Source organism: Adiantum capillus-veneris, chromosome 6 (assembly GCF_014529385.1).
Source record: "Adiantum capillus-veneris isolate H3 chromosome 6, ASM1452938v2, whole genome shotgun sequence".
Classification (NCBI taxonomy): domain Eukaryota; kingdom Viridiplantae; phylum Streptophyta; class Polypodiopsida; order Polypodiales; family Pteridaceae; genus Adiantum; species Adiantum capillus-veneris.
The window spans coordinates 169,922,023-170,045,409 of record NC_140936.1 but is presented as its reverse complement, the minus strand read 5'-3'; the positions used below and the strand labels follow the sequence as shown (position 1 = coordinate 170,045,409).

General features: G+C 42.6%; 2 protein-coding genes across 2 annotated transcripts in view; both read left to right on the top strand.

Moving 5' to 3' along the window:
- Positions 1 to 30,879: 30,879 nt before the first annotated feature.
- On the top strand, positions 30,880 to 95,143 carry LOC147456698 (uncharacterized). The gene is made up of 7 exons (XM_086515145.1): positions 30,880 to 31,250; positions 56,679 to 56,801; positions 56,913 to 57,089; positions 57,183 to 57,264; positions 57,333 to 57,397; positions 94,341 to 94,593; positions 94,916 to 95,143. The coding sequence occupies exons 1-7, from the start codon at positions 30,945 to 30,947 to the stop codon at positions 95,059 to 95,061; spliced, it is 1,152 nt and encodes a 383-aa protein (XP_086371271.1). The 5' UTR covers positions 30,880 to 30,944; the 3' UTR covers positions 95,062 to 95,143.
- Positions 95,144 to 122,498: 27,355 nt separating this feature from the next.
- LOC147456697 (uncharacterized) overlaps positions 122,499 to 123,387 on the top strand; it is a 1,464-nt gene continuing 575 nt past the window's right edge. The window contains exon 1 of the mRNA XM_086515533.1: positions 122,499 to 123,387. This exon is cut by the window's right edge and continues 575 nt beyond it. The gene's annotated coding sequence lies outside the window, so the exon portion shown is untranslated.

Sequence of the window (123,387 nt, the reverse complement as noted above, 5' to 3'; positions counted from 1 at the left end):
TTCTCTCCCATGACTTTTGGTGGCCTCAAATGTGGAAGCTTGTCAAGGAGTATGTAGGCACTTGTGACACTTGCCTCATGGGTTACTGCATCCCTTGCCCATTCCAAGCAAACCATGGTCATCCATCTCCATGGATTTCATTGTAGAGCTACCCTTGTCATAAGGATTTGATTCCATTTTAGTAGTCGTGGATCGGTTTACAAAAATGGCACACTTCATTCCAACCACTAAAACCATCACCGACAAACATACAGCCAAACTCATTCATCTCTAGCTTTTGGAAAAGCTTATTCAAGCTACTCGGGTACAAATCAACCCGTCCTCGGTCAATCACCCACGAAGTGATGGACAAACAGAGAGAGTAAATCAAGTTTTGGAACAGTATCTCCGTTGTACTATCAAATATCACCAAGATAATTGGGTCGAGCTCCTACAGCTAGCAGAATTCTCCTACAATAACAGTTTTCATGCCTCCATCCGTCACACTCCATTCTTTGCTAATTATGGTCAACATCCCAAACAGGATATCCACAGGCACCATCAAGTCAAGAATCCAGCTGCTATTCATCTTGCACAACAGTTATCTGCAATTCGCAAAGAACTTACAATTCATATCAAAGAAGCTCAATTCAAGTATAAGGAAAGTGCAGATCTACATCGCATGCAGCATCCAAAATACAAAGAAGGGGATAAAGTGTGGCTCCTCCGACGTGATCTGCGTTCATCTCGTCCCTGTCAAAAGCTCGATTATTGAAGGCTTGGCCCGTTTAAAATTATCCGTCAAGTCAATCTAGTCACCTATCAACTCCAGTTGTCCTCATCCATGAAAATCCATCCGGTCTTTCATGTCTCAGTCCTAGAACCTTGTCACACATTTAAGATCCCAGGAAGAGCCCTACAACCACCTCCCTCCAATTGAGATTCAAGGACATGATGAATATGAGGTTGAGAAAGTCCTAAATTCTCGAGTTTCGGGTGGCAAGTTACAATATTTGGTTCATTGGAAAAGGCTATGATGTTAGTGAATGAACTTGGGAACCAACACACAATCTTCAGCATGCATCTCTCAAAGTCTAAGAGTTCCATCAGCAACATCCATGGAAGCCCCCAGTCAAGGAACACCACTGCTCCTCATGGAACTCGTTGCTAGAGGAGGGGGTAATGGCATGGATGCTTGAGAGTTAGTCGTTGCCTGCATCATCGCCTATGTCATCGCCTACATCATCACTAGAGAGCTCTAGAAGTTTTTAAAAGCTTGGAGAAGATTTTGAAAGAATCTAGACGTTTTTGGAAAGCTCTAGAAAGTTGAAGAAGGATCTAGAAGGTTGTAGAAGAACTAGAAGGATCAAGAAGGTTCTAAAAGATTCTAACCTCCTCAAGAAGAACCTAGAAAGTTCTAACCTCCTCAAGTAGAACCTAGAAAGTTCTGACCTCCTCAAAGTAACCTCCTCAAGCACTAGTATAAATAGGGGTCTTGGGCCACAAGCCCCTCAGTCTTGCCAACACTAGTTGTGAGGCTCCCATGAGGAAATCCCTCTTTTAGTTCTTATGTTCAAGTCTTGTCCTTGCAATCAAGCCTTGCCTTGTACTCGAGTCATGCAATCCAATCCTTCTCAAGAAGAACCTAGAAAGTTCTAACCTCCTCAAGCACTAGTATAAATAGGGGTCTTGAGCCACAAGCCCCTCAGTCTTGCCAACACCAGTTGTGAGGCTCCTATGAGAAAATTCCTCTTCTAGTTCTTAGGTTCAATTCTTTTCCTTGCAATCAAGCCTTGCCTTGTACTTGAGTCATGTAATCCAAGTCTTGTATCAAGATTTCTTAATAAAGTATTAAGCCTTGCTCAAGATTAAGCTTATTATCAAGTCCCAAGTTTCTTGTACATTGTGAGTGCCTCCTCTTGCTCTCTTCTAGCTCTATACGCGCTCATAACATCCTGCACATATAAATTCTCTGTCTGGTGAGCATGATGGAGCTCACCAGCGAAGGAGACACATCTCGTCTCTTGCTCAACACATGCCAACAACAAAACCGAGACCATGCCATCTCAAACCTCAGACACATGCATAGGGTATACCAAGCCACTGTGTGATCCCCTGGCAATCACTAGTGATCCGTAATGCATCTGGAAAGACTGCTCTCTAAACATTATCTAACATCCATAATCTATTAACCATCTCATTGAGATCAAGTTCTGTCTCAGCTGAGGAACATAGCGCACACATCGTAGCGTATATGATGCACCACTAGGTAAAGACAAGCAAACATGTCCTGCACCTGCAATGTCAAACACCGAACCATCAGCTAAGTGCACACAACCAATGCTCCCGCTAGATAATGTGTTAAACTAGTCACGATGTGGTGTGACGTGGAAAACTCCATCCTCATCTAGAAACCAATGTGGAAGTGTCATCTTTCAAAGACATGAAATCATCGTCACTAGCATATGTGTTACCATATACATGTGGTAGTGATGTGTGTGAATACACTTAGGACCACCGAGGCGGTTTTCCCTCACTAGGAGGTTTTTTTCCCCGTGCATTATATATACGCCCATTACTCTAGGGCTATCTTATCTTTCCATTGCACACTAAGTAAAACACTCTTTGTTGTGTGCCTTGAGCTTCCTTTGTCTTCTCCGAGATGTGTGTGTTTTCCTGCAACCTTAATTTCAACAATTGGTATCAGAGCAGGTTGCGTCCTCTCGGGCTTAGTTTCCAGTAGCTCCAGCACACGCCTGCTCATTTTCTTTGATTTTTGTGAGCTTTGGCGAGCGCTCATAGGTGGACAAATCTTTTGGTTAAGTTCGCAGAGCTTTGTTTGCTCAAATTTTAGAATTGGGCTCATTTCGGCCTCCGTTTCCACTACACACAATATTGTGCAGGCTAATTTGTCATTTTGTATAGAATTTCAATCAATACTCTTTTTTGCATAACAGGTCCTATACAGTCTTCTATGGCTTGTGTTATATATTACGTGTTGTTCCCACCTCGTTTCTCCTCTTTTTGGGCAATTTTCACATCAAGTGCAGCATTCTCCATTGGCTGACAACAACACAAATGTGTTCAAGATGTTTGTTGTTGAGGACAGATTGGATGGGGACAATTACCCTATGTGGGCTTACATGATGCAACATGTCCTTGTGTCGGCATTTGGAACATTGTGAAAGGCATTGATGTACATCCTAGAGAATGTAGGTGATGTTGAGGATGTTGCAGGTTTTGATGGCAGGGTTTGCTACCAGAGCTGTTTTGCCTGCGGCTAAGCAAGCTCGTTGGGATGTAACGGATACATGGGCTCATGCATTGATTGCATTGTCTGTGAAGCGCACTATTAATCCTCACATTCGCTCAACGAAATCTGCAAAACCGGCTTGGGATATTCTGGCAGGCCTTTATGCAAGTCGCATTGCTGCATAAAGAGCTGGAGTCGAAGATTATGCTTGAGAAAGATGACATGGACAGTTTCCTTGTTGGTTTCAAGGATATCAATGAGCAACTTATTTTTGTAGGTGAAGTCATTTCTGATAGTTCCCTTGTGCAAACTATTCTTGATGCTTTGCTAGATTCTTACGAGACTTTTGCTAGTACTTGGAGATTTATGACCCAAGGAAATTTTGAAATTGTCAAGTTTGATGCATTATGCACATTGTTGTTGCAAGAGTCACTTTCCAAAAAAAATAGGACTAGACAACATGCAATTGAACAGGCCTTTATTACTGCTCAAAGAAAAGGTGGTAACAGCAATGTAGCCACTTCTCATGGTTCTTCTGCGCTGTTGTGTTTGTGGAAGATTTTGTTCAGCCCTTGCTATCATGTACTAGAGACAATACTGTAAGCTCAAAGGACAGTTATGACGCTTTGTTCCCTCTTTTTTAGTGGTGGAAGTTCGAATGTAAATTCCAATGAGGCAAATGTACAGCCTATGGGGGTTTCTAAAAATGTTACAGATCAGCCTATTATTGGTGCAGATGTACATGATGTACTTGTGAGGAAAGGTTTGAGATTGAGTAGGCTAGAGGTATGCCTAAATGGCTGGTGCATACTTTGTGTGACAGTAAATTGGATGCACCTTTGTCTAGTTGTACTCGTTCAGGTTCTCACCATGAATCTTATGCATCAAAGTGTTATGCTTTGGTTGTGTCTAGGTCACATGATGTTGAGGAACCTCTATCTTTTGATGAAGGACAGAATTCAAAAAATTGGATGGTTGCCATGCAATCAGAATATGATGCACTTAAAGAAAATGACACATGGACTTTATATGATTTGCCTCCTAGAAAGAAGGGCATTGATACAAAGTGGGTTTACAAGTTGAAACACAAGCCGGATGGTGAGATTGATTGCTATAAGGCTCGACTTGTTGCAAAAGGTTATGCGAGGGTTATGCACAGCAAAAAGGCATAGATTATGAAGAGACTTTTGCTCCCACTAACTCAAACAGGAGCAACAAGAACTAAGCAAACAAGTATGCTTGTCGTATGGCTTTTGTGCATTTTCTATGTGCATTGGCATCTCATTTTGGTCGGGATGTACATCAGTCAGACATTGTTACTACTTTCTTGAATGGTGACATATTTGAGAAAGTTTATGTAACGTAGCCTCACGGTTTTGTAAAGAAAGGACAAGAGATAAAGTGTGCAAATGTAAGAAAGATTTGTATGGGTTGAAGAAATCTCCTCGTGCTTGGTATGAGAAAGCTGACACTCAGTTGGTAAAACGAGGCTTTTGTAACAGTTCAACAAAAAGCACATTGTATGTAAAGCGTGAGGGTGATGTACTTCTCATTGTGGTTATCTATGTGGATGATTTGTTGATCACTAGACCAAATGAGATACATATATCTAACAATAAGGCTGATTGAATGCTAATTTCAAGATGAAAGATTTAGGGCTGCTGCATCATTACTTGGGTATACAGTTTAAGCAGTGTGATGGTGGTATTGCCTTGTGTCAGACAAGTTACATAGAGACATTGCTATGTAAGTTTGGACTTGAGGATTGCAAACCTAATGCCACTCCCATCGAACAGGTTTGAAATTGATTCTTCATGATGTTGGTGATCCTGCATATGTCACTCTTTACCAAACTGGTGTTGGATACCTCATTTACATATGCAACACGAGGCTGGATATTCAGTTTGCAATCTCATAGGTCAACACATTTATACAAAGCCCACGGTCTAAGCATTGGAAGGCTTCAAGAGGATTTTTTGCTACTTCAGTGGCACTTTATATCTTGGCTTGTATAATCCCAAGGGGGGATCATTGCCTCTAGACTTACATGCTTTTTGGGAGTCAAATTGGGCAGGTCGTTTTGACACGCGAGTGTCCACAAGTAATTTTTGTTTCATGCTTGGTGGTTCATGTATATCATTGTTGAGCAAAAAGAAACCTAATGTGTCCACTTCTAGTTGTGAGATTGAGTACGTGGCAATCTTCACAGCTATGGGTGAGTGCATATGGCTCAGATACCTTAGGGTTAATTTGGGTGTTGGACAGGACACTGCCAACACTATCTACACTGACAGTCAAAGTGTCGGAATTAGGGTTGCAGAGAAACGCACACAGGTTGGAGAAGACGAAGGAAGCTCAAGGCACACAATAGAGAGTGTGTTACTTAGTATGCAATGGAAAGATAGATAGCCCTAGAGTGATGGGCGTATATACAATGCTCGGGGGAAAGAACCTCCTAAAGAGGGAAAAAATGCCCCGGAAGGCCTAGTGTGTTCACACACATCACTACCACATGTATATGGTAACAAACCCCCCCTAGAGTGATGCGGTGAACGAGAGCTGGCACATGAGTAAAGGGAAGTTCCATGCCCTGAGGACATGATCAGTCCACAAAGGGGAGTAAGCCCAAAGCTTTGCGGAAAGCTTCAAGCTTCTCACGAGACAATGCCTTTGTGAAAAGATCTGCAAGGTTGTCCTGTGTTGGCACATAAGCCAAGCTGATCTCTCCTGCTGAGAGCCTCTCCCTGACATAGTGGTAATGCACCTCAATGTGCTTTGTGCGAGCATGAAAAACTGGGTTCCTTGCAATTGCCAATGCACTCTGACTGTCAGTGTAGATAGTGTTGGCAGTGTTCTGTCCAACACCCAAATCAACCATAAGGCGTCTGAGCCATACACACTCAACAGTAGTTGTGAAGACTGCCCTGTACTCAGGCTCACAACTCGAAGTGGCCACAGTAGGTTGCTTCTTGCTCAACCATGATATACATGAACTGCCAAGCATGAAACAAAAACCACTTGTGGACACTCGCGTTCAAAACAACCAGCCCAATCTGAGTCTGAAAAAGCATGTAAGTCTAGAGGCAATGATCCCCCCTTGGGATAAAACAGCCAAGATGTAAAGTGCCACTAAGGTAGCGAAAAATCCTCTTGACATCCTGCCAATGCTTCGACCCTGGGCTATGCATAAATCTGCTGACCTATGAGACTACAAACTGAATATCTAGCCTCGTGTTGCATACATAAATGAGGCAGCCAACAGCAGTTTGGTAAAAAGTTACATCAGCACGATCGCCAGTATCATGTAGACTCAACTTCAAACCTATTTCCATGGGAGTGGCAATAGGTTTGCAATACTCAAGTCCAAACTTACATAGCAATGTTTCTATGTAACTTTTCTGACACAAGGCAATACCACCATCACATTGCTTAAACTGTTTACCCAAGTAATGATGCAACAGGCCCAAATCTTTCATCTTGAAAGTAGCATTCAAATCAGCTTTAAACTCAGCAATATGTCTCTCATTTGGTCCAGTGATCAGCAAATCATCGACATAAAGAACCACAATGAGAAGTACATCACCCTCACGCTTTACATACAATGTGCTTTCTGTTGGACTGTTACGAAAGCCTTGTTTAACCAAATGAGTGTCAGCTTTCTCATACCAAGCACGAGGAGATTGCTTCAACACATACAAAGCCTTCTTACATCTGCACACTTTGTCCTCTTGTCCTTTTATGACAAAACCACGAGGCTGTGTTACATAAACTTCCTCAAATATGTCACCATTCAAGAAAGCAGTAACAATGTCTGATTGATGTACATCCCAACCAAAATGAGCTGCCAATGCACATAGAAAACGCACAGTAGTCGTACGACAAGCGGGAGCAAAAGTCTCTTCATAATCTATGCCTTTTTATTGTGCATAACCCTTTGCAACAAGTCGAGCCTTATGGCGATCAAAACCACCATCCGGCTTGCGTTTCAACTTGTAAACCCACTTTGTACCAATGGCCTTTTTGCCAGGAGGCAGATCACATAAAGTCCATGTGTCATTTTCTATAAGTGCATCATATTCTGATTGCATGGCAGCCATCCAATTTTCTTAATTCTGTGCTTCATCAAAAGACAGAGGCTCCTCAACATCATGTAAGCTAGACACAACCAAAGCATAACAATTTGATCCATAAGATGCATGGCGAGAGCCTGAACGAGTACGACTAGACAAAGGTGCATCCAATTTATTGTCATGCAAAGTGTGCACCAGCCATTTTGGCATACCTCTAGCTTGCTCATTTCAGCCCTTTCCTCATCAAGTACATCATGTACATCTGCATCAGTAATAGGCTGACCTGTAACATTTTCAGAAACCCCCATAGACTGTACATTTGCCTCATTGGAAATTACATTTGTATTTCACACCACTGAAAAGAGGCAACAAAGTGTCATAAATGTCCTGTGAGTTTACATTACAGTCTCTAGTACATGACAGCAAGGGCTTAACAAAATCTTCCACAAACACTACATCTCGTGAAACCGGAATACGCTTTGTTTGAGGATGATATAGCCTGTAACCTTTGCTTTCAGCACTAAAACCAAAAAAAAAAAACATTTGACAACCTTACCATCCAATTTTATGCACCAAAGCATATGCCAAACAGCCAAAAACACGCATGTGCTCAATAGAAGGCTTTCTATCATGCCATGCTTCATATGGAGTAATAGACTGCAACGCTTTTGTAGGACACCTATTAAGTACATAAGTGGCACACATGATGGCCTCAAGCCAAAAAGAATGCGGCAAAGCTTGACTTTTGACCATACATCATGCCATTTCCGTCAGTGACCTGTTTTTCCTCTCAGCAACACCATTTTGTTGAGGTGTATAAGGCACTGTACATTGGTGTTCTATCCCGCGACTAGCCAGAAATGCATTAAATTCATGAGACATATACTTCCCCCTCGATCGGAACGGAGGGTGCCCATAGTACATTTCGAGACATTTTCAGCCATAGCCAGAAATTGTTTGAAGCGCATAAAAACTTCGGACTTTGCTTTAAGCGGAAATACCCATGCATGCCTGGAGTAATCATCAATGAAAGTCACGAAGCAAAGGTAATTGCCCAAGGACGGAGTTTGCATGGGCCCACAAACATCAATATGCACAAGCTGCAACTTGCATGTGGCCCGAACTGAACCATCCTTTGGAAACTTAGAACGTTGCATCTTACCCAAAATACAGCCTTCACAAACATGTTTGATAGGTGCTTCAAGAGGCGGCAAAGAAGCAACCATATCAGATTTCTGCAAACGCAGCAAACTGGCAAAATTCATATGACAAAAACGTGCATGCCAAAGTTTTGCATCTGAAATAACCCTTGAATCTGCAACAACATTTGAAAATTTTTGTCCACACTTGTCATACAAAAGTGAGCTTATACAGCCCACGGCACAAAAGGCCAGATGCAACAATTTCATCACCGAAACTGAGATCATGAACTGTACATCTGTCATCCACAAATTTGACTACAAGTCCAAGTCTAGCAAGTGCGGATACAGACAAGAGATTCTTCTTGATCCCAGGTACATAAAGTGCATCAACAAGTGTAAAAGAACTACCATTTGCAGCAGTAAGCACAATCTTTCCAACTCCTTGAACCGGATAAGAGGCATTGTTGGCACAAGTGACAGAATTCCCATGAGGGACAGACTCGAGAGAGGTAAACAATTCACGATGTGAGGTAATGTGCTTTGTAGCACAATACCACACATGTGAATCTGCAGCAACTGACAAGCATGCATCATGGACAACAGGATTGTAAGTGCATTCTGCACTAAAAGCCCATTCTGCATCAACATCAACAACACAGTCTCCTTTCACAGAAGACTCAACAATGGCTGCATTTGTAGTGGAACCAACATTTGCAGTGGAACCACCCTCTTTCTTCGTAGCCTCTTTGGCCTTCAACTTAGGACACGACTTGATCAAGTGATCATTAGCTTTACAATAATGGCAACGCATCTTCATTTTTCCCTTATCACCAGAATTTCCACACGAATTGCGAACAGCAGAAGCATTAGGAACAAAAGTTTTGTCACTCGCAGCAGAACCATAAGAAGTGGCCGCATTGCTGTTACCACCCTTTTTTTGAGAAGCAATAAAAGCCTGTTCAATTGCACACTTCCTAGTTCTGTTTTTTCTGGAAAGTGACTCTTGCAACAGCAATGTGCATAATGCATCAAACTTGACAACTTCAGGATTTCCTTGGGTCATCAGTCTCCAAGTACTAGCAAAAGTATGGTAGGAATCTGGTAAGGCATTAAGAACAGTCTGCACAAGGGAACTGTCTGAAATGACTTCACCTGCAGAAATAAGTTGCTCATTGATATCCTTGACACCAGTAAGGAAAGTGTCCATATCATCTTCCTCATGCATAATCTTCCACTCTAGCTCTTTACGCAGCAAAGCAATTTTTGCCTCATTGCGGCTTGCATAAAGACCTGCTAGAATATCCCAATCCTATTTTGTAGATTTTGATGAACGAATGTGAGGAACAATGGTGCGCTTCACAAACAACGCAATCAATGCATGAGCCTGTGCATCCTTTACATCCCAGCGAGCTTGTTCTGACGTAGGCTAAACAACTCTAATAGCAGCAATCCTTGCAGCAAGACCTGCAACATCCTCAACATCGCCTACATCCTCAGAACCAGGACGTACATCAATGCCCTGCACAATGTTCCAGATGCCTTTGACACAAGAACATGTTGCATCATACAAGCCCACATAGGGTAGTTGTCCCCATCCAACCTCTCCTCAGCAGCAAACATCTTGAACACATCTGTGTTGTTGTCAGCCATGGTATATGCTGCACCTGATGTGAAAACTACCCAAAAATAGGAGAAATGGAGCGGGAACAACACGTGCTATATAGCACAAACCGTAGAAGACTATGAGGCACCTGTTATGCAGAAAACGGCACTGACAAAAATTCTGCACAAAATGGCAAAATAGCATGTGCAGTACTGCCTGTAGTGGAAACACAGAGGCCGAAACGAGCCGGAATCAAAAATCTGAGCAGACCCAGCTTGCCAAAGCTCACTAAAATTGGAGAAAGTGAGCAGGCGTGTGCTAGAGCAGCTGGCGACTAAGCCCAAGAGGATGCAACCTGCTCTGATACCAATTGTTGGAATTAGGGTTGCAAAGAAATGCACATAGCTTGGAGAAGACGAAGGAAGCTCAAGGCACACAATAGAGAGTGTGTTACTTAGTATGCAATGGAAAGATAGATAGCCCTAGAGTGATGGGCGTATATACAATGCTCGGGGGGAAAAACCTCCTAAAGAGTGAAAAAATGCCCCGACGGTCCTAGTGTGTTCACACACGTCACTACCACATGTATATGGTAACACAAAGCTCATTGGTAGTTGCGAGAAACCTAGTTTTTCATGCTCGCAAAAATCACATTGAGGTGCATTACCACTATGAGAGGCTCTCATTAGAAGAGATCAGCTTGGCTTATGTGCCAACATAGGACAACCTTGCAGATCTTTTCACAAAGACATTGTCTTGTGAGAAGTTCAAAGATGTTTGCAAAGCTTTGGGCTTACTCCCCCTTGTGGAATGATCATGTCCTCAGGGCATGGCATTTCCCTTTACTCTATGTGCTAGATCTCTTTCATTGCATCACTTTCAGGGGGGATTTGTTACCATATACATGTGGTATTGATGTGTGTGAACACACTTAGGACCGCCGGGGCATTTTTTTCCTTCACAAGGAGGTTTTTTCCCTCGTGCATTGTATATATTACTCTAGGGATATCTTATCTTTCCATTGCACACTAAGTAAAACACTCTCTGTTGTGTGCCTTGAACTTCCTTTGTCTTCTCCAAACTGTGTGTGTTTTCTTGCAACCCTTATCCCAACAATATCAAGACACCACTCTAGTATATGTTAAAACCTTATCTGCACTACGCATAGATCTTCGCTAGTTTCTCATACATCTAAAACAGCACCGCATGATGTGCCATGTGTGACCAAAATGCTAACATCGCATATATCGGCAACTACGAGACCAACGTCTCTCACAAGTCAGCACGGTAGACTCTATACTATCACACATGTCTGCAACCATAAGTGAATGTCAAGAAACCAAACTATGGCAAGAAAACCTAGGAGAAATCTGGCAGAGTCTCCCTTGTAAACTGAGTAAAAAAGCTCAAGTACAATCTCTACCATAAACCATGTCAAACTGGCAATAAAGTGAGAGATAACTCGACCACTACACAATCATGGAAATCATGATCAAACACATCAAAATCGATGCTCACATATGCATAAAATCAACTCCACAATCTTCTCTATCTGCAAGTATACAATCTGGGATAAACCGCTCAATCGAGCGTAAAGCGCATAACGATATACGCAAGTAGTAAGAAAACTAGTGAGAAAACCTGCAAAAATTCGCAAAAACATGTGACTGGCAAAGTCTGTAGCCACACGAGCATATGCAACTCTCACTCCTGCAAGAGTGTGTACAAGACTGACAAATCCTATCAAAATGGGAATCAAAAACTCGATCGCTAAACCGTTACAGAGCAAAATTGCAGATATGCATAAATCATGGCGAGAATTTGGGAAAATCCAACAAAGTTTCCCTTGTAAACTGACTTAAAAATTGAAACATCCTAGTAATAAACAATTGGCAACACAAACACTACGTAAAATGCACCAATGAAACCATTTCAGTAATGCACAAAAGAGAGACTCAGTTTCTCATCCACAGATGTCATACAACAAGTCAAAAGTGACTAAATGCTTTGCAACCATGACGGAGAGAAGCAAGACAAAACCTGTGGACCGTAATCAAAAAGCCTCATAAACGTTTTCGATACCAATCCGTCTCAATCATAAATCCACATATGGCATACCTGTACCATAAGCATGGCAACCGAGCTCACTCTTGCACGAGTAGCTCTATGGACAAGTCCACATGTCTAAAAAACCTGTATACATGTCAACCTGGTACTTGCGAGCTATACCTAGCTCAAGTTGTATCCGCAAATGCATGCATAGCATAAATTGCACAAAATCATGCTAAAAACACTCTATGGAACGCCCCACACAGTCATAGAATGCGTACAAAACTGCATCCGAATGTGTAACAATCCAAAAGTCACATCCCAAAGCATCACTTGTATACACAAAAGCAAGGTAAATTCCCTCTTAAATAGCACCACAATGTGCCATACGTAGCCATAGATTCAAACCGCAGAATGCTCTACAATGTAGGAATCAAACTCCCAGGCTTTGATATGTCGAGGTTGCTAAGATGATCACCGCGTTTGAAACGTGCCAAAACCCTAGGATAGACTCTAAGGTTGTACCTTACGTACGTACGGATGCATCATGCCATCCGTAATGGTGCAATTTTTATTATAAAAAAAAATCGGCAACGCGTTAAGTGTCCGATGGTACAATAGGGAAGCGCTTCATCTTTTGGGCAAACCTCTTTGTATTCACTGCAAAGAGTTGTGCGTTTCTTTGGATCTTCACTCTTCTATGATGTACATTGTCTCTTACCTTACAGTGCTATGTTGCTTTTAAGTTTATGGTATTGAGTCTGTCATGCTATTATTGAAATCTGGTATTGTGTCCCATGTTTATATCATGGACCATAGTAGGTCACTTGATTGATGTTTAATGCAGGTAGGCCTTTTCATTTAGCCATATAGAGTGATAGTTTATATATTTGTAGGCTTCTCTTGTGAAATTAAAAAAAAATCTAATATTTAAGGGTTTTTTACCAATAGTGCGTATTTTTGCGTGCCTTAAACCTCAATCCATACAGGATTGTGTACCTTACGTACCAAATGCGTATAGTAATTTATGTTTGGTTCCACCTTGATAGACTCCTACAATTATGTTTGGTTCCACCTTGATAGACTCCTACATCACATATATCCGAGTCCGGGTGAGAGAGATCCCAAAAACATCCATTTTAGCCTAAAAACGTAGCACAAACTTGTTGTTGTTGCACCTGCTACAATAATTTTAGAAAATGAACATCACCATCACGTTTGTAATGTGCCAAAACCCCAACCTAAATTCCTGCATCATATCTATCTGACTCCATATGACGGAGATATGCACGAAACACTGTTTTCGGACCCAACAAAAAAAAACGAGCTTCATCACTTCCTGCTCATGCTTCTTCTCTACAAAATTCAGCAATCGCTTGCTACACAAGCTCTATACAAAATGAATATACATACCTAAGCTCAGATCTACATTATGGGCTTCTCTTGCACTGCAATGTGTGTGCACACAATGCCAGTGTAGAAACTTTCGTGTACATGAGCAAAACCGCTTGCAAACCTGTGATGTGCACAATTTTCCAAGCTGCTCCCTTCTCTTGAATCTACTGCCGTCAATACACTTTGTTGGGTTAAAGGCCTAAATAACCCCTTTTTGTACATTTTTATACTTTGTCTAGGTTCATATTGAACCTGGACACATTTTTTTCAAGTCACTTATCAAAAAAAGTGGAAAAACTCAAAACTCACTTATTGAGTTTTTTCCCAAAAACGTGAGCTCTCTCTCTCTCCCTGCTTCAATCTCTAGCGCTAGCTCTCTGCTACTATGTGCCTCCTGCTTCTTGCCCCAATCCTGCACTACATCGCGACACGCACCTACTAGTATCTTCTGCTTTGCGCTTTCAATTGGTATCAGAGCACTAGGGTTTCAAAACAACCCTGTGCAGTCTGCTAGATAGCGATTTAGATTTTCTCTCTCGCATTCAATTTCACATCCATCGTGAAGCCCCTTGCTTCTGGGGTCGAAAGGTCAGCCTAAAACAGGCTGTTTTTAGGTCAAAACAGGTGATTTACAGGTTATTACAGGTCAAAACAACAATACGCAAGTGTACCAAAGTTGTGGGATCACATGTATTGATGTTTGTCCATGACAAATTAAGTGATAAGCTGAGTACAAGTGCTTGAAATTGCACATTTTAGCTAAAATTTCAGATTTGGACTGTTTCATGTAAAGAAACTGTGGCTCTTTGTATGCAAAGTCTTGTGGTTGCTACTATTTGCTGAAATTTTCAGCCTATTGCATCTCCCTTCTATACACACTTGTGGTTGAATTAAGATGGCTTCTTCCTCTTCCGCATCTGAAACTAAAAGTTTGATGGAAATCAAATGGTTTGATGGTCAAGGCTTCGATTCTTGGCAAGAACGCATGCAAGGTATCCTTTTCTTAAAGGATTGTGAAGATGCATTGGAACAGAATAAGCCACTAGGTTTGTCTGACGAAGAGTGAGCTAGGTTAAATAAGAAGGCTATGACCTACATCAAAATGTTCATCAATGATGACATTTTGACAGACATCAAGCGTTTGGACTCCGCTTATGCAATATGGCAAAAGCTAAAGTCCAATTATGAGAATACCACGCATGTGAACCAAGTGCATTTGATGTGAAAGTTGGTGAATATGCAGCTTGATGACTTGAAGTCATCTTCTAAGCATTTGAGTGCTTTTATAGGTGTGTTGAGTCAGCTGCAAGACATTGGGCTTTAGCAATTCGATGATAAGCTGAAAGCTGTTTTCTTGCTTATGACATTGCCAGATACTTGGGAAACCTTGGTTGTCTCCTTGAGCAACAGTCCCACCCTCACATATGATGGTGTGAGAAGGTCTATTCTCAATGAAAAGATTAGATGCAAGTCTAGTGGGGAAGGTGGAAGTTCTGCCTACAATGCAAGAGGTAGAAATCAAAAGCGTTATGCGGGCAACATGATTCAAAATAGAAGTAAGAGAAAGACAAAGAATAAGGATGTCATTTGTTATCAATGTGGCAACAAAGGTCACAAGAAACCCGATTGTAGGTATTTCAAGAAAGAGCATGAAAGGAAGAAGGAAATGCAAGATAAGAAGAAGAGAAAAATCAGTAGGTGATTCCTCCAAGGATGCTGAGAATGCAAAAGTATCCTCTAGTGTGGTCATTGAGGAGTTTTCAGCACCAGCAGACGTTGAAGAAATGTCGGTTGCGGCTTCATGCCCCTCAAATTTGGTGATAGCTAATGTAGAAGACATGCTTATCTCAAAGAAAGATGTCATTGATGCATTGCTTAGTGCTAATGATGGCCTATCCCAGTCTTGGATAGTGGATTATGGTGCTTCATTCCATGTGACTCCGTCTTTGGAGTGTTTTGCTACATATGCCGCAAGCAATTATCGCAAGGTGTACCTTGGTGATAATTTTTCTTGCAATATTGAGGGAATGAGTACTATGTGTTTGGCTCTTAACAATGGTGCTTATGTTGAATGATGTCAGGTTTGTACTAGGCATTAGGAAAAGTTTTCTATCTGTTGGCCAGTTAGATGCACATGGTTATATGACCATTTTTCATGGGGGTTCATGGAAGTTGCTTAAGGGCTCTACGCTTGTTGCAAAAGGGTCTAAAAGAGATACTGTGTACTGTCTTTGATGCAAAGCTTAGCCTGGCAAGTTTCTTGTTGTTGCTGAAGTTGCTTCACACACAGAATTGTGGCATAAGAGACTTGGCCATATGAGCCAAAAGGATATTGATGTGCTTTCCTCTCTAAAGAGGTTTACTGTAAAAGGCAAAATTTTGGATTTTTGTAACGATTGTCTTTATGGAAAGCAAAAGAAATCTTCTTATTACTCTGGTGTCTCTCGCAAAGCTAATCCTCTTGATCTTATTCACTTCGATGTATGCACTATGCATGTTAAGTCTTTTGGTGGTGCATTGTATTTTGTTACATTCATTGATGACTGTACTAGGAAAGGATGGGTGCATTCGTTGAAAAGTAAGAGTGAGACTTTTAATGCTTTTAAGAAGTTTCATGATTTTGTCACTATGCAAAAGAGTACTAAGCTTAAATGTCTTAGATCTGATAATGGAGGAGAGTATGTATCTACTGAATTTCAACGTTTTTGTGATGAAAATGGGATTAAAAGGAAGTTGACAGCCCCTTATAATCCGTCTTCTAATGGTGCGGCTGAGATATATAATTGTACTTTATGCGAGAAAGTGCATTGCATGTTGTCCACCGCTAATCTTTCCCAAGTGTTTTGGGGGGAGGCATTGAAAACTGCAATTCATATTTGCAATCGCTCTCCTAATCGTACACTGGAAAATGACATTCCAGAGGAGGTTTGGTTTGGCAAACCTGCCTCTTATTATCATTTGAGAGTATTTGAGAGTATTTGGATGCAAAGCTTTTGTTCATGTACACAATGACTTGAGAACAAAGCTTGATATGAAGTCCTTTGAAGGAGTCTTCCTAGGTTATGGGGAAGAAGGTGAAATGGGCTATAGAGTGTGGTTACCGTAGTTTAGAAAGGTAATACACAGCCGAGATGTAGTGTTCAATGAGGCAAAATTGCTTAAGAATGCAACAAAACCTGATGCTGACAAGAAAACAATTAGATTTCAGTCTTCCGTGCCACCCATTGATGTTGAAAAAGAGCCTCATGATGCATTACCGCAAGCTGAAATTGATAATCAACCGGTTAACCTTGAGCCAGAAAATGATATTGATGCTCCTAATGAGGATGGATAGCCACCTGAATTGGCTGAAAATGATTTTCAACAGCATGATAGAGCTGAAAATGAGTTGCCTTATGATGTAGAAACATTGCCTGAGAATGTAGATAATTGGGATGCAGGTCAACTCATTTGAGAAGGCAACCGCAGAGATTTAATCCCTCTTTGCATCATGTAATGTTGATAGATGAGGGTGAACATCTTATTTATAAAGAGGCTAAGTCATGTGAGTCAAGCAGTAAGTGGGAGCTTGCAATGCAAGAGGAAAAGAAATCCTTCTATGCAAATGATACTTGGGATCTTGTGCCATTGCCTAAAGGGAGAAAGCTTCTTCCTAACAAATAGGTGTAGAAGATTAAAATTGTTGATGAAAAACCCAAGTACAAGGGCAAGATTGGTTGCAAAAGGATATGCACAGAAAGAAGGAATTGATTTTCAAGAAATCTTTTCTCTTGTTGTAAAGCTTACAACTTTACGTGTCCTTTTTGCTCTCGTTGTGGTGCTTGATTTGGAATTGAATCAAATGGATGTAAAGACAATGTTTTTGCATGGTGACATTGAAGAGGACATATACATGAAACAACCTGAAGGTTTTGTAGTTCCTACACGTGAGGAACTTGTATGCAAACTGAAAAGGGCTCTGTATGGTTTGAGACAATCATCATGCAAGTGGTATAAGAAGTTTGACACTTTTATGTTGTCTCAAGGCTTTAAACGCGGCCATGCATATCAGTGTTTGTATACGGAAAGAGATGAAGATGGTAGTCCCATCATTCTTGTTCTCTATGTTGATGACATGCTGCTTGTCGGGAAACATAAGACTAGTCTTGATGCTCTGAAACGTAAGCTAAATTTAGCATTTTCTATGAAGGATTTGGCTGATGCAGAGCATATTTTGGGCATGCGTATTAAAAGAGATAGAAAGCTAAAATTGTTGTTTTTATCTCAAGAAAGGTACATTGCAAAAGTACTTGACAGGTTTAATATGGTTAATGCTAAGCCTCTTGGAGTACCTTTACCTCCATACACTAAGCTTAGCAAAGCAAATTGCCCAAAGGATGAGGTGACATTGAAAGATGGTAGTCCCATCATTCTTGTTCTCTATGTTGATGACATGCTGCTTGTCGGGAAACATAAGACTAGTCTTGATGCTCTGAAACGTAAGCTAAATTTAGCATTTTCTATGAAGGATTTGGCTGATGCAGAGCATATTTTGGGCATGCGTATTAAAAGAGATAGAAAGCTAAAATTATTGTTTTTATCTCAAGAAAGGTACATTGCAAAAGTACTTGACAGGTTTAATATGGTTGATGCTAAGCCTCTTGGAGTACCTTTACCTCCATACACTAAGCTTAGCAAAGCAGATTGCCCAAAGGATGAGGTGACATTGAAAGCAATGAAGGGAATATCATATGCATCAGCTTGTGGTTCTCTTATGTATGCTATGGTTGCCACTCGTCCCGACATTGCTTATGCAGTGGGAGTTGTTAGTCGATACATGTCGAATCCTGGCAAAGTGCATTGGGAAACTGTCAAATGCATTTTGAGATATTTAAAAGGTACACAATCAAAGTGTACTTGTTAAGGAAAAAGTGACTTAAAGTTGCAAGGATATTGTGATGAAGACATGGCATGTGACATGGATACTAGGAAATCTACCGGTGGATATGTATTTTCCATTGCGAGTGGTGTTATCTCTTGGTGTTCTAGGTTGCAAAAAATTGTGGCAATGAGTACTACTGAGGCTGAATATGTTTCAGCCACAGAGGCTTCAAAGGAGGCCATTTGGTTGGGCAGACTTGCAAAAGAACTTGGCATGCCTGCTCATACACCCGTATTGGGTTGTGATAGCCAGAGTGCTGTCTATTTAGCCAAAATGCCATGTTTCATACGTGTACCAAACACATAGATGTGCGGTACCACTTCATACGTCAGATATTGGAGGATGATCTAGTCACCTCGACTAAGATCCATACACAGGATAACCCTGCAGACGTTCTCACCAAGAGTCTTGCTAAGGCTCAACATGAGCATGGCATACATCTGGTGAGATTTGGTTAACTTAACGGCATCATTTATGCCTTTAAGTGGGAGGTTGTTGGGTTAAAGGCCTAAATAAGCCCTTTTTATACTTTGTTCAGGTTCATATTGAACCTGGACACATTTTTTTTAAGTCACTTATAATAAAAGTGAGAAAACCCAAAAATCACGTATTGAGTTTTCCCCAAAAATGTGAGCTCTCTCTCTCTCTCTCTCTCCCTGCTTCGATCTCTAGCGCTAGCTCTCTGCTGCTTTGTGCCTCCTGGTTCTTGCCCCAACCCTGCACTACATCGCGACACGCACCTACCGGTACCTTCTACTTCATGCTTTCATGCTTGTCATTGCAAAGTCACTGACTCGACCATTGCACTACACCCGCGCCAACCCGAAGCTCTAATACCACTTGTGAGACCACTGGGTGCAGAAGCGATGAGCGGTGCGTGCGGCGTGCAAGGGAGGAGAAGAGTTGTGGGTGGAGCAACCTCTAAGAATGTGGTGAGGAGCCCCTTCATGTATATGAAGAATACGGAATGTGTATGTACATCAGTGAGCGGCCAGACACCAAACACACGGCCCCTTGCAAAAGCGCAATGCCTTTACCCCAACAAGAACCACCAAAAGCAAGAAATCAATGAGAGGAGCAGAACATGGCTGAAGAAGATGAAAACAATTTTGTTAACGGTGGCGAAGACTATGATGTGTATGTGGTAGACATTTTATGAAGACTCTTACCTTCTCTAGTTCAAGAGGAGGTGTCAGGCCTGGGTAAGATTGGGCGGCACGCAAAGGGCCAAGATGGACATGCAGTCAAGGGGGGCCTACTATTAGTAAGGTAGGGCCTATATAGGGCATGGTCAGGTGGAGAGTTGCATGCTCGAGTCCTCCCAATCTTTACACTAGTATCAAAGCTCATGGGAGGGGAGAGCTATGCAGGAGGGGGGAAACCCTTGTGCATGTCCTGCATGGTGATGCATGCTTGTTCTCTCTCTCGCATCTCTGTCTTTTGTGCGAGCTCTCCATGGAAGGAAGGACAACAAGTCGTGGTGCATGAAGCTTCTCTCTCTCTCTCTCTCTCTCTCTCTCTCTCTCTCTCTCTCTCTCTCTCTCAGCAGAGCAGCAGGAAACAACCCTTCCATGGCGAACCGAGGGAGAGACTGTGGGCACAACCTCTTGTGGCGAGAAACGACCCTATGTTGGGGTAGGACTCCTAGTCGACCTGCACAAAATTCTCTGCAGCCGAGCTTGATGGGTTCGCTACAGCAAGGGGGCAAAGTCCGTTTCTGCAACACCCTCCAAATCCGGCCTCAGTAGGTGCTACCTCTTGATGTCTTCTGCACGCAGTCAGCGGCACTATTCGCCATCCCTGCAAGGCTTTTTTCCCCCAAATTACGTGGGTGCCCTAGGTTGGGCTCCCTACTGCATAAAGGTCGTATTCACGGCACGGTGTCACAGGTTGGTAAGCATCAGTGGAGCCTACCCACATAAGGACTGCAGGTTCAACAAGCATAGGTCCTGAATCCCAGCAAACACAATTCAACAAACATAGGTCCTTAATTGCAGCAAGCACAAATTTCAAAGCTTTGGGGATTGTGTGCCTCATGGTCGAAGTTTGGCAACTAGTGATAGCAACAAAGAAATTTACCCAAGGGAAGCAAGGCTTCTAATTATCCACCATCACCGACGATGTGAATCCATGACCTTCAAGACAATTGCTTCATATCTGACGGAGTTTTTGATATAGAAGGCCGGTAAGTACGATAAACTTAAAATTGATGTTTTGCATTCATTTCATTTTGCTGAAGATTTTGCATTAGGGAAAGCAAGCTTCTAGACCATTGCTTATGGAGGAAGGGGAGCTTGTTTCAAGAGATGTTTGTCAATTCATGATCTAAGTAAAATCAACAACAAGTCCAGACAAGTGTCAGTAGGTTTGACAATTTTGCCAGGGATAATTTAATTATAGCAAGGCTAAGACTGATTTCGGATTCTATGACGCTCTTCAAACTTAAACAAGGTTGCTAAGCAGTAAATGCAAGTACAAGCAAGGCCTGTGGCTTGAACAGTAAACATGTGACTTGTATGGTCAAGGTAATTGGCAAGGCCGACCATTAACTACAATTCCAAGAAGCTGTCAAGCAAGTTTCTTAGGGCATGGCTCCTAGGCAAGTTGTTTGCCAGTGATGCACTCAGACAAGGATATGATCCACCCATTGTCGCCAAGCGTGATCCGATGATTTTTCAAAGGTACTTGGCAACAGGTACATACAATACAGTACTAGGCAGGCACACTTTGTTTATGCAATTAATGTCCATATTTTTATGCTTCCAATGCTGTATACTACTAGACAAGGTCGACAATCAGTAGGATTATTTTTCTTTTAACTCTGTTTAATATGAAAATTCCCTACGATGCACCAAGCAAGGCTCCATGAATTTAGTTGGTCATTGATTTTGTTGGAGAGTTTCTCTTTGATATGTCCTCTTTGTGCTACCAAGAGGAGGGGAAAAGCAAGGCTTTCAGGAGTAAGGCTCCATGCATTAGGTGCATACTCAATTCAAAAGTCATTATAGCTTGCCAGAGTGCAAGCAAACTAAGTGCGTGAAGTATATTTGAACGCATAATCATACCACTAGATGTTCCAACTTTCAATGCCAAGGACAATGGTTTAAAAAATCTGTAAGTATGTTACCTTTCAGTTTTAATTTTGCACATTCAGATTTTCTACAATGCCAACTTGACAAGCAAACGTTGCTTCAATCGAGTAGAAATTGGTAGTAGCATACACTTTAATATCTAAGCTTCTTGAGCTACCAATTTTAAGATTGGGAAATCTAAGGATTCTCAATAAGATGTACGCTTTAGCAAGGCCAATTTTCTTTACGAAAGCTCGACAAGGTTGACTCTTTTTGCTTTGACACATGTGTATCACCAAGCGCATCTGTTAGCTATGAGCACTCAAGTTGCATTTTGTCTCATTGTTTTGATGAGCTTATGTGAAGCAAGGCTTCACTTTAGGGCATCTTGCATAGAAGTTTCCAAAGTTTGGAAGATGCTATTAGCATATGGACTTTGAGAAACTTGGCACCATGTCTATCTGATTTTCTCTTGCAAGCCGGTATGACCCAAGCCACGATGGCATGTAGGGTACATCCGATAGCTCTAAATTTCTCAATATACAAGGCTACGAGCCAGCTTCAAGCGAAGACAATCGCTTTTAGAGAGGCAAAAAGGTTAGTACATTTCAAGTTATACTTGTTTTCATTTGCAAAAGATTTCTCCATGTTGCAAAGCAAAGTGCTTTGCCAACCTTCATGCGAAGCAAGGCTTCTATCCTGTATCACGGTACTATCCATTGGGTTAAGATCTAGGATACTCGTACGCATATTTTGCACTACGTGGATATAAGCTTACATGTTGCATTTGGCAATGACACACTGTGATGTATCCATGCCCGTGTAATTGTGCAAGGCACGTATAACAGTAACTCACAAGGTTGAGACTATCATTGAAGCCAAGGGCTTATCGATCTATTTTTTTAAGATGAATGCATGGCATGCAAATAAGATGGCATTACATTCACTCCATTGTTGTTTATGCTTTCACAATAACATGAGCTACTCTGTCCAAGAAGATTTGAGGCTGGTAGATGGGCTTTCGGTTGTTGCATATGTATATAGCTGTGAGCACTTCGCATCATTGGCTCTATGTACAAGGTGCAGCCAATCCTGATGACGGTTTCTATGGGTAGCAAGTAGGCATGGCCTAGCTATCAAGTAATTGATTTGTGGGAAGACGTGAATAGATTAAGAGAGCCTCCCATGCAGATAATCTCTTGTGTAAACACTTGAGAAAACTTAGTATGATTTTTTTCTTTGGGGGTATTTGATATTTTTTCTCCTCTGTTCATGGAGGAAGAAGATTCTTTCATGACTTAGTTGTGAATAAGATTCCAATTGCAGAAGATCTGTTTGCTAAGCTACAACATTGATCATGTCTCTAGGATTGGTATTTTCAAGGGTATGACCCAGCGAATACACAATCACTCCATAGGTGTTGAGAGTCAGGATTTGAGCTCAACACAGTTATACTTTCAAGGAAAGAAGTTTGCAATCTACAAAGGGGTAGTGGGCAAATTCAACTTTCTCAATTGATTCCAAGCACTTTTAACCACGGTAGACTTTGCTCATCACCCGCTGGCTGCTAGGTTGAGCAGTTTTCTTACAAAGTCTAACCAAGTGGTTTGACATTGCAAAAGCTAACCAAGGGGTTTGGATTGCAAAGAAAACACCCAGGGTTACCAGTTTCTACTGCTTGTTTTCCAGTTCTTTCTTTCAGGTTTGCAAAGTGCACGTGACTACGGATAAGTGAACATTATGTTCAACCTCCACAGACATAACAAGGTCATAAATGAGCAAAGAATTTTGGGCTGCAGTGCTCCAAATACTTTTCTATATTATGTAGTTATGGATTTATGTGTAGGGTTTTCTTTGGCACATGTTGTCACATGGGATATACAACATGGTCTAGGAACTCAAGGAGTTTGGTTTAGCTAGTGTGGAGCAAGGTTAATGAGGGTCCCTCTCACTCACGTCGTAGAGTGTTTGTAGTAACCTCCACACACAAGTACACCTCGTACTTGAAGGATGTTCTTCTTGTGGACATTCTTATCTAAGACATATTCTACATATGGAGAATATGAGTATTTAGGATAACACTGGCGCCCACTATTTCAATTATGTGTTGTGACAAAGTCCCTCAATGCTGGTCAAAACTGCTTTATTGACCATTTTGAGCACGTGGTATCAGGAACAATTTCAGTGGCATGAAATTGTCGGATACTTAGAACGACTTGTTAAGGTTACAAGTGTTGCTAAACAACATTCACGGATCGTTGTTTATGCATATAGCAAAGCTATGTATTATGAATAAAAAGGTTCCATTATTTGTACCTAGAAGTGACTTATGTTTCATAATCTATTATGGTTCAAACGTTTCAGCAAGGCTTACAAATGATTGCAGTAGAAATTATTTAGTTTCTTTTTATAACTATTTACACTCCTCTTTCGTGTGTGCTATGAGCATCATATTCACCATAAGTATTGGCAAGTATGATCATGGATATGCAAGTTCATATTTGTTTTTGCTAAATGCATGTACACTAGGTGTTATGGGCCCTACTGTTTAACAAAGGTTGATTTAGAGCAGCATGCACATTCATGACATAGATCTAACAATCACCAATAGAGGTCGTGGCTCAGTTTGGGTGCTTATGGATCTTTCAAGTTAACCAAGAGGGTTATTTATAACATTTTTTATTTCTCAACCATGTTGTAAGGCATTGTGATCACTGTTTATCAGTCATTTTGGAAGACTGTCTATAAACAGTGGGGAAACACACCTCAGTATTGTCATGTATCCAAAGGGGATAGACAAATTATAAGTGTAATCTTTTGCTAAAGGATATGCGAAGCGCGTATGTTAGCACCAAACAATCCAATTAGAAGGCATGTATCGCTCTAGTTGGAGTTTGCTTAACATATGGTAAAGCATGTTTGCGACTAGGTTTAGTCTCTTCATGTGTAAGTCATCTTCTCAACCTTGAACACTAGTTATGGTGGGGTTGTTTACCAATGAAAATTGATAATAAGTCAAGGACTTATAGATTATGAGTTATGTCAGCTAGTTACTTCCATGAAAAGTGAAAGAGGTACTCTTTTGGGGACATCTTAGTTCTGATAACTCATTAGTAGACTCAAGTAAGTTCTAAATAGATTTTATACGCTATGTTAGATATGGGTCGATTACACAAAACGGTTGCAAAGGGACAATAATGTGGAAAATTGAGATGTTATTCTTGATTTCATTGAAGCTCCCATTGAACCTTGTTCCGATCAAATAGACAGTTGAATCCCTAAAGGATGCCACTGTGGAAAACATGAGTGTTCTTATGAAGATATAATCACTTTTGCTTTCGAGTACGAAAACCCTTCTCCGAAGGGGGGGGGGGTAAATTGTCAAGCCTAGGGTAAGACCGATTGGCAAGCCAAGGGCTAGGATGGACATGTCGTTAAGGGGGGCCTATTATTAGCAAGGAAGGGCCTATATAGGGCATGGGAGAGTTGTGTGCTCCAATCCTCCCAGTCTTTACATGAAGCTTGTCATCCTTGGTGAATATTTTCATCCTGTGTAGGGACTAAACAATGTGCTATTGATCAAGCCTTTGTTGTTGCACAAAGAAGAGATAGCGATAACAATGTAGCTACTTTCAATGTTCTTCTGGTAGCAAATCATGAGCAAAAAAAGCCTCCCATAACAAAAATGCATATGGAAAATCTATTGAAAAAGAAAAGAACAAGTTGTATTGCAACTGTTGCCAAGTTGTTGATCGTTTGATAAAGCTAAAGGCTAAATAGGCATGTAAAATAAAAGAAAATATTCTTCAAATGTAGCCATTGAAGAACCTAAAAATTATATTGTTGATCTAGAATGAGCTTTTAGTGCACAACGTCAATATGACCCTTCTATCCTTATGATTCATGCATGACTGAGACTATAGATTCATATGTGTCATATTTTGATAGTGGTCCTACAAAGCATATAACATCTCATCATGACTTTGTTCACTTCTCTTATGTTGTCCCTAATGGGAATATTGTCACTTGTGCCAACCATGCCTCTTATTAAATCAGGGAGTCAAAAAGATTGTAGTGATTGCAATCAATGATAGTTCCTTCTGACTTTTTGCTGATGTACTTGTTGTGGTTGGGATCAAGAAGAATCTATTGTTGGTTTTTACATTGGTAAGGCTACGTCTTATTGTAAAGTTTGTGTATGACATATGCACTATTCATGATCTTACTTAAGGTGATATTATTGTGGCATACGATACCTTGTCTCGTGAGTTGTACAAGCTCAGTTCTTATGACAAGTGTGTGAAAAACTTTACAAATGTAGTTGCAGATTTTAAAGCTATTTCAAATGCAAAACTATCGCATGCATATTTTGAACAACTAAATTTTGCCAATTTGATGCGTTTACAAAAATCTGAAATGGTTGCCTCATTTCCCCCTTTGGAGGCGCCATCTAAGCACATTTTTGAAGGTTGTATTTTAGGAAAAATACAATGCTCTTTTTAAAATATGCTTTAGTGAGGGATACTTGCAAGTTGCGACTTGTTTGAAGTGATGTTTGCGGCTCAATGCACACTCCTTTTTTTAGCAACAATTTTTTTGTCATGACATTACTTATAGTATACATGGGTATATTTGCTTAAGGCTAAGTCAAAAGTGTTAATGTGCTTCAAACATTTTGTTGTTGACTGAAAGTATATCCAATTGTACTTTGGGCACCCTCTATTTGGATCAAGAAGAGGAGTATATGTTAAAAGAATTTGATGCATTTTTGGCTGGTAATGGGATACAACACCAATGTACAATGCCTTATACACCTCAACAAAATGATGTTGCTGAGAGGAAAAATAGTTCACTTATAGAGATGGCATGATGTATGGTCAAAAGCCAAGCTTTTCCATATGTTTCTTGGCTAGAGGCTATCATGTGTGTTGCCTGCATACATAACCGCCAAAGATTTACAGTCTATGATTCGAAATGAGGCATGGGATGATAAGAAGCCATCTATTGGTCACTTCCAAGGTTTTGGTTGCTTAGCTTATGCTCTCATGCTGCAACAACAATGTAGGAAATTGGATGGTAAGGCTATCGTTATTGGTGACAATGCTAAAAGCAAGCTTATAATTTATATCATCCGAAGTCAGAACATATCTTAACTTATAGAGATGTTGTTTTTTGTGGAAGATGCAATTCAGTCCTAGGAGGAGTATCGAAACAAATTGTATGCGACAAAGCAACACAGCAACATGTGATCAAAGAATTTCATGAAAATTTATGGATAGGACATACAGGAGTTTGGGTGACATTTGACAAGATTAAACACTATTGTTGGTGGAAAGGTATGTACAAAGCTATTTCTTAGTTTGTGAAAACTTGCATGGTTTGCCAATAGTATTCAAATGTGCAACATCAAGATGAGTTACATCCTACTTATCCATTGGCTATGCATTATAAGTGGGTTGTAGATTTGACTAGTATGCCAATTGGTGTTTGGAAAATGAGGTATATTGTCATTACTCGAGAAGATCTCACTTATAAAAGTTGAAGGAAGAGCTTTGCGTACTAAAGCTACAAGTTCAAAATGCAAGTTTTTGTTTAGAGATGCGGTTTGCAGATATCGTTGTGTTGGAAAAATTATTGTTGATAGAGGAGAATTGGATGCAAATGACGATCGTGAGTTTTTATATCAATTGGGAATCAAGTTGGCTCTTACTACAACATATAATCCGGAGGGTAATGGGAAAAGTAAAAGAGGACATTTGCCTATTGTTAAAGCTTTGGCGAAGGCATGGCAAGGACGAATTGGTGATTGGCTTAAACTTTTACCTTTTTCTTTGTGGGGTGACCGAACTACTCATAGCTCTGTTACATGATTTATGACATTTGAGCTTATGTATGGACAAAAGCCAATCATGCCTACAAAGGAGGCAATTATTTCTTGGAGAATTGCCATGGGAATCAGGTATGTCAAGTGAGGGACTGCTTGCTTAATGTATTCGTCAACTTGAAAGATGCTAAAGAAGAAATTGATCGGGCAAAAGATAAGCTCAAGGATACACACTTTTCGAACTCATTAAGAATGATGTTAACTATCCTTTGCACCTATTAGATTTGTGTTGCGTCTTTCCACATTTTTTTCCACAACAAGCGACTCAAGGTTGATCTTGGCTCACTAACCGTTCCCAATTATCTTGACACCGAGATCCACATCCAAATCCAAGCTATTTATGGGGATTAAAGAGGAATGCTATAGAGTAAATCTTGGTTCCCTCTTGAGAATGACTTGAAAACTAAAGTCTGATTAATTGCACTTTTCTTTAATGCTGCCTAGGTATGACTTCAAAAGTAGCCCATTAAGGAAACTAAATCTAGAATTATGGAGGACTAAGCTAAAGGATCCAATGCCTTTTAGCCTCTAATTTATATGTTTCTAATGGGGGTTTTGAAGAGAAATCATGTTTGGTGACGACTTACTCTATTAGAACAAAAAAGGAGGCCTAGGTAAAGAGAAAGCCCAAGTGGTAAAGTGTTTGTGAGTGTGCTGAGTGCTCCATATTTGGCCTTTAATCTTGCTTGATTATTACGATCACCGTCTCCCCTTCCCCTTTCACAAAAGGTGTTTTATAACATTGGCTCTTACTCTCTCCCAAGTAGTGGCTTCCATTGGGCTATAACTATTACTCTTACTCTCTCCCTAGTAGTGGCTTGCATTAGGCTAAAACTGTCGATAATGGGACAAGGTCCAAAACAAGACGAACATTAAGTGAGATTTAATTTATCATGCAAATCTTAGAAATTTATGATGGGGATGGCCTTCGCTATGATCAAAACTTTCTCTTGAGATCATTTTCATTCACAATCATGAACTGGCCACCGACTAGAACTCCCTACCCTAGCACAATGTAACACATCATAAATTGTTGCTGGCCATGTGTGACACTGGGCTAGCGTGGCCCTAGTGCCACTCCCTCCTTGCATGACTTAAAAGAAGCAACAGTTGCAATGAGCCATCAAGGAGGGCTGCAAAAAGATGAGTAATGATGTGATCAAAGTGAGAGTTCAAATGAGGTGATGGGTTAGGTCTTAGCACAACCAAACAAGGTTGATGCGGCATGTATACCACTAGTGCAAGAAGCATTCACCCGACATTTTATTATATGAAAGTTTGGGGTTGTTGTGCAACACAAGCACCCTTTAGTGTGTTAGGAGAGCAATCCTAGAAGAGTGTTTGAACGGACCAGCTATGAATCAAGTTAGATCTGTAAATCCTGCTATGTGTGCAAGCTACATTGTTAGGAAACTAAAGGCCTGTTTTTTTGGCAAAGGATCTGTATTTACAACATGCAAACCTTGTAGCACTTTGCGGCATTCATCCTCTCATCAAAATGCTCTTTTCTACTCCCAATAACTTGATGAGCTTCATGACCTTTTCAAGCTACGACCTAGTGCCGTCACAACACTTACTTTAGAAAAGCCTAGGGGCAGCAGAGACTTGTAGAAGAATTATGTGTGTCATTACTCGTCTTACCACTACATCACCATCTTTTTCCATTGAAATAGCCCTTCTTATTGCTAGCTGACAATTCTCACATATAAACAATCTATGTGTATTGTTCAAAGAGTGTAGACCATCCTCGACCTCCTGTTTCAAACATTCCTGAGACCAACCAGCATATCATCTAGGATGGAAACTATTGAGTTCACATATATAAATAAGGTGTCTATAGGGACACTTCTCATGACATGCATATTACAAGTAAACAACAACACAAAAGCTCTTGAAGTATGGGAGGAGCTCAACACCAACCATCACTTCCCTCGGGGGTGCTCTCTCTTGCTCTCTTTCTCTTGTTTTACACAAGCTTAACCCTGAGCAGGGTAGAGATACTAGGAAGAAGAAGAAGAAATATTTAAACTCAGTAGAAACATGAGTGAGTGAGTGTGTGTGTGTGTGTGTGTGTGTGTGTGTGAGAGAGAGAGAGAGAGAGAGAGAGAGAGAGAGAGAGAGAGAGAGAGAGAGAGAGAAGAAGAAGAAGAAGGAGAGAACGTCTGTGTTTGTGTTGGAAGAAGAAAAAGAAGATAATTTTAATGTCGTTAGGAAAGTATTGGAGTGAGAGTGTGTGTGTGTGCGCGCGCGTATGCATTTTAGAGGTGTGTGCTTGCCAAGGTGTGAAATCGCAAACGGGGCCATTGGGAAAGGAGGTGTGGGGCAACAATGGTCTCCTCTCAAACTTTCTGTGTGCCAGATTTCAATCTCCCTAAAAGATTAGTTTCCCACGAGATAATCAAGGCGACATTCTTGCACTAAAACATGGAATCGTTGCATTGGTAACTACTTGAAACATCAAAACATTGCAATAAGTAGGGGGTACCCAATAGTTAGAAAATAAAAAATTGCTTTCGTTAGTTTTAGAAGTAAACGAGAAAGCTTTGCATTGGAAGTAAAAGGGAAGGCGTGTGGTGGGGAGTGGGCAGAGACAAACGGTGCACAGGGCAGGCATGTCGTGCACGAGACGAATCAACTGAGATTTCGGTAGAACTCGAGATGTCGCACGAGGAGGGAGGGAAGAACAGCAGGGGTCGTACGAGGCAACAATACTCTAGTTCGGGTCGACACGAGGAAGCAACAAGCGGGGGTGCTACGTCGGAGCTGTTACGTTCTTAGAAGCGTTTTTTTCAGCTTTCTGGAGAGGATATTTGCGCAACTGAACGTTGGCTCATGTGGCTACGAGGTATGCCTCACGGCCAAAGTGTCGGGGGTTTGAGTTTGACACCCATCTTCATATGTTTTACCTTGAAGTGTTAAGCACAAGGTGGAGGAAGGGACATTGAGATTCGAGGGAATCTGGTGTGCTATTGAATATAAGAGGGAAAATTACCAAAATACCCCTCTAATTTGTGGAAATTCCCAATATACCCCTCAAATTTCATAAATTCCCAAAATACCCTTGTATCTATTTTCGTTGGATCTTCAAGATTTTCTAATCTTTATTCTTGTTTGACAATTGAGATCGGTTTTTGAGTGTTTAGCATGTAATTTTTTGCAAATTACCTCCCAAAAAAGGCAATTATGTCTAAAAATAATTAAAAAATTCATCTCCAAAGCCTACATAACCAACTCAAATTTTAGTTTTAGCATCCTGTAGGGTAGACAATCACTCTTCTTATGAAAAGCTACAAATTTTTTTGTTTTTGGAGAAATTTACTCTCATAACCAGGGGTATTTTGGGAAATTTGGAAAATTTGAAGGCCATTTTTGGGAATTTATGACAAATTATGGGGGTACTTTGGAAATTTTTTAAATTTGAGGGGTATTTTGGGAATTTTCACAGATTAAAGGGGTATTTTGGTAATTTTCCCAATATAATAAGTAGCCTCCGGCAGTGGCCAAATCAAAAAACCCCTTAGTGACATTTTAACATCTCCGTCAGCCGCGACATCTCTCTACCCCTTGCTCCCTCTGTATGGCTGGGCTTCTGGCATGGGCAGCAGACGTAGTGACGGGCAATGGGCAGCAGAAGCAGGAGGAAGAAGAGGAACAGGAGGCGCCTTGGCGTGGCATTCGATTGAGACTTGGCACAGAAGAGCAAGAGGAAGTGCGGCAGTTGGAGGAGCGTGCGGCTGCCTTGCATCAGACTATCCAGCATCTGCGCCTCCGCATCCCGCCTCCCGACATCTCTCGGAGCCTGCCACAACTTCATGCAGACTCTCTTGCAGCTCACTCCGCCCTCACTTCCGAGCTTAACGCTCATCAAATGACTCAGAAAGAGGTATGTCTCAGAGTCCGCAGGCTAGTAAGGATTTGTATTCCTGTATATGTATGTAAATTTACAAATTCCACCCTCTTCAGGATATTATGTCACGAAACTAGTGTGGGTGTAAAATATGGTGAACATGAATTGTGGGGGTAACACAAATGTTGCATACCCTTGTGTCATAGTCACAAGGAGACTTTATTTTGGGGCCTATTATTGGATCAGAAACTCTGTTTTCAAAGTTCCTCACTTCCGGTTTCGCTCGTGCCTTTTCTTCAGGAAGTTCTGATAGTTGCATACAAAATATGACTACGTATAGCCGTTTCTATGTGATTATGGCCATGGTGAATTGTCCTTGTATACTAGCAAATGAGATCCACAAGTACACGTAGCAACTACCACCACCAAGTGTCCTGCAAGTGACAAGGTATCCTGTTCCTCTGTGGGTGTAAAAATTCATGATCTTAGTCTTCCCAAGGCTCAACGGAAGTTCTCTCTACGTGTAGAAGTCTTTTAGTATGAAGATATTGCTACAGTCCAACCGGCCAATTGATCAATCAAAATGATGTAATTAGTGTATAGCATGTGTAATTCAACCCATCGTCCAGGCACATAGGAGACCATATTTTGTTACCTTGCTTATATCAGAAACAAGAACCCCATACACATATGTGAAACTCTAGAGGGCTGTCTTTTGGGTTTATGTCTGGATCTAGGGGGTGGGGCTTCTTTGCAGGTGTGATTAGCCTTGTGAGGCTAGTCCTCTTGGTGAGAACATGGGCATGTTTCGACATTGTTTTAGGTCTGCAGGCCTATTTTGGTTTATTCAATTGGGTTCCTAGTTTTGGGGCAGTGATTCTTAATATTCCTACTTATGGGGGTCATGGGCAGTTTTCTCTTTTCCAACCTGTTTCCACCATTGTTTTGCCCACCTTGTGTTGTTGGTAGTGCTGTATAGTGTGCCTTTTGGTGATCCTAGGTATGGGGTATTTCTGCTAGAGGCCTGGTACCATTGGATTCCACTTACGAGCTCAATTTTATTAAACCAATTTTCCTCTATTTTTAGGGTCGTGGGGTTTTTGGGGGAGGTTGGGACTTGATCGAGTCCCGATATGGGGGGCCCTGTAGTGTTGACATTGTCGAATAGTGTGCCTCTTGGTGCTCCTAGGTCTCCGATATCTTACCCAATGCCTTGTAACACTGGATTCCACCTACTGCTTCGATTTCCTTTTTCTTTTTTTTATTTTTTTCCCTATTTTTAGGGTCGTCGGATTTTTGAATTAGGTCGAGCAACTCGACAGAGTCCCTATATAGGGAGGGAGGAGTAGGAGAAAATATGGGAGTCCTTATATAGGGACCTGCTTGTCCTTCATCCACATTGTATCAGTTCAGTGATCTTCAAAGCTTGCTAGCTGTTAGGGTGTTTCTCTCTCTTCAATGTTTTTTCTCTGTAGTGTTTCTTACTCCTACGTTGTAACAAACTTGGACACCCCAAGTCAAGATTCTACCGCGACACAACAAAGATTCACTTCAAAATAGTTCACACTTCACAATTAAGTCGACACGGCCCGGCCTAGTTCCGTGCCTAGAGATATTGGGCCCAAAGATTGATGCCCCTTTCGGTATTTCTTTTTGTATTCATCTGTGTTCAAAGTACAAGAGAGTGGGTAGGTGTGCAACTCTCAGACTCTGCGTCCAGATGCTCTGAGAAGTGAGGCCTAGCCCACTTATTTATTGATACAAGGATGCCCAAAAGCAGAGCCCCAAAAAGCAGCGAGTGAAAAGATTCTCTTTTAAAAGCAATTATCCCCAAAAGCTGCCATAAAAACAGCCAGCATAAATCCAAGAAATCCGTATGCAATGCCATGCCAGCAGCTTCGCAAAGTCTGGAAAATTCGCACGGATGCCACGTCAGTAGCAGTTAGCGTAAAAAGCGGGGGTTTTCGTACTGTGTCACAAGACGGGCACCACGTGCCAATAGAAAAGAATAGACTGAACAAACTTTTAGCACTTCAATTACAACTAAAGTGAAAGAGAGAGACGACATGCGACACGGAGTGGCGGAATTCCACCCCAGAGAGTATTGGCCCCAAACCTTGGCGCCCCTTTCGGTATTTCTTTATATTGCATCAACACAGTACAAGCCGGTACTTCAAACTCTGCACCTTCTCTAGGAAGCATGCCAGAGAACGAGCCCTAACCTCATATTTAAAGGCCCTTGGCCTAAAAAGCAATTACAGTGAAAAGCCTTCAAACTTAAAAGCATATGGTCCAAAAGCAAAGCCAAAAGCTGCCAGCGTAAATCACGGAAATCCGTACAACTTGCCAGTCATCAGCCAACGCAATTTTCGAAAATCTCGCCCTTAGGGTTAGGTCTAGGGTTTCTGGCAGCAGAATTAGGGTTTGCAGGTTTTAGGGTTAGGGTTTCCAGAATTAGGGTTTCAGCAGTTAGGGTTTTTGGCAGAAATTAGGATTTCTGATTTTAGGGTTAGGGTTTCAGCAGAATTAGGGTTTCGACATGTCAGCAGTTTGTTACATACTGTCTGCCACGTGCCATTGTTAGCGCATTTTTTGGGCAGAATCTCAGCAGTGTGTGTGTCCGGGGTTAGCCGACTGTCACAAGACGGACACCACAACCAGTAGAAAAGAGCAAATTGAACAGACTTTTAACACTTCAATAACAACTGAACTGAGAGAGAGAGAGAGGAGTGGCGGAATTCCACCCCAGAGAGTATTGGCCCCAAACCTTGGCGCCCCTTTCGGTATTTCTTTACATTGCATCAACACAGTACAAGCCGATACTCCAAACTCTGCACCTTCTCCAGGAAGCATGCCAGAGAATGAGCCCTAACCTCATATTTAAAGGCCCTTGGCCTGAAAAGCAGTTATAGTGAAAAGCCTTCAAAACTCAAAAGCTCCTGGTCCAAAAAGCAATGCCAAACTCTGTCAGCGTAATTTACGGAGATTCGTACAGCTTGCCACGTCATGAGCCAGCGCAAAACGCGGAATTCCGTACAGCATGCCATGTCATCAGTCAGCGTAAAAAATTTGCCACGTCCTCAGTAGCTACGCAAGTTTCAGTGTGTGTGTGTGGGTCCTGCTTTATTTTAATCCTTTGTCACTTGGGGGCCCATCGGACGGGGTCCCCATAAGTTGGAAGGACTTCTTCTTCTGCTGCTACTTGTTCTTCTTAGGGTTTAGGCCCCTCGGCCGGCATCTGTAAGTTGGCTCCATTCTTCAGGGCTTTGACACGTCAGCAGTTTGTTACACGGACACACACGTCATCATGATTGGTATGCCACCTCATCCCATTTGTGACATACCCCCCTCTTGAAAGCATTGTAATCGCCCTCGACTGCAAAACAAACAGAGGCCATAAACTGTCTTAGTAGACATTTACTGTTAGTACTGACGCACTAGGTACAACACATCTAGCACATGTACCAATCGACAGTCACATCACAGGACATTACATGACAAATCACATTCAAAATCATTCCAAATCTCAGACCATGATTACTCAGCAACGTATTTAGTAATCGCATCTAGATCCAGTTGAGACACAAATGCCCGATTAACTAATCCATATTGCAATCATGTCTATAGAGTTTTATGAGATTGAAATGCTGCAGTCATTTCGTCTATTAGTTCCTGCACTCAAACAAGTCAAGTACAAATCAATCAATCTCATATTTACTTTCGGGAATTCCAGTTCATGAAGTCATACAACAGAATACTGTAAGCTCAATAGTATCCCTGAAACCCAAAGGGACATGAGTGACTATATAAAAAATATCGGGGCAATCTATTCACAAAGGAGCGAAGTGACTCCCCTCTTGTGCAAACCCGCTGCACTAGATTTGCCCATGCTAAAATCGGGGTTCTATCGGAGTAGACTATGCTAAACCGAATGCTTCAAGGTAAGTTCCACAATCTGAGGAGTATCTGCTAGGTCCTTCTCCTCCATCCACTTCGCATCCAATGCAGGATAGTTCTTGAATTTAACCAAGAACCGCCTAATCACTTTACCTTTAATCTTTCTATATTTATGTGCCAGTATCTGTTGTGGAACGAGTATCTCCTTGATTTTCTCCACTTCGGGTTGCTCATTAGGCTTCCCATCATTGGGCACATTGCCTTTAAAAGGCTTCAAGAGACTCACATGAAAAGCATTGTGAATTCTCCAAGTATCGGGCAGCTTCAGCTAAAGGAGACATCATTTACTTTTCTTTTATCTGGAAAGGTCGATAGTATCTCATGCTAAGCTTTGGAAGAAGCCGCTCCTTTCCCTTTTTCTTTCTCAGGCGTTCCTTCTCAAAACGTAAGAGCACCCAATCATCTTCCTTTAATTTCAAATCGCGACGGTGTTGATCTGCTGCCTTCTTGTGCCTTTCCTGAGATTTCAATAAAGCCCGTCGGACCTTGGCAAAAGCAGTGTCCAAGTCCCTCGTGTATTGGTCGCCTTCAAAAATCTTATCTTTTGTGCTTAGGAAGGGTGGAACCTTTGTAGCACCTTATATAATCTCAAATGGCGCCTTCCCCGTCGAAGAGTGGATTGTGTTATTGTAGGCAAATTCCACCAAGGGAAAAAATATTTCCCATTGAGTCTTCTGATTAGAAATGTAAGACTTCAATAAATCCAGTACGACTGAATTTGCAATCTCAGATTGCCCATCTGTGTGCGGGTGGAAGATGATGAGAACTGCAACCGTGTGCCAATGTTCTCCCAAATAGCCTTCCAAAACAAACTCTTGAATCGGGGATCTCTGTTAGAAACTATGGTCTCAGACATGCCATGTAATCTGAATATCTGGGCAATGAACAGTCTCGCTAAATGATCCGCCTTGACTGTTTTCTTAACTGGAATGAAATGAGCTTGCTTGCTAACTCTGTTAATAACAGTTCAGAGACCATCGTGCCCACTCTGTGTCTTTGGGAGATCAAAAATGAAATCCATTGCAATACTTTCCGAGGGGCGGGTGGGAATGGATAAATGTTGTAACAATCCCTGTGATTTATGCCTATGGAACTTGACCTTCTGGCATACCAAGCAACTGCGTACAAAATCGTTCACATCCTTCTTGAGTCTCGGCCAAAAGAAGTATTGCTCCACACCTTTCAAGGTGGTATCAATGCCGCAGTGCCGCGTAAATGGTAGACACTGGCATTCGGTTAGAGCCTTTGCCCTCAACGGCTGTGTAACGCACAACATCGTTTTCTTCATCAAGTGGCCATCCCGAATGGAATATCCCGCTACTACCTCCCCATTCTATATTCGACTGAATACATCTGAAAAATCTGGATCTGTGGCGTACTGATCGACCATGTCCTCGAAGCTTGTATGATGAATCGCAGAAATAGCCAAGATTAACGGCTTTCGGGACAAAGCATCTACCACCAAGTTCTTCTGTCCCTGCGTATGGGCAATTTGGAAGTGAAACTGTGACAAGATGTTAGCCCACCGCATTTGCTTTTCCGAAAGCTGCTTCTGTGACAAGAAGTAGCGTAAACTCTGATGATTAGTGAAGACCGTAAAATCAGCTCCGAGTAGGTAATGTCGCCACTGAGTAAGAGCATGGATAATCGCCAAAAGCCCTTTCTCATATATCTGTGCTGTCAATTCTGGCCTTGAAAACAATTGCCTCTCATAGGCAATGACATGGTCTTCTTGCATCAAGACCGCACCCAGACTACGACCACAAGCGTCACAATATACTTCGAATGACTTTTGCAATCCGGCGAAGTCAAAACTAGTCCTGTAGTCAATTTCTCTTTCAAAGTTTGAAAGGTAATCATCTCTGTGGGTCCCCACGAGAAAGGGACTCCTTTCTGTGTCAAGATATGCAAAGGGGAAGCAACCTCTGCAAACTTTCTAAGAAACCGCAGGTAGTAAGAACTTAAGCCAAAGAAGCTTCTAACTTCATGGACATTCTTCAAATCTGGCCAATCACGTATACACGTCGAGAAACCTTTGGTTATAGTCGTCCATGGTTTTGGTGGCAAGCATTTTCAAGTTGCCCCACTCTAACAAAATCCAGACTTCAAAGATCGAAGTCATGTAACTACGTGTAAAAATTGTCTTGAAAGCTTGGCAGTCCTTGGAGCATGCGGTTGTGGCGCGATTGAACTCCACCATTGCATAGCATTATCTTTAAGAAATCCCGCTGCTTGAGAAATCGTGGATTCTTTTGTATAGTTCCCCAAAGCATAGATTTTGTCGAATTGCTGTAGGAACTACAATGCTTTCTTGCGATCTTTCATGGTGGTTGCACTGGATCAGGGTCAGATGGCTGCACCATATTCCTGAAGACTCCCCCGATCGGAACAGACGGTGAGAAGGTTGCCCATTGGAAGTTCTCGTACTTTCTGATGCCGGAGGAGGAGGTACCACCTGGGGCAATAGAGGGGGTAACATGTAGTTCAAAATTTGTTGAAAACTTTGCAGTATTGGAAGATTCTGTTAAGATGCCGCGAAAGAATGTCGTGAAGCTCGTTGAGCAGAAACTGCAAATATTCTACTGAACCCATGAATTCTATGTCTTCGGTTCTTTATGGCTTACGCCCTGTAAGACAGAGCGATGAAGACGGGAGCGCGCCCGATGCGCGATGAAGTAAGGGTGGGAGTGCCTAATAAGTTCGCGATCGGGACGCGAAGGTTCCTTCAAGTAAAATATCCAATAGCTCTATCTACTCTTTTGTAGGACCGGTGTGCTTTCAGAAAAGCACACGCCTGATGCTCTGATACCACTATCACAAAACGGGCACCACGTGCCAATAGATAAGAAGAGACTGAACAGACTTTTAGCACTTGAATAACAACTGAATTGAGAGAGAGAGACGACACGCGACATGGAGTGGCAGAATTCCACCCCAGAGAGTATTGGCCCCAAACCTTGGTGCCCCTTTCGGTATTTCTGTATATTGCGTCAACATAGTATAAGCCGGTACTCCAGACTCTGCACCTTCTCCAAGAAGCATGCCAAAGAATGAGCCCTAGCCACATATTTAAAGGCCCTAGGCCCCAAAAGCGGTTTTACGTGAAAAGCCTTCAAACTCAAAATCTTTTGGTCCAAAAGCAATGCCAAAAAGCTGCCAGCGTAATTTACGAAAATCCGTACAGCTGCCACGTTAGCAGTCAGCACAAACCGTGGAAATCCGTACAGCCTGCCATGTCAGCACTATCAAGGTAATTTTCAAAAACTGCCACGTCATCAGCTGCTACGCGGGTCCTGCTTTATTTTAATCCTTTATGTCACTTGAGGCCCCATCGGACGGGGTCCCCATAAGTTGGTAGGACTTCTTCTTAGGGTTTAGGCTCCATTCTTCAGGGCTTGACATGTCGGCAATTTGTGACACATAATGTAATGAGAAAGATAAAGTAGTATAGAAGGTATGTCTTGTGCTTGGGTTAAACAAGCTACACCTACACGCTTACTGTTAGCTCGCTGGAAAAAAGTAATCTTGGGTACCCAACATTACGTTTGGCCCGAGATTACTTTTTGTCGAACGGCGCTCAAAATTATGTACTTTAAAGAACATGTAGTTCTAAGAGATGATAGTTAACGAGAATCTACAAAACTCCTTGCAAATGATTCGTGCCCCGACCTTGGACTTATTATCCACTCCCACCTTTACTTCATCGCGCATCGGGCGCGCTCCTGTCTTCATCGCTCTGTCTTGTTAGATTTACACCACTCTGCTACTTCACAGGTCTAGGCCATGCATATAAGACTAGTGTGCCTCTGGGTTGGCTACCCATAGCATATGCATATAGGCTGCACCTTTTGTTCGGCTGCCTAGGTTTTGGGGCGGCCGTCCGCCTTGGGCACTCCTATATATGGAGCCAAGGGGTACCCATCATAGATCATCTGACAGTTGTATCTCTGTGTGTGTGTGTGATGGGAGTAGCGTTTTTATGCTGTAGGTCAATGGCGGGCTGAACGCCCCCTTTCCCTCACACGTGTTGTGGTCTCTCTCTCTCTCTCTCTCTCTCTCTCTCTCTCTCTCTCTCTCTCCGCACTCGCGCACTCACATGGTATCAGAGCGCCAGCGTTTAGGGCGCATCATCACCCTCATGAGGTTCTTCTCCCAAGGGATCAAATCAGCCAGCGTTTCTGCAGATCTGCCAGCGTTTTGCAAAAAAGCCAGGCAAGCGATGGAACTTGGAGAGTTTTCATCGCGGAGGACCTTCTCCACCTGCGTTTTTTTGTCTCCACACCTGGCGTTTTTGCTTTTGGCTGCTAGTGCTACCCATTTTGGGACTTTTCGTCGCCGGAAAACCCCTCTGCTCCATCTGCGTTTTCAGCCAGGTCTGCGTTTTTGGGATCTGCTGCATTTTTGGACAGCAAGGCAGCGTTTGCTGCACAGAGGGGGAGTGCCGGGCTTCCTACCCACGATCTTACCTTTCGACACACCGGCTTGGCATTTGGTCCCTTGCCGGCCCGTATCCTCTCCATTTCTGTCAGATTTCAGCCATAAACTCCCTGGGTTTTTTTTCTCTGTTTTCAGCCCACCTGGGGTTGTGACATTGATTCCCCACCCTCCTCAAACCCTCTGCACCGCTCCGTACCATGCTGGTAGCGTACGAGCACACTGAAAATCGCTATACAACAGCGATTTCATCACCTCGCACTTATGTTTTTGGGGTGGACAACAGCCACATGGTTTGCGTTTTTCATAGAGAATGAAGTTACCTCTTGCCAGGACACCATCCGGTGGTGGTCCTTGCAGTGTCTCAGTGACGGGGTTGTGACTTGTGGTCTGCTATGGACACACCTATGCACTCATGAGAGGACTTCACACGAGATATGGCCATGCTCATGGCATATGGGATTCCAATTCCCAGAGAAGACACCACCATTTTTGGTGGACAGACATTTATCACTTGACCTCGACACGTTAGATCACTTGCTTACACATGAGCATCTACATGGACTTGGGGAGAGGATCTTGGATCTCTTCTTGAACAGGTTCATTGCTTGGATCTACAACATGGAGTGGGACTTCAGTGCTTTGGACTCTCTTGGAGAGTTTACTCGCGAGATGCGGGAGATCATGCATCCCGCAACTACATCCGGAGTCACCTGGAGCTTGGCTTGGATGGTAGTTCAATTGCTCTTCTATACTCCTATCATTTGGATTGCTACCTTTAGAGTTGCTTACACTCACCCTCAGTAACCTTAAGGCAGACTTCTCCCCCGACTTGGGCAGTAGGCCACTCCCAGCTCATTCACATTGAGAGCCACACCGAGTTGCGGTTTGGTGGCGTTGTTGGTGTGGATTTTGTTTTGGTTGACATGGAGGATTGGAGGCAGGAGATACAAGCAAGACTGCACGGACAGATTGGTCCGGCCTTTCCTCTTCTCAGAGGATCTTCATAGTGCAAATTGCTTAGTCTGGCTTCCCTTCTTGTACAGGATGATTACGGTGTAGACAACTTGGTTTGACCACACCTCTTCTCAGAGGCCCTTCACAGCGTAGACTATTGAGTCTAGCTTTCCCCTCATCTTGGATTACCCTACCTACTGACAGGACACTATCCGGTGGTGGTCCGTGCGGTCTATCGGTGACTGCTGTAGCTTACGGTAGCTTCTACAGTGCAGACTGCTTAGTCTGGCTTTCCTTGTTTCAGAGGACGTGTACGATGCAAATTGCTACATATGGCCTTCTTGGAGCTTTTCACAACTTAGCCACTTGACCACCTTGGGTTGTAGGTTCATGCATTGACAGGCTTCCGGTCATTCTCATGACGGTTCCTGGCCTTCCCCATTTTCTCTAGACGGTTTGACTACAACCACCACAGATCCTATTGGGCATGACACTTGCAAGTCTATTGACGCTTCTTTTACGACAAGGAGTTGTTTTCACACTCAGTTTCAGACCTTCACGCAGTATCTTCACCTTGTATCGGCGGAGTACAGTAGTTTGCTACACTGCTCGTGACGGCACTTTACCATGGAGATCTCTCGGAGGTTGGGACACCCTAGACTGCTGCTACACTCACGGAGTTCACTGGAATATTGTTCTTCAGTGGACATTCCAGCAAACATCTTCATCATTTGCCTCACATCTTCGGCTTCATGCGGTTTGTTCAGCATTCGATGTTGAGAGGGGGTGTTAGATTTACACCACTCTGTTGCTTCATAGGTCTAGGGCATGCATGTATGGCTAGTGTGGCTCCGGGCTGGCCATCCATAGCATATGCATATAGGTTGCACCTTTTGTCCGGCCGCCTGGGTTTTGGGATGGCCGTCTGCCTTGGGCACTCTTATATATGGAGCCAGGGGGTACTCATCATAGATCATTTGACAGTTGTATCCCACGCTCTCTGTCTCTCTCTCTGTGTGTGTGTGTGTGTGTGTGTGTGATGGAGTAGCGTTTTTATGCTATAGGTCAATGGGGGGTTGATCGTCCCCTTTCCCTCACAAGTGTTGTGGTCTATTGTCTCTCTCTCTCTCTCTCTCCTTTCTCATGCTTCCGCACACGCGCACTCACATGTCTTACAGGGAATAAGCCATAAAGAATCCCAGATTACACATGGGTTCTCGTGGAGAATCTGACAGAGATAACATGTCTTAGTGGGCAGGCAAAGAAAAGTTGAAACTCGACGCGAGAATTGAAGAACATAATGAAGAATATGACAAATTTTTAGGAGGGAAGTTTGCCAGAAGACCTTTAAAGATCTCTTCAATGGTTGAGAATTTGGATATGCAACAGAAGGCAAAGTTGATTCTCTCAACAAGCTTTATGCATTGACATGAACAACTCTTATATCCAACAACTTTGGAAAATTAGGGTTTTTGCAAATTTTTTTAGTATGTGTGGAATTAATGTTTTTGGAAGCTCTTGTTATCTGTGTGTAGATAGATTACTACTAGGAGCGAGGAACATGTATATGGAAACATTTGGAAGCATGGAGCTTGACATCGACTCTTTTGCAACGAGGTGAACCGTTTGCTTGAAATTTTACCTGTTTTGCAGGTGAAATCGAGGATGACATGGCAAGGAACTTGCATATGAAAGCAATCGGTAGCAACAGGAGCTCATGAATGAATCTGTGGATTCAAGATAAAAATGGTGAATTTTGAAATTTGAATGATGATGCATGATGAATGATGGAATAAGATTCTAGTACATCAAGATTCCCAAATGAATGAGATGACTCGATACTGTGGTGAGCGCATCAATAGTTCCTGCGGAATGAGATGGCTACACAAGGATCTAGGTGCATCAAGAATTCTGGACGGATGAGATGACTAGATGATTGAAACATTGTGTTTTCAGTATGAACTAAGTGTGTGATTTGTGATTGCATGTTTAATGAATGAAGAAACTTTAGAAATAGAAATTTCCGAAGATGACTTTAAATTTATGTATGAAATAATGTTTTCTGGAAGATCCTGCTATTTGTGAATAGATAACATGTGAAAAATCGATGATGATGACGAATTGGAAGCAATGACAGCTCCAGGATGAACGTGATAACGGTAAGAATCATGAATTCTGAATCATGATAAATGATTGAATGAAACTGTCATGAGCGCATCAAGAGTTCGCAATGGATGAGATGGCCGCACAGCTAGAACTGAATGATTGAAACACTCTGTTCAGTATGAAGTCAGTGTCTGATTGAGGGATGAGATGGCCACATAGATAGAACCGAATGATTGAAACACTCTGTTCAGTACGAACTCAGTGTTTGATTGATGGATTGGAATTTGCGGAAATAATTACTCACACATGACTGTGTTTGAGTGCAGATGGAATGATCGACAAAATGACTACAGCATTTCGGTCTCGAGAAATCTATGGACATGATCGCAATATAGAATTAGTTGATTCAACATCAGTGAGGTCCGGTGTGCATCTAGATGCGATTGCTAAATACGTTGCTAGGAATCATGGTCCTAGATTCTAAATTTCTATGTGATATGATTTGAATGTGATGTGACTGTTGTCTTTGTACAAGTGCTGGATTTGTGTCATCTAGGGCGTCGGTACTTAGAGTCGGTGTCTATTGAACTGGTTTATGGCTTATGTCTGATTCTTTAGGTGTAATTGTGGGTGATTACAATTCTTTAAGAGGGGGGTATGTCACAAATTGATGATGTGGCAGCATTGTACAAATTGCTGACGTGGACAATTGTATGAAAACCCCCGGAATTCGCGCTTATTGTTGTTTCCGCAATATGCGTTGACATGTTGACATGGTTGTTGTACGGATTTCCGCAAATTGCACTGGCTGCTTTTTGGTAGTTTTTGAGACCGGATGCTTTTGGGACAAATTGCTTTTGGGTTTAACTGCTTTTGGGGCATCCCTTGTAAGAATAAATTGACCCTTGAAGCCTCACTCTTTGCTCAAGCTTTAATATAAAAATAAATACCAATAGAGGTGCGGGCCAATACCTCTGGGCACGGAACTACGTTGGGTTGTGTCGTCTCAAACTTTAAAGTTGTGAAGTATTTAAGTGATTCTCTTGTGTGTCGTGTGAGATTTCCGACTTGGAGTGCCCAAGTCTGTGACACCAAGTGACAAAAGACATTAAGCAGCGTTGCCCCTCCTCCCCCCCCCCCCCCCCCCAACACACACACACAAAAATAACCTTGTGTAGCGAATTGCTGATGTGATAGCAGTTTACGGACTGCTTGTAATTTGCGTTGACAGGTTGTATGGCCGCCGCGTTGTACACTGCAGGCGGTTGACGTGGCATCAATACGGATTTCTGTGTTTTACGCGCTGATAGCTTTTGAGGATCAAGGGCACTTCCAATGACTACCCAAGGATACCATAGAAAAGCCGATTTCCACATCATGAAGTTAGGCAATTGCGACGTTCTCTCGGGCATGGCTTGGCACGACGAATGACGCAACACTTCACATCGAAACCGTACGATTACCTTCATGCAGAAGGACAAGCCAATCGTCCTCGAAGTTCGGCTGTTTGAACAAAAACCTGAATGAATTTTCTAGTTGTTATGTATTTAGATAAGTAGTGTTTGAAATTTGTTTGAAATGGATTGTATGAAATGGATTGTATTAGTTTTAGACTTGTCTTGTTGCCGATTTTAAATTGTTTGACTCTAGTTTTTAATATTGGTTTCAATGATTGGTGATTTGCTCTTAGGTGTAGTGCTAAATGTTGTTTGATAATGTCTGAACCTGGGAATGACGTAGACGGGATGTCTGAGGACCCTTTCATTGTATTCTTGAAAACATCGGAACGACGCATATGGGATGTTTGGGGAGCGTATTGTTGTACGTTGGAATACCTCTAAATGACGTAGACGGGATGTTTGGGGAGCATTTAGTTGTATGCTTGAAACCTCCAAGGGACGCAAGTTGCGGTCCAGGGAGCGTTTGGTTGTATCAGTCCTTCGAGCTCATGGCCTAGATGTCCCAAAGTGACGATGTGGCACGGACGACTGGCGCATTGCGGATAGAGGGAGGTTCAAACTGTCACAGGCTTGGGCACCCCAAGTCGGGACTCCAAAGGGGGTCCTCTGTCCTTAGACTTTGCGTCCAGATGCTTTAAAGAGTGAGGCCCCAATGGGTTTATTTATTCTTACAAGGGATGCCCCAAAAGTAGAGCCCCAAAAGCAATTTAACTCAAAAGCAACTGGCCCAAAAGCAAATGGTTCCCAAAAGTTGCCAAAAACCATCAGCGCAATTTATGAAAATCCGTATAGGATGCCACATCAGCACCTGTCAGCGCAAATCCAAGAAATTTGTACTATCTGTCTACGTCAGCAGCCAACGCAAATCCAGGGAATGTGTAGTGCTATCTATCCGTACAGTTCTCTGTCACGTCATCAACTCTGTCTACGGGTGGCTATGCCACGTCATCAGTTTGTGACATACCCCTCTCTTAAAAGAATTGTAATCGCCCTCGATTACGCCTGCAAAATCAGACATAAGCCATAAACGAGGTCAGTAGACATTGACTCTCAGTACCGACACACTAGACAACACAAATCCAGCACTTGTATAAAGACCACAGTCACATCACATCACATTCAAATCACATCACATAGAATCTGGCGACGTATTTAGCAATCGCATCTAGATCCGCATCGGACCTCACTGATGTCGATTCAACTAATCCCATATCGCGATCACGTCCATGGATTAGGTTCTGATATAGGACCATGATTCCTAGCAATGTATTTAGCAATCGCATTTAGGTCTATCCCAGATCTCACTGATGTCGAATTCCCATATTGCGATCATGTCCATAGATTTCTGCACTCAAGCACTGTCGTGTGCGAGTGATCCTTCCATCTGCACTCAGGCACTATTGTGTGCGAGTAATCATTTTCGGGGATCCCAATCTATCAATAAGTTCATACTGAACAGAGTGGTCCAATCATTCAGTTCTAGCCGTGTGGCCATCTCATCCTGTAGGAACTCTTGATGCGCTCACGATTGAATCAGTTGTGATTTAAATGTTATGACTTGTTATCAGGTTTATTCGGGAGCTGGCACTGCTTTAAAATCATCATCTCATTCTTGATCTAGTTATCTGCTCACAAATAGCAGGTTCTTCCATTAGTTTCATTCAAAATTCATGATACTTATTGGGTTCATTCTAGAGCTGTCATTGCTTCGAATTCGTCATTTATTATCATCGATTCACTTGTTATCTGCACATATGTGGCAAGTTCTTCCAGAGAACATTAATTTCATACATAAGTCAAATTTATCTCCGGAAATTCCTATTTCAAAGTTCTTCACTCACACACTTAGTTTATACTGAACACTGTTTCAATCATCTACTCATCTCATCTGTCCAAAACTCTTGATGGACCTAGATTCCTGTGTAGCCATCTCATCCTGCAGGAACTCTTGATGCGCTCACCACAGTATCCAGTCATCTCATTCATATGGAAATCTTGATGTTCTAGAATCATTCATCATGCGTTGTCATCCATTCATTCAAATTCATCATTCTTATCTTGAATCGACGGATCCATTCTTGAGCTTCCGTCGCTCCCGATCTCACCATCTCATCCTCGATTTCACAGAGGCAAGGAGATGGCTCACCTCGTTGCAAAAGAGTGGATGTCCACCTCCATGCTTCCTAATATATGTAGATGCGAGTTCCTCGCTCCTATTTCTGGTTATCTGTCCCACAGACAACCACATTGTCAGTACATCAATATCTATCACAAAGTGCTGACGTGTCAAGTTATTGAAGAACGGAGCCAACCTTCAGATCCCGGCCGAGGGGCCTAAACTCTAAGAGAAGAAGCAGAAGCAACAGAAGAAGATTGCGTAAAGATTGATGACATGGTAGAGCTGTTCGGAATCCCACATTTTACGCCGACATGCTGACGTGGCAGTGTATAGGTTTCCGCGTTTTGCTCTGACTGGTGTTGACGTGGCATTGTACGAATTTCCGTAATTTGCACTGGTAGCTTTTGGACAAGATGCTTTTGGACTAGTTGCTTTTGAGTTTGAAGGCTTTTCATGTAAACTTTCACAGGCCAAGGGCCTTTAAATATGTGCAGAGGGCTCATTCTCTGATATGTTTCCTGGAGAAGGCGTAGAGCGTGAGTACCAACATTATACTCAGTTGAATCAATATAAAGAAATACCGAAAGGGGCACCATGGTTTGGGGCCAATGTGGAACTTCGCCACTTCGTGTCGTGTGTGCTCTCTCTCTTTTTCAATTCAGTTGTTATTGAAGTGGTAAAAGTATGTTCAGTCTGCTCTTTTCCACGTGCCCTTCTTGTGACAATGGTATGAGAGCATCAGGCGTGTGCTTTTTAGAAAGCATACCGGTCCCATCAAAGAGCAAACAGAGCAAACCGGTGCTTCCAAAGTCTATTGGAATTTTAATTGAAGAATCTTCGTGCCCCGAACCCGGACTTATTAGCCACTCCCACCCTTACTTCATCGCGCATCGAGCGCGCTCCTATCTTCATCGCTCATGTCTTACAGGGCATAAGCCATAAAGATCACTTGCAAGAGAAGGATCCAAGATTTGTTTCGAGCTGCCGTTTTTCTCAACGGCAGGCAGTGGTGGAAGTCTATAGCTACCAAGCCGACGCTTTCAAGAAAATTTTAGTCCGAGGTTACATGCCTTCAGACATCTTGCTTCGGAGTGCAGCTTCTGGTAGAGTGGGGTATCCTGAAATGCTTGCCATGGAAACCCTAGCAGATTATAACTTGAAATTTCTCGACATCTCTCAGTAGGTGTCTCTTCTCCAACTGATAACCTTGGAGGTCCAGTGTGATTTCTATGTCTTGGGACTACCATCGCCGCAGAGGAAAACTCTGTCCAAGAGCTGATGGACCATGCTGTGGTCGGCTATGACCTTATGGAAGGTATATAACCCTAATTTTTGGTGCAGGTTTTAGGATGGAAAGTCATTCGACTTTTTGAGCTCGACTGATGTCGAGATCGCTTTTTAAGTTTGAATTTTGTTTGAGAATCTGTTTGAAAACTTGTTTGTTGATCTTGTTTGAAGTGGATGGTATCTGTTTTGAACCTGTCTTGGTGCCAATTTGAATTGTTTGACTCTGGTTTTAATATTGGTTTCAAAGATTGGTGATTTTACTCATGGTGGAGTAGTGAGAAATGATGTTTGAGAATGCTTGCACATACTTATTTGCGGGGGGGAGTATTGAATGCTTGAGAAATATTGTTGTTGTTACTCCCGTTCCGGACCTGGGAGGAGTATTAAGAAGTCTGAGCAGTGGTTACTCTCAGTGTCACAAGACGGGCACCACGTGCCAATAGAAAAGAACAAATTGAACGGACTTTTAGCACTTCAATAACAACTAAACTGAGAGAGAGAGAGACGACACGCGACACGGAGTAGTGGAATTTCACCTAGAGAGTATTGGCCCCAAACCTTGGGGCCCCTTTCGGTATTTCTTTATATTCCATCAACACAATACAAGCGTGTACTCCAGACTGTGCACCTTCTCCGAGAAGAGTGCCAAAGAATGAGCCTAACCTCATATTTAAAGGCCCTAGGCCCCAAAAGCAGTTTACATGAAAAGCATTCAAACTCAAAAGCATATGGTTCAAAAGCAATGCTCAAAAGCTACCAGCATAAATCACGGAAATCCGTACAACTGCCACGTCAGCAATCATCGCAACACGCGGAAATCCGTATAGTCTGCCACGTCATCAGTTTTTGTGCAAGTCTTGCTGTGTGTGTGTGGGTCCTGCTTTATTTTAATCCGTTATGATACTCTCAGCACCTCCAAACGTAGGTTGCGGTCTGGGGGGCGTGTGGTTGTAAAAGGCCTCTATATCTTCCAGCTCGGACCTTTTTAGGTTATGCGGGAGGAGTGATGAGGGAGTCGTTGAATGTCTCTTGGCCCGACGTTGTTAGGTTATGCGGGAGGAGTGTTCATCGGCGGCTTTATGTTTCTATGTCTTGTAACATGCATATGTGAGCATTTGTGTTGCATTGTGATGTGTCAACCACTGAATATTCCTTATTGGATGAGATATGTCACAAACTGATGACCTGGCAGCAAACTGCTCAGATAGTGACGTAGCAGCAGACTATACGGAACCTCCGTAAAATGCATAGATAGGCTGAGGTGGCAGGATGTACGGACTTCCAGATTTTGCGCCGCAAAAAACTCCGACATGCGTACATAAATTCCTGCTTTTGCGTTGGTTGAAACCTATGCTGACTGATTTTGAAGCTTGTGGGATAAGTTGTTTTTTTTTTTGAAAAACCTTTATGCTTTTGATTTTGGGGCTCTTTTTTGGGCATCCCTTGTAGCCAATAAATAAGTGGTTAGGCCTCACTCCTCAGAGCATCTGGACACAAGAGTTTGAGAGTGAGCACCTACCCACTCTCTTGTACTTTGAACACAGATTAATACAAAAAGAAATACCGAAAGGGGCGCCAGTCTTTGGGGCCAATATCTCTAGGCACAGAACTACGCCGGGCCGTGTCGACTTAAGTTGTGAATTGTGAACTGTTTTGAAGTGAATCTCTGCTGTGCCGTGGTAGAATCTTGACTTGGGGTGTCCAAGTTTGTTACAGTGGTACCAGAGCGCGGCCGGTTTCTCTTCTACCGCGAAATCTGATCCTTTTCCCGCGACACTTATGGATTCCAACAGAGTTCAGTCGACTCCTTCTGCATCTGGGAATGCGGGAGAAGATCACGAAGAAGATTTGCATGAAGAGTACGGCCCATATCGGCCTACTCAGGCTGAGATTGAAGAGATGGAACGTTGACAATTGGTTGACGACGCGACGAAGATGATGATTAACATTGCGAAGGATCCAAAATTTGCAAAATTGTTGACTCAGCAATCCTTCGAAGAAATGCACAACCAGTGGTAGAAGGCCATAGAGCTACTTGTCAAACCGGCACTCAAGAAACCTCCTGCTCCGAGGATGTTTACAGGACAAGAATTAGAAGAGGTGGTTGATGCACGGATCAGTCAGCTTTTGGACGCGAACAACAAAGCCAGAAAGCACGACAAAATGCTGAAGAAAGGAATTGACTTCTTGGGATATTTGGATTGTCAATCTACTTTTGCATCGGCAAGAAAGCAGAAGAAGCGTGTACGATTTGAAGGACTTTCGAGTTCTTTTTCTTCTTCATCTCCTGATAGTTCTTCTAGCTCTTTTGACTCGAGCGAAGAAGATAGGAAAGAGAAAAAGCGAAGCAAAAAGCAAAGCTTCGGAAAGGGCAAGAAAAAGGCAAAGAAGCCTAAGTTTCACCGAGTTTTCGACAATTCTAAAGAGGACTCATCCTCACATAGTTCGGACTCCGCAAAGAAGAAGCATTTCTATAAAGCCAACCAGTATGGCTTCCTCAAAGATAAATGCAAGAAAGTTAGAGAAGTTAAAGAAGGTGGACAGTCAATTAAGTTTGACACTGTTTCTGGATTCTGAGATGCTTCGAGGGCTTTGGCCTTCATACAACAGTTTGACATAGCTTTCTTTGGAGGGCATTACTCAGAGCACTCCAAGATTCGGAGGCTACCTCTTTCTTCAAGGGAAATGCTCGAACATGGTGATCCACTTTTCTAATGAACAAGGAAGCTCCGGTTACATGGTTGAAATTCAAAAGGCTTTTTATTTCTTCTTGGCTGACTCGGGAGTACGAACGAACATACGAATTGCTTGGAATTATCTTCGGATGACCAAGAGAGATTCTTTGGACGTGTATTGCGAGAGATTTTGGAGCTCTTTTCTACCGGCTACTTCATTTAAGAAGATGTGTTTAAAGAACAGACTGAGCGGTTTTGCTGTGGACTTCGTACAGAGATCCGATATCACTGCTTAGAACAAAAGTCAGATTCTATTCAAGAATTGATGGGTCATGCGAAATGGGGTTTTTCCATGCATTCAGGCAATCTAACTTACCCCACAGATGGGATCTTGACTCAGAGAACATAACAGACTTCTAATAATGTAAGTAGAAAGAAAAAGAGCCCCCAAGAAAAGAAAGACAAGGATTCACGACCCCGACTCACTCTTCGAGAGAGGGCCAACTAGATCAAAGAGGGGAAGTGTTTTGGATGCAGGGAACATGGGCACGTCTCCGTGAGGTGACCTAAAAAGGCACAGCAAGAATAGAATGAAGACATGCAAGAGAGTTCGAGAGCAGCTGAGGAATGTGGCCGAAAAGGCAAGATGAAAGCAGGACTGGTTCCAGAATGCATGGGTACTGACCCAAACACGATTGATGAAAGTACAGAACTTTACCGAGCTTGGGGCAAAGTGAAAGATCAAGAAGCCCTGATTTTCTTTGATGGAGGAGCCAAGGCCAACTTCATTTCACCTGAATTGGCAGTGCGGCTCGAGATTACACCCGATCTGATGGGACCACAACGGGACCACAACCAGAGGCAGTTCTAGCGGCACCCGGTAGGGATGTGGCCATTACACCTGCCATTGGCAAACGTCGGGTTGCATTGTTAGGGTTATTTGGGCACGAGGACTTCTACATAATGCCCTTGGAAGGTTGTGATGTCCTCCTAGGAGTCCCTTGGTACCATAAGAACAACGCCTTGGTGGATTATCAGGCGAAGAAAGCGACATTGACTACTGAAAGGGCTGAAACATTGTGTCACAAAGTGATGACGTGGCGGACAACAGAAACCCTAATTTCTGCCAAAAACCCTAAAATTCCTGCAAACCCTAATTTCTGCCAGAAACCCTAATTTCCGGAAATCGCGGAGGCTTTAAAAAAAAAAATAAAAAAAATAAAAACATATTTTTTGAAATGATGAGCGATGCGAATTTTGCTTTTTTTTATAAAAAAAAAGAGAAAAGACTCTCTAAGAGAGAGAGAGAACTGATGCTTTTTATTTTAAAAGCTTTTGGGGCTCTGCTTTTGGGCATCCCTTGTATCTTTAAATAAGTGGTGAGGGCTTCACTTCTCAGAGCATCTGGACGCAGAGTCTGAGAGTGAAACCCTAACCGCTCTCTTGTACTTTGATGATTGATTAATATAAAAAGAAATACCGAAAGGGGCACCAGTCTTTGGGGCCAATATCTCTAGGCACGGAACTCCGCCGAGCCAGTGCAAATCTATTGTGATCTGTGAATTGTTTTGAAGTAGTTATTTGGTGCTGTCGCGATTGATTCTTGACTTGGAGTGTCCAAGTCTGTTACACATTGTACTTGATATGAAGCTGAAGGGCGAATCTGTCCCTATTGTATCGGCTTCGGCCGTTTCGAAATTAATGAATTCCAGTCTGTTTGTTTACTCGATCTTTTTGAAAGAGTTGAATGATGAACATAGGACAAATTTGTCTGAACTTGATAAAGAACGCCAAGATTTTCTCCATACTCATGCCGATTGCTTTTCGGAGGGCCTACCAGCTCGTCGTGAGGATTATACCATTGATCGGATACTAGGAAGCACGCCACCGGACCGGCCCCTTTATCGTGTGAGTCGAGCCCAGAATGAAGAGATTATGAACCAAGTGAAAGACTTCCGGGAAAAAGGTCTTATCTTGCCGAGTACTTCACCTTATTGCTCTCCGATGTTGTTGGTTTTGAAGAAAGACGGATCTTGGAGAATGTGCATTGATTATAGAGCTCTCAATAAAATCACCATCAAGAACAGATTTCCAATTCCGAGGATCGATGATATTCTTGACCGACTATAGGGATCCTCTTGTTCTAGCAGGATCGATTTGAAGATCGGATATCATCAGATCCGAATAGCCCCGGGAGATGTCTACAAGACAGCTTTTGGGACGAGCTTCGGTTTATATGAATTTTTGGTGATGCCTTTTGGCCTTACCAATGCTTCAGCGACTTTTAACCGAATGATGGACATGATTTTCAGAGAGTACAAATCTTTTGTTGGCACTTTCTTTGATGACATCATTGTCTTCTCAAAGGATGAGGCAGAACATAGACAACATTTGCGAGATCACAAGTTGGTGATCAATGCAAAGATGAGTGAATCTTTCTTATCAAAGATACACTTTTTGGGACACATCGTCTCAACAGGAGGAGTGCAGATGGACCTGGCCAAGATTGAGACTTGATTGGCCTGATTTGAAGAATGTCCATGAAGTTAGAAGCTTATTGGGCTTATGTTCTTACTACCGGTGGTTCATTAGAAAGTTTGCAGAGATTGCTTCCTCTTTGCATATCTTGACACAGAAAGGAGTCCCTTTGTCGTGGGGACCCACAGAGGTGACTGCCTTTTGAACATTGAAAGAGAAATTGACTACAGGACCAGTTTTGACTTTGCCAGATTTGCAGAAGTCATTCAAAGTATATTGTGATGCTTGTGGTCGTAGTTTGGGTGCGGTCTTAATGCAAGAAGGCCATGTCATTGCCTATGAGAGCTGATTGTTTTCAATGCCGGAATTGAGAGCACATATATATGAGAAAGAGCTTTTGGCGGTTATCCATGCTCTTACTGAGTGGTTTACTTACTCGGAGCCGATTTTACGGTCTTCACTGATCATCGGAGTTTATGCTACTTCTTGTCACAGAAGCAGCTTTCAGAAAAGCAGATGCGGTGGGCTAACATCTTGTCACAGTTTCACTTCCAGATTGTCCATGTGCAGGGACAAAAGAACTTGGTGGCAGTTGCTTTGTCTCAGAAGACTTTGGTCTTGGCTATTTCCGCGATTCATTCATAAAAGCTTCGAGAAGATGGTCGATGAGTATGCCACATATCTTGATTTTTCAGATGTATTCGGTCGAATACAAAATGGGGAGGTAGTAGTGGGATATTCCATTCGGGATGGCTACTTGATGAAGAAAACGATGTTGTGCGTTACACAGCTGTTGAGGGCAAAGGTTCTAACCGAATGCGAGTGTCCACCATTTACGTGTTACCGCGGCATTGACACCACCTTGAAAGGTGTGGAGCGATACTTCTTTTGGCCAAGACTCAAGAAAGACGTGGACGAATTTGTATGCAATTGGTTGGTATGCCAGAAGGTCAAGTTCGATAGGCATAAAGCACAAGGATTGTTACAGCCTTTACCCATTCCCACCCGCCCTTAGGAAAGTATTGCAATGGATTTCATTTTTAATCTCTTGAAGACACAGAGTGGGCACGATGGTATTTGGACGGTTATTGATCGATTTAGCAAGCAAGCTTATTTCATCCCAATGAAGAAAACAGTCAAGCCGAATCATTTAGCGAGACTGTTCATTGCCTTGATATTCAGATTACATGGCATGCCTGAGAGAATTGTCTCTGACAAAGATCCCCGATTCACGAGTTTGTTTTGGAAGGCTAATTGGGAGAACATTGGCACGGTTGCAGTTCTCGTCATCTTTCCACTCGCAGATAGATGGGCAATCTGAGATTGCAAATTCAGTCGTACTGGATTTATTGAAGTCTTACATTTCTAATCAGAAGACTCAATGGGAAATGTTTTTGCTTTTGGTGGAATTTGCCTACAATAACACGATCCACTCTTCGATGGGGAAGGCGCCATTTGAGATTATTGAAGGTGCTCCGAAGGTTCCACCCTTCCTAAGCACGAAAGATAAGATTTTTGAAGCTGATCAGTACACGAGGGACTTGGACACTGCTTTTGCCAAGGTCCGGGAGGCTTTAGCAAAATCTCAAGAAAGACACAAGAAGGCAACAGATCGACACCGTCGTATTTTGAAATTAAAGGAGGACGATTGGGACCTGGGTGCTCTTACGTTTTGAGAAGGCACGCTTGAGAAAGAAAAGAGAAAGGAGCGGCTTTTTCCAAAACTTAGCATGAGATACTATAGACCTTTCCAGATTAAAGAAAAGATAAATGATGTCTCTTTTAGACTGAAGCTGCCCAATACTTGGAGAATTCACAATGCTTTTCATGTGAGTCTCTTGAAGCCTTTTAAAGGCGATGTGCTCGATGATGGGGAACCAAATGAGCAACCCGAAGTGGAGGAAAGCGAGGAGATACTCTTTCCAGAACAGATACTGACACATAAGATTGAAAGATTAAAGGTAAACTGATGAGGCGGTTCTTGGTTAAATTCAAGAACTATCCCGCATTGGATGCGAAGTGGATGGAGGAGGACCTAGCAGATACTCCTCAGATTGTGACCCTTTACCTTGAAGCATTCGGTTTAGCATAGTCTACTTTGATATAACCCCGATTTCAGCATGGGCAAATCTAGTGCAACGGGTTTGCACAAGAGGGGAGTCACTCAACTCCTTTGTCAACAGATTGCCTCGATTTTTGATATAGAGTCACTAATGTCCCTTTGGGTTTTAGGGATACTGCTGAGTTTTTGGAAGGACAGGCTTTATGGAAGAAGGTGCTCTTTGGAAAAAAGTGCTTTTTTGAGGAAGAAACAACAATAGAAAGGGGAGAATGAAGAAGCAGCAGTTAGTTTTTGCCCCGAAAAGCCCAGAAAACATGCTTGTTGATGCTTTCAAGTGTCTTAGAGATCTCTAGAAATCTTCGACGGATGAGAATTTTGATGTGTGAACAGTCAAAGTTGATCCTCTCAACGAGGCCTAGGCATTGACGCGAGCGGATTTTGATTTCGACAATTTTGAAAAATTAGGGTTTTCAGGAGCGAATTAGGGTTTTTGCAGAAAATTTCAGGATGTGATAAAAAGGGATTGTCTATTTACTTCTAGAGGGATTGGCAGAATCTCTTGGCTTGTGGAAGTTGAAAAGTTGCAGGTGGCTAAGGTTTTTGACAAGGTATAGAATTTGAACGCATTACATATGTTGATGTGTGTAATGGATTCAAGCAAAGTCTGCTCATGAGCTCCTTGACTTGAAAAATTTGGAAAGGGATTGTGTCACAAAATGATGACGTGGCAGTATTGCCCGGACGGACAGATTTCCATGAATTGCCTTGGCATGCTGACGTGGCAGCAGTACGGATCTCCGCGTTTTGCGTTGTACTTTGCTCAAGCATTAACATAAAAATAAATTCTGAAAGGGGCACCAGATTTTGGGGCCGATACCTCTGGGCACGGAACTACGCCGGGCCGTGTCGACTCAAATTTTAAAGTTGTGAAGTATTTTAAGTGGTTCTCTCGTGTGTCGTGTCAGATTCTCGACTTGGGGTGCCCAAGTCTGTAACAGATTGTAAGAGTTTTTTGAAAAGTTGCAGTGTTGCAAGAGCTTTTTGAAAAGATTCATAGAGAGATCTTCTTGACTTCCCATAAGTTTGGATCCGGGGGAGGGTCATCCTCAAAGGAGAAAGATCTTGTCTTGGAATTTTCAGACGTGCGGAATAGGCCACTTTAAGAGGGAGCGCTTGAAGAAATCATGAGCCAAAGTCATCAAGTGGTGTGTACAGTACGCTGTGATGTGTGCTGCGTTTCACGGGCTGCTTTGATGGGGTTTGGGTCTTCAGGTTCTGCTGCAATTGTTGTGTATAGTAGGCCATTGTTCCAAAATCATCAAGTGGTACAACAGTCGAAAATCATGCTGTAATGTGTGCTGCATTTTACGGGCTGCTTCGATGGGCTTTAGGTCTTCAGGTTCTGTTCCAATCAGTGTGTACAGTACGCACTGATGTGTGCTGCGTTTCACGGTTTCTTTGATGGGCTAAAGGTCTTCAGGTTCTGTTCCAATTGGTGTGTACAATAGGCCATTGTTCAATTGTGTGAGGGCATAGACCCAAAGATTTCCCTGCAGCAATTTTCCCTTAATGATGGTGGGTACAGTAGGCCAATTTTGTGGCAGGCATCACTTAAGGGAAAATTTCTGCAGGGAAATCTTTGGGTCTATGCCCTCACACAAGTGAACAATGGGTGGTGAGAGGACCTAAAATTCGTTGTGGAGGCCCTAGTTATATTTTTCTGCATGATTTGGGGGGGGGGGGGGGATTGGGGTGGGGTATATAGGTAGCAGCGTGGCTAATATGAAGGGCTATAGGTGTGTTTTCTTTTTGAGGGCATTTTTTTTGTTTGGTGGGGGTGGGGGTTTGTTGTGTCAGGTGACAGGCGGGGAGAGATATCTGCATTAGTTTTTCTGTGAAGCAACTAAAAATATTTCTAATGTGTTGCAGTCTGAGACCAGAGAAGCATCTCTACGTGTAGAAAATGCAGCTTATGCAAAGGCAATTGCAGCTGTGCAGGGACAGCTACAAGGAAAACGCCAAGAGAGATCGTTACTCAATGCAAGAATTCAGGTTTCATATGAATTTGTGGGCTGTATTCAGAAGAGCAACGTTAGGACAGTTTGAAGCTGTGAAAAGTGTCTATTCACTCAAATATTTATGTTTTGTTATATCCTTTGATAGGAGATGGAAAACGAAGAATCTGGGATGAGGGTGGTGCTTGATCGCTTGCCAAGATCTTTGGCAAAAAAAGATGGGGTAGTACTTGAAGGCACAGTGAAGGAAAATCCTCCAATTTTGTCATCCAGTGACAAATCATTAAAGGAAGGAGAGGAGTTGCAAAGAACAAGGGCAGAACTTGTGTGTCAGATGTTTAGTTTCATTTTTTGGTTTTTGAGATGGAGTTTTCTGCAGTTTTCCTGATTGTTTCTGGTACGTCATCTGTTTTTGCAGAGAATGTGGGAGAACAAGGTAGCAAGGCTGGAGCAAGAGTGGTTAAATCTGCTACAAAACTCAACAAGATATCCCTCTGCAGGTGATTCATGCATATATTTGGATGTCCTAATCATGTATGGATGCCATAAATGTGTTATCATTATGCAGCACAATGTGAAAAGGAGTTGGAGCGTAGATTAAGGATTCTTTCAGAACAACTAGTGGCAAAGCAGGTATTTTATTGCCTGAGATGCGGTGGATATTGCATTGCTTGGGTTTCTAAGTTTTAGTAACTAAATACTATAATGCTTTGATGGGTGAAGAGGTTTTAGAAGAGCTCTTGAAGGATAGGGCTTAATGGTGTAAAGGGAGGATGCAAGTGGTTTCATTCTTTTGTGTTGGTTTTCCTTGCAAAGAGAAAGAAGGCAGGATGAAAGAAAGCTTAAGAAAATGTCCTCGGGGTATCAAGGTAATGAAAATGAAATGATGAGAAAGTACTAGAAATGAATTGGAATGATAAAGGCTCGCCACTCAACAATGAAGGGGTGGATGGAGCTCTGTCTCGGCTAAAATTGTAGTAATATATGCATTGGGTGGACAAATCATTCTATGAAGCTCTAACTAGCACCATCCAGTTCCATATTGTGGACGTAGAAATGAATGATGGGAGGGTAAATAAATTTTTAACGGTCCTTTGATTGGAGATGAGCGTCAGCCTCTCTACCTATTTACTTCAATATTACTGGCTTTGATGACAAATGTCAGACTCTATTGAAAATTGCTTTTTAAGGAACAGGGGCTGAGTAGAGGATATGGGTGGGGATCAATATGGGTGATCATTTTTTGGACATCAAATGACATACATAATGCTATCAACCCCATAAGTAGAGAAGAAATGAACTTTAGTAAAAAAGATCATAAGGACACATGACTCCACTTTCCTCCTAGCTTGCCACCTCTGTGACATCTTGCATGGATGAGGGCGCTCTCTCTCAGATTTGGGGTGTGGGGGTTGAGGAAGCCTCACCTACGCTCTTGGAGCACCATTGGGATCATACAGAAGGTCTTCTTCTCCTCCTCTACCTCACTAGCTCTTCAATACAGTAATAAGTTATCACTGCATCTTCAGTAAAAGTACTCATGGCGCCATTCTACACAGGGAGTGCAAGCATTTTGATTTTTTGCTTGAAGACTGCGAAAGGCAGAGAACAATCCGCATTTTCAACCAATTGTGCAAGCACAATCACAAACTCACAATTGCCTCTCTGATTCACGGAGAGAGAAAATCTCTCCAAGCAATCAAGATCAAAGAACCAGCTTTATGGACTTTGTATATTCTTTAAAATGGAGAAGAAGAAATTCTTCTCAAGACTGAAGATAATTGCAGCAAGCCACACAACATGGGAAGATCTCCTCCTTTATGGCAAAGAACTCCACCAAGGAGAGGCCAAGATGGTACTACAGATACACAAAGGTATAGGCCCAATCACTCATGTGTTTGTTGTGTTGGGGAGCATTTGTTAGTACCTCCTCTACACACATTATTGGGCACTGATGACATTAGTGGGGATGCTGTAGTATTTATTCAATACTATGCATGATGAAGTTGATGGTTATATTGTCTCATGGGTGACTACCGTGAGTCTATGGCTGCAGTTTCTTTCATAGGTGAATTTGGGCTCTTCTTGAATTCATCTAGGTATATGTTTTAGTCGTATTAGCGGACATACAGATTTCACATTCTGAAGTTTTCGTCCGAGCTGCGACAATTGATATTGTGGAAATTTCTCCTATTCTTAGTGGTGCGTATGCCAACTACCTTTTTGTTGCATTAATTCTTTCTAAGTTTTTTAGAGTGCCAGGCTGCATCGTGGCTGATTCTACCCTTGGTCTCGCTCATGCATCAAACCGGCAATCAAGAAACCTCCTTCTCCGAGGATGTTTACAGAGCAAGAATTACAAGAGGTGGTTTAGACACAGATTAGTCGGCTTTTGGACGTGAACAATCAATCCAAAAAGCAAGTGAAAAAGCACAAGAAGGGGACCGACTACCCTGGTTATTTGGGCCGTCAATCTTCTTTTGCATCTGCAAGAAAGCAGAAGAAGCGTGTACGATTTGAAGGACTACCCAATTCTTCTTCTTCTTCTTCTTCTGATAGTTCTTCTAGCTCTTTTGACTCGAACGAGAAGGACAGAAAAGGCAAAAAGCGAAGCAAAAATCAAAGCTTTGGAAAGGGCAAGAAAAAGGCAAAGAAACCTAGATTTCGCCCAGTTTCTAATAGTTCTACAGAGGAGTCATCCTTTGACAGTTCGGAGTCCGATGACCATATGTTTTATGCAAAGAAGAAGCATTTTTACAGAGCCAACCAATATGACTTCCTCGAAGACAAAAGTAAGAAAGTAAAAGAATTCCAAGAAGTTGGACAATTGATTAAATTTGAATCCTTTTCTGGGTTCCGAGATGCTCCGAGGGCTTTGGCCTTCATTCAGCAGTTTGACATATCCTTCCCTAGAGGGCACTACTCAGAGTGTCACAAACTGTTAGATGTGTCAAGTCACTGAAGAACGGAAGTACCGTCCGAGGGGCCTAAACCCTAAGAAGAACAAGTAACAGAAGAAGAAGTCCTACCAACTTATGGGGACCCTGTCCGATGGGGCCCCAATGACATAAAGGAATTAAAATAAAGCAGGGCCCACACACACACACCAAGACTTGCACAAAGTTTGATGACGTGGCAGTTGTATGGACACTTTGGATTTTCCGCTGACTGATGACGTGGTAGACTATAAGGATTTCCGCGTTTTGTGCTGACTGCGACGTGGGGACCCCGTTCGATGGGGCCCCAGTGACGTAAAGAAATTAAAATAAAGTAGGACCCACACACACACACATCCCAAGACTTGCACAAAATCTGATGACGTGGCAATTGTACGGACGCTTTGGATTTTCCGATGACTGATGGCGTGGCAGACTATACGGATTTTAGCTTTTTGTGCTGATTGTTGACGTGGCAATTGTATGGATTTTCGTGATTTACATTGGCAGCTTTTTGGCATTGCTTTTGGACCAGAAGCTCTTGAGTTTGAAGGCTTTTCATGTAATATGCTTTTGGGGCCTAGGGCTTTATAATATGAGGCCATGGGCTCATTCTTGGGCATGCTTCCTGGAGAAGGTGCAGAGTCTGGAGTACCGGCTTGTACTCAGTTGATGCAATATAAAGAAATACCGAAAGGGACGCCAAGGTTTGGGGCCAATATTCTTAGGGGTGGAATTCTGCCACTCCGTGTCGCGTGTCGTCTCTCTCTCAGTTCAGTTGTTATTGAAGTGCTAAAAGTCTGTTCAGTTTGTTCTTTTCCATTGGCACGTAGTGCCGTCTTGTGACGGTGGTATCAGAGCATCAGGCGTGTGCTTTTCTAAAGCATACCGGTCTTATCAAAGAGGAGACAGAGCAAGGAGAATGAGTAAAGAAACTAAAGTTCTTCAAGTACAATCTCTGAGCCCTTCCTTTGTCAAAGTCGCTTTCTCGGCCCGGTAGTCAACCACGACGTAGTTCTGGTGGTACCAAGGGATTCCGAGTAGAACGTCACTCGCGTGCCCTGAATACCTGTAACATACTAACAGGACTTGATTTTGAAGTGTTTTAGCAATAAATTTTGTTTTTCTAGGAAGTTTTGGTCGTTTTAAAGTTGGTCCACTGTGTAGAAGGATGTGTGGATTGTTTTCGTCCAATAAATTTTTTTGATCCGGAAGGCATTTTCTGGGGCATTTTTGAAGGTGTTAACGTGGGATTTTGGAAAAGTGTTGTATGAAGCGATTAAAGCCTGTGCTATAAAGAATAACTTTGGTTCTTTGAGTCTTTAGAGATTTTGATGTTTTGATGCTCGTTGAGGGCCAAAGATTAAGAAAAAAGTGGGATTTGCTGTTTTTGCATCGTTTTTGTAGAAAATGTTGTTTTGCAGGTTGATTTTCAGCAAATCAGAGTAGGTAATGGAAATTTTCCATCACATAGCCGTCGAAGAGCGCAACTAGGGCAACAAGATTGTGTGAGACGGAGCTGGGCTGTTTTGGCTCCGTTTGGGAGTCATGTTCAGTTGAAGACAGCTGAAAATTTTAGGACTTACAAAAAAAAAAAAAAAAAAAAAAAGTTTCAAAAATCTAACCTTTACGGATCTTTTTGCGATCACGTTCTTATCTTATTCTCGCAGGTATACTTGGTGCGCAAGTCGAGTTGACCGAACGTCAAAAATAGAAAAGCGACTATTTTGAGAGGTCGCATGCTTTTCGAGGAAAAATCAGAAAAGAAAGACGGGTGGTGCGTTTTTGGGACCATTCACCGATCTCTTCTTCTGCGAGTTCGAGTTCGAGTGCGAGTGTGAGTGAGACATTGCATGCAAGCTAACTGAAGCTCGGGGGTGGTCGCGAGGTTCGAGCTCCGTACAACGGAGTGCGCCCATATATTTTATTGCTCCTCTGTTGTATTAAAACTCTATCAATACAAAGATCTCTTTCTCTATCTTTTGCTGTCTATCTCTATTATTCTGTTCCTGTGACAATTGGTATCAGAGCAAGCGGTTGATTCTGGACATGGACGGACACGAGAAGAAGATGAAGGAGCAAGAAGATCTAATTCGACGATTACGAGAAGATCTGGAACAAGCAAATCGGGAGCGTACTGAGGCTCTGCTGGGCAAAGCAGCATGAGAGCCTGATATCTATGTGGACCTTGATGGCGAACATGAAGGCGAAAATCATGCTATTCCACCAGGAAACAATAATCATCGTGGCGGCACTGGGACACCTGGCGGTGGTGATAGTGGTGATGGTGGGAACGGTGGTGGTGGACGTAGAGGTCGTCAACGTGAAAAGGAAACGATGACGTTATGAGAGAAGCGACAACCAAATCGTTCTTAACGAATTCTAAGCTTAAAGAGTTTGATGGCATAAGAAAGATATGCGAAGATTTAGAAGCGTGGATTGAAGAACTCAAAGAGTTTGGATTATACTTTTAATATCGAGAACACGACCACCAGACTTTCGAATGCTCGAGCAAGATGACCGATAAGACAATACGTACCACGATGGCTTAATTGGAGACTTTTGGCGATGCGTACGATAAAGGTAAGTCATCTACCCCTTCTTTGTGATGTTTTATGTCTTTGATACGTCCTTTGAAAGCTTCTGTGATCGAATTTATGTGTAAAAGTTGAGATTTAAATTTGAACTTCTTAATTGATTTGGATAGTATTCATTGCTTCTTATCATCTAAATTGATTGAGAAATTAAACTTCAAATTAAATTGAGAAGTTAAAAGACTTGTGGACTTAACCAGTGGTAATAATAGTTTCACGAAAGAGTTAGTAGAAAATTTGTTTTTTTCTTTGAAGAGTTGGAAGCATAAAGATGATTTTATATCATAAGCATTGATATGCATGATGTTATCATTGGTATCAATTAGATGATTGAAAATCAGTTTTTGATTGATTGTTAAGAAAGAAAAATATATCTTTAATCATTTGATGATGAAAAGTCGCACTCTTCGTGGAAAGAAAGAGATTTTAAATCTAGTTTTGGCCATAAAATTGATAAGATGACTTAGATAAAAGTGTGAGATGTTTCTTGTGTTTTCTAATGAGATTAAAGAAGAATCTGGGGATAAACAGAAAGAGACAAATCCAAAATTTGTAAAGGATCTCTTACATGAATTTAAGGATGTGTTTTCGGACGATCTTCCTGGTATACCTCCGCCTAGAGTGGTAGACCATGCCATAGATTTATATCCAGGAGCAACACCTTATTCAAGGGCTCCATACAGGTTCAATATTGATGAGCTTAAAGAGCTCAAGATACAACTTGATGATCTTTTCAAAAAGGGTTTCATTAAACCTAGTGTATCTCCTTGGGGTAGTCCTGTGTTATTCCAAAAGAAAAAGGATGGTACATATAGGTTATGCATTGACTATAGGGGATTAAACAAACAGACCATTAAGAACAAAATTCCTCTTCCTTACATAGATGAATTGCTTAGCCAATTGAGTGGTGCCACAATATTTTCGAAGATTGACCTTCGTTCTGGCTACCATGAAATCCGCATTAAGGCCGAGGACATTCCAAAGACTGCTTTTCGTACAAGTTATGGGCATTATGAATTTACAGTTCTTGCTTTTGGTTTGACTAATGCACCAGCAACTTTCATGTGCTTAATGAATAGTATTTTCCCCCGTATCTTGATGACTTCATTCTGGTATTCGTGGATGATATTTTTATGTATTCTAAGAATGAAGAAGATCATGCATTGCATTTAAAAAAAACATTTGAAGTTTGCGTGAACATAAATTGTATGCCAAAGCAAGTAAGTGTTCTTTTGTAAAGGATCAGATTGTGTATTTGGGAAGAGTGATTTCTAAAGAGGGGATTCACATTGATCTTGATAAAGTTAAGACTATTGTGGAGTGGGCAACACCTAAGTCATTAAGGGATGTAAGAAGCTTTATGGATCTAGCACAATATGAGAGAGCACACATTAAAGATTTCTCTAAGATAGCAAGTCCTTTGACTGAATTGACCAAGAAAGATAAGGGTTTTGTGTGGACTTCTAGCTGTGAGACTGCTTTTGAGACCTTGAAGGCTAAAATAGCGGAAAATTGTGTTTTAAAAGTTCCTGAGATGGGCAAACCATTTGTTGTGTCCTGTGACGCTAGTGTCGAACAATTAGGTTGTGTTTTGACACAAGAAGGAAGAGTGGTTGCATATGAGTCTAGAAAATTAAGACGACATGAATTGAACTATGCAACACATGATCTAGAATTGCTTGCTGTTGTTCGTGCATTGAAGCATTGGCGTCATCTTTTGCTTGGTGTCAAATTTGAATTGCGTACTGATCATCAAAGCTTGAAGTATATTTTCACTCAACCATTGTTAAATAACAGACAAAGAAGATGGATTGAATTGCTGGCTGAGTATGATTTTGATTTGAAGTATTTGTGTGGAAAAGAAAATAAAGTTGCAGATGCATTGAGTCGTAGGTCCATGTGTAATTTGTTGATTGTTGTGCGGTCCAATTTGATTGATGATATACATGCTGAAGTTGAAAATGATTCTTTTTATATGCCTATTTTGAAATTCTTGCGTGAAAATATTGGAGAGATTTATGAGAACAGATATCACTTGTATAAGGGAAATTTGTATTATTATGACCGCTTGTGTATTCCTGCAAATTCTACTTTTAAGAGTCAAATTCTGCATGAGTGTCATAATTCACCTTTTTCTGGTCATTCTGGATTGAATAAGCCATATGAAAAGATTAAAAGTTCATTCTTTTGGCCGCGTATAAAATTGGATGTTAAGAATTATATGTGTGAGTGCTTTCAATGTCAACAAGTTAAGATTGAACATAAGAGGATGCCCGATGACCTTCAACCCTTAGACATTCCTTTACAGAAGTGGGAGTTTATATCCATGGACTTTATCATTAGACTTCCTACTACTCGCGGAGGGTATGATTCGATCTTTGTGGTGGTAGATAGACTCACAAAACAAGCTCGCTTTTTTCCTGCAAAAATAACTGATACTGCATTGACCATTGCACGCTTGTTTGTGAAAGAGATATTTCATTTGTATGGCATGCCCAGAGCATAGTATCTGACAGAGATTCTAAGTTCACTTCTCATTTCTGGAGAGCGACTTTTGACTCTATAGGTACTCAGTTACGCATGTCTACTGCTTTTCATCTTCAAACAGATTGGAAAATGGAGAGAGTGAATCGTATTTTAGAAGATATGTTACGAATGTATGTCAATGAAAACCAATCTAATTGGAATGAATATCTAGATGCCTTTGGTTGAATTTGCATATAACAATTCATATCATTCATCTATTAGGATGACTCCGTTTAAGGCAATGTATGGCTATAACTGTCCCACACCTATTAATTTTCTTAACTCGAGGAATAAAGTAGAACTGTCACGTGAGATGCTTGAGAAAATGGATAGCGAGTTGCCCAAAATCAGGGGGAATATTAGAGAAGCTCAAAAGAGACATAAATTGTATTATGACAAGAAACATCGTGTTGTGGAGTATAAAATTGGTGATATGGTTTTCTTAAAGGTTATTCGTGAAAAGTCTCATTTGATTCTTGGAAAGGATAGAAGATTGTCTCCACGATTTGCTGGGCCATTTAAAATTTTGAAGCGCATTGGTTCATTAGCTTACAAATTGGAATTGCCTTCTCATGTCAAAGTGCATCCTGTATTTCATGTGAGTTTATTGAAAAAGTATGTTTCTAACGTGCATCATGTTTTACAGGACAACTCTTAAGTTGAAAGATGACGGAACATTGACAGTAGAACCAGACTTAGTGCTAGATAGGCGTGTTAAATATCTGAGAAATAGAGACATTGTGGAAGTTTTGGTTAAGTGACAGAACTATCCAGTAGAGGATGCATCATGGGTTGATCTTAGTGTTTTGCAAAGAGAATTTCCCTCCTTCCAACTCTGAGGACAGAGTTAATTTTGAAAAGGGGAGATTGTAGCAGGACTTGATTTTGAAGTGTTTTAGCAATAAATTTTGTTTTTCTAGGAAGTTTTGGTTGTTTTAAAGTCGGTCCACTGTGTAGAAGGATGTGTGGATTGTTTTCGTCCAATAAAATTTTTTGATCCGAAAGGCACTTTCTGGGGCATTTTTGAAGGTGTTAACGTGGGATTTTGGAAAAGTGTTGTATGAAGTGATTGAAGCCTGTGCTATAAAGAACAACTTTGGTTCTCTGAGTCTTTAGAGATTTTGATGTTTTGATGCTCGTTGAGTGCCAAAGATTAAGAAAAAAGTGGGATTTGCTGTTTTTGCATCGTGTTTGTAGAAAATGCTGTTTTGCAGGTTGATTTTCAGCAAATTAGAGCAGGCTATGGGAATTTTCCATCACATAGCCGTCGAAGAGCGCAACAAGATTGTGTGAGACGGACCTGGGCTGTTTTGGCTCCGTTTGAGAGTTATGTTCAGTTGAAGACAGCTGAAAATTTTAGGACTTATAAAAAAAAAAAAAAAAAAGTTTCAAAAATCTAACGTTTACGGATCGCTTCGCGATCACGTTCTTATCTTATTCTCGCAAGTATACTTTGGTGCGCAAGTCGAGCCGACCGAACGCCAAAAATAGAAAAGCGGCTATTTTGAGAGGTCGCATGCTTTTCGAGGAAAAATCAGAAAGAAAAGAAAGATGGGTGGTGCGTTTTTGGGATCATTCACCGATCTCTTCTTCTGCGAGTGCGAGTGAGACGTTGCATGTAAGCGAACTGAAGCTCGGGGGTGGTCGGGAGGTTCGAGCTCCGTACAACGGAGTGCGCCCGTATATTTTATTGCTCCTCTGTTGTATCAAAACTCTATCAATAGAAAGATCTCTTTCTCTATCTTTTGCTGTCTATCTCTATTATTCTGTTCGTGTGACAATACCCTTGTCATTGAAGTTTGCCAATGCTCGATGTAATGGCAACATCCCATCCGGGTGCCAGTCGAACTACCTCCGCCTGTGGCGTCAGTCTGTCGGGCGTAATTCCAAATCGAGCCGCCAATTCAAAGTAAAAAGAAGTTGGCCTTGGCTTCTTCAAAAGAGCTTCTTGATCCTTCACTTTGCCCCAAAAACCGGCAAAGTTTGTTCTTTCATTCATTTGATTCGATGCAAGTCCCACGCCATGTGGTACTAGTTCTGCTTTTCTATCTGCCTTTTCTGCCACGTTCCTCAGCTGCTCTCGAACTCTCAGGCCTGTCGTCGTTCTTATCATTCTGTTCTTTCTGTGCTCTCGTCCAAATCACTTCCCCTCTCTGATGAAGCGAGCTCTCTCCTCAGGAGGAAGCTTCGGTCGTGCATCCTTTTTCTCTGGGTTGCTTTTTTTCCTTCTACTTCCATTCCAAGAAGTCTGTTTGGCTCGTTGTGTCATGGTCTCATCTGTGAGGTAGGTCAGACTCCTCGAGTGAATGGCAAAGCCCCGCTTCGCATGACTCATCAACTCCTGAATAGAAGCTGACTTCTGTTCCAAGGAGTGATCTCGGGTCTCTGTAGGTAGACCCAAGGTAAACCGCTCAATCTGTTCTCTGAACGAGATCTTCTTCAATGAAGAGGCGGGTAGAAAAGAGCTCGAGAATCTTTCACATTGATTGTATCTTTCTTGGTTATCCGAAGATGGTTCCAAGCAGCTCGTACATCTCGTTCATATTCTTGCGTCAACCAAGAAGAAATAAAAAGCTTTTAAATTTCAGCCATTTAACTGGCGTAGTCTTGTTTAAAAGAAGCGTGGACCACCAAGTACGAGCATTCCTCTTAAAGTAAGAGGCAACTCTCCGAATCTTGGAGTGCTCTGAATAGCGTCCTCCCGAAAAAGCGACGTCAAACTGCTGTATAAAAGACAAAGCCTTCGAAGCATCTGAGTATCCTGAAAAAGTATCAAACTTGATCGAGTGGCCACCTTCCTTAAACTCACGGACTTTCTTGCTTTTATCTTCGAGAAAGTCATACTGGTTGGCTTTGTAAATTCTTGTTCGCATAAAAGTTTCCGTTGTCAGAGTCTGAACTGTCTGTAGACGAGTCCTCTGTAGGAGTGTCACTCACTGGGCGAGACTTAGACTTCCTTGCCTTTTTCTTGCCCTTTCCGAAGCGTCGTTTCTTGCTCCGCTTTTTGCTTTTCCTGTCTTCTTCGCCCGAGTCTGAAGAGCTAGAAGAGCTGTCAGAAGAAGAAGAAGAAGAACTGGGTGGTTCTTCAAACTTGACGCGCTACTTCAATTTCTTTGCCTTGTCAAATGTCGACTGACGACCCAAATATCGCGGGAAGTTAGTACCTTTCTTCTGCTTTTTGCCGTGCTTTTTACCTTTCTTTTGCACGTTGAAAAGCTGAGCAATCCGTGCATCAACCACGTTCTCCAGTTCCTTGTCCGTATATTTCTTGGAGGCAGAAGGTTTCTTGAGAGCGGGTTTCGGGAATGGTGTTGTTGTTCTTTGCCACTCCATGTGTACCTCTTCCAAAGAGGTCTGGCTGATATATTTTGCCATCTTCGGGTCCTTGGCAAAACTGAGCATGATCTTTGTTGCATCGCCGATCAATTGACGACGCTTCATCTCTCTTTGCTCCGCCTGAGTAGGCCGAGGCGAGGCATACTCTCTGTCTGAATCTTCGTTGTGATCCCAGCCCGCATCTCCAGATGCAGAGGGAGTCGACTGATCCTTGCGTGAAGCCATAGGTGCCGTGGAAAAAAATTGGGGATTGGATTTCCCGTAGAAGAGAAATCGGCCCTGCCTTGATACCACTGTAACAGACTTGGACAGTCCAAGTCAAGAATCAACCGCGACAGCACCAAATAACCACTTCAAAACAATTCACATATCACAATAGATTTGCACTGGCCCGGCGAAGTTCCGTGCCTAGAGATATTGGCCACAAAGACTGGCGTCCCTTTCGGTATTTCTTTTTATATTAATCAGTTCAAAGTACAAGAGAGTGGGTCGGGATGCACTCTCAGACTCTGCGTCTAGATGCTCTCAGAAGTGAGGCCCTCACCACTAATTTGAAGATTACAAGGTATGTCCAAAAGCAGAGCCCCAAAAGCTTGAAAGCAAAAGCAGATTCTCTCTCTCTCTCAATGAGAGTTAGTAAAAAGCAAGTTCTCTTTTTCTCTCTCTCTCTCTCTCCCAAATCATAGCAAAAAGCTGAGATTTGCGTTGCTCAAAATTTTCCTTTTTTTTTTGATCTCCGCGATTTCTAGAAATTAGGGTTTGCAAGAATTTTAGGGTTTCTGGCAGAAATTAGGGTTTTTGCTGTCCTTAGCCATGTCATCACTTTGTGACATGCCTCGCAACCTTCTCAGAACGGTAAGAACGGTAAGAATGGTAAGAATGATAACTCTTCTAACCAATCTTCCAACAGTATCTCATCAAAGAATTCTTCCAATGAATCTAAGGGTAAGGCTAACACAACTGCTAAACTTAAGCTTACTCCAGATGAAAAGGTAGCACAAGAAATTGTAGGAGGTTACATCACTTCGGAAGAACAAAGTGTTGCTAATTGAACTATTTTCTAATTTTTAATGATTAATTTCTTTCTCTAGGATATTTTATTGTGTACACTAAGAACTGTTAAAAGGTTGTAGCTACAAGAAGTGCCATCAAGAACAGACAACTCTGATGTGTCATTTGATGGGCGACGCTAAACATCGCGAAGGAGTTTCCGTAAGTTCGGTGGAAAGGGCCGGGTTACGAGTGCCCCTGATGCGTCACATGATGGGTGATGGGTGCATCAGAAAGGGGGCATTCCGTAGGCTGAGGAGGAAATCCGAACTGAGTAAGAAAATACGTGTAAGAACGTAAGCACAAGAATAAAGATGGGTTCAAAGAAGCTTTTTACGAAAAGCAGGAACTTTCGCGGAAGGGCAGAAGATTTCCCGCGAGGAAGCTATGTCTGCATTGCATCTGTGCCGTGTTCTGCACCCGGAGACGCCTGGAATGTGTTCGTGTAGCATTGTTTTAACTAACTGAGTGAGTTTTTAAAGTTTAAAGAGTGAGTTTTTAAAGTTTAAACAAGTTCACACTTTATTTTATAAAGTGGCCGGCCACTTTTAAGTGATCGGTTCCTTTTATTAATAAAATAAAGCATCCCAAAAAGCTTACGTAAAAAAACCCACGCAAGCTGTACGGATGGGCTGAAAACAGCTCTCTCTCTCTCTCTAGAAGCGCCAGAAACAGTGAGCTCTTTCTCTACTCTCTCTAGAAGCGCCAGAGCTTCTGCTTTTGTGCCCTATTTCCGCCGGGTGCACGGGCCTATAAAAAGGCAGCCAGCGTTCAGTTTTTGAAAAGAAGGCAAGGAGCAGCAGAAGTCTGAAGCGCTGGGGATTCTGGAGCAAGTGCTAGCGGCGGGAATCTGTAAGTGTTCGTGTGACGACTTAGTACGAAGGTCGCCTTTCTGAGCAAGGAGCGACAGGTATAATTTGTTGATACGCATTGCGAGTTGTTGCTTTGTGTGGTTTGTTTTGCAGGAATCTCCCTTCTTACGGGAAAGTCCCTCACAGGAAGTACGGCTTCGCGCCTAAGTCCCTTACGGGAAAGTACGGCTTCGTGCCTAAGTCTTTTACGGGAAAGAACGACCTTCGGGTCTAAGATTACAGAACGGAGGGGTTTCCTCGGGTTCTCGTGGTTGTATACGAATTCTCCCTGAATAAAGAATACTCTTGACGGGGGGGGGGGACCAGCCAATCTTCTGGTCCCCAATACTGTGTCGATCTTCTCCCTTCTCTCACATTTGCAAAGTACTTTATTTTTCAGATTTCTAAGTGCTCGTGTACGCTCCCGTATTGTGACAGTGGTATCAGAGCTCGGACTCCTCTCTTTCTCTGCAAAGAAGGACGATTCCGGGAAGAACGGGAAGAACCATGTCGAGCCAAGGGAGAAGCGTTGAAGAGGAGCTTCAACAAGTGCGAGCTCAGCTTGCGGATTTGCAAGAAATCTTACTATTGCTAGATGTCCGAAAGCTCTTGGGCGGAATGAAGAGAACGAATGGAACCGATGCAGCCGTGCATCCAGACCACACTGTTGGAGTGAGACCACAGGAGGAAAGAGAAGAAGAACGTGCCGAGGTGCATAAAGGATCTTCGGATCGGAATGAACGGCCTACTCCAAGGAAAGGCCAGGAAAAAGCGCTCTCTTTGCTAGACGAGAGCAAGGACATCTCTATCTCATCTCCATCTTACTCTCTTGATTATACTTCTACTTCTCAATCTTCTCGCTAGAAGAAGGAAGCCGCTACTACTACCACCCTATATCAACCTAAAGATGAGCCTCGATTCAAGAAGCATGGTCGCAAGTCTCATCATCGCATGAGAGTCTTCAAATCGGGCGACAAGGACATCAAGTTCGAAACCTACAACGGACGGAGAGATATCTCCAAAGCATTGTCCTTCATCAGAAAGTTTGAAGTCGCCTTTACCAATGGGCACTTCACAGAAAGATCCAAATTGCGCCATGTGGGGATGCACCTCAAGGAAACGGCAAGTAATTGGTGGTTAGCCAAGATTCTGGAAGGTTCTCAGGCCAGAACTTGGGAGAGATTCAAATCTAAATTTTATGAACAGTTTCTTCCGCTTGACTTCGAGCAGGACATACGGAAGGAATGGGACTGGCTCGCCTAGAAGGAACATGAGAGAGTCACGACCTATGTGGACAAGTATTGGTCGGTTCTTCTGAAGGTCACTCCCTTCATGAAGATTGCTGACGAGGAAAAGAAACGAAAGTTCGAAGCGGGTCTCCAACCGTAGCTACGAAAGAGTATGAAAGTGTATCCGCATGACACTCTTCAGAGGATGATGGAGTCAGCAATCATTGCTGAGGATTTGCACTCAATTGGGACGCCCATAAAAATAGAGCATAGCATCTACCGTGCGAGACAAAGAGGAGTCTACGATGACCAAGGGGGCCAAGGAAGAAAACGTCCTCCATCTAGGGACCATGATCATTCTAAGAAGCCAGAGGGCAATGGCAAACGAACTAAGTATCTCTCTCCTACTCAACTCCAAACCTTCAGAGAGGAAGGAAGATGCTTCTACTGTGGAGAGAAAGGACATATGAAGCCGGACTGCCCTCTAAAGCAGCAACGACAAGAACAAGCCTCTACGAGGCAAGATAAAGCAAGGAAGGAACCCGCTCCACCAAGCTCGAACTCAATTCCAGATGTTCAAGGAAACACAGAAACGGAGAAAGGGAAGCGTCAGCTTCTGAAGGGCTGGGGATCTCTGAACAACCAGCGAGTACTGATTCTTTATGATCCAGGATCCACGGATAACTTCATCTCCCTGGATACTGCGGAACGTTTGTGCTTCACACCGGCTCAGCTTGGCACACTGGTTACTTCCGGATCGGCATTCGAGGGGTTGACAACCAATGCAACTCCCGTGCATTGGTTGTCAACCCCTCGAATGCCGATCCGGATGTAACCGGTGTGCAACTCCCGTGCAAGGACAGCTCAATCTTCGGATTGGTGAGTACAAGGACCGCGAATCATTTTTGATGGCACCCATCGAGGTATGTGATATCATCTTGGGTATGCCATGGCACTTTTACATGACACCTGTCCCCGATTATGTGGAAAAGACCCTCACTTTTGATCATGGGGGTAAGAAAATAAAGATTCATGCTGATGTAGGAGATTGGCAGTTCCCAATTGTAAGCCATATCTCCATTAAGAAAGAAATGAAGAAGTGTGTTTCTGCTTACTTGATTTTTGCACGTGAGAAGGATAAAACTAGTGGGGATTTACTCTCTAGTCTGGAAATTAAGCGTTTTCAATTTATTGAAAAGTACAAAGATTGTTTCACGGAAACACTCCCTGATGAACTACCTCTGGTACGCCCGGAAGATCACCGCATAGATCTCATACCGGGTAGCTCGTCTCCCAATCAACCCCCTTATCGGGTGAGTCTTGCTCTGCAAGAGGAAATTTTGAAGCAAGTCAACGGGCTTCTAGAGAAAGGGTTAGTACGGCCAAGTGCTTCACCCTACTTCTCTCCAGTTCTACTGGTGCAGAAGACAGATGGCACCTTTCGAATGTGCATAGACTATAGGTCTTTAAACAAGATCACAGTCAAGAATCGCTTTCCGATCCCTCGGATTGATGATATACTTGATAAGTTGCTGGGTGCAAGTGTCTTTAGTCGCATAGACTTGAAGAGTGGGTATCATCAGATACGGATCGCCCCTGAGGATGTCCATAAGACCGCTATCCGCACAACCTTTGGACTATATGAATTTTTGGTAATGCCTTTCGGCTTGACCAATGCTCCTGCGACGTTCAATCGCATGATGGACCGCATTTTCAGCCCGTATCGAGCTTTTACAGGAGTATTCTTTGACGACATACTCATCTTCTCTAAGTCAGAAGAGAAACATCGGAAGCACTTGGACCTAGTGTTTCAAGAATTGCGAAAGCATGAGTTGCATGTGAATGCAACGAAGAGCGAGTTCTTTCTCTCAGAGATACACTATCTCGGCCATATAGTCTCTCACAATTAAGTGAGTATGGATCCTGCCAAGATCCGAGTGGTAGAAGATTGGCCTATTCCCACTACGGTACATGATGTACGTAGCTTCCTGGGATTATGTTCGTATTATCGAAGGTTTGTCGGAGGATTTGTCCATGTAGCAGGACCACTTCATGATTTGACAAAGAAGAAGATTCTTTTCAGATGGGGATCGAAACAACAAGGAGCTTTTGATCGGCTCAAGTACTTGCTAAGCCATGGACCTATTTTGATAGTGCCTGACTTAAGGAAACCATTTGAGGTTCACTGCGATGCTTCAGGCGATTGCATCGGAGCAATGCTAAACCAAGAAGGCCATGCAGTGGCTTACGAAAGCAGAAGGCTTAAGGATGCAGAGTTGCATGCATCAATCTACGAAAAGGAACTCATGGCTGTTATTCACGCCTTATCCAACTGGAAGCACTATCTTCTAGGAGCGGATTTTGTGATTAAGACTGATCACCAGAGTTTGCGGTATTTTCTTACGCAAAGGAAACTATCTGAGAAGCAGATGAGATGGGCAAACTTTTTGTCTATGTTTCACTTCCAGATCCTTCACACGGCTCGGAGTAAGAATGTGGTCACGAACGCATTGTCTAGGCGGCCAAGGGTGAACGCTATCACTTCGGTGTATCACCAAGAATTAGAAGCACTACCGGATTTGTATCCGAATGATCCAGACTTCTCCACCGTTTGGGGAAAGCTACATCGTGGAGAGAATGAGTTTTCCTATTCCATTCGGGACGGTTATCTCTACCACCATCAAGCCATATGTGTGGTGGAACCATTAAGAGAGAAGATCATGGATGAAGCACACGCTTCGCCTTATGAGGGTCATCGGGGTATTCTCCCTACGACCTTAGCAATGGAAAGATATTTCTTTTGGCCTAGCCTTAAAGCAAACATTGATAAGTATGTCAGGGAATGCTTGGTTTGCCAAAAAGTGAAGTATGATCGGCATAAGACGCCTGGGTTGCTACAATCATTGCCTGTGCCTAATGAACCTTGGGAAAGTATTGCCATGGACTTCATCATGGACCTCCCTAGAACTCAGACTGGAAATGACGCGATCTGGACCATTGTGGACAGGTTTAGCAAGCAAGCACACTTTATACCAGTCAAGAAAACGATCAAAGCAGATCATATGGCTAGGGTCTTTCTGGCACAGATCTTTAAGCATCATGGAATGCCTAAGTCTATTGTGAGTGATTGAGATCCTTGCATGACAGGAAATTTTTGGCGTGCCTTGATGGATAATCTTGGTACGATGTTGAATTTTTCATCTGCCTACCATCCTCAAACGGACGGGCAAAGTGAGATAGCCAATTCCACAATATTGGATATGTTAAAAGCTTATGTGTCAGACCGGCAATCTGACTGGGAGAAATATTTGCCCCTTGTCGAGTATGCGTATAACAATACCATACACTCATCGACGGGGAAAGCACCTTTTGAGATTCTCTATGGTAAGCCTTTGCTTCCACCGATCCTTTTAACTAAGGATAAGATCTTTGCAGCAGATGAATTTGTCCGGGATTTGGACACAGCCTACGGGCAAGTTAGGAGAGCTATTCAACGCTCTCAGGAAAAGCATAAGAAAGCTGCAGACAAGCACATGAGGAATCTAGACTTAACAGTCGGACAATTAGTCTTACTCAAGTTTGAGAAGGCAAGACTTAAGAAACAAGCGTCTCATAAGGGGAAGGTGGTAAAACTTTCTACCCGTTATTATGGGCCGTTTAAGATCACCGAGCAAGTGAATGATGTCACCTTCTGATTAAAGCTACCGCCTAATTGGAGGATCCATTATGCTTTCCATGTCAGTTTACTCCGGCCGTATGTGGGACCGCCTCCGAGTCAGCCTAGTGCTGAGGAACCTCCTGAGGTTGAGGAAACAGAAGAAATACTCCAACCGGAGCAGATAGTAAGTCCATCAAGAGCGGCCCCTCAAGTCCGGAAAAATAACACGGAAGTATTTGGTTAAGTTTAAGAACTATTCGAATCTAGATGCTCAGTGGATGACGCAGGAGGCTTATCCCGAGATACTGGAGGTATATGTTCAAGCACTACAGTTGAGGTCAACTCTTTAGAAGCCAGAGGGATGTTGCTAATTGGACTATTTTCTAATTTTTAATGATTAATTTCTTTCTCTAGGATATTTTATTGTGTACACTAAGAACTGTTAAAAGGTTGTAGCTATAGGAAGTGCCATCAAGAACGGACAACTCTGATGTGTCATTTGATGGGTGACGGTAAACATCGCGAAGGAGTTTCCGTAAGTTCGGTGGAAAGGGCCGGGTTACGAGTGCCCCTGATGCGTCACATGATGGGTGACGGGTGCATCAGAAAGGGGGCATTCCGTAGGCTGAGGAGGAAATCCGAACTGAGTAAGAAAATACGCGTAAGAACACAAGCACAAGAATAAAGATGGGTTCAAAGAATCTTTTTACGAAAAGCAGGAACTTTCGCGGGAGGGCAGAAGCTTTCCCGCGAGGAAGATATGTCTGCATTGCATCTGTGCCGTGTTCTGCACCCGGGGACGCCTGGAATGTGTTCGTGTAGCATTGTTTTAACTAACTGAGTGAGTTTTTAAAGTTTAAACAAGTTCACACTTCATTTTATAAAGTGGCCGGCCTCTTTTAAGTGATCGGTCCCTTTTATTAATAAAATAAAGCATCCCAAAAAGCTTACGTAAAAAAACCCACGCAAGCTGTACGGATGGGCTGAAAACAGCTCTCTCTCTCTCTCTCTCTCCTCTCTCTAGAAGCGCCAGAAACAGCGAGCTCTCTCTCTCCTCTCTAGAAGCGCCAGAGCTTCTGCTTTTGTGCCCTATTTCTGCAGGGTGCACGGGCCTATAAAAAGACAGCCAGCGTTCAGTTTTTGAAAAGAAGGCAAGGGGCAACAGAAGTCTGAAGCGCTGGGGATTCTGGAGCCAGTGTTGGCGACGGGAATTTGCAAGTGTTCGTGTGACGACTGAGTACGGAGGTCGCCTTTCCGAGCAAGGAGCGACGGGTATAATTTGTTGATACGCATTGCGAGTTGTTGCTTTGTGTTGTTTGTTTTGCAGGAATCTCCCTTCTTACGGGAAAGTCCCTCACGGGAAGTACGGCCTCACGCCTAAGTCCCTTACGGGAAAGAATGACCTTCGGGTCTAAGATTATAGAACGGAGGGGTTTCCTCGGGTTCTCGTGCTTGTATACGAATTCTCCCTGAATAAAGAATACTCTTGACGGGGGGGGGGGGGGACCAGTCATCTTCTGGTCCCCAATACTGTGTCGATCTTCTCCCTTCTCCCATATTTGCAAAGTATTTTATTTTTCAGATTTCTAAGTGCTCGTGTACGCTCCCGTATTGTGACACAAAGCACTTATTCTAAGGAAGGTCGTTGTTTTCATTGTCACATAAAAAGAACATGTTCTAAGCTTGAATCGAATGAATCTAAAGAACCCACAGCACCCACTACATCTGTCAATGCAATGAATGATAACACGATTGTGCCCAAAGTTTCTCAGGACTCTCCCATTGATGATTCGCTTATTAAATGTTGTGGTCGTACGTCGGGGCACCGTTTTGTCATAGTGTTTGACCCAGGTATTATGCATGATGTAATCAGTCCCTCTCTTGTTGAGAGAGCCCGCCTTGAAGTTAGTCCGAGATCTCCTATCGAGGTCTGTGGCTTTCGTCTTGGTATGGACGCTCTCATCACGAAGGAGTGCCTCGATGTGTTGTTTGCAATTCAACAGACTGCCTTCACTAGAAGATTTTTTGTTTCTCCTCTCTCAGGATGTGATATGATTTTAGGCATGAAATGGTTTCGTGAAATAAACCCTCTCGTTGATTGGGAGGCTAGCACTTTAACTCTCAATGCCAAAAGTGATTCTCCTACTGTCTTTCATGGAATCGACACTGCTCCTTCTCCATCTCTCATTGCTAATATGCAGGACAAGGTTGAAATGATTCGAGATAAGGAGATTCTCTCAATCTCTTCTTCTCCAAAGCATGACACACAGGATTTGCATGATTGTGTGAAGCATGATGATGATTTGATTGACAATGACTTGCATGATGTTTTGATTGACAATGATTAAGCACAATGATTTGGATGACAAAGATAAGCATGATGATTTGAATGATATTCCTAAGCATGATGATTTGGATGCCAATGACAAGCATGATCAAGATGTGATTTCTCACAAGCATGATGAATTGCATGAAGATGATGTGATTGTTCACAATGATGATGTGTTAGTTGATGCTTTTTCTAGCGAAGCTAACCTCGTTGTAGATTCGATCAATCACCAAGAATCGATCTTGGCTTTCGAGTCGAGGTCCAAAGAATCCCCACAAGAAGATTCGATAGATCCCAAAGAAGCGATCTTGGCTCTCGAGCCTTGGTCCAAAGAGCCATCACAGGAAGTATTATGTGTTCGCATGATTGATACGCACGCATTGTTCGAGTGTTTCATTCGTGACGGTTTCCTGTATTTTAGTCAGCATCGTTATGTGATCCTTTTCCTAGGCATGACATATTGTATGTTGAGCACGTTTCTATCATGGATGAGCACGAATGTATGCCGATTGTTCATGAAAAGCTGAAAAGTTGTATGTAAGGAAGTCGCATTCCATGTCTCTTTCTTGGCATGACACAGTTTCCGAACGAGCACATGATTGTATGAGCACCAAGCATGGGCATTTCCATTGTGATTTGCCACCGTTGATTGATTTCGATCACACAGAAAAGATTCGATCTCATTGTTTGCATGTGTTTGATGAAAGGGTTGTCACTCCGTCTCTATGTTCATCTACATTGCAGACACAGTCTTTAGAGAAGACAATATTTTTTTCCTTCACTTTACATGGAATGGGTATGTTCATGGTTTTGTGTTGGAGATTGTTTCAGGAATTTTCAGCCATGGAGATTCTTGAAGACGAAAGAAGAAGGTCTCTACACGAAGTTGAAGCAAGGAAGGAGATTCAGAAGACTTTGTGTCGCTTTCGGCGTGGCTCAAAGAAGCAAGCGTTGCTGACCTTTATGAAATTGAAGTACCGCACGACCCACACATTAGAGTGGGCCGGCGAAGAGTCCCTTCCAGGATTCCGGATGCTGTTGGCGATCTCCCTCGACGCCATACAGTTCGGTACCAGTACCTCACTTTGAAAAGGAGGGGATGTCACGTGACACATCCCAACCCTATGTGTCCGTGGACAAGCTACACCATAGCAGGGTTCCAGTCAGTTCAGTCAAAGTCTAGATTAGCAGTGATCTGGCACTTTTGTGAGTCTATTCGTAGACCGTGCATGCCCAGTCACTTAGCATAGATGCATATCCTCCGGTTGCACACAGCATGATCATCGGAATTCCCATCAGAATCCATTAGCATCAATTAGGGGAATTTTCCAGTGCATTTAGCCTATTTTCCTATTTTTGGTTATTTTCACTTATTATTTTTAAGTGACTTTCCAACAAAAGTAGGTAGGGCAATTTTGCTAAGTTGATATATAAGCAAACCCAAGTTAGCACTTTCTGGCAGAAGAGGCAGCAAGAGCTTCCCGCTCAACAGGTAACTTCTCAGCAGTACCCCCCTCAGCACCCCCAGATAAGCATCGCCATCAAGTTCCCACCTCTGGCGTTTCCCCTCTTGTAGTCATCGCCCTAAAGTCCCTTTTTGGCGATAGTTACCTTGCAAATCAGCCCCAAAGGCCTAGCGTTTTGGAATCTCAGCCCTCAGCAAAAACGCCAGCAGCAGATCAGCCTATCAGCGTTTTTAGCAGGTGCTGGTCCAGCGTTTTTTCAGCCAAGACAATCAACCCAAAAACGCAGCCTAAGAGCAGTGACACCAGCGTTTTTCCTCAGCACATCAGCCCCGAATAAGCCAGTCATTTTCAGCCATGAAAACAGCCATAACCATTCATTTTCAGCCACCAAGAAGACCATGAAAATCAGCATATAAAAGTTCACAGATTTCAGTCATCGAGTCGTCGTCGTCATCACCGCCGTCGTCATCGGCATAGTCCCATTGCATCAGTCCATTGCATACGCATTGTACACCTTTGTGCAATCAAAGTAGACCACTCTCGCCGACGAAAGTGGGGCCGTCGGAGGAGGGTTTTACAACTTCTCGGGTGTCGTATCTCTTCTCTCTCCTTCTCAGTCTCATTCACTTGCACGCACAATATCCACTCACTTTGTTCGTGATCATAGCACTCTCCATAAGACGGAAAGCTCTCTCTTTCCCTAAGAACTAAAAGGAACCTTGAGTAATAAAGATCACTAATCTTGAGAAAATACAACAATCATTCCGCTGCACCTTACATTGCGAGAGATTTTGGGACTCTTCTCTACCATCTTCATTTAAGAAGGTCACCTTTCAAGAACAGATTGAGCGGTTTTGCTACGGATTCGTTGCAGAGATCCGAGACTACTGTCTTGAATAAAAGTCGAATTCTATCCAAGAATTAATGGGTCATGCGAAACGGTGTTTCTCGATACATTCGGGAAATTTGACTTACCGCACTGGTGAGATCTTGACTCAGAGGACCAGACAGACCTCCAATAATGAAAGTAGAAAGAAAAAGAGTTCCTAGGACAAAGAAAAGAAAGATACACGACCTTGACTAACTCTTAGAAAGGGCTATCTATCTCAAAGAGGAGAAGTGTTTTGGTTGCGGGGAACTTGGACACATCTCCGCAAAGTGCCCCAAAAAGGCACAACAAGGACAGACTGAAGACAGGCCAGAGCGTGATAGAGTAGCAGCCGAGTGCGGAAGAAAAGGAAAGATGAAAGTAGAATTGGTACCACACTGCATGGGGCCCGACCCGAATCAGATGAACGAGAGTACAAAACTTTGCCGCACTTGGGGCAAAGTGAAAGATTAGGAAGCCTTCATTTTCTTTGATGGAGGAGCAAAGGCAAACTTCTTTTCACTTGAATTGGCGACTCGATTTGGAATTACGCCCGACAGGCTGAGGCCACAGGCGGAGGCAATTGCCATTACACCGATCATTGGCAAACTTGGTTTGCAATGATAGGGGTATTGACAGGGGTATTTAGGGCACGAGGACTTCACGTAATGCCCTTGGAGGTTGTGACGTCCTCCTAGAAAACCCTTGGTACCCCAAGAGCAAGGTCGTGGTTGTTTATTTAGCTGAGAAAGCGACTTTGACAAATGAAGGACAGAGAGAGATTGTACTTGATGGTAGAGAGAGATTGTACTTGATGAAATTCAGTTTCTTTACTCGATTTTCTTAAGAGAACTGAATGATGATTGAAGGTCAAATATGTTTTGACCTCGGAAAAGAAGGACAAGGTTTTCTGTATTAGGGGCTGACTGTTTCTTTGAAGGCGTACAAAAGCGAGTTACCTCCTTTACGTCGTGAAGATCACATGATTGATTTGTGGTTGTACACCACCGAATTGGCCACCTTACAGACTTAGCCGAAGCCAAGATAAAGAAACAATGAACGAGAACAGATTTCCACATTACGAGGATCTATGATATACTCGAGAGACTTCATAATTCTACTTACCGAATTGATATAAAGAGTGATTATCATCAGATTTGTATTGCTCCTGGAGACGTCTATAAGACAGCTTTTAGGACGACTTTTTGGATTTCAGAGAGTACTAATCATTTGTGGGTTTTTGAGACACTGAGGAAGCATAAATTTCTTATAAATGTAAAAAGAGCGAGTTTTTCTTGTCGGAGATACACTTTTTGGGACACATTGTCTCAGCAGAAGCAGGAGTACAGGTGGACCCGGCCAAGATTGAGACTATATGTGACTGGCCCGATTTGAAGAACGTTCATGAAGTTAGAAGCTTCTTGGGTTTGTATTCTTACTACCTGCGGTTCATTCGAAAGTTTGTAGAGATAGCTTCATCTTTGCACATTCTGACAGAGAAAGGAGTCTCTTTCTCGTGGAGACCCACAGAGACGATTGTCACGAGGAGGTGGCAATTGCGAACTTGAGTTCTTGGTTTCTTTTCGATGATTTTTGTTTAATTTTTGGGACCCTCTTTTTGAAGTTGCAAATGGCCGCACATTGTATGGCTAGTGTGAAACAGTAGTTTTTCACCTGCAAACGGGAAGTTGATCGGCACTGGAATTCGAGTAGTAAAAGGGTGTCTAGGCTCAGTTCAAAGCCATCTAGGTTTCCTTGCCGCACTTAATAAGCTGGTGGATACTAGGAAATAAACTCCGTAGAGGCATAGTGACAAGGTGGGGTCACCCAGAGAAAATCACCCGAGAACTGGGCTACATTGTATTTTTGGACGTGGTCCCAGTGGTGAAAGATGGTTAGATGACCAGTAGAGTCCAATGGAAGCATTTCCTAAAATTTAGGGAACTGTTATTTTGGGCCATGAAATCTGCTCCTGCGTCATTAGCTTCAGAATGACGAGGGGAACATTTTATTACTCTGCTGCAAAGTCGACTGATGCACCAGTTGAGAGATTTTTAAGCGGGAAGCCCAATGTGGGGAAATTGCATGCATGAGTGCCAAGTGGTACTTTTTGACCAATTTACCAAGTCTGGCAGAACAGAACTCGTAACTGACTTTTTGGAGCAGTTTTGGAGGCTAATAACTTTGATTTTTAGCCATTTCTTTGCATTTTGAGCTTCCCATGACTTCACCTAGGACCAAGGAGCTCATTTTCAGCATTGGAAGGCATCAGATGCGTGTTTATAGGGCTGTTTTGCTGCGTTTTCAGTGATACGCAGGTTTTGGCAGCCATGGAACTCTTCTCCTTTTGCATCTATTTGTTCATAGATGCATTACAGGTCAAGCGCAGAAGAGGGGGCACTCGATTTATGTTGGGGGGATGCTTCATCGAGAAACTGTCACAGGTTAAGAGCTGTTGTGTGCAAGCTTTCTCTCTCATGTACAGTGTAGTGCAAGAAGTGATGTCGTGCACACTCTATATTGCTCTCTCTTTCCCCTAGGTGCAGTAACGTGAAACCCCACAAAAGGGCTCTTCATTTGACCTATGTACAGTTGTGTGGTCTTATGCTTCTGTGCCGAGGCAAGAGCCTCTTTGAGCAGGAACATGAGTAGCTAATTGCTACTCCAAAAGCAGGCACCGGTGAGGGTGATAACACCTTACAGGTGTATTTTTAGTGCTGGTTATGCGCTGTTTTTTGAACTGTTTTGCAGCCATATGGATGCCAGAAGCATTGGGAACAATGCCCCACTGTTCGAGGACAGTTTCGGGAATGTTTAGGGCTGAAAACAGGGTAAAAACCAGTAAATACAGCGATCTGTAATCGCTGTCTTTGGGCTGAAAACAGAGGGTTTAAGTCCTTGGAAGTGAGTTCTAGGAGGGGGATTTGTTTAGGAAGAGTTTTGGGGCCGTTATGTTGCCGAAATTTTACCAGAATAGGTGTTATCTAGTTGGATACAGGTGAAGATCCCAAAGACTCTAGTTTTGTAACTTTACCCTCTAAAGGAATAAAGAATTACCGAAAGGGGCACCAGTTTTTCGGGCCTACAGGTTGTCGGTGTCTGCTCGGAGCATTCTAGCTTCCGAGCTGTGTGTGCTTTAAAGTGTTAATTCTTGTCACTGGTTCCTTCTGCAAGGTTTCTCTGTGTGTTAAAGCTTAAAGTAAAGTCTCGGGTGAAAGCCAAAGTCTACCGCCCTTCGGACCGGTTTTAGTGACTGTCTTTCAGACACTGAAAGAGAAATTGACTACTGGACCAGTATTGACTTTGCCGGATTTGCAAAAGTCTTTTGAAGTACACTGTGATGCTTGTGGTCGTAGTCTTGGAGCGGTCTTAATGCAAGAAGGCCATGTGATTGCCTATGAAAGCTGATTGTTTTCAAGGCCATAATTGACAACAAAGATCTATGAGAAAGAGCTTTTGGCAGTGATCCATGCTCTTACTCAGTGGTGACATTACTTACTCGGAGCCGATTTTACGGTCTTCACTGATCATCAGAGTTTACCTACTTCTTGTCACAGAAGCAGCTTTCGGAAAAGCAGATGCGGTGGGCTAACATCTTGTCACAGTTTCATTTCCAGATTGTCCATGTTCAGGGACAGAAGAACTTGGTGGCAGATACTTTGTCTCGGAAGCCGTTAGTCTTGGCTATTTCCACGATTCATCATAAAAGTTTCGAGGACATGGTTGATCAGTACGCCATATATCTGGATTTTTCGGATGTATTCACTCGAATACAGAATGGGGAGTTTGTAGCGGGATATTCTATACAGGATGGCTACTTGATGAAGAAACCGATGTTGTGCGCCACATAAAGGTTTTGACTGAGTGTCATTGTTCACCTTTTACAGGTCACCGCAGCATGGACACCACCTTGTAAGGTGTGGAGCGTCACTTCTTTTGGCCGAGACTCAAGAAAGATGTGGACGACTTTGTACGCAGTTGTTTGGTATGCCAAAAGGTTAAGTTTGCCAGGCATAAGGCACGGGGATTGTTACAACCTTTACCCATTCCCACCCGCCCCTAGGAAAGTATTTTCATTTTTGATCTCCCGAAAACGCAGAGTGGGCATGATGGCATTTGGACTGTCATTGACAAATTTAACAAGCAAGCTCACTTCATTCCAGTGAAGAAAATAGTCAAGCCGGATCATTTAGGGAGATTGTTCATTGCTCAAATTTTCATATTACATGGCATGCCTGAGACAATAGTCTCTAACAGAGATCCCTGGTTCATGAGTTTGTTTTGGAAGGCTATTTGGGAGAACATTGGCACACGGTTGCAGTTCTTGTCATCTTTCCACCTGCAGACAGATGGGCAATCTGAGATTGCAAATTCAGTTGTAGTGGATATATTGAAGTCTTACATTTTTTATCAGAAGACTCAATGTGAATTTTTTTTTCCCTTGGTGGAATTTGCCTACAATAACATGATTCACTCTTCGATGTGGAAGGCGCCATTTGAGATCATTGAAGGTGCTTCGAAGGTTCCACCCTTCCTTAGCACGAAAGATAAGATTTTTGAAGCCGACCAATACACGAGGGACTTGGACACTGCTTTTGCCAAGGTCCGGGAGGCTTTAGCGAAATCTCAAGAACGACACAAGAAGGTAGCAGATCGACATCGTCGCGATTTGAAATTAAAGGAAGACGATTGGGTGCTCTTACATTTAAGAAGGCACGCCTAAGAAAGAAAAGGAGAAAGGAGCGGCTTTTTTCAAAGCGTAGTATGAGGTATTATGGTCCTTTCCATATAAAAGAAAACATAAATGATCTCTCCTTTAGACTGAAGCTGCCCGATACTTGGAAGATTAACAATGCATTTCATGTGAGTTTATTGAAGCCTTTTAAAGGCGATGTGCCCGATAATGGGGAGCCAGATGAGCAACCCAAAGTGGAGGAAAGCGAGGAGATACTCGTTCCAGAACAGACATTGGCACACAAAGACAGAAAGATTAAAGGTAAAGTGACTAGGTGGTTCTGGGTTAAGTTCAAGAACTATCCTGCATTGGATGTTTGGAATGCGTAGCATGAGACTGCCACTCCATTGCCTATCTGACCAAGTAAGAATCACTGGTGCATGATCTGAAAAAGTGGTTCCTGCCAAAATGCATAATGGCTTTCCATGTCACAAATGCGGTGACTAGCGTAAAAATGATCTATCCTAGATAGATTCACCCCTCCTACTCTATAGTCGGAGAGAAAGAGACGCCGTCTGAGGGCCGCACAAAGCTTGCATGCTGCCATACATCCGGAATCCTCAAAGTCATACGAAGGTACTCCCAAGCAGCCAACTCAACCCTGCGTACTATAGCATGGCTGCTCCCAATCCTATCTTAAGGGTCCTCAAGCATGTTGAAATTCCCCCCAATGCACAATTGCGCTACATGAGAAAAGAACTCCACACTGTGGACCAAAACCGAGCGCATGCACTTGCCTGGTTGGACTGATAATTGTTCAAGAAGCCCACAAGGCTACCTTGAACCTGCATGGTGACCCACTGCGGCATGCCTAGCACAACAATACCTGTGCCCACAATGGCCTGTTGCCATGAGTCCACAATAGTCATACATACACCTCCCTGAATGCCTCCAGACCCAAAAGTAGTTGACCAAAATGTCTCATCTCGCCCTGCAAAATCTGTCGACAACACCGAGTATGGCTCACACAAAGGTGATACTCTTGTAGCATATCTATCGTGCCACCTACAAGGCATCTTTGAAGCTCTTGTCTCAAGTGACCCCTCTACTGTGTAAACTGGGGCCCACCAAGCCCCTGCACATTTTATGAGACAATCCTCATGGGGTCGGTGAGAGAGAACCGATGCTGCTACAACAGTGAACCTCGCAATTTTCGAGGCCATCTTGGATGGGGAGTAGTCCGTATCTGAGCGACCCCTAGATAGACATGATTGAAGTGTTTGACCTTATGGGGTCAGTGAGAGAAAACCGATGCTACCGCAGCAGCCAACCTCGCAATCTTCGAGGCCGGCTTGGATGGGGAGTAGTCCGTATCCGAGCGACCCCTAGATAGGGCTGAACTGTCATGCCCAAGATAAGCATGCAGTCCATAGAGCTACATCCTCTGTCCAAGTATCCCCATGTACATATACATGGCAGAGCGCACTCTTGGTGTCTACAAAAAAGTATATCACAATGTGTCTACAACCTGTTGCATCAGGTGTGTCACAGAACTTGGCCAGCGGACATAGAGTCTGTATCAAGTTTTTCACTCCCAAATATCCCGTGTAATGAGAGAACTCAAGAGCTTGGACATGTATTCAATCTAGTAGTATATGCATAGTCCACTCTGTGCGGTCCCTGCCACATAGTGGAAAGGAGAAACCAACCGCTTTGTCCAAGGCGTCTGCACCTCTGGTTGCCAGATAAAGAATATGCACTTTGAAGCAAGCTACCTCGAGGTCAGAAGATGGGTCGCAAGAAAGCGTGTAAAGTCGTAGTCGAAAAATTCCCATCGCCTTCCAATGTCAAAATTGGTCAACATTGGAGGTACTGAGTTAAATGTAGGGAATAAAGGCACTTTGTCTTGTTTCCGGTGTCTGACCGTGTGAACGGGGACTTAAATTAAAAAGTCAAAAGTCATCTTATGTGTATAATACTAAGGCTGCTGTCACCAGCGTGTGACTACTATCTATCCTTTTTGTTGATTTCTTTCTTATTATCTATTTACTTTCACTTTTTGGAAACACCCCTCGGGAAATCTAACTGCCCTGCATTGCATAGCTAGTGTGGAACTGTCCAGAGGGAGTCCAGGCCTGAGGGCAAGAGAGCACTAAGGTTGGACAAAGACTATGGTTAGCCAAAGTTGGGTCATTAACTAGCCAAAGTGGAATCCTTTGCTACAGAGGCTACATTTCAGTTCTGGATGTGGCCGCAGTGTACAAAGAGGGTCAGATGACCTAGAAAGATACATTGGCAGCATCTCCTAAAATTTAGGGAACTGCTATTTTGGGACCTGAAAATGTGTTGGCGTCATTACCTCCGGAATGACAAGGGGAACATTTTCTTACTCTGCCGTGAAGTCAACTGGGCAACCGGTTGGGAGATTTTTAGGCGGCAACCCCGAACAGGAAAATGCTTGTAAATGTGCCAAGTGGCACATTCTGGTGCAGTTTCCAATGCAAGAAGGAAGTGGTGCTGAATTTTAAGCCGGGAGAGGCTCATTTTCAGAATTTGTCACAGGTTAAGAGCTATGGAGTGCTTGCTTTCCCTCTTATGCACAGTGCGGTGCCAGGAGTGATGCCTTGTACGCTACGCACTGCCCTCTCTCTCCCCTTTGGCAATATGTTATGCCCCACTAGTGGGCTCTTCATTTGACCAATGTACAGTTGTGTGGGTTCATGCGCGATTGCCGAGGCAAGAGCCTCTTGCACAGGTATTGGATTAGCTAGCAGCTAATCCCCCGTAGGTACAGGTGAATTCGGAGAGGTTTCATGCCAGAAATCTCGTCCGATTCAAAGGGCAAGTAGCCCTACAGGTGCGGGAGCTCGAGGACTTGCTACGGATGCGACTGGCACGCGAAACGGAGCCCGAAACAGTAAATTACAGCCTGCTGTGTATTTTTGCAAGTTTAGGGTTTTGGCCCTAAATGGACCCTAATACCCCCAGGAGGTTTGGGGACGCAAGGGGACCACTGTACAGGCGATCTGGCGCATTTTCAGGGCTGAAAACAGAGAATTCAGCATGCTGCAGATTCTCGGCAGGTTTTGCAAAGTGCCCGTGCGTCGGGAAAGTCATTCAATGTGTGGGAATACTGACTGTGAAGGGTTCTAGTACAGTTATGTTGCCGAAATCGGGTTGGAACAGTGGAAATTCAGCCGAGCTTGTGTGGGGCAGCTTGTAGGGATCCACAGCGTTTATTCCCTCTTTTGAACAATAAAGAAATACCGAAAGGGGCGCCTAAGTTAGGGGCCAATCTGGTGTCTGTCTACTCATACAGGTGCAATCTAGCAGCCTGTATCCCTCTCCCCTTTGTTGTGTCTTGAAAGTACAGGTAAAATAGACGACTAATAATGGGTGAAAGCTAAATCAAGGTTTAAAGTAAAGTCTACCGCCCTTTTTGGATTGAACAGGCTGGTTTCAACTGCCCCAAATAATGAAGAATCGTGGGCTTTTAAAATCTCAACGAGCTCTCTCTCTCTCTCTCTCTCTCTCTCTCTCTCAGCAAGCGCTGTCCCTTCTGCTGCTCTTCACCTGCGCTACCTCCTCTCTCTCCCAGCGCTCCTTCTCCTTCTCCTCTTCTTGCGCTAACAGCCTACAGCCTTCGCCCTCTCTTTCTCCTCTTCCTCACGCGAGAAGATCATAGTAGGACCTCACAATTGGTATGAGAGCTCTCGTAGAAAAGCGGGAATTGTGCACTTCTACGCGTGCGTATTGATCACAGAAGTGTGCAGTAAAAAGAGGGACATTTTGAAAGCTGCAGAGCTGAAAACAGGAAATTCAGCGCGCAAATCGAGCGGACAGCAGTGAATTAAAGGTCTACGAGAGTGGAAAATCAGCAAATGTAGGTCTCTACACAAGTTCTCACTCAATTCGAGTGGTTTCGGTGCCAATTCGAACTCAGAAATGGGGGCTTTTGCTGAAATTTCTGAAATTCTCAAATTCTGGAATTAATTTCAGCAAATTAAGCGAGTTTGATCCGGTTCGCATTTGATGGTTTTGCTGAATTTTGATAATTCACGCAAAATCGGCCTTGGCAATGCATCAACAAGCAATTTCTGATGCAATTTGTGGCAAATTGAACTCAGAAATTTGGGGGGTTTTCCATTTCAAAGTGAAATTAATGCAATTTCTTATCGTTGAATGAGAAATTGATGTTGAATTTTCAGGACTTTCTGAAATTGATGTATTGACACTGTGGAATTGCCAAATTGATGACATTTTGGGTCTTTTGGCCTATGTATGTTCAGCTGAGGTGCTGAATTTGTGTCATTATAGGTTAATTTCAGCGTTTACTACTTGTATTTGAGTGCTTTATTGGTCTCTCGTGGTAACACATGGCCTCCAACAGTGATAGTAGCAATCTGTTGCACATAAAGTTGGAAGGCGCCCATAACTTTGCTATATGGAAGAGTAGTGTTACAATGTTCTCTTACAAAAGAGGGAGGCGAGACCGATTAAGGAAAAGGGAGTTAAACCAGCAGCCATTGATGATGAAGAAGTGATGGACGAGCTTGCCCACTCCACAATTATTCTTTTCGTGTCGTATTTTTTTTTATTCGATATCGAGAAAGAAGAGAATGCATGGAATATGTGGAAGAGGCTCGATGAGTTGTATGCTCAACCAAGTGCTGCTAGCAAAGTATATTGGTTGAAAAGGCTCATGGACCTTCGTATGAAGGAAGGCACTTCAATGTCCGTGCATTTGAATGAGTTCAATTCAACTTTCAGCCAGCTGACAAATCTGGATTTCAACATCGATGATGAATTCAAAGCTACGTTTTTGCTATGCACATTGCTTGAAATTTGGGACACTTTTAGGACAGCTTTGAGCAACTCGAATGCCACACTTGCATATGCTGATGTGGAAAGTTCCCTTCTTACGGAAGAGATGAACAGGAAGAATACTGTTGTGAATAGTTTTTCCAGTGCTTTGAATGCAAGAGGTAGGTCCCAACAAAGGGGAAAACCTGAAAATAGAAAGGCACGCAGTAAATCTCGTTCCAGAATGAATGTAGAGTGCCATCATTGTGGCAAGAAGGGACACTATAAGTGGGAATGCTATGAATGGAAGAAAGAGAAGAACAAGAACATTGATGACAGCAACAACAAGGATAAAGATAAAGGCAAAAGTAGCATGAAGATAGAGGAACTCAATGTAGTCAGCTATGATAGTGACGCAAGTGAGATTCTCTATGCTTCTTCTTTTGATGCGCACTTCTTGGTTGCTGATTCCGATGTTGACATGCATATTTGGATACTTGATTCCGGTGCTTCGTTTCATGTAACACCTCACAAAGAGTGGTTCTTTGAGTATAGAGGTGGAAAACTTGGCACTGTCTACCTTGGTGACAACTATGCATGTAACATTGATGGAATTGGCAATGTGCAATTGTCCTTTACTGATGGTTCGATGTTTATGTTACATAATGTACGACATGTACCGCAAATGAGGAAGAGTTTGATTAGCACAGGTCAACTAGATGAAGCGGGCTATCACACAAGTTTTGGTGATCACAAATGGAAGATATGTAAGGGGTCAAGGATTGTAGCAAAAGGGTCTAAATCTGACACCTTATATCCTTTTTATGTATCTAGTTCATGTAATCATGTGGTGACCATAACCGAGCAGCCAAGTGTTTCCTTGTGGCATGGCTGGTTAGGACAATGAGTATGAAAGGAATGCAAACTCTGTCTCGTTTTGGTTATGTGCCGTGTTTGAGCTTTTAAGATTTTTCTCATTGTGCATCAAATGCTTTTAATCCATTTTGTGACTCGAAGGGAATCAAGAGAGAGTTGACTACCCCTCATAATCCTTCCCAAAACGGTGTTGCAGAGCGCTTGAATTGCACTATTCAAGAGAAAGTGTGAAGTATGCTGTCACATGTTGCATTACCCCATGGTTTTTGGGCAGAAGCTATGCAAACAGTTGTTCACCTTATTAATCGCTCACCAAATAGGGTTTTGGATGGAAAAGTGCCCGAGGAAGTGTGGTCCGGCAAGCCACCTTCATATTTGCACTAGAGAGTGTTTGGTTGCGAAGCTTATGTGCACGTGCGGTGAGAAGATCGCAACAAACTTGAACCAAAGTCATGTAAATGTATTTCCGAGGATACGGTGAGGATGGTGAAATGGGGTATAGGTTGTGGGATCCCGAAAAAAGACAGGTTATTCACAGCAATGATGTAATCTTCCATGAGGATTGCATGCACAAATAACCTACTCCTGTCGAGGAAGTGAAAAGAATTGTTTTCAGGGAAGATATACCGATAGGACAGCCGAGAATGCCCGCTGAACAGCAGCCTGTTAGAGCTGAAAATGATGACCCAAATGGGGGAAATGAAGTTGCCATTGATGCACCACATGTTGAGGAACATAATGGGCAAGTAGAGCAACCTTTACAGGTGGAAAGAATGGCTGGGCAGCCAGCTGTTCATGATGATTTGCAAGCTGAGCAGCCTCTAGATGTTGATCATTGGGTGAGAAGGTCCACCCGGGTCACTCGACCACCTGACAGGTTTGTTCCATGCACGGATTATGTAATGTTAACTGATTGTGGTGAGCCTTCTTGCTATAAAGAAGCTATGTAACGTGAAGATAGCAAGAAACGGCATGGAGCCATGGTTCCTTGGACAAAAATTGCACATGGAAGTTGCTACCATTGCCACCCGGGCAAAAGGTGTTGCCATGTAAATGGGTATACAAGATGAAAGTCACTTCTAATGCTTCTCCCAAGTACAAAGCAGGTTTGGTTGCTAAAGGGTACAAGCATAAGAAAGGAATTGACTTTGATGAAATCTTCTCCCTGGTTGTGAAATTGATTACGTTGTGACTCCTCCTTGCTTTGGTTGCTTGTGAAGACATGGAACTCATGCAAATGGATGAAAAAATAGCGTTCTTACATGGTGATTTGCATGTTACCCTTTATATGCAGCAGCTCGAGGGTTTTGTAGTTGCCGGAAAAGAGGAGATGGTATGTGAGCTTAACAAAAGCTTGTATGGATTGAAACAGGCATCACGTGAGTGGTATCATAAGTTTGATGCATTTATGAGGTCTCAAGGTTTCAAGAGATGTCATGCAGATCACTGCTATACACTAAAAAGGCTAAAGATGGGAGTCTTTTATTGTTGGCATTGTGTGTCGATGATATGCTTCTTGCTGGCCGAAATGTCAATGAGCTGAGTATGTTGAAGCAAAGCTTACATAAACTCTTTGAAATGAAGGATCTTGGTGATGCAAGTCACATTCTTGGTATGCGTATCATGAGAGATAGAAGTAAAGGACTTCTTTATCTATCTCAACAGGAATATGTATCCAGGATCTTGCAACGTTTCAATGTGGAGGGTGGGAAAGCAATTAGCACACCATTTCCTCCACATGTGAAACTTAGCGCAGATGACAGTCCTACATCTGATGATAAGCGGGCTGAAATGGCCAAGATTCCTTACGCATCAACCGTTGGCAGTTTAATGTATGCTATGGTTGCCACACGTCTAGACATTGCTTTTGCGGTGGGAGTGGTAAGTAGATACATGAGTAATCTCAACAATACACATTGGGAAGCAGTGAAATGTATTCTGAGATACCTGAAGGGCACAAAGGATTTGTGCATATGTTTTGGGGCGCACAAGACATCTGTGGATGGTTTTACAGATGCAGATTTTGCTGGAAATCCAGATTGCAGGAAGTCTACTTTTGGATATGTGTTTACTTCACAGGAGGTGCGGTCTCTTGGATTTCTAGAGTGCAAAAGTGTGTTGCTTTGTCCACCACTGAGGCTGAATATGTGGCTGCCACAGAAGCATGTAAGGAAGCTTTATGACTGAAACGCTTGGTGGGAGAACTTGGTATTGTTGAAGAGGTTCCCGTGCTACATTGTGATAGCCAGAGTGGTATTATGCTTGCACAGAATCTTTCATGCCAAGACAAAGCACATAGAAGTGAAGTATCATTTTATCCGGAATGTGCTTGATGACAAAGCCATTGAGTTGGTCAAAGTACATATGGGTGATAATCTTGCAGATATTTTGACGAAGAGTTTGCCAGGAGAGAGATTTGCATATTGCCACCAGATGATGGTCATTGGATGACTAGATGTATAGAATCCTTTTGTACATAGATGGTTGATTCTTTCTTCTATCTTAGAGGCACATTGCCTTTAGGTGGGAGGTTGTAGGGAATAATGGCACTTTGTCCTATTTCCAGTGTCCGACTGTGCGAACGGGGACTTAAATTAAAAAGTCAAAAGTAATCTCATGTGTATAATACTAAGGCTGCCCCAAATAATGAAGAATCGTGGGCTTCTAAAATCTCAACGAGCTCTCTCTCTCTCTCTCTCTCTCTCTCTCTCTCTCTCTCTCTCAGAGCAAGCGTTGCCCCTTCTGCTGCTCGTCACCTGTGCTACCTTCTCTCTCTCCCAGCGCTCCTTCTCCTTCTCCTCCTTCTACGCTAACAGCCTACAGCCATCGCCCTCTCTTTCTCCTCTTCCTCACGCAAGAAGATCACAGTAGGACTCCTATGGAGTCTCCTATGGCTCATCCTTTTGAAGAGGTTCCTTGTAGGAGCCCAATGTTGTTGGACGGTCGTAGGTCGGCCAATTGGGGGGGGGGGGCTATGGTGAGCTTGTTTTTGACGGCGACGACCTTGCAAATGCTGCCAACTATCAGCTGCCTGGGCACGTGTCAACGAAGAGGTGCCCACCTGTGCACCCTGAGTCCCTGCCTGCGGTGCGTGGCCAGGCTTGGTAGGTGGTGCGGTTCAGGCTCTCTTGCGAGGACAAGCCTTCGCAAGATGGCCCATTTGTCTGCATATGAAGCACTGGTTCGGGAGTCTCGAATACTCCAGGCTTTGGTGGAACCACCCACCACTCACCCTAGGTAGTAGGACTACTTTTGGGGGAGAGTGGATATCTTGAACCAAAATGCGTATAGTAGGTATACCTACTGCCTTGATATCGACTGAAGCTGCTGTGCGCGGTGTCTCCAAAACTGTCCCAATTATGGAACCAATCTTGGACAAAAGCAGGAGGTAGGTCGAAACCATGGTGCCATCGTGGAAAATGGGCGTTGATTGCATGGATGGCAGTGGACTCATCGCAATGACCTTGGTTGCCAACTTGGGGGTCTCAAACTCGATTTGGTAGTAGCCACACCCAAGGAATTGCACATCGATGATCTTCCCCACTTCTGAAAGAAGGTGGGCTTGGAGGAGATCGCACCCCTCGCCCTTGCTAGGTCAGATGCCGATAATCTTGCAGATGATAGAGGTGGCTTGAAGGCGATCCACTTCTGCTGCAAGGCTCGCTTTCTATAGCGACGAGAGAGCAAGTCGGATGGTAGGCTCTGTGGTGCTACGTGAGGGGGCTTTGTCCGAGTCCCTCTGAGGAGAAGCAGAGGCCTCCATCTGTGTGTGCTACTGCGAGGAGGAGGGCGACAGGATTCTCTTTGCAGTGAACCCACCGTGGGAAAAGGGCCCGAGCAAGCAGGGAGAAAGGGGGATACAAGGCGAAGGGGAAAAACAAACGGCCTGCAGGAGGTAAAGTGCCGAAGGAGGAAGGAGGGTGGGTGGGCTGAGACGGCCGAGCAGGGAGAGAGAGGTGGGTGAGGCTCTGGGATGCGCGCAGGGAGGGGCAGTGAGGGCGAGAGGGAAGGGGTGCGCAGAGGGTGGGAAGCAGCGGGAGGGGCAGCAGAAGCAGCCAGCTCTTGGATTATCAAAGTTACGAACAAGCTTGGAAGTGTAGATTTCCATGTATATCCCAGGTAAGCTTTCAGTTTCAAACTTGCCAATTTTGCGGATTGGGGTTTTGGTTAGGACTCGGAACTCGGTTTGTGGTAGTGGCAAAGCCTGGATGCGCACCCCTAATTGCATTTTTTATCGGAGGAACGCTTTGTTTTAAGTAGTGATGTCTCTTTGTCGTTACTCTTAAGAGTTTTCACAAACTGAAATTTCTTTTGTGCATTTGTGGTTACACATACACTGCTTGTTGATCAAAGGTAGTGCCTTTTTCTGCTGTTTTTAGGGACAATCTGATGCTTTAGCAGAAGAACGAAACACTCTGCAACTTCGGTTGAGTCAAGTCAGTGAGATCCACAGGCAGGGATTTGTGAAGGACATACAAGGAAACTCCTATAAAGCAAAGACGGGGAAAATATTGCCAGCTGTATTGCCTCAGGAATCAAAGTCCTTTTTCCACGCTGCCATTTTGGAAACGGACGGACCTTTGCTGGCAGCTGTAAAGAGAGTAATGAGGTGCTTGTTTGAAATACTTTCAAGTATACCAACTTCCCAGAGACACTTCTGCACCTCTTCTGCCCTACGTTGTTTCATCATTTTCTATCTTTTGATTCTTCACACAGTCCCTTTTGTGGTCATTTTGTCTGCTACATAGAAAGCAGTTTCCATCAGTGCACAAGCTGCGTGTTGGAACTAATTCATGTGTCCTGGTTGTACACTCCTCTCACATATAACAGGGGAGATTTTCTTTGCATATTGCAAAGATGTGTATGTCATTGTGTGCATTACGTGCAGGCCCACACTTGTGTGTGTGGGCACGAGAATTAAGGGTTGTATGCAATTGACCTTTATGTGCTACAGATGTCATGGCCCCAGAGTGCAGCACCTACCATTATAGCTACCACTATCGGATTTATTATATTTCATATTGCCTTGGATCTGCCTCTTCCTCACGGGTAGAAGTCATTCCCTTCAGTTGGCTTGGATATTATGAGGATTCACAATAAACTCAATGTTCCCTTGCCAAAGGAGCAGGCGTCTTTATTGTACTTACCAACAAATTTTATTTTCTAATATTGCTGTTCGAGATGTAACATTCTCCAATTTGTTTTTCATTCATGTATGTACCATCGGCTTTGGTTATGTGGTCTTTCAGGTAACCTCCCCCCACCAAAAAAAAACCGGCGGTAAAATGCACCCTCTCCTCACAGGGTAAGCCATTCTTCTACCTATTCATTAATTCTAATTTGACTCTTGCAAGGATGCAAGCGATATATTTCTCTTTCATAATCTTCATGAACATTGGCACCCTCTTTCTATAGTTGGAAAAAGAAAACAGATGACAATTCCCTCATCAATGTTACTATCGCTCCATTCTACGTCTCAAACTCTACGACATTGTCTTACACAAGTAGAAAGCAACATAGAAACAATGCGTAGAAAGGTTACCTTTTTCAATCAAAATGGCAACAATGTGGTTAGTAATCATTTTTATTTGTATTAAAGAGGATATCAAAAGTTAATGACAGTAAGATTGGCAAATGAAAAAAAAGATTAAAATCATAGGATTGGCCTACAATTATTCAAAATTATAAACTCTCATCCTAGAAAGACCTTGACTCCTTGTTTGGAGAGTGGTGAGTAATTGTGCCCTATGTATGAAAACCAATCCACTAAGAGCATCTAGGGGGTTGTGTAAATCATTATGCCTAGTAAGAGTTTCAACGTTTCAAAGATGATGTCAGTTAGTATGCTTAGGTAGTAGACAGTGTGTGTGCAAACCTGTTTACCTTGGGCACCCAATCAATGAATAAGTGAAGTCTTTAAGCATGTAAGTCAATATGTAGTGTGAAAGCGCACACTCCCATTGTACACCCTAAATCTGTAGGATTTTTTTGTTTTGTTTTGTTTTGGTGGGTCTATTTTCATAGTTGTTTATGTGAGCATATATTAGCTTGGATCCATCACAAACTAGTGGGTTAATTGCCCTTTAATCTCTTGCAATCTTGCAATAAGCTTTTTCATGTGTGATTTAGAGATTAGTGTGCATGGACTTACATGGCTTAATAGTGTGTACACTACTTATTGCTATGCTTGAGTAATGCATGCCCGACTCATTAGATCCATGTGTATGTGCGTGCATGTGTGCGTGCGCATGTGCGGGTATTTGTTTGTTTGTTTAGTGAGTGTTTAGGGACTAGTTATCGTGTGCACCATTGTGGCTATGTGCGTAGATTGAGCTCATAGAAGTGAGGAAAAGTGGGTTGGGGAATTCTAATATATGGCTATGTTCTCCCATTGCCATTGAGCACACCTCGTCTACTGTCATTCATTAATTCACTAATTATTACTGAGTGTTTTCATGTGCTTGTTAGTTAATGATCCACATGGATTTTTTTTTTGAATTGTTGTGTGTAGTTAGCTGCTACTTTGCAAGGCTTTAACAATCTTGACCTAGGAAAACAAAAGGGGTGGCTCCCATAGAGTAGCCCTTACAAGAACTTGGATATCATGTGACCTATGATGCCTCTCAAATCAACAAGCCTTTGGGGCCATGTAAGTCACGATAATCCAGGAAGGCTCTCAAGAAAAAGCTATAGTAGCAGGTCCTCACAGTCAAAGAGAGGTTGAGAGATAGAGACTATGTGTTGGTGTATGTGTGTAGTGCTTATGGATATGGAGAAGATTCATCATCATTTCCTCTTACATCAATAATCTTGAAGACTCAAAGAATCAAAATCTAACACAAGCTGCACAAAATCAACTCCCTAATTGGCTCCATTCCTAATGATTGTGTTGGACTACCCACATGAAGGCCTATGTGCTCATAAAATTATTATCCAAATTTTTACTGCTAGACAATTGTCACTAAAGAGAAGTGTCAACTTTGGCCCTAAAAATGATGGTGCAAAAATCCTCTCGTGAAAATCAATTGGACATAAATCTCACTCATGAACCCTAAATCCACTCATGTTCTTATCACCAAGAATTGCACATGACCATGTTTGCAAGTGCACATGCATCATACGATGGGATATACACAAGTCAAAAATTGGTCATGTAATCATCAAAATGGATAAATGTTTCCACAAATTCATGCACAATAGCATCAAGCATTCACTAATGGTGCCCTTCAATAATTATGGTTGCAGGCACACTTGATTTGAGATGTAGAAGGATTTAGTTCTAATTCAAATGTGGTTCCAAATTTCATTCAATCAAAGCAATGCACACAGTGCAAAAATCGTCTCAAGTCTCAATTGGAAATGTAGTTAGGCACCATCCCAATCCTTGTGCATATAACTTGATGCAATTTTGGCATTTACATGGCAGTCTTGAGACATAAGATGACAAATCACCAAATCAATGTGGCTTTAACAAAGGTACACACATACCAATCTAGAAATTGATAATTTTGTGCAATCGCTACTACGTGCATAACTAGCTACTATGTTAGGAGGCTCGGACATTGCCACCCTTGTTACGTATCGATGAACTTGCTTTTTACTAATCTTTTACTCTAATTAGGTTAGGCTTTTGTATGTGAAATGGTTGAATTATGAAATTTTGTGTGTGCATAAAACAGTATGTTCCAAATTTTTTATAATTAAAATCGCATATTGCTAATTTTGTAATTGTTCCCACTAATTTCTTACTAACCTCTCTTTGCATTTACTAATCTTGGACAGCTTAATCGTACCAATTTGTTGTATTTTAGAGTGATATTGTAGGAAGTTCAGAGATATTTGGGGAAATTTTACACTAATCTATGTGTGTTGGAGCATCATTGGATTGTGGAGAAAGCTTATATTTGCTTTGACCTTGGCTTTATGAGTGTAATTTTGACTTTCTTGACCTTTTTGTGTTTTAATTTCTGTGCCGTTAAGATTTTCAATTTCCACTAGATTTGAAGCGTGCGCATTGGAAATTTGCAAGCGCGTCTTGTGCATCATGGCACATGCATTGTTAATTGAGGATTGAGCTATACAAATTACAACTATGTTGCACGAAATTATGTGTGTTTTCTAAATAAGGAATCGGGACATTTGAAACAATGAACGTGTGAGAAGAAGCCAAGTATACACGTGTAATTATAAGCTCAAAAAAACACCTAGTTTCTTCTCTCATGCTTGTAAATACAAGGCTTGATGTTCTTATATAGGCTAATATGGTTGATCAACAAGAATGACAAGGGTTGATAACCAAGAATGACAAGGGATGCACTTTAATCCAAATAGGAAACACATATTTCACGTGTTTGCATTTATTATGCAACAACAACTAGCTACATACATGAGGGAGGTGCCTATTGCAAATTCTTTCCATTTGATAGTAGAGAACATGGATCAATTCAAAGGGTAAGATGCCTCAAGTACCTAAGTCATCATGTAAATTAAATGGAGCTAAATAAGGTGCCTAAGCTAACATGCTAGCTAGATTTGAGATTGTTGTGGTTCCAAAAATTAGAGCAAATGTAGGGAAGAAAAGGAGGGGCCATGGAGAAGATTGAGAAGCATTCATAAAATCTCTGCATCAAGAGTATTTCATGGAGGTTTTTTCTCATGTTATAAAAGAACTTTTCGAGAATGGGTGGACCACCCAAAAGAAGGCTCTATCTAAGTGAGTTACTAAGGATATTGTTAGTGGGTTGCCAACAGACATCTGTAGCATAGCTATCTGGCAATAACACAATGTCAATATTCAGGGAAGTGACTTGGATGGGGCACAAAAACTTTGAGGTTGTCAATCTCAAGAAGTGAACCTAACAAGCAATCACACAAACTCAACAAGCAAACCATCACTCAATGATAAGGGAAATTTGGCTATGCCCTTTCTACCGCTCTAGGTCATCACACCATTTTGGTACTTGAACAGACTCAAAATGCTACGAAACTTTAGGAAGAGGTCTAGGACACCTAGGGGCACTATCCGACCAAGTCTGGTCGCAATCCGACAAGGTACCAAAATCACGATCCATCATGAAAAAGGTTTTGAAAATTGCAACAATAAATATCAAAAATATCGTTCTATGGTCTAAGAACACTCTCTTATGGTCAAGATGTCAAAAAACAGTGATTTAAGCACTCAAATATGATGATTAGACTCACTAATGCGTAGTCGCAAAACTTAACAAAACTGACAATGCTTACACTTGAATGAAAGAGCAAAGACAGAGGAACACAATGCAAGTTTTGAAATTGAAAACAGATTATCCAATCATTAGAAAAGTTGCTTACGAATAGGAGATTTGTAGTCACTTGAGCGTATGTTTTTTAGAGCTCCCTCCTTCTCTAGAGATAAGCCTCTTTTACATTAAATTTATTGACCTTTATTTCTAGGACTTTCTAAATGGCGAGTGGTGGCCAACTCACATGTACCTTAACAATCATGATGAAGCTAATGAGAAGAATACACAGCTCAAGCTCCTAGCGCTAAAGAGAATAATACGCAGCTCAAGCGATAAGAAATGCGCTAAAGAGAAGAGGAGGAACTCCATTACATCTCAAGGAATTGACCTGCTACTTTGAAATCAGGATTTACACAGAGTATCATTACACTAGCTCGAAAAAATAATAGAGTATAAATGTGGTGTCCGGCTACGTGTCCAACCAGGTGGATGTCCGTATGATCAATCCGCTAACATTTTTCCCATCCTAAGTCGTGATGTCCCTTGACACGACCATGTGCAATTTTTTCATTAGGGTTGTCTTCAACTTTGTCTTCAAGGTTGGTCTTTAACTTGGTGAGTGCTAGTCGCTGATGACGCTTCCCTCTTACTTGAGTGCTTCATATCTCATGTGGTTTGGTGGATGCTTGTGTTGGACTTCAATTGTTGAAGAAATTTTGCATCTTGTTTCTCATTCTTCTTTTTGGTGCCACTTTGGGCCATAAAGATTTCTCGTGATGTGTCTGCCTTTGTCATTGGCGTGCAATACTTCACTAGCTTCAGCACTATTGAGATCCTTCTGTTTTGTTGTTGAGAGCTCTCTTGTTTTTGTTATCATTGTTTGTCCGTTGGCTTTGTATGCCATTATTGATCTTGCCTTTGTTTGATGAAGCTTGGTTGTTGTCTTGGAATATAAGATTTGCTCTTGATAAGTATGTTGTGATCTGCAGTTGTTGCTCCAAGTCGTTGTCGATTGATTTGGGTAGCCATTTACTTATTTCTAATGTAGAAAGAATATGTACAAGAGGAGGATAATGAATGTTTTCTTGATTAGGGTCTTAAAACCTAGATGACCAAAGGGAAAAAACGCGGTGGAAAAAAAAGTGTCTTTGGTATACGCTCTTATTGGAGTTGATCAATTTTACTTGAAGTACTTGGTGAGTGCTCGGAAGAAACAAAGGAAGAGTGCGTAATGCAAGTGCCAATTATGGAACACTCTATATGCATACGAAAAATTCATCAAATAAAAGCATGTAGTGTGAAAGATGGAGTTGATGGGTGCTTTAAGGAACAAATGTAGCACATGTGACATCAAAGGACGTCACAATAGCTTCCACGTTTCCAAGAAGGGTTTTTGTTGTAGAAGCTTCTCCACTCATACCTCACTATGCTCAATGCGTGAGTTTCTTTTGGACTTCTTCCTTCACTTCACCAGACATAAATTACATAGACTTTGACTTTTATGCCCACCTATACTAGCATAAGCGACACAACGTAATTAAGGCTCACTCTTCTAGCTTGAGTAGTACCTAAAATAGCTAAGATGCTTAGACCAAATAAAATATTAATTGAAGCTTTGAAACTAACACCTCGCTCATTTGGTGGCTTAGCTGCCCGACTAAGACCTTTATGCCATGTATTTTTAATGGCAACTTGGACGTACTTGTTGAAGGTTAGAAGACGTTCTTGGAAATTTAGGCCTCTTTCATTGTGTTGGTCTATGGATGCCACCATTTTGTCGGGTAGTAGGTTGGCATACTTCGGCTCCTCTTGGCTTGCTTGTCGTATGTTCACATTGCTTTGTGAAACAAGTTCTTCGGTTGTTGTAGGAGTTGATCGAGTCTTCGCTTTGAGAAGCGGTTGTAGATGGGTATGGGTTCTTTGTGTTTGAGTTTCCACAAGCGATTTCAAAACCCACCTTGTCTTTGGTCTGTGTGTGATCGTCTTTTGAATTTTCTTCTTTTGCTCAATGACTTTATGGACACTAGGCTTTGGGATCCATATCTGATGATTACAATTAAAAAGCCTTTCTTTGAAAGTTGAAGATGATGTATCCATCTAAAGGTTGTATCACCGTCAGTTTGGACAGGCTTTTGTTGGTGCTTGGTGTTAACTTCTTGACTTTGGGTAGAGCCTTGTGCTTTCTGAGTGATCTTCGTGGGTCCAGGTTGAGCTACAACTTTGGGTATCCATATTTGAGTGTTACCTTTGTAAAACCCTTGTGCTTCAAGTAGCTTTGCTAGAATTATCCGCTATTGCACGTGTTTGCATTGGGTAGCTTCGGTACCCATACTTGTCGTATTGCTTGCTGCTTGAAGATGCTTTCTTTTATCTTTTTTTGTTGTTCCTTCTCTTGCTTGAGTTATTTGTCTTCTGTTCGCTCAACTTGCTCTTTGTAGAGCGTGTTGCTAACATATTCAACCATAGCAAGAAAGTTTTGAAGCACATAAATACTTTGGACTTCGCTTTAAGTGGATATACCCATGCATGCCTAGAGTAATTGTCAATGAAAGTAACAAAGTAAAGGTAATTGCCCAAGGATGGAGTTTGCATGGGCCCACAAACATCACTATGCACAAACTACATCTTACATGTGGCCCTAACTGAACCATCCTTTGGAAACTTTGAACGCTGCATCTTACCCAAAATAGAGCCTTCACAAACATGTTTGATAGGAGCTTCAAGAGGCGGCAAAGAAGCAACCATATCATATTTTTGCAAACGCAGCAAACTGGCAAAATTCAAATGCCCAAAACGTGCATGCCAAAGTTTTGCATCTGAACTAGCCTTAGAGTCCACAACTGCATTTGAAAAATCCTTCCCACACTTTTCATATCAAGTGAACTTATACAGCCCATGACATAAAATGCCACATGCAACAATTTCATCACAAAAATTGAGATCATGTATTGTATATTTGTCATCCACAAATTTGACTACAAGACCAAGTCTAGCAAGTGCAGATATAGATAAAAGATTCTTCTTGATCCCAGGTACATACAATGCATCAACAAGTGTGAAAGAACTACCATTTGCAATAGTAAGCACAATCTTTCCAACTCTCTGGAGTGGATAAGAGGCATTGTTGGCACAAGTGACTGAATTCTCATGAGCGACATCCTCAAGAGAGGTAAACAAGTCACGATGAGAGGTAATGTGCTTTGTACCACCACTATCAAAGTACCACACTTGAGCATCTGCAACAATTGACAAACATGCATCATGGACATTAGGATCATAAGTGCACCTTGCACTAAAAGCCCATTCTGCATCAACATCAACATCACAGTCTCCTTTCACAGAAGACTCAACAATACTGCATTTGTAGAGGAACCGGCATTTGCAGTGGAACCAACCTCTTTCTTTTTAGCGTCTTTGGTCTTCAACTTAGGACACTCCTTGATAAAAGCTTTACAATAATGGCAACGCATCTTCTTTTAATCCTTATCACCAGAATTTGTAGACGAATTGCTGCAAGTAGAAGCATTAGAAACATGTGATTTACCACTCGCAAAAGAACCATGAGAAGTGGCTACATTGTTGTTACCACCTTTTCTTTGAGCAGCAATAAAGGCATGTTCTATTGCACGCTATCTAGTCTTGTTTGATATGGAAAGTGACTCTTGCAACAACAATGTGCATAATGCATCAAACTTGACAACTTTAGGATTTCCTTGGGCCATAAGTCTCCAAGTACTAGCAAAAGTCTGGTAAGAATATGGCAAAGCATCAAGAACAATCTGCACAAGGGAACTATCAGAAATGACTTCACCCGCAAAATTAAGTTGCTCATTAATATCCTTGACACCAGCAAGGAAAGTGTCCATGTCATCTTCCTCATGCATAATCTTGGACTATAGCTCTTTACGCAGCAATGCAAGTTTGCCTCGTTGAAACTTGCATAAAGACCAGTCAGAATATCCCAAGCTTGTTTTGCAAATTTTGCTGAACGAATGTGGGGAGTAATAGTGCGCTTCATAGACAATGCAATCAATGCATGAGCTTGCACATCTTTTACATCCCAACGAGCTTGCTCAACCGTACACAAAACACCTCTAACATCAGCAATCCTTGCAACAAGACCTGCAACGTCCTCAACATCACATATGTCCCCAAAACCAAGATGCACATCAATGCCCTACACAATGCTCCAAATTTCCTTCAACACAAGAACATGTTGCATCATATAAGCCCACATAGGGTAATTGTCCCCATCCAATCTGTCCTCAACAGTAAACATCTCGAACACATTTGTGTTGTTGTTAGCCATGATAAATGCTGCATCTGATGTGAAAACTACCCAAAACAAGGAGAAAGAAAGCGGGAACAAAACGTGCTATATAGCACAAACCATAGAAGACTATAAGGGACAGTTATACAAAAAACAGCACTGGGAGAATTTTTGCACAAAATGATGAAATAGACTGTGCATTATTGCATGTAGTGGAAACGGAGGCCGAAATGATCTCGAATCGAAACTTTGAGCAGACTAGACTCTACGAGCTAACCTAGAAAATATGTCGACCTACGAATGCTCGCCAAAGCTCACAAAAATCGGAGAAAGTGAGTAGGCGTGTGTTGGAGTTGCTGGCGACTAAGCCCGGGAAAATGCAACTTGCTTTGATACCAATTGTTGGAATTAGGGTTGTAGGAAAACACACACAACTTAGAGAAGATTGTTGAAGCTCGAGGCACACTACAAAGAGTGTATTACTTAGTGTGCAATGAAAAGATAAGATAGCCATAGAGTGATGGGCTTATATACAATGCACGGGGGAAAAAACTTCCTAGCGAGGGAAAAAATATCTTGAGGTCCTAAGTGTGTTTACACACATCACACATGTATATGGTAAAATTTTCGAGGAAGCTCTTTCAGAAACTTCGACTACGGTAGTGCAGGCAATGAAAAAGCTCTCAACGTTGTGGCAGGAGAGAGCTTTTGGGAGGGAGCTTTTTTGTTATTAGAAATATAAAACCAGCATGTTCTTTGGAGTAAATTAAGATCCATACACAGTGGGATGTCAAGTACACACATGCCACCATATTAGACCACTAAATTTGCCAAATGATATAACACATTTATAAAACTTCTCCTATGGCATTGTAAGCAATGAAAAAACTCTCCATGCTGTGGCAGGAGAGAGATTTTGGGAGGGAGCTTTTTTGTTATTAGAAATATAAACCCAGCATGTCCTTTGGAGTAAATTAAGATCCCTACACAGTGGGATGTCAAGTAGACACATGCCACCATATTAGAACACTACATTTACGAAATGGTATAATACATTTTCATTTAGCTTCTATCAAATTCGTATATGCACCATGGAATTAGAGAAAAATAATTGAATTAAGATTAAATTCAATGTCACAAGACTACAATTCATCACATGTAGCATTTCCTCATTTGTCAGTTACAAGCCCGTCTATTAAATCATGGCATTCATCAAACAGAACAATTTTTACCCAGCATATATCGCCCACAACCCATAAAGCACACCATGCACACATCGGATTAACAACAAGACAAAATAAAAACCCCATCGAACCATGAATTTCCCAAAAAAGAAATAACATATTCAAGTCATTAGTTACAATCGTGTCATACATACTCGTATGCGCACCATGAAAACCGAACAAAACATTTCAATGAAAATTATCATTTATGTCGTCCGACGGCAGTAGCAAATCTTCATTTGTCAGCTTGCTTTGATGGATAAACATATTATTGCTCAAATCCAAGCCAAAATAGTGAAGAAAGATGTAGTAAATATTCTTGCAGGCCATATATGGTTTGCTATACACCACTCATTCGACAAGGTCTCCACATGTACACATCGGGCTACTGGCAACATGAACTTCATACCTCTCTCCTCGGACTTGTGATGAAGATGTCTCCACCATGAATTTTTCATGCATGCCTGCCTTCACGACAATGTGTTGAACAACCTCTGACTCCATGGCTACAAATAATTCAATTCTCTTTGAGGCTTGAATTGATACCCCAGATCGATAACACACCTTGTTGGCTCCCTTGCTGAAATTTTCTTGACTGTGAAGCCTCCTGTCTCCAATTCCAATAGCTCCGAAGCATTCAAGTTTGTTTCCCTCTCCGTTGGCTAAGTGCTGGGAACTCTTGCAGGGCATTGGGTAATTATGTTACAAGTCCTCCATGTGTGATCCACGCTATTATTGCAGAACCACATGCATTGTGTCTTTGAACCGGTCCCTTGACCAATTTCATTTCCTCTCTCCCAAGTGCAAATCCGCCAGAAGGATGGTGCAACTGCACCCATACCCGTGTTCTTTATATTTTTTCTAACATTTACCAAATCTAGAACCTAACCGCCCTTGGCTTCCCTTCGGTATACAATGGATTGCCCACATTGATTTAACAATTCTATCTCCTCAACCATCATCCCACCTTCGTGCTCTTCAACCATGTTATCTGCCCATACGGATGATTCTTGGGGTCCTCTACGACTTCGTGGGATATTCAGAGTGAGATATTCCGATTGATTCAACGATTTCTCTTCCTCACAGCTCACTGTGGCAGCATGTTTTTGCTTCTTGGCAACTGTAATATTATCTCCTTCCACTACTCGTTTACAGTAGAGTGGTGTATCTCTTAGATAATCCATAATCTCTTTAGCACTAGCAGTTGAACTTGGTGCTCAGCCTTGCTAAGCTCGATGACCAAGTTTTTCAGCTGAAGGTCCAACTCCATGATATCAACCTTCGACAATGGCAATCATCTTTACACTTTGCAGTAGAGCATTTTCAAGATTAGAAACGTAGGCATCGTACAAGTTAAAAATTTCTTTGTTTCCCTCACCGGCTAGCCAACTTGCATGTTTTGTTTCGGTAAGATTTGTAGTCGGTATATATGATAGATCATCCTTTTCTTGCAAGTTTTATGAAACATATTTCTAGTTCAGTAAAAAAAGATGATGAGAAATTGAGTGTACAAACAAAAATATAAATCAATACCTTTGGGTATGAATGAATGGCCGCATCTCCCCCACAATACAGAGGTAAGCTCATTGCTATTTTGCTCTTCCCCATTTTCTCAAACCACTACCCCAATCACCATTTACTTTCCAGATTCAACTGCAAATGCCTAGGTCCAGTCACACAGGTGTTTAGACACCACCCGAAACACGAGTTCTCTTGTCCTTTTTATTGCCAATCGCAAAACTCCCTTTGCAACGGGTTGATTATGCCTTCCAATGTGGATGAACAACCGGGTCCAATTGTATTCAATGAGCATGTAATATACAGTGCAAGGACACTCTTGTAGCAGAATTGGAATTTTATCACAATGAAGCAACGAGGTGTTCCATTTTCGGAGCTCAACATACTAACTGATACTATTAACGTTAGCAACTTCCCAGTCCAAGAAGTCTCATTTGGCTGCCTGTTCATTGCATTGATCGAACACGAGCTATTTTTGCAGACGAGGTGTCCGCCACATTTACGTGTTTTAATCAAAGATGGATACCTCATTCTAGAATGAACAAGATTTACCCAGCAATGATCATCATACTTTTGTTCCATTCCTAACTTTTTCGGGACACCATCTAGCACAGCCTCCAACTCATAAATGCAATCTACATTGTACACTTGCGAAATCTCATCAATGCGCTTCTTAATTGCACCTTGGGGTACTTGTGGCTATTCAAAGCAATGAACTCTAGTGTACTTTGAGATTTCTCCACTATGTCAACACTTGTAGGCTTATTTATGTTATCATTTTCTTCCTCCACTGAGCCGTTCGGCTTTGTTTTCTTACAGACAAAAAAGATCCTTTTTTTATGCTGGTTAAATTCCCAACTGCAATACCTTCATGTTCCTCAATGGAGTTGTCCAACAACTCAACTATAGCCACTTCAGACTTCGGGGCCATTTCCACACTCTTGTTGGCGACCAACAAGAACCTTGTAAACAATGTTGAATCCAAAACGAATTGAAATTGATGACTTACTATCACACCATCTTTCACCTCAGTATGGATATCGCCATCAAGAGTGGAAATGATTGCAAACATCTTGCTGTCACCATTGCCACTGTAATCCCCAAGGTTCACCATGACAAATCTTGTTGGGCATTCAAGCAGCATAGGGACGTTGCTCTAGTAGTATTTAAGAATAAACTCACCTTGCAATATGAAGATGAACCCATTGCTCGACAAATCTAGTAGATGAAGCTAGATATCAAGATTTATCTTAGCTTACAACCTATCATATATTTATAGGCAAATGTCACACTCAAATCCAGTAATATGAAACTCTACCTATGGCACTCTATCATCTCTCTTTCTGCTTATCTTTCTCTACTCCCCCTTAACTTCTCTCTCTCTCTCTCTCTCTCTCTCTCTCTCTCTCTCTCTCTCTCTCTCTCTCTCTCTCTCTCTCTCTCCCTCTCCCTATCTTTGTACCTCTCACTCTTTAACCCCTTCTCTCTATCTCCCTATTGTTCTCACGCTATCGCAAAAATTACTCTCCCTCCCTCTCTCTCAATCTCTTTCCCTTTAACCCTCTATCTATCGCCCTCGCTCTCTCCCTCTCAACTTCATCAAATCATAGTTACAAATGAGCGCTAGTGCTCATTTATGAGGTTTCTCACTATATATATATATACAAACCCAAAAAATTGGGTTGTAGCCAAACCGCAAGCAAAGGCCTTCCACAAGAAGATAGAGTACTCCTCTGCGCGCCGTTAGGCTACAATCTCCTCTTAGAGGTTTATATATACAAAGAGCACACACACACACACACACACACACACACACACACACACACACACACACACACACACACACACACACACACACACACACACACACACACACATATATATATATGTATGTATGTATGTATGTATGTATGTATGTATGAATACACACACACACACACACACACACACACACACACACACACACACACACACATACAGGAAGATAGAGTGCCCCTCTGTGTGCTGTTTGGCTACAACCTCCTCCTAGAGGTATATATATATATATAAAGAACAATATATATAAACAAACAAACCTTTAAAATTGGGTTATTAGCTGAACGGCATGTAGAGGTCTTCCACAAGAAGTTAGAGTTCTCTCTCTGTGCGATTCGGCTACAACCCATATATATATATATATATATATATATATATATATATATATATATATATATATATATATATATATATATATATATATATATAATTATCCAAAATGGTGTTGTTGTTGAACGACGCACATAAGGGCACTCTTAAATTCTTGTGGAAGGCCTCTGTGCGCCGTTCAAAAACAACCCACTTTTGGAGGTTTATATATATATAATGAACAAATACACACACACACACACACACACACACACACACACATATATATAAAATTATCCAAAATGGTGTTGCTGCTGAACGACGTGCATAAGGGCACTCTTAACTTCTTGTGGAAGGCCTCTATGCGCCATTCAAAAACAACCCACTTTTGGAGGTTTATATATATATATAATGAACAAATACACACACACACACACACACACACACACACACACACACACACACACACATATGTATATATACATATATGTATTTATTTATAGAACTTCTAACACTATATATAGAGAGAGAAGCTATCTATGAGGCATTCTGAGCACTATCGCTCACCTTCGGTGGTCGATCAGTAAATGATTGATATCCTCAAACCTCATAAATAAGCGCTAGCGCTCGTATTGTAACTATGTTTTCGCTATGAACTTGAGAGGAAGAGAACGAGGATGATAGATAGAGGGTTAGGGGGAAAGAGATTGAGATTGAGATTGAGAGAGAGAGAGAGAGAGAGAGAGAGAGAGAGAGAGAGAGAGAGAGAGAGAAATTTGGGCATCTATCAATGAAGCATTTCAAAATTAAAAACCTTTTTTCTTTAGGGAGAGTCTATATAAATAGGTATTGGGTGATTATTTTTTAAGTGAAAGACCTATCAATAGAAGAGACAAGGAGTCTAGACACCTAAGGTACTGCTCTATCTCTTGCTCTATCTACCTCTTCTACCTCTCTCGCTCTATCTCTTCTACCTCTTTATCTCTTGCTCTATCTACCTCTCTATCTCTTCTACCTCTTTATCTCTTGCTTGCTCTTCTGTAAAGTTGGGTGAGCGCTAGCGATCACCCCTAGCCCTTGCAGGTAAGAAATTGATCTTGTTCGGCCTCTCTTGTCTATCCGAGTGAGTGTTGGTGCTCGCCCCAAGCCAGTGGCAAGGCCTTGAAGCTGAGAAAAGCCCAAGATGTATCAGGAAGCAGAGGTCTTGAAGCCGAGAGAAGCCCAAGAAGCGGCAAGGAAAGCGAAAGAAGCGGCAGAACATCAAAAGCAAGCAGAGGAAGCAATTGAACAAGGAGCAGTACAACATGATCAGGATGATGTGTCTCCCCACCCTTCTTCACCTGTTTCTGAACAACATGATCACCCCATGCCGAGCCCACCACCTTCACCAAAAAATAAATCCAAAGAACTTGAACCCAACAAGGAGACAGAGCCTGAACAAAGAGAAGCAGCTGAATCTTCACAACAATCAGTTGGATTCCAGCTCTCAAAGGCTGAGGAAGATGCACTAAAAGGGAAAATTATACAGGAGGTAGATGAGCAGTGGAAGGCAACAATGGATTAGGAGCTGAGAGTTCTTCACTCCGTCAACATTACACAACTCACTCCCAATCAAATCAATGCGCAATGGCACCAACAATCCCTACCCTATCCTCTGATTAAGGTGGAGTTGCTACAAGTCAAAGAAAGGCTTTACACAGACATGCAAGTCGAGGGTGCAGATCAAGACCACCCGAAGTGGAGGTTGAGTTGGCTAAACAAGAATCCAGGGTATTTGATTATGTTCACAAGAGCACCTGCGGCCCTACAAAAGGATCCTACTTTCTGTCCTATACCAAGAGTAAGGACTTGGCAAGCACATGAGGCACTAATAAAGAAGCGATCAACTTGCCTGGATTACCCCAGATTGCCTGCTCCAAAAACGGGACCACCAATGGAAGAGTACATGGTGAAAACCCTAATGGACGCCATGTCCTTCTTCAAAAATCTACCAGACCTATTATGTGCAATGCTATACAAAATCTACCGAATGATGCTCATTTGCATCGAAGTATTCCTTGGATTTCATTCCTTGAGGGTAACAAAGGGTTGTGCTATGATCTCAGTGGCCAACCTTCCGAAGAAGTCCTCTATGGCTTCTATGCCAGATGTATGTTTTTACCTTCTAGCATTCTACACAGGGTTCTTCACTTGGTGAACGAAAATATTTGGGCCAATGATCATCAACCTGACATCACGGTTTGTAGGCTACTCAATAGTGGAGCTGAAAAACAGAGAAACAATGTAGTTCTTGCAAGTGCTAGATAAAGAGAGGAGGATCATATACCAAAAGACACTCAATGCGCTTAAAGACCGCCTCGCCAGTCGTCAACCTAAAGACTACTGCAGCCCATAAAGCCGTGTCAAGGGACGACCTAGGCGAGGAGGGGGGAATGCTAGCAGCAAGCTAACACAGATACCATTTTTCGTAGCTCCCATGTAAAAACACTTATTATTTTGATAAATTGGGAATATTGTAACTACTATTTTCGAGTAAACCTTGTAATAATTGAGGCAGGGCTACAAGCTTCCAGATTGTATCAACCTGTCATTACCTATCTTTAGTTAGAGCTCCCAAATTATTAGTTTTGACCACCAAAAACCTTGGCTAAGGTATAAAAGCCAATTTTTATAAATTATTTAAAAGTTTTTCGAATAATGAAATACACAGTGTGAGCTAACGTCGCTCACTTCTCTCCTTCTCGCGCTTCCTACTCCCTCCCGGATTGTCACATTGCAGTTGTGTTTGTTGCATTGCAACCGCAGGTAAGAGCTCTATGCATTGATGTAAACACATCACAATATTTTGTAGCTTTTGGCGTCACCGACCCGCGGCCTAATTTTATCATAAGTAGGAATTTACACTTCAAAATAAAAAACTAAGCATAGGCAGTGTACTGGGGCATCATTGCTAAGCATTTAGGTGCATTCTGGGTCAAAAAGGACTAGGTTAAAACTCAACTGCTGTTAATAATTGCAATTTTGGCACTTGACCTAAAGTGGGCTTTGAGACCATAAGCATGTGTGCTTAGGTCTTATAAAATTGTCTTAGAAGTTTCATTACGTTTGGATATCATTTGATGCTGTAACGGATGTGATTTGTTTGCTCATGAGCGATTGGCTTTTGGTAATTTCAGTCACTTGAGTGTAGCTTGAGTTAGATGCGAGTTGTTAGTTGTTTTCCAAGAGATTGACAATCTCTTGTAGCCTCTATGCACTAGTCAAGTCAGCTTCGTCCCATGGATTGAGAATTTAATCGTGGTTCTCGCTAAATTTGCAATAAGATAGGACAGTGAGGTTACACGACCATCCCACACGATCATTCCAGCGCCAGCTGCACCAGTTCCAGTGTCAGCTTCAACAGCCCCAGTTCCATTGTGAGCTCCAGTTGCACCAGTTTTAGTGTCAATGCCAGCTACAGTGATTGAGTGTCAGAGTCTCGAGATTCAGTGGTGCGGACATACCAGCCACCTGCACCAGTGTCCAGAGTCAGCACTAGCTGCAGTGTTGAGTGCTAGAGTCATGAGAGTCAGTGGTGCGGTCAAACCAGCGTCAACCGCTCCAGTTTCAATCTCGATCACCAGTATTATCGGGAGCCAAGATTTCTAGTTCTCGTGGCCAGTGTTTCTAGTGTTCAGTATTAGAGTGTCTTGAGCATCAGAGTCTCGAGAGTCAGTGGTGCGATCATTTCATCGTCAACTGCACCAGTTTCAGTGTCCAACACCAATACTAGTCTTGAGTGCCAGAGTGTCAGAGCGTTTTGAGGTCCAGTCAAGTGCCGGAGCATTTTGAGAACCAGTCTCCAATGCTAGAGTGCCGGAGCGTTTTGAGGTCCAGTCTCCAGTTCCAGGGTGCCGGAGAGTTTTGAGGACAGGTCTCGAGTGCTAGAGTGCTGGAGTGTTTTAAAGATCGGTCTCCAATGCTAGAGTGCCGGAGCGTTTTGAGAACCAGTCTCCACTGCCAGAGTGCCACAGCCTTTTGGGAACCAGTTCCAGTGTCAGTGCCAGTTGCACTACTTCCAATGTCAGCTTCAGTAGCACCACTGTCCAGCACCAGTACGAGTCTCCAGTGTTAGATCGTTTTGAGGTCCAATCTCCAGTGCCAGGGTGCCGAAGTGTTTTGAGGTCCAATCTCTAGTGCTAGGGTGCCAGAGCATTTTGAGGACCAGTCTCCAGTGCCAGAGTGCCGGAGCATTTTGAGGACCAGTCTGCAGTGTGACTGAGTGTCGGAGCGTGTTGAGAATCAATTCCAGTGTCAGCACAAGTGTCCAACACCAGTACCAAGTTCCAGTGCCTGAGTATCAGAGTGTTCTGAGGATTAGTCTCCAGTGCCAAAGTGCCGGATCATTTTGAGGACCAGTCTACAGTGCTAGAGTGCCGGAGCGTTTTGAGGACCAATCTCCAATGCCAAAGCGCCGGAGCGTTTTGAGAACCAGTGACCAGAGTCAACACCAATATTATCAGAGCCAGTTGCACCAGTTCCAACGTCGCCGCCAGCATGACCGGAACCAGTATTCAAGTATTGAGCGATGGAGCTTAAAGGCAAGCTAAGAATAGCATTTAAAGGGGGAAAAAAGAGGGAAAAGCAGAGATTACACACACCAGGCAGAAGCTAGATAAAGATAAAGGAGGGAGGCTAAAAATAGAGGAGATTGGATGTGCCTTAAAAGGGGAGAGTTTTTTTGGATAGAAAAAGATACAGATATACAGAATTTTGGCAGAGAAGAAAAAGAAAAGAAACGGGTGTGCATGAGCAAGGAGTAGCTACGTTGTCTCTCTCTCTTGGACAAGCATGGAGATCAAGGGAGAGGCCGCTTTTAGACTTGAATGTTGCAGAGATCAAGGGCAGTTGAAGAAAATTTTCATCACCATCATCAGTTAGAGATTGATTAAATATCCGGAGAAGTCTGGGTACCATTAACGGCTCACTTAATCTTGAAAAAGGGAGCTTAAACTCCTAGTTTTCAGCGTATTCGAGGGACAGTGCTTCTAACGTTGGTTACTAGATCTTTCAGTCTATTGTTATCTCTCTTTCACACCTCCCAGTCCTAGAGGCCCGGCGCCTGCGCGGCTCATGTTTCAAACACATATCCCCTGACATCTTTGGTGAATCCGACGCGAAATCAAAGTCTAGGTGGGAGAATAATTGAAGCCTATGTCTACACCGCAAGAGGTAGCTATGCAGCAAATGATGTAGCAGTTTGCAACATACATACAATAGCAGCTGCCCAACAACAACATAATTTGCAAGAGCGGATTCGTAAAGCTCGGCAAAATGTTACAGATAAGTTGCAGTGGTTTGAAGACCAAGATATTTTAAAAATGAAGATCAGGACTCAATGGAAGGATTCCATCTGATTGCAGTGCCGAAACTTAGGGCCCGGATTAAAGAAATTCAGGTTGCTCAAGGACCGAGTTGGTAGGACTTCAAGAATGCGCTGCAAGAGGAATATTTTTTGGAAGATTCTAGAGGGTGATTAGACAGAGTTTTATGAAGTGGATGCAAAAGAAGAGTAAACATTTATCTGCACGAGAACTGTTACGAGAATTTGAAAAGAAGTTTGATGAGTTGTCCTCAGTAGAACAATGTTCTTTGAAGGATCAAAAGGTGGAATTGTTTATTCAAGCTGCTAATCCACGACTTCAAAAGAATTTGGTGCAATTATTGGAGGACCCGGGAGGAGAACTAGGGTTGACATCAGATTGGAAAATAGTCTCTGAAGGGTGAATATGATTGTAAAACGACAGAAGCGAGTTGACAAGTAGATCATGGTCGAGGTAATAGATGATGCTAAAGAATAGATTAAAGAGAATTCATCCTCGACAGTACCCAAGGTGGAAGGGCCTATTCTCGATGATCTGGAAAAAGGTATTCAAGAGCTAAATTTAAGTTTCAAAACTGTCAAATTTGAAGGGTTAGCTGCAAAAGCGCCTGCTTTCGAACCTAAGCAGCAGCAGCAACCACCACGAAAAAACTAGGATAATTGATGCATGTGGTGCGATAGTGAAGACCATAGGTATGTGAAAGAGTGGGATGAGTTTGATGAAGCTTACAAGAAGAATTTAGTTTTCTGGAAAGACTGGAAGATTCATCTTAGGGCAACAGGAGAGATGCTCCGCTTAAACTTTGGCAGGGGCGGCATGAAGAAGCTAGTGGAAGAAATACATCATAATGTTGCTCTTGTGGAAGGAGCTACATATGGGCTGCAGGTTTGTGGTAAGGGAGTTGATGAAGGTACATGTGCGAAGGGCCAATTGTGGCCGTATGCTTTAAAGACGGAAGAAGTAGGCAAGATAACATATGGGAAGTTATGACAGGTCAGGAATTCAATTCGGGAAACTACTGGGAGGACCGATCCAGCGAATTCTCTTTCAGTATATGCATATATTGCTAAAGCTCAAGCCAATGAACCTATGGTGAAAGAGAAACAAAAAAGGGAGGAAGAGGTTGTTGGGACGTCAAAAAGGCCAACGAGATCCACCAGTAAGAAAGAAGAAGGGAATGCTCCTAAGCCTGATCCTGAAGTGGTTATGGAGGAGGCTCCAAAGGACAAAAAGCAAGGTAAGCCTAAGGGGCCTTCATATAAGCTTAAATGTGACATTGAATTGGCTACAGATCTGAAGAAGGTTTTTGAAGAGTGCATCCTAAATAGAAAAGTGGAGCTCACATTGGAGGATATTTTGGGAATTGCCAGGCACGAGTTCCATGAGGAGATCATCGACATTATAAAAAGGAAGCGGCAGATGCCGAGTGAGCAAGAGCCAGAATCGGTTAAGAGCCAAGTGTTTCAGCACATTGAAGCAATTTTGGATGATTATGAAGAATATTTAGCAGATCTTGAAGAAGAAGAGTTAAAGCCTGTGGTGGTTTCAAGCCCGATTGTACCCAAGGTAAGAAACATACATTTTAATGACAGGGAAGATGAAGAATTTTTACCCAATAATCACCTTTCAAGGACTCATTGGGCAAGAGAAACGACTGAAACTGTGGTGAAGCTTGGTGACATTAAGGATCCGGTCTTAGCCCTTATAGACCATGGTTCAGAAATCAATCTTATGGAGAAGAATTTGCACCAGAAGGGGAAGTGGCCTATTAGTGTGGCACACGGTTGGCGGATACGAGCTGCCAACATGCTTCCAGACGATCTTTATGAACGTCAAGGTAATTATTGGGATGTCTGTGATGAGCAAAACTTTTTTATACAGGAGCATTCCTCCTACCCACTGATTTTGGGACAGTCCTACATTATGGTTGTGCGAATGGAAACCAAGGTGCTAGATGATGGCTCAGCCTATGCCATAGTTTGAAGCCAAGATGGTAAGAAAGCGGTTTAATTTTTGATTGTATGTGTTGACCATGACAAGAACAAAGATAGTTTACGTGATCGCCCAATGCCAAAGATACACAAAGAGTTCAAAGAACATAGGTTTTCTTAGGATTTTCTTGGGGTGCCACTATAAAGCAAGAATATGGTGGCACAAGTGAGGAGAAGTTCTCGCTAAGAGAGACCTTCTCTTCGGGGTTTTTGGGATTGACATCTGAGGGTTCAATACCTTACAGGAAATTTAATGATTTACCTAAGTGGGAGAAAATCTATGTTTCAAGTATTCAAAGTGAATTACAAGGATTTGATGTGCTTGAACCAGATGACGTGATTTCAAGAATCTTCGAAGAGATTTCCTATGTTGACACAATGTCAGAGCGCTTGAGGATATCAGGGAAAATAGATTACAAAGTGAAACTGAAGTTGTTAAAGTGCACTTAATGGACATGTATGAAGAGTTGGACATATACGAGGCACTTATGTATATTGAGGATGACTTGGGTAAAGCAGTTGAAGCACAGGTAGAGATGAAATACAAGACAATTGCAAAGAAAGTGAGACTAGTGGCTACACCTCTACCAGAAGGAAGTGATGGGATGATTAGGAAGCTTCTCAACAACCTATTCTCAGGAATCCAAAGAACATTGGGCATAAATTTACCAAGGGGACATTGTAGCAGCTGAAGGTTGGTGAAAATGGTTTTCTCAACGAAGAGGAAATCAAGTGCTTTCAAGGTATGCTAAAAAAACACGGTAAAGCTTTTGCTTTTGAGCCAAGTGAGATTGGGTGTGTGGATCCAAGTGTTGTTTCACCTATGGTTATATTCATTGTTCCTCACATGCCATGGAGCTTACGTCTCATTCCAGCTCCTAAAGCTCACTTGCCAAAGCTTATTGATTTGCTTAATGATAAGATACAAATGGGAATTTTGGAACCATCATGTGTGCCATACTCCAATCAATGGTTCACTATTCAAAAGAAAAATGGTACTTTAAGGTTCATACAGGATATGCAGCCGGTTAACAAGGTAACAATCCGCAATGTGGGTATTGTCTCAATAGTGGATGAATTTGCTGAAGCTTTTTCAGGTAGATCAATCTACTCTATGGGTGATCTTTACTCTGGATATGATCAATTTCAGTTAGCTTTGGAGAGCAGGGATCTTACTATGATGTGTACACCTCTTGACTTGGGAAGGATGTGCACTCTGCCATGAAGGGACTTTATCACTCATGTTACTATGCCTTTCATTGATGATCTACCAATTAAAGGATGTGAGGAAGGCTCGAAAGATGAGGTAAAAGATCAGAGGGGGTGCCGACAATTTGTTGCTCAACATATTACTGACTGTGATGCTATTTTGTCTAGGCTTGAAGAAGTTAACTTAACACTTTCAAGGCAAAAATCAACTTTTGGTGCTAAAGAGGTTCTAATTGTGGGGCATATGTGCAGTCGAGAAGGTAGAAGGCCAAGTCCGAAGCTATTCAAAAGATGAAGGAAACATGCTCTTCGGTTACTGGAGTTCGTCGATTTCTAGGTGCATGCGTATTCTATCTTATTTGACTGCCACATTTTGCTCGTGTTGCAGAAGTGCTTTATCAAGTGCTAAGGAAAGGGAAGAGGTTTGTTTGGGAAGAAGTCCATACGAAGGCTATCAAGAAGCTAAAGAAAATTCTACTCGAGGCTCCTACCTTGAGGAAAGCTGATTACAAATGTGGAAGGCCAGTAATCTTAACAATCGACACTAGCCCAATAGGTATTGGATGGGCTATAGGTCAGGGTGATGAAGAAGGGCACAGGTATGCGGTTTGATTTGGAGCAAAAGTGCTCAATGCTTGCCAAAGAGGCTACCCACAGGGTAAGAGAGAACTTTGGGGCGTTGCTACTGCTCTAAGGTCTGATAAAGAATATTTTATTGGAGCTTTAGTCATGGTAGAGACAAATTGCTTGCCATTGATAGGGATGATTGCCAACTGCTCTCCTCCGGACATTGCCATGCTACAATGGATAGCTTACATTAAGTCTCTTAACCTTGCGTTTTGTCATATTGCAGGTAGAGATAATCCTATTGCAGATATGTTATCAAGGGCTAGATTTGAAGATGAAGAAGAGATGCTTACCATGAGTGATGATGTTGGCTTGAATTTCTATACATCTTCTTATCTACATGCAAATTGCGATAATATTGCTCATACTTTTGAGATATTTTTTGAGGAGTTCTATGATGGAGAATGGCTTTTGATCGGTTGCTACCTTAGCACTCTTACTAAGCATGAAGGGTCACACGGAGCAAGAGTATAAAAGGATCAGAAAGAAGGCTTATGGATATTTTTTGAAGGATGGACATTTATGGAAGCAACCAAAGCGCCCAGAAGGGGTACCGCAATGGGTTTTTTGTAATAAAGTATAAAGATGTGGCTCGGTTTGTAAAGACATGCCTAGTATGCCAATAGTATTCTAATGTACGACATCAAGATGGATTGCATCCCACTTATCCCACTGGCCATGCACTACAAGTGGGTGCCGGACCTTATTACAATGCCAGTAGGAGTGTGGTAGATGAGGTATATTGTTCTTGCCAGAGAAGATCTTACTAATCAGATAGAAGACGGAGCTTTGCATACCAAAGACACCAGGTTTTCTTGAGGATGTTATTTCCAGGTATGGATGTGTTGGTAAAATTACTGCTGACAGAGGAGAGCTGGATGCAGATGAAGTTCGTGATTTCTTTGCTCGGATGGGCATTAAACTAGCTCTCACTAAATCATACAATCCAGAAGGGAATGGAAAAAGTGACAGAGGGCATCTACCTATTGTTAAAGCTTTAGCAAAGGTGTGCCAGGGACATATTGGTGATTGGCCTAAACTCTTACCATTTGCTTTATGAGCTGATCAAACTATACATAGTTCTGTTACAGGTTTTATGCCATTTGAGCTAATGTATGGGCAAAAACCCATTATGCCTATAGAGGAAGCAGTTATTTCTTGGACCATAATGCCATGGGAAGAAGCTATGTCTACATAAGACTTGCTTGCTTTGTGCATTCGCCAACTTGAAAGGCGTCAAGAAGATATCGAAAAGGCTAAAGTAAAGCTTAAAGAAGCAAGGTTAAAGAATAAAGCAACGTTTGATGGTAAGCACATATTACAACCACATGCTATTAAAGATGGGGATTGGGTCCTTGTATATGATAGTAGCCTGGAGAACCAGTACACTGCTGTGCGAAAGATGGTTTGGACCATATGTAGTACTTCATGTTTATGATAATGCTACATATAAGCTATGTGAACTGGATGGTACTGAGCTCAAGGTGCCTATTGCAGGGAAAAGAGTTTAGTTGTTTAAGCAACACAAAGGTGAGAGTAATATTGAAGATTTCAACACAGATTAACCTCCTAAAGATAATGTATGCATTAGATGATGAGTCTGATGATGCTCTTGATGATGAAACTTAAGTACAATTGGCACAGACCGGAGGTTGTGCAGGTTCTAAGGGGGTGGATGTCATGCAGCTCCGCTCCCATGCTAAGGAAGATACCAGGAAGATGCGGCTTTAGTTAGCTGCACTAGTTCCAATGCCAGTGTCAGCTGCACCAGTTCTAGTGTCAACGGCACCAATGTCCAATATCCAACGCCAACCGCATCAATAACCAGAGTCAGCACCAGTATTATTAGAGCGCCACCTGCAACAGTGTCTAGTGTCAGTGCCAGATGGAGTGTTGAGTGTCAGAGTCTCGAGAGTCAGTGGTGCGGTCATTCCAGCGCCAGCTGCACCGGTTCGAGTGTGAGCTTCAACAGCCCCAGTTCCAGTGTGAGCGCCAGTTGCAGCAGTTCTTGTGTCAGCGCTAGCTACAATGATTGAGTGTCAGAGTCTCGAGAGTCAGTGGTGCAAACATACCAGCCAGCTGCACCAGTGTCCAGAGTCAGCACCAGCTACAGTATTGAGTGTCAGAGTCGTGAGACTCTAATGGTGCGGTCATACCAACGTCAATTGCTCCAATTTCAGTCTTCAGCACAAGTAGTATCGAGAGCCAGCATTTCCAGTTCTCGTGACCAGTGTTTCCACTGTTCAGTATTAGAGTGTCTCAAGCATCAGAGTCTTGAGAGTCAGTGGTGCGGTCATTCTAGCGTCATGTGCACTAGTTTCAGTGTCCAACACCAGTACCAGTCTCCAGTGCCAGAGTACAGAGCGTTTTGAGGACCAGTCTCCAATGCTAGAGTGCCGGAGCATTTTGAGGTCCAGTCTCCAGTGCCAGAGTGCCAGAGCGTTTTGAGGTCCAGTCTCCAGTACCAGGGTGCCGGACCGTTTTGACGACCAGTCTCTAGTTCTAGAGTGCCAGAGCGTTTTGATGACCAGTCTCCTGTGCCAAAGTGCCGGAGCGTTTTGAGAACCAGTTCCAGTGTCAGCGCCAGCTGTACCAGTTCTAGTGTCAGCTTCAGCAGCACCAGTACCAGTCTCCAATGTCAGAGCTAGAGCATTTTGAGGTCCAGTGCGAGGGTGCCAGAGCGTTTGAGGACCAGTCTCCAGTGCCAAAGTGTCAGAGCGTTTTAAGGACTAGTCTCCAGTGTCAGAGTGCCAGAGCGTGTTGAGAACCAGTTCCAGTGTCAGTGCCAGCTGCACCAGTTCCAGTGTCAGCTTCAACAGCACCAGTGTCCAACACCAGTATCAATCTCTAGTGCCAGAGTGCCGGATTGTTTTGAGGACCAGTCTCCAGTGCCAGAGTGCCGAAGCGTTTTGAGGACCAGTCTTCAATGCTAGAGTGCCGAAGCGTTTTGAGGACCAGTCTCCACTGCTAGAGTGTTGGAGCATTTTGAGAACTAGTGACTAAAGTCAGCACCAATATTATCAGAGCCAATTGTACCAGTTCCAGCGTCGGTGCCAGTATTCAAGTATTGAGCCATGGAGCTTAAGGCAAGCTAAGAATAGCATTTAAAGGGGTGAAAAATAGGGAAAAGCAAGGATTACACACGCCAAGAAGAAGGTAAATAAAGATAAAAGGGAGAGGCTAAAAATAGAGGAGATTGGACGCGCCTTAAAAGGGGAGAGTTTTCTTGGACAGAAAAAGATACAGATATACACAGTTTTGGCAGAAAAGAAAAAGAAAATAAACGTGCGTGCATGAGCAAGGAGTAGCCATGCTCTCTCTCTCTCTCTCTCTCTCTCTCTCTCTCTCTCTCTCTCTCTCTCTCTCTCTCTCTCTCTCTCTCTCTCTCTCTCTCTCTCTCTCTGAGACAAGCATGGAGATGAAGGGAGAGGCCGCTGTTAGACTTGAATGTTGCAAAAATCAAGGGCAGTTGAAGAAAATTCAAGGGCAGTTGAAGAAAATTTCCATCACTGTCATCAACTAGAGATTGATTAAATATCCGGAGAAGTTTGGGTGCCGTTAACGGCTCGCTTAATCTTGAAAAAGGGAGCTTAAACTCCTAGTTTTCAACGTATCGGAGGGATGGTGCTGCTAACAGCCCACTGGGCTATCGATTAAGTTGTACTCAAGCATTCTTCAATTAACTGTTGATTATGGTGGTTACCAGATCTTTCAGTCTATTGTTCTCTCTCTTTCACACCTCCCACAGCCAGAGGCCCGCGGCTCATGTTTCAAACACATATCCGGCGGCAACGTCATGTTGGAAACCCTAAACCCTTTTGAAGCGGTTGTCTCGTTGATTTATGTAACATTCAATAAAGAAAATACCTATTCTCATTGCCCGCCCGCTGTGTGATGCCTTAGGCGCCCAATCAAGCTCTCTTAGGACATGTTTGACTTCCATGTGTGACACCGGCTATACATTCTCGCCCATCCATGGCAAATTGTAGACACAAAAAAGGAGTAGCACGAATAGATTTCATTGTCTTTTGCTTTGCATCTCATGTTGCAAACCCAAGACCCTTACGAAGCGTTTGTCATTGATTTGTGTAACATTCAGTAAAGAAAATACCTATTCTCATCGTTCGCCCACTGTGTGACACCTTAGGCGCGCACTCAAGCTCTCTTAAGGCATGTCCGGCTTTTGTGTGTGACAGGGCCTTAGTCACCCTCAACGGCACCTTCCATTTACCCAAGTAAGGTAGATCAATAATTCCGGTTAGACTTGAAATATCACTTTAATATCTCTGCTGGATGTCTTGCAGACTTGCTGAATAGACTAGAAGATCTGAAAGCTCATCTTCAGAGTACAATAGTCTTCAGGCATAGCAAGTCTTTAACACTACAACAATGTGCTTGGAAGGCTTATAAGCTGTCCTCTTGCATCCCAGATTTTGAGGAGAAGCTTAGACAGAAGCTGAACTCCAAATGGGGAGCTCAAGCAATGGATATATAGCTTTAAATGCCTGTGGAGCTTTGCTATTCCAATAAAACACATTTTTCTTATGGACATCTCTCTTTGGAATTTATGGAGATTGACCTATCTGTGGTCATGCTGGACTCAGAGAATTAAAACCATTTCCAATAACAAGGAGGACAACACCTCAGAGTTTGTCTATCAGCTGAAGAAAATTTCTACCTCTTGTCTTGAGCAAATGAAGAATGTGGGTAATGAGCCTCTGTATCTCATCCAAAGAGAATACAGATGGCAGACATGGAAGGAGATTATGTTGAGAACCTATTCTAGAGAAAGGTTGGTTATGGCCTTCGCCTGTTTTGATTTGTAATTTTTTGACTAAGGTAAGCCTCTCTCCCCACCTGTCAGGCAATGTTCTAGTTTATTTTCTTTTAATATATTTACTGTTCTATCAATAATTCCGGTATTGATATGTTCTCTCTCTCTCTCTCTCTCTCTCTCTCTCTCTCTCTCTCTCTCCATGGAAATGTCCGAGAGAAAGGATTCAAATTTCAAGAGATAAAGGCAAACGCTACCTAGCGCGAGGCGAAGTCATGGAGAGGGAGAGGGAGAGAGACAGAAGAGGGCGCTCGATTTCGCGTTTGCCTGTGGAGTTGCTCCCTATCATCTTCAGTCGACTGCCTGTGGATAAGTTTTTGCGGCTGTGCTCTGTGTGCATGCTATAGAATGCCATCGTTTTATCCGCCTCCACAAGCCCTTTGCTGTGGTCCCATCTTTCCCGCGCTTCTCCTCGTCTGCCATGGATCATCATGTACACCGTCTCCGGCTCCATTGTGGCCCTCGATCTTTCATCCTGTCCCTGGCTCACCATCCCTCGCGCCTCCCAACTTGCACCTTCTCCTATATTCCCCCCTGTGGCTCCTTTTGCCTTGCCGCCTCATGTGCGGGTCTCCTCTGCTTCATCTCCACTTGCCCTGAGGCCCCCGTAGTGGCCTGTAGCATCTCCTTGTATGTAACCTTGTTACCAAGGCTTGGAAGGCCCTCCCTGAGCTATGGCTAAGAGGGACATTATTTGTGCATACAATGTATGTGAATGACTCGGGTGACCATTATCTGATCTTTGTCAACGTAGAGCCAGCATGAAATTGTGTCCATGATGAAAGAGATGACAGTGATGCTGAGGCGGACGCATTTAGCAATGATGGTGACAATGAGGGTGATGCTGACGATGCAGATGCAGATGCACATTGCAATGATCATGACGATAGTGATGCTAGCTCTGATTCTTCATCTCCTGTTGTTGGAGCATATTACAGCTCTTCAGAAGATTACTGGCATTATTTCACTCAGGACCACTATGTACCATTTAATGAGATGAATGAAGCTCAAAAACAAGCTGGAACCCTCTTCTCTTGATTGAAGCT

Coding starts and splice junctions, on each gene's coding strand:
- LOC147456698 (XM_086515145.1), top strand. CDS start 30,945: ATGGCTGGGCTTCTGGCATGGGCAGCAGACGTAGTGACGGGCAATGGG. Junction 57,398..94,340: donor AACAACTAGTGGCAAAGCAG/GTATTTTATTGC, acceptor TGCTGTTTTTAG/GGACAATCTGATGCTTTAGC. Junction 94,594..94,915: donor CTTGTTTGAAATACTTTCAA/GTATACCAACTT, acceptor TATGTGCTACAG/ATGTCATGGCCCCAGAGTGC.